The following is a 144,179-nucleotide window of genomic DNA, read 5'->3' on the forward strand; positions in this document are numbered from 1 at the left end:
TTTTTCAACTTATCTTTATTTAGCATACCTTTGAGGCCCTTCACCATCCTGGTTTCCCTCCTCTGGATACTCTCCAACCAACCAAGGTCCTTTCTAAAATGGGGCACCCAGAACTCAACAAAATAGTGCAGATCTTATCCGAGTAACAAAATGGAGAGTATGACTATTACCTCTCTAATCCTGGACACTACTCTTTCCACAATGAATGCAACCTGAGATTGAATTAGCTTTCTGGTCCTGCCTATTTAAATATTGTTGACAGGTATTTTGTGTTGTTTAAAAAAATGCTACTTAAGGACTTAGTGATTCTATTATTTAATCACCTCCCGGTGTTAGTAGAATAAATGACTTGGCAGCCCAGGATGTTCCAAAGCATTTTACGAACATTTGGTTACTGTTAGAGGTCATGTAGTCCACCCCCGGTTTTTTTTTTTCCAGATTTAATAAAGTGAGGCCCAGAGAGGTTGTGATTTACCCAAGGCCACATAGCTAGTTAGGAACAGAGCCACAGTGAGAACCCAGGTCTCCTCATTTTCAGTCCAATGCTCTTGTAATTACATTACCCTTTCTCTTACAAAAAAGATGAGCCTTTTTCCATCAGTATATGTACTGTGACTCTGATTTGAACCAAAGCTGTTTGAATCATAAACTCTTGGTCCTATTGAATGGGTTCAATCTGGCAAGCTAGTTTTGGCAACTCAGTTACCTCTCTCTGTCTTTTGATGAGATCTTTTGTTCATGTGATTTCTCCCAGCACATAGGCAACACACACACACACACACACACACACACACACACACACACCCCAACACATCAAAGAATGGATGGAAAATTCCAAAAGAAAACTCACTTTAATAAATGTTGCTACTTGTGAGCAAACTCCCACAAAAATCTAGGCAGGAGATGAAGTTGAAATGCTTGGCTAATGACATTTGATGGCCACCTGAGGAGAATATTATTCATGTTTCTCCTGGTTCGCGTGATAGTAGATTTTCTGGTATAGGTAAATTTGGTCATATGTTCATTAGAATATTATTCTCAACTAGGAATTACAAGGGGTAGAGTGCTAGACCTGGAGTCAGGAAGTCTTAAGTTCAAAGCTAGTCTCAGACACTTACTAGCTGTGTGACCCTGGGCAAGTCATTTAATAATCTTTGTCTGTCTCACTTTTCTCATCTATAAAATGGGGATAATAATAGCACCTGACTCCAAGAGTTATTATTGTGAGGATAGCATGAAATATTTGTAAAGTGCTTTGCAAAATTTAAAGTGTAATATCAGAGTAATTATTATTAGCTTATTAGTTATAAATTAAATATTTTTAAATATAACTATTATTAATGGGCATGAAGTCTTTCAAAGGCAGTGAAACCTTCAAAATTTTTTTCTAATTATAGGACCATAGATTTGGTGCTGAAAGAGTACTTAGAGGCCAAATACCTTCATTTTACAGGTGAGTGTATCACCAAGGCAATATTCACAATGGTTGCTATTGCTATGAATATGCTGGCATGGTTCTGAATTGCAAAATAAAACAGACTCTCCATATAGAAGACAGAAGAAAAACATTTGTTCAGACACCAGAAAGCCAAATCCCAATACCAGTAAACCAAATCCATGGTAGCAGCAAAGAAGTTAAAACACTTATCACTACAGAAAGCAGCACCATCTCATAGCTCTCCCCTCCCTACCCCTCCCCTCCTGCCCAGGGTTGTTCCCACAGACAAACACTCACAGCACAGGTAGCTTCCCTCCTCTCTCTCCCTCACCTCTAACTGTTCTGACCTCACTTCCTCTTGCCTCTGCTAACTTCTTTCCTGCTCTACCCTTTCCTGTTCCACTCATTCAGAAAGCTCCTCCCACTACATGTGACTTGGGCTTCCATGTGATTTAAGCAGGACACATGGGCCTCTTAATGGATGGAAAAGATCTTCAAATTAAGCAAAAATACATTAACAATACAGTGAGGAAACTGAGGCTCAGAGAGATGGAATGAGTTAGCCAGGGTCATTCAGATGTCAGATCTAGGATTCAAAATCAGATCCTCTGATTCCAAACCCAGTATTATTTCCATTATGACACATTGCCTCCCCTTGACTGTCTTTTAAATTCCAATGTGTAGGCCCAAAGCCTTTCTTAAATGTCTTTTGGCAGAGGAGTAGGAAATGAAAAACCACAGATTTGTCAGATTAAACATTTTGGCACAATTAACATGCTTATTCTTATGTGTGACATGGATCCTATCTAAAACTCTCTTTTCCTCTGAAATTCCAACTACCCTCTATAACTGACTATATAATAATAATACTTTATAGAAGGATGTGAGTAAACTGTAATTAACCTAAGTAATGAGAATCTCCAATTAACCAGAACTACAAGTCCCTTCTTTCAGCCTTCCCCCCATCCTCACACCCACTACATCCATTAAATCACTTTTAGGAAAAGGCAAATTATAGGAAACATATTAAGATCCTGTGTAGAGAACCAAATTTCAAAGCTTATCTTGGATCAGGGTAGATTCAGCATTATATATGTGTGTATATACATGTGTATGTATGTACATGTATATATGTATACATGTATATGTATATAAACATACATGTATATGCATTTTATGCTTCATAGTTTCTATATCTGAGTACTGTATAATGGTAATTGATGTTCAGAATAATAAACCTGTTTTAAAAAAAATACTCTTCTTATGAAAACAGAAAAATAAACTATTTTAGAAGGGTTTTCAATGAGGTTTTAAGATAGTTAATTGGAAAAAATTCCCTAAGATCTCTGATTAATCAAGGTTTATAAAATATACCAATAATAATTCTGATGAATCAAAGTTTCTTTGCTTTATAAGTGGAGTATGTATGTCTTCATATGCCCTTGAATCTCTTGTGCCATATAATCCCTAAAAATGCCCAGTGAGGACTAGGATTCTGATCTACATTTTATGCACGTGGAGATAAGCTGATCAATCAATGAAATAATCAACCAACAAATATTTATTAAGGACATAATATGTGCTGGGTGCTATGTTGGATTAATGAGCATACAAACACAAAGTCAAATAATCTTTGCCTGAAAAGGAACTTATTCTATTGGGGAAAAAGACATTTATAAATAAAATGAATACAAGATACATACAGGGTAAGCATAAACTCATATGGGGGGAGGGGGCAGGGTGGCATTAGTAGTTGAAGGGATCCGGAAAGGCCAGATGTAGGATGAAGGGCATAGTCTGAGATGGAAGAAAGCTAGACACTCTAAAAGACAAAGATGAGAAGGAGCCCTTGGCATGCAAATACAAAGAGATGAGAGATGGAATGTGATGTGCAAGAAATGGTAAGTAGGCCCTAGAATACTGTCAATCATTAGTTGTTAACTTGTTTCAGTTGTGTCTGCCTCTGCATGATCCCATTTGGGCTTTTCTTGGCAAAGACACTGGAATAGTTTGCCATTTCCTTCACCAACTCATTTTATAGATGAAGAAACTGAGGCAAACTGGGTTAAGTGACTTGCTCAGGGTCACAAGCTAGTAAGCATTTGAGGTGAGATTTGAACTCAGGAAGATGAGTCTTCCTGACTCTACATCTGGGCATTCTACCCACTTTGCCACCTAGCATTAGTGGGACCATCATAAAACTCTCACAAATTTTTAAACTAACAAACCAGTGTGAGTCCACTAGACTATGCTCTCTGCAGTTAGGCTATTTTTTCTCTCATACTTTTTTTTTTCTAAAAAGGAGCCTCTCCCATTCTTTTAAGGAGTTGAGCTTCTAAGCAGCTCGCAACTGAAATATCACAAATAATCCTAAAAATGATGGTCTCACTTAAATGTTGAACTTCTGCCAAATATTTTCAGATCAGGTCTCCTGGGAAGAGAAGATAATACTGTGTGCATTAATGTCTGCAGGACAGCCTTACTAATAGTGCAGCAGGAGAAAAACAGCAGCTTAATGAAATTATCCATTGAAATAGGTTCAGAAAACCTTCAAGCTGACCTAAACCTTGAGTGGACTTGGTATACTTCCACCAGCTTATCCTATGTTCAGCAAGTTCTTGAAGATATTCGGTATCTTGTGGAACCACATAACTGTAATTTAAAGGAAGACAGACCCAGTGCTCTGTGGGTTCTAATTTCAAATTCGATTAAATCATTACTTGCCCAACATATGATTTCCTATGTGGTCTTTGGGGCTGTCAGTCACTGCTTATCTGCATAACTAACTTAATTATTTCCTTTTTACATCTGTCATGTCCAATACAAATTAATAAGACAATGTCATTGATTTTTCTTTTTTATAGTCATTTTTTATTTTAAATTTATTGATTTTTGTTATAGCTATCTGGTATTGCTATGGTTCCCAATGTGTGGTAGGCTACAGGCTTCCATGTAGTCCAATGGGCAGGTCTTTTGTATATATAAGATATGATCAAGTGAATAGTTTCATTTCTGGCCTCGATTAATAATTTATTTAAGATATTTGATAAATGCCAGAGATGACATCATTGATGTCTCATTTGAAGAAGCACAAGTATTCCCATTAATTCTGGTAGAATTTTTTTTTGTCGTGACAAGCTAGAGGTATGGTATAGGTGGTCCGTACATTCCAATACTCTAACCGATCCATGATCTCAATATAGGTCATTCCTCAAATGATGGACATGCCACAGCCTAATCTCCTTACTTTTAGAAAGTTAAACTTTTTGTGTCCATAAGGTTCCTATGATATAATCTACCACTGACAGCTTCCCAGGAAAGTGGAATGAATGGGGAGTCTAAACCTCTCATCTTGGCATTCAAGCCTCTAAAATATAGACTCCATTTTTATTTATCTAACCTTATATCTCATGACTCCTCAGCACAAATCATTATATGCTACAGCCAGACTGATTGCCTTATATACCATGTTCCTTCCTGCATCCAGGCCTGGATTTATGCTCTTCTTCTCATTTGCAATGACCTCCTCTTTGACTAGCCAAATCCAGATTCTTCAAGATTCAGCTAAAGTCCTATTTCCTCCCTGAAACTGCCTCACATAATGTCTGACCTCCCTGGGCTTCTCATAACATACGTTGTTTCTGTAACTTGATATTTTGTTATATTAAAATTAGTACTTTATTATATTCTGTCATATTCTTAAATAATGACATAGGTCAAAATCTTTACTCCCCAATAAGATTGTAAGTATCTTTGTATTACTCACATCACCTAGCACAATCATGGGCATTCAACCATTTGATAAACATTGATTAAGCATACACTGTGATAGCTGCTAAGAAAGATACAAAAATAAATAGCACATAGAGTCTTTAACAAGGTAGCACATACTGAATGTGGTGATGGATGTGGCATCAGGAAGATCTGAGTAAGAATCCTGCCTCAGACACTTACTAGCTATAAAGTTAAATTACTCTGGGCAAGTCACTTAACATAGCCTCAGTGTTCTCATCTGTAAAACAGTGATAATAATAACATCTACCTCTTAGGGTTATTGTGGGATAAAATAAATGCTAGCCATAAATAAAACTTATACATATATGCTAACTAGAAATGACTATACATTCATATATACTGATATATGACTTTGCAAACCTTGAAGTGATATACAAATGTTAGCTATTATTATTGTCTCCATCAGGCAAGATAACCCATAATGATGTTAAAATAGAAAAGGTGGACCTTGGTAAGCACATAGGAAAAGTATGTGTAAAATGAGAGGTCTGTAGAGGGAAATGTCTTTGCTGATGAGGAAGGTCAAAGAAAGTTACATGAAAGCAAGGCCATTTAGATTGGATCTCAGAGGATGGGTAGGATTTCAATAAATGTAGATAGGTCATTCTAGGTGGAAGACACAGCATGAGCAAAAATTTGCAGGTAAAAAAGTATGTGATGTTTTTGTGAAATTTTAAATGTAAATGCTTGGCTGGAGTGTAGAGTGAAAGGGAGTAGTGTTAGACATGAATGAAAAGGCAAATCCCTAAACTTCTGTCTTAGTTTCCCCATCTGTAAAATGGGGATAATAGTACCTATCTCCTAGGGCTGTTGCGAAGATCAAATGAGTTTGTGAAGCACTTTGCAAACCTTCTAGCTATTAATATGATCATTAACACGATTGGTGGATGATTTGGATGTTCCTGGGAGGCCTTGAATTGCAAACTAAGAAGTTCAAACTTTATTTGAAACCCCTGAAGTTTTTTGAGCAGTGGAGTAATCAGAACTTTAACATCAGAAAGATTTATCTGGCATCAGTATGAAAGATAGATGAGAGGAAGAAAGAAATTGGAGGTAGGAACTCTGTGAAGGAGGCTCTTAGATTAGTACAGGAGAGAGATAATAAGTGAAAATAGAAGAGGAGGTGAATGTGAGAGAGATGGGGACAGAAGAATCAATAGGGCTTGGAAAATGCTTGGATGTGAGTAAAAGAGGAGAAAACGGAGTCAAAAGACATATAGAAGTTTAAAGCCTGGGAATTTTGGGGTGCTAATAATAGAATTGTTTGAGTAAGGAGAAAGGCACTTTTTTCAGACGTGTTGATTTTGAGATGGTGAGGCATTAAGATGAAGAGCAAGAGGCATTAGGGTGTAGATCAGGAACTCAAGAGACAGGTAAGAACTGAGATAGAAAGTGAATTTTGGGAGACATTGATATGGAGGTAAAAACTGAAGCCAGGAGAGAGGAGGTCTTCAAATGAAAAAAAAGTATTCAGTGAATACTGATTGAATGAATGGGTTTCCTTGCCTCCAACTCTGTTGAATTCCTGGGATGGGATGAGAGAAGTAATCTATAGTGCTTCTTCATTGCCTGCAGAGTCTGCTCCCTTGACCCAATATGACCCAAAGGTGTTGGCTTGCTTAAGTGTGGAGAGGAATTTTCTCCCTTGTCCCTCTCTTCCAACACACATTGAGTGCAGTCAGGATTAGACACTCTTGGCAAGAGACTGCCCATGGGCAGTGGTGGGGAAAAGGTCATTCCCACCTTGGAAAAAGGTTCTTCATATCTTTCCTTCAACAAGGGGCAAAAAACCCATCAAGTGCCAGTAGCTGCTGAGATTATGTCTGAGTGGGGGAGAAATGTGAAAAGCGATTGAAGTTAAAAATAAACCCCACTTTGCGTGCGTGCGTGTGTGTGTGTGTGTGTGTGTGTGTGTGTGTGTGTGTGTATTATTCCTGAAAAGCTAACTTATATGGAAATTAAGCAGTGTAGCACTAAGTATTAGGAAGGCTGATTTCTGAATGAATAATAAACATTGATGTTTATTTCCTTTGACACCAAGCTTTCCAGTGCTGTTTTTCATGCCCATATAAGGCATTCTAGCTTAAAGTCCACACATTCACCATTCCACAAAATGTGCTTTTTTGCAAATGTTTTGTATGTAATTTTATCTGTGACCAACTTTGGCTGCTAACATTGCATTATGTCTGGACTGGGTAAATCAGAGTCTGATTTCTTCAAGGTGAAAATGCAGATGTCTCCTCTGTCTTTAAGAACAGTATCTGATGTGAAGAGAGTTGTGCTTTCTTTGAAAAAAAAAAGTAAATGAATATTCTGCACCTGGAATACTCAATATTTAAAAAAATGTCCATTGCTTAGAAAGATTAAAAGGGCTCACATGGTTCTGTCAGTTTCAAAAAAAAAAAAAAAAGTGCTTTCCTCACTTTGAGGTAGGTATTACATTATCATACTAATTTTACAGATACAGAAACTAAAGTTCAGAGAGATGAGTTTCTTGTTTAGGGTCACATAGCTGAGACTTGAACCTAGGCCTCTTTACTGCAAGACCAATAGTACTTTTACCACTACCATGTACAATTATTGTACAATAAATAGCTGAGTTTTTCAGGTTTTACTCTTTTCTATGGTAGGATTTCTTCACTCTGACTTTCTCAGAAAAAAAATTCTCTCTTATGTTCTTACATTTGGCTCACATTCTATTGTGCATTAGTGTAAAGCAATGCATATGTGAATGAGTATAGTCTTCTCCCTGATAGATTATAAACTTTACCAGAATGAAGACATGACTCCTTCGGGAACTGGAATAGTGTAGTACGTACACAGTAGGTACTTAAAAAGTGGTTGTTGATGAATCAAAACATCATTAAATCAATTACATAGACTAAAGTTAAGAACTGAAGTAGATTATTTTGAGGGGTTATTGCTTATGTAACCTTATTTTCATTCTTTCTAGTCAGTGAAAATAATAGTAAATAGTGAACATAAAGTGAAACTGAGATCTCAATCTTAGGGGATCTCATTGCTCTTTTTAGTTCAAAAGAAAGCCTTGAAAGGGGACTAGTAAAGGAGAAAGACAAAGTCAGAATAGGTGAGAAAGAGTGAAGGACTGTCAGAACTGTGAAGATCTGGAAAAGAGCAGACTCAGGGGGGCATGTGACAGCTGTATTCATGAGGAGTTCTCACGTGGAAGGGGAATTTGTCTTGCTCTGCCTAAGCCCTGGAGGGTAGAAATGGGAAAAATGGAGTGGAATTTGCAAAGAGATAGATTTCTGCTTGATGTAAGGGAGAACTTCTGAATAATCAGAGGTCACCAAAAATAAAATTGGCTGGCTTGGGAGGTGAGAGTTTCTTGGACTGCCATTTGTTGTGCCTTTTGTGTAATTTTGTTAATAATTCTGTAAGCAACTTATACAACACAATCTACCCTTTTGATGTGCTATTCATAGTTTTAAAAGTTTAGTTTGCTTGTTAAAAGCATCTAACTTTTCTAGGAAAAAAATATCTTGTCTTGCTAACATGTTCTACATGTCTATTTTTAAGATGTCATGTCAGTTTATTAGGTGTCATGCTGGAGCATTTGAATAAGGGAACAAATGGGTCTTCTACATCAGTAATAGTACTTAATACTATTTTTATAATTAATAATAATACTTAAAACAGCAGTAAAATCATTGTTAATACAGTGGATCCCATTGAAGAATTGCTCAAGAATTGAGCACTCTACATTTTCTTGCTTAGACAAGACATTGTGTTTTTATTGCATTTAGCTATAAGGGAGAAGACAAATGCATCAAATTGGTGCCATAGCCAACTTCTTCATGAATAGCTGAACAATTTATAATGTTTTGAGACTATAGAAAAATCAAATGAGATTAGTTGATGGTTAACTGGGAGAGGGACATACAAAGCTGACAGACTGATGAAATATTGGAAGATAAAATGAAGGCATTCAACATAGTGCAATTCATCAGCTGAGGGGTGTTTTTTTAATTTTCCAAGAAAGATATTAAATAAGATATCCAAGTAAGATATTAAATAATAATGTATAACAGATTATATGTTCATGGTACACAGGCACTTCCCATTGTTCAGCCTACATTCAGCAAGGTTTCCTATGGAAAATGACTTTTCCATAGTCCATCAGCACAGCAATGGCTGACTGACTGTTGACTGATCTGGATTACCCATAGGCATTTGCAAAAAAATGTTAAGATCTCTTGTAGCAGAACAGAATAAAATAGGCCTAGAATCCTGACTCTGAATCATGTTTTCTGAATTTGGGCTTTTTAAAAGTTTGTGTTTCTATATTTCTTCTTTTTAAACTATTAATTTCCTTTGCTTTTACTAGTTTCATAATTCCAATGGATATTTCTCTTCAAAGCAGTTATGTATTCACCCTTTATGAAGGATAGGATCATAACAAAAATATGGATAATTGAAATCTAAAAAATAAATTTAGTTATTGCAAATTTCAATTATATATCACTCTTCTCCAGTTATTCCATTTTAAAAAATTACAGTTCTTTTGGACACCAGTATATTTTATTATGGTTAAAAAAGAGATGATGTTGAGAAATATACTTCGATTCTTTAACTATTAGACAAAGACTGACTGTGTGTTATGTCCAAATATGTGACAAGCATTTCAGTGACTCAACTCATCTCTGTCATGAGCCCATGAAGACTTATGGTGAAGGTTTCAGATTGCATCTGTCAAGATTTGACACATACTAACTCAAATTTTGTTTCACGCGCTTGTACAGTATAACCTACTCACTGAACTGCATTTGCTGTCATTTAGAACAAATTCACTGAGCTAATTTTGCTTTTCTTGGCTTTGATTTGAACTGTACTTTCATTGAAAAAAGTAGATCTATTTATTTAGAAGTAATACTCAAAAGTATCCAATAGGTTTGTCCGTTACTTCACAGCCCTTTCCTTTCCCTGATTCAGAAGAGCTCATATCTCTCCTTGGGAGAGGAGTGCCTTGCAGTTTGGAAAACTATGGTTTAAGACCTATTATCTGCAGTCCATTTTGTTCTCCATTGCCAGTAAAGTGAAACATGGACACCCAATAGGCCCAGTTTTATTCATTTTATTATATTCAGTTTTGTCTGAGGTCACAATGAGGAACCTGAAAGTCTGTGCCAATTTTAACTTCTGTTCTTTGGGGCACTATGGCAGGAATCATTGAGGATCCTTCCTGGTTGTGTTCTGTAAATGCACACACCAGAAGAGATTATAAGACCACTTTCTGCCCAAAGAAAACCAAAATTCTGAGAATTAATTCTAACTCATGAAGAAACTTTTCGTTTTTCTTATGGGTACTATGTAAAAAGACTTTTTGAGCTTGAAGTGGTCTTAGTAATCATTTTGTCTAGTCCCTTCATTTTAGGAATGATAGGCTAAGGTTCAGCTAATTAGCAGTAGAAATCATCCTCAAACTCATACGTCCCAACTACTAGTCTAGTACTGGTTACATTATATTGGGCTACTTTAATTTAGCTGACTATGTTATCTCAGGATAATCAGTCACTCACTCTAGGAGGATACAGTTTTCTCATCTATAAAACAAGAGAAACTGAACTAGATTGTGCCAAAAGTCCTTTCTAATTCAAACATTTTAAGATTCGGTGGTACTTAATTTTCAAGGATCTATCTATCTATCTATGTAGATAGATAGATAGATAGATAGATATAGATATAGATAAGGGTTAATAACTAAGGTGAACTTAAAGGTTAATAACTAAGGTGAATTATCTTTAAAATACCACAGAGACATGTACAAAAGTTTTCTCATATAAAACTCTATTAAATGTTAAGATAAAATAATATCATTTAGTAATACATTGATTAAAAGTGAAAGAGATATAGTTATGCAATAGTTCATGGGAGAAGACTATGGTTTTAATGAATTGTAATCCCTATAATTCAACATTGTGATATGGAAGCTAAAAATAAATTAATGAGGCCATAGGCTGCATTAATAGAATCAGTGTTCCGAACAAAGTTTATGATATTCTCCAATAAAAGGTCTTAGATATCACATGTAGAATAGTCTCTCCAGTTCTGTAAAGCACATTTTAGGAATATTGCAGGTAAAGTATACTATAGCAGGACCTGGTTCCATTCAGAAATCAAAACCCTGGGCACGTGGCTCATCTCCCCTCTGTAGTGTGCACCACTCAGTACCATATAAAACAGTGTGGTCATCAACCAAGCACCTTTGGCTTCTCTTCGGATCTCAGAGAATCTGGATGCCATTTAACCCTTGGGTCCTCCCCTTTGTGGGTGGCATCATTTTTTCATCTATTTATGGATGTGGGCAGGTGTCAGACCAATAGACCCCATCAACTTAGGAAAATTTGATCTCTTCATCCAGTTCTTGCAAGGTTTCTTTCACACCCATGCAACACTTCCTTACAAAGACATAATTGTATACAGGCCTTAAGCAGAGAAGCAGAAATAAATCAAAGCAGGTTAAGATCAATACACCTTGTGCACACATTCCCAGCTTACTACACTTCCACTTACCTATATCAGCCCTTAAAGTGTCAGGCAGGGCCAACACTCAGAAGTTCAAATCCCCGTTGTTCCCAGCTGAGAGCAAGCAGAGTTTTCACAGGGGCTAACCACAGATGTTGGCCTCTCCTAGGGTGGCACATTCAGGAGAGTAGTAGATGTGTTTTTGCTCCCAGGAGACTATGGCTCTGGTTCCTGACCCATGACTCTCAGTCTCTTTTGCTCTAGGTATGTGCGCTTAAATTTGTCTTTGTCCCTGTAATCCCAAGCAATTCAAGGTGATTTTTCCCCATCCTGAGATATCAATTTCCTGGCTATTGCAATCCTGCCACCAGAGATGGACAAGGTTGGGGGAGGAGGGAGCAAAGGGGAAAACTTTAGTTGTCACAAGTAAGGGAGCATTTTCCCAACCTTTCTTTCCAAGTTCATTTTCAGTCCCTTTTTAAATTCCCTCAATCCGTACTCCTCCATGCTTGACCTTCTCCATTATCTGCAAGCTTTGAGTCCTCTCAAGGCCATCCTTGTCCCCAGGTCTCTGTATGGGAATGGCACAGGTACTGTATCAAGGAAATAAATGATCTAGATTATACCCAAGGAGAATGGCTAAAATGATGAGTGTCTTCATGCCTGACAGACAAGGATCAGTTAAAGGAAGCCAGGATGCTTAGCCTTTTTTGGGGGTGGGGTGGAGTGGGGTAATATTAGGTTTTTTAAGGTAGATAAAGGGTTGTCTCATGAGAAAGAAGCTAAATTTATCTTACTAGACACCAAAGAGTAAAACTAGATCAAGGGTTTAAGTGGCAGAGAGATAGATTAAGACTTGACACGAGGGGAAAAGAATAAACTTCCTAATCCTTAATCCTGTACAAAATCGAAATGGTCTGCTTCATAAGGGAGTTTCTCATCACTAGTGTCTTTAGGCAGAGGCTGTGTGGCTGCTTTATGGTCAGAGATGTTACAGAAGAGATCCTTTATTTGAGTATGGCTATGACTTCTGAAGTTTATTCCAACTTTAATATTCTTTGGAAAAATGACAATGGAAAATGTACTGGTTTGGTTCAATGGTCTTGGGTTGAAATCCTTCCTGTCTTTCACTGCCAGGGGGAAAAGGAGGCAAGTCACTAATTTCTCTGTGTTTCAGTTTCTTATATGTAAAATAAAGAGGTTGGATCAGAGGGCCTCCACAATGCTATTTCTTAATTCCTAATCCCATGAAATTCATTTTACCTATTAATTCCTTTTTATATGTATACATGTGAGCATCCATATATACATTTCTGAAAACATACTCATTTTAATCTCACAACCTAGGAAGAGAGAGGGGGTTGTTCATTTGGATTTCACTATTCCAAAAACCAGGACAGTAAAATGTTCCTAACTAGTTAATTGCTGTTGACACCCCGGTAAGACCAAAAGTTTACATGGGATTTTGGATCAAGACTTTTGTCTCTCCCAGAAATTGTCAGTCATGTATGACTCTTCCTGACCCCATTTAGGGTTTTCTTGACAAAGACACTGGAGTGCTTTGCCATTTGCTTCTCCAGCTCATTTTACAGGTGAGGAAACTGAGGCAAACAAGGTTAAGTGAATTGCCCAGGGTCACACAGCTAATAAATGTCTCTGAGATTAGGTTTGAACTCATATCTTCCTGACTCTAGGTCTAATGCTCTATCCACTGTAACATCTAGCTGCCCCTCTCCCAGAAGAGCTTTGGTCAAAAACTGGAAGACACCAAGGTGTATTTTCAAAGTCTATGGTAGTGAGTTGATTACTCCCATTCCCAGGAAAAAAAAAGATAAAACAGAAAGATTGAGGAATTCCTTGAAATGGTAGACCTGGGCTATGCCCGATTTTGCTGGTGAATTATGTGCTTTTAACATACACTTTAACAATTACTGGTGAGTCTTCACATTAAGACTTTTATCATTCATTAGCAATGCAGCTGGAAAGCTGATATGCCGTTTCTTACTTGAAACCCCCTCTTCCCCCCAATAAATTAAGCTTCATTGGACAGACTTGGAGATACTCGAGTTTTCTTTTATTGCCTGAATTCTGACTTCAAAGGTCTCGCTCTAACCTGAAAGCTTAACTGATGTCTGTAGAAAGTAAGACTTTTCCCATTCACAGGAACCGGTAGAATCAGAGTCAGAGCTAGAAACAAGCCTTCATCTATTATTATGTCAGAGGGGAGAGCAAATCAGTTCCCTCCCACACCTTTTAACCCTAACCCCCACCCCATCCCTCACCCCCATCCTGAAACTGTGGCTAGATGGAAGGTCTGATTACAAGGTCTGGTATTAAAAGCTTTAAGCTGCTATTGTATACGGCATACTGTAAATGTTTAATAGTTGACAATATGCCACAAATGCTATTGTCGAGTCAAACTGGTGTTTGTTTTAACTACTGTACATTAGAGTACACTTCCTTATTTCCTAGTATTTGTATTACTTTGAATAAATCTGGGCAAATACGCATAAAATGTGTATTCAAAAGATATTTCATTTAAAAACAAAGAAAGCCTTGTTTCTTTAGATAGCACCAGGCCCCAAAGGCTGAGAATTATAAATAAATGCGGCTTCATAGGCCTGCAGCCATAAATTACTTTTGGGGAGGGGGAACTTGAGCACTACAGAAACTTTCCCTTGGAAAAATGGTGGCATAATTTAAAGAACATTATACTCTTACTCTCAGATGAAAAGAGGCTTTTGATTCCTGGTTGTTGGGAAGAAACTGAACTGTTTAAACCCATGTTTTGTTTTGTTTCAATCTGTGCAGCAGGAATAAGGACCTGGCCCCTTTAAAAAGCTAGTTTTATCACCTTTTGGCTGAAAAGAGCAGTCCTGAATGGTGGAATTAGGAACAGCTGGAACAGACACAGTATCTCCCATTTAAAAGACAGTTCAAAGCCACCATACAGAAAAAAAAAAGAGGGGACAGAGAGAAAGGGAGAGAGAGAGGGAAGGCACATGTACTAAGAGCAGATTTACAGGCTGGTTACTGCATAGCTGCAAAGAGTGGGGGAGCTTGGATGGCCAGGGAGAGAGCTTACGTGAAGAGAACCTAAGAGCCATTTGAGGACATTTAGGGTTCAGTTGTGGGTAGCAGAAAGTTGCTAATTTAATGCCTTTTCTCTAACAAGCATCTGAGTATAAGCTAAAACACATGGGTTGGCTAGAAGTGAAAATGGCCCTGGGAGAAAGATAACAAGCCAATGTTTAGAGAAGCTGATTAGAGTTAAAGTTAGGAACAGGTCCGCCATTTGTACTTCAGGACTTTGGGTTCTTTTAAAGACTTGATTGTATAATTTTTTGATGCTTGTAAATAAAAAAGTAAAAAACAACAACAACCCTAATTTATGTTATTGTTTAAGCTGAGAGGCAGTGTGGTGCTGTAGATATAGTCCTTGTTTTGGAATCAGAGAAGCTGCCTTAAAATTCCAGTTCTGCTCATTTCCTAGCTGGATAACCTTTGTCAAGTCACAACCTCTCTGAGCCTCAGTTTTTTTATCTGTAAAATGAAGAGTTTGGACTAAATTCACCCATGAAATCCCTTGTTAGCTGTAAATCTCTGATCTTATGATAACTTTTTTTAAAAAAATTCACAAATTTTGTAAAAGTAAAATAAGTGGGTTTTGAAGAACTCACAGATTTGGGGCTGGAAGTTGACTTTAGAAATAATCTTATTCAACACCCTCATTTTTCAGATGAGGAAAATGAGGTACGTAGAGATTAAGTGGCTTGACCAAAATTATGCAGGCGGTAGAAAGCTTGTATTCAAACTCAGGTCCTCTGACTCAGTAGACAGGGACCTTTCCACTACACCACATTAGGCAGAACACTGAGCTTATACCATTGAGTGTCAACAGTTGAAGAATGAAAGCCTACCACCCAGGAAGAATTTCTACCTTTCTAGGAGTTTCACTGAAACCTTAACCACTTTTAAGAGATGGGTGTGTCACCTGTATCCCCAGAGGATAAATTGACTTATGATATAAACTATGTTTTTTTAAGAGGTTGAGGGGACAGGAAAGATGAACCCAGAAAACAATGGTTGATACTTTGTCAAGAGGTAAAGATGGAGAGACAAAAGCTATAAATAATTGATTTATGTTGTCAATAATGGTGAGCATAATTAAAATTCTTCTCCCTCTCCCCTAATTGAATGAACAGCTTGAAGTCTTTTCTCCATTAACAGAAGCAGAGATTCTGTATGTCCACATGTCAGGAATAATATGGAAAATTCTCAGCTATATTCTAGAAATCTCAGACTGGCAAGATGGCCGCATGAAGGCAGCATCTTACCGGAGCTCTCTCACAAGGACTGTCACATTCCTATAAAAAAGTGAATTTGAGCAGATTTGAGAGAGTCAGAAACCACGAGCAGTCTGCATGGGGCAAATTTCCAAGCCAGGAGAGTCTGAAAGGCAAAAGGCACAAATCTGTAGGCTCGGAGAGGGTTCGTGGGTTGCTGCTCCAGACCAAAGTGGAAGTGGCCGGTCGGGAAATCCACGTGGGAGACAGGCTGGGAGAAAGCTGGGCGCCCAAAACTGGCGGAGATCCCCAGGCCTCCCAACACAGGACTGCAGTCTGTGGAAGCGAGGAGAGGCAGCGCAACGCCACTGGCCAGGAAAATACTTACTTCTGAGGCTTCCAGCCCGAAGGAATGAAACGGGGCTTCCGGGAGACATAATGGCCAGGTAAACGGCTCTAATCCCTCCCCCCCTCGTCCAGAGAATTCCTTGGGAAAAAAAAAGAACGCTGGAACAGAGGAGAAAGAAGTGGGGCTTCAGTGGTCAAATAGTAGAAGTTCATGAGTCCCAAAGGGGCAGAGTCGACAGGGGTCAACACCAGGAGCCCAGATATAATCTTGCTCCCCCAGGGGAAGTGCCAGACATCAGCTCAAACAACAAACAGCTGAGACCATTGCTGAAAAGCAACAGTGCTGGAGAGCACCCATAGGGAGTGAGAAGTCAGGGAGCCAGACCCCTCCCCCACACCTCAGGAAACTGAAGGCTATAGTTCTAGACTCACAACCCCCAGAATAAGAAAGCTGGGACAGAGAGCCCTGAACCCTAAAGGCAAATATTTGTTGCAAAGCCAGGAAAAGGCAAACCAACAAACATGAAGACGAACACAAAAAAACCGAGGACAATAGATTCTTTTTATGGAGACAGGCAGGATCAAAATACCAATATGGAAGACGACAGCAATGACACTGTAGATACATCAGATACCTCAAAAGATAATGTGAACTGGTCTCCAGCCCAAAAAGCATTGCTGGAAGAGCTAAAGGAGGATTTTAAAAACCAAAGTAGGGAGGTAAAAGAAAAAATGGAAAAGTCCCTAAAGAATAAGATTGGCGAAATGGCCATGGAGATTCAGAATCTAAATAGATAAAATGATACCCTGAGAGGTAAAATCAACCAATTGGAAAAGGAGACTCAAAAGCAAAATGAAAACACTAACTCATTAAAAATTAGAGTTGAGCAAGTGGAAGCTAATGAATCTATGAGGCACCAAGAAGTAGTAAAGCAAAACGTTAAGAATGAAAAAATAGAAAAAAAATGTGAAATGTCTGATTGAGAAAACAACTGATCTGGAAAATAGATTCAGAAGAGACAATTTAAGAGTTATTGGTCTACCGGAAAACCACGATGAAAAAAGGAGCCTTGACAGTATCTTTGAAGAAATTATCAAGACAACTGCCCAGAGGTCCTAGAACCAGAGGGCAAAATGGTCATTGAAAGAATTCACCGATCACCCCCTGAAAGAGATCCCAAACTGAAAACACCAAGAAATATTATAGCCAAATTTCAGAACTATAAACTCAAAGAGAAAATACTGCAAGCAGCCAAAAAGAAGAAATTCACATATGGTGGAACTACAGTCAGGATCACGCAGGATCTCTCAGCTTCCACATTAAAAGACAGGAGAAATTGGAATATGATATTCCGAAGGGACTACAACCAAGGATCAACTACCCAGCAAAACTAAGCATAATTTTTCAGGCAAGGAGATGGACATTCAATGAAATAAGGGAATTCCAGACCTTCCTGATGAAAAGGCCAGAACTCAATGGAAAATTTGATCTCCAAATACAAAACTCAAGAGAGACATTAAAAGGTAACCAGGGGGAAGAACCCCACAAACCTTATTAACCAATAAGGGCAGGTTGTTTACATCTTTATGTGGGATTATATCATCTTATGTATGTTTTATATATATACATATATGGGTCAGTCTTGAGAATGGTACAGCTATTATGACAATTGAAAGGGATACACATAGATTGTGAATGCCTGTATAAATTAACTGATATAAAGATAAAAAATATACGTAAGAGATATAAAGGGTGGGCCATGAGAGAAGAGGTAAGGAGGTAGTAGAAAAGGGTAAATTACACCAAATGAAGTGGCACAAAAACATATTATAGTAGAGGGAAAGAAGGGAGGGAGAAGAGCAGTATTTGAGCTTTACTGTCATCTGATCTGGTTCAAGAAGGGAATAACATACCCTGATAAGTTTAGAAATCTAACTTGTCCTACGGGAAGTAGGAGGGGAAGGGGGGAAAAAGGGAGGGGGGTGGTCAGAAGGCAGGGGAGAAGTAGCAAGTGGGAAACGGTAAGATAAGGGAGGGGAATAAAGAGGGAGGGTAAACTGAGGAAGGCGGCAGTCAAAAGCAAAACTTTGTTGAGGAGGAGAAGGGGAAAAGGAGAAATAAAAGCATAAAGAGGGGGAAATAGGATGGAGAAAAAGACACAGATAGAAATCATAACTCTGAACATGAATGGGATGAACACTATCATAAAACAGAAGTGGATAGCAGAATGGATTAAAAACCATAACCCTACAATATGCTGTTTACAAGAAACACATTTGAAACAGGGGGATACACACAGGGTAAAGGCAAAAGGCTGGAGTAAAATATATTGTGCCTCAGCTAAAGTAAAAAAAGGAGGTGTAGCAATCCTAATCTCAGACAAAGCACAAGTAAAGATAGATTGAATTAAAAGAGATAAGGAAGGACATTATATCCTGCTAAAAGGCACCATAAACAATGAAACATTATCATTGCTTAACATATATGCACCAAGTGGTAAGGCATACAAATTCTTAGAGGAGAGGTTGAGGGAGTTACAGGAAGAAATAGACAGCAAAACTATTATAATGGGAGACCTCAACCTTCCCCTTTCTGAACTTGATAAATCCAACCTCAAAATAAATAAGAAAGAAGTTAAGGAGGTAAACAGAATTTTAGAAAAGGCAGGTATGATAGACCTCTGGAGAAAACTGAATGGGGATAAAAAGGAATATACTTTCTTCTCAGCGGTACATGGCACATACTCAAAAATTGACCATGTACTAGGGCATAAAAACCTCACAATCCAGTGCAGAAAGGCAGAAGTAGTCACAGCACACTTTTCAGATCATGATTCAATAAGAATTATTTGTAACAAAGAACCATGGAAAAACAAGGTAAAAATTGATTGGAAACTAAATAATCTAATTCTAAAGAATGAGTGGGCCAAAGAACAAATCAGAGAAACAATTAATAACTTCATTCAAGAGAATGACAATAATGAAACAACATACCAAAACTTATGGGATGCAGCAAAAGCAGTTCTTAGGGGAAGTTTTATATCCCTAAATGCTTACATGAATAAAATAGGAAAAAAGGAGAACAATGATCTGGGCATACAGCTGAAAAAGCTAGAAAAAGAGCAAATTGAAAACCCCCAATTAAATACCAAATTAGAAATACTGAAAATCAAAGGAGAGATTAATAAAATTGAAACCAAGAAAACTGTTGAATTAATAAATAAAACAAAGAGCTGGTTTTATGAAAAAACCAATAAAATTGATAAACCTTTGGCCAATTTGATTAACAAAAAGAAAGAAGAAAATCAAATTACCAGTATCAAAAATGAAAAGGGTGAGTTCACCTCTAATGAAGAGGAAATCAAAACAATAATTAGGAATTATTTTGCCCAATTGTATGCCCATAAATCTGACAACCTTAGAGATATGGATGAATATCTACAAAAACATAAACTGCCCAGGTTAACAGAAAAGGAAGTAAAATTTCTAAATAACCCCATCTCAGAAAAAGAAATTGAGGATGCCATCAATGAACTCCCTAGGAAAAAATCTCCAGGGCCAGATGGTTTTACATGTGAATTCTATCAAACATTTAAAGAACAACTAATTCCAATACCTTGTAGACTATTTGGGAAAATAGGTGAAGAAGGAGTCCTACCAAATTCTTTTTATGACACAAATATGGTACTAATACCCAAACTAGGTAGAGTCAAAATGGAGAAAGAAAATTATAGACCAATTTCTCTAACGAATATTGATGGAAAAATTTTAAATAAAATATTAGCAAAAAGATTACAGCAACTCATCAGGAGAATAATACACTATGACCAGGTAGGATTTATTCCAGGAATGCAAGGCTGGTTCAATATTAGGAAAACAATTAGCATAATTGACCATATCAACAACAAAACTAGCAGAAACCATATGATCATCTCAATAGACGCAGAAAAAGCCTTTCACAAAATACAACACCCATTCCTATTAAAAACACTAGAAAGCATAAGGATAAATTGAACCTTCCTTAAAATTATAAATAGCATCTACCTAAAACCATCAACAAGCATTATTTGTAATGGGGATAAGCTACATGCATTCCCAATAAGATCAGGGGTGAAACAAGGATGTCCATTATCACCCCAACTATTCAATTTTGTACTAGAAACGTTAGCTGTAGCAATAAGAGAAGAAAAAGAAATTGAAGGAATTAGAATAGGGAAAGAAGAAACTAAATTATCACTTTTTGCAGATGATATGATGATTTATCTAGAGAATCCTAGTGAATCAAGTAAAAAACTACTTGAAATAATAAACAACTTTAGCAAAGTTGCAGGATATAAAATAAACCCACATAAATCCTCAGCATTCCTATACATTACTGACAAAGCCCAACAGCAAGAGATAGAAAGAGAAATTCCATTCAAAGTTACTGTAGACACTATAAAATATTTGGAAGTCTATTTGCCAAGACAAACCCAGGGCCTATATGAACATAACTATGAAACACTTTTCACGCGAATAAAGTCAGATCTAAATAAATGGAAAAATATCAGTTGCTCATGGTTAGGCCGAGCTAATATAATAAAAATGACAATTTAACCTAAATTAATCTATCTATTCAATGCCATACCAATCGAACTACCAAAAAATTATTTTACTGAGCTGGACAAAATAATAACAAAATTCATCTGGAAAAACAAGAGGTCTAGAATATCTAGGGTATTAATGAAAAGAAATGCTAGAGAAGGTGGCCTAGCCATACCAGATATTAACTGTACTACAGAGCAGCAGTCATCAAAACTACCTGGTACTGGCTAAGAAACAGAGGTGTGGATCAGTGGAATAGGATAGGAATACAAGATAGAGAAGTCAACAACTATAGCAATCTACTCTTTGATAAACCCAGAGAGGCCAGCTTCTGGGCTAATAATTCACTATTTCACAAAAATTGTTGGGAAAATTGGAAAATGGTAGGGCAGAAACTGGGCATAGACCAATATCTTACACCATATACCAGAATAAAGTCAAAATGGGTTCATGATTTAGGAGTAAAAGCTGATACTATAAGTAATTTGGGAGAGCCAGGAATAGTTTACTTATCAGATTTATGGAAAAGAAAAGAATTCATGACCAACAAGAGATAGAGAGCATTACAAAATGCAAAATCAATAATTTTGCTTATGTTAAATTGAAATGTTTTTGTACAAAAAAAGCCAATGCAACAAAAATTAGGAGGGAAGCAGAAAATTGGGAGAAAATCTTTACAACTAGTATCTCTGATAAAGGCCTCATTTCTAAAATATACAGGGAACTGAGCCAAATATATAGGAATACAAGCCATTCCCCAATTGAGAAATGGTCAAAGGATATGAACAGGCAGTTTTCAGAGGAAGACATTAAAGCTATCTATAGGCATATGAAAAAATGCTCTGGATCACTACTGATTAGAGAAATGCAAATCAAAACAACTCTTAGATACCACATCTCTCCTGTCAGATTGGCTAACATAACAAAGCAGGAGGATGATAAATGCTGGAGAGGATGTGGGAAAATTGGAACATTGTTACATTGCTGGTGGAGTTGTGAGACGATCCAGCCATTTTGGAGAGTAATTTGGAACCATGCCCAAAGGGCTATAGATATGTTCATACCCTTTGACCCAGCAATACCACTTCTAGGGTTGTATCCCAAAAAAATCACACAAGAGGGAAAGGGACCCATATGTACAAGGATATTTATAGCAGCTCTTTTTGTGGTAGCCAAGAATTGGAAATCAAAAGGATGCCCATCAATTGGGGAATGGCTGAACAAGCTGTGGTATATGAAGGTAATGGAATACTATTGTGCCATAAGAAATGGGGATGATACGGATTTCGTAACAACCTGGAAAAACCTACACGACATAATGCTGAGTGAGCGGAGCAGAGCCAGGAGAGCATTGTACACAACCACAGATATATGGATTCCGTGAGGACCAACCCTGACAGACTTCACTCTTCTCAGCAACACAAGGTGCAAGGACAACTCCAAGGGATGCTGTCTACATTCCAGAGAAAGAACTGTGAAGTTTGAATGCAGATTGAGGCACACTACATGCTCACCTTCTTTTCTTCTCTTTCGTTTTTGTTTTTGGATTTTTTTTTGGTTCTGTTTCTTTTTTCTCATGATTCATTCCATTGGTCATAATTCTTCTCCACAACCTGACTAGTGTATAAATTAATTCAATGCGAAGTTATACATGGTAGTTATATGAGAATCCATGCCGTCTTGGGGAGGGAGGGGGGAGAGAGGGGAGAAAATCTGGAACTCAAAATTATGTAGAACCATGTGTTGTAAACTAAAAATAAAAAAATAAAAAAAATGTAAAAAAAAATAAAATCCTGAGGTTTGCCTAAAAAAAAAAAGAAAAAAATAGAAATCTCAGACTATGGGATAAGGGGCCATGAGATATGTGAACCATTACAACTTTCAATTACATCTCACTGTTGAATTAATCCCACCCCAGAAGGAGAAAATAGACTGCTTACCCTTCTCCAGTCCTACTGACTGATGCCAAAGTCTTTATAAATGGGCCCAAAGTCACCAACTTGGAATGAATGGAGGTTCTTATTAGTACACACATTTGCAACTATAATTATCTCCTTAGTTTGTTCAGCATATAGAATATTCAATAGCTTTAGCTGAATGTTGGAATGTCTATTGGATGGATTTGGTTTGAAGAGGCAGAAGTTAGTCTAATAAAGGAGTAAAGTTTACCTCTGTCCTTCTTACTGATTTCCCAGACACTTAAGTCACACGGCCCACTCATTGTCTTTATGTTTTAGTTTCTTTATTGGTAGAAAGGAGATTGTCTCCCTATGGGCTTCATCCCCATATCACAGATCACGGGATTTCTGATTTAGAGCTGGAAGAGAATTTAGAAGTCTCAGTCCAATTTCCTCATTTTATAAGTGAGGAAACTGAGCCCCAGAAAGGTTAATTTTATTCATCTGTAAAATGAGGATAGTAATAGTGCCTATCTCACAGGGTTGTCATGAGGATCAAACTAAATAACATATATAAAGTTCTTTACAAATCTTAAAAAGCTGCATAAATGCTAGGTATTATTAAGAGCTTGGTCCATGGTCACACAGGTGGGATTTGAGCTCTGTTACTCTAACACTGTCTTGCACAGCTCTATTTCCCATTTAGCCCTTATATTTGTACATTGGGTAGAATGGGGGTGTTGACAGGCTTTGGAAATTGTAAAGGTCTGCACCAATCTAGGTGTTGTTATGTAGGGATCTAAATCATGCAGTGCCTACAATTGGCCAGATGAGCCCTGCCCAAACTGGGAGCTAGTTCTGCTGGGACTGTTATCTTTGACTTGAACTAAGCAGGATAAACAAAGGCCTGCTCCAGTGGAAGCTAGTTCTGCTACATTTTTCTGCCTTTCCAAGTCATCAAAGCAAGGCATTCAGGCCTCTCACAAGTACATCTAATGCTTTGCTGGTTTGTTTATTCTGTTTAGCTCAAGTCCTAAGTACCTTGGCATTTACATTATTAACAGCCTCTTTTCAAAGCTAGTGTGTATGTATGTATGTATGTATTTATTCACTTGGCTTTGAATGGCCTTAAATAGTTTCCTCAGCTTGGGTTGGGCCCATCTGGTCATTCCTATGTAGGCATGCCTATCTATGCAAAGGGGTAGGTCTTTCCACAAGAATGGTAACATACATCCAAAGTGTGAGTAGCATTTGTAACGTGTGTACATTGTTCTGTGTAAGAATGGAAGTTCACAGGAAGCTCATAAAATCATCTTGTGTCTTCAAGATACTGAATAGCACAATTTAGGGGCTTAGGACATTAACAAAAGATTTGACTTGTTTAGAATAAAACCTAATACACTTGGAAAGAAAAGAAAATCAAAAACAGAGCTTGTCATGTGGTATAGTGCACTACACTTGAAGTCAAAGGACCCAGATAACAATAATAATGATGATGATGATGATGGTGATGAAGAAGATGAAGATGATGATAAATATTTATAGAGTTCTTTATGGGCAGCTAGATGGTACAGTGGATACCTAGAGTCAGGAAAACTTGATTTCCTGAATTCAAATCTGACCTCAGACACTTACTAGCTGTGTAACCTGGGCCAGTCACTTAACCCTGTTTGCCTCAGTTTCCTCATCTGTAAAATGAGCTGGAGAAGGAAATGGCAATCTACTACAATATTGCTACTAAGAAAACCCCAGATGGAGTCATGGAGAGTCAGGTAGAACTGAGAAAAGGACTGAAAAACAGCAGTGCTTTAAGTTTTGCAAAGTGCTTTTCATATGCTATCTCATTCAATCCTCCCAAAAGCCCTGGGAGGAAGGTGCTATTTATCTCCTTTTTAGAGATGAGAAAACTGAGGCAGAGTGGCTTGCCCAGAGCCAAACGACTAAGAAGTAACTGGGGTCAGATTCCAACTTGGGTCTTTCTGACTCTAAGTCCCTCACTCTCTGGAGATCCAAATCCTGCTTCCACTATTTACTCTTTGGGAGACCTTGGGCAAGTTACTCTCTGAGACTTAATTTCCTTATCTCTAAAGTTAGACTAGATTACCTGTAAGATTGGTACCAAGCCTAATAATAATGAATTCTAAATAATGAGGCTAATAAAATGGTTTAGAAGAATACTTCCCACAAGTATATTTGCTATATTTCTACCATATGGCATTAGGCAGCATCAATAACAATTTATGTTAAAATGTAAGATTATAATCTCAGAATCATAAATTTAGAACTGAATTTGACCTGAAAAATCATCTAGCCCAACCACCTTATTTTTACAGCTAACACCTAGAAAGATTAAGTAAATTGGCCAATACCACATAGGTTCTAAGCAGAGCTGGAATTCAAAATCCAGGACATCAAATTCCAAATTTGGCTTCCTTTACACCACACCACCCTGCTATCCCAAGGTTCCTGGTGACTAAGAGTCATCTTCCTCCATGATGTATTGTGAAGCAGTTGGAATGAAGATTGATTATCACTTATTAATGTTCAAAAAGAAAGATATATTGTTGTTGACTAATTCATGTTGTGTCTGTCCTAATTGAAATCTCTGGGTAATCCCTCCCTGGCCACACCTTCTATCAAAATGACTACTAAAGAGCAGTAGAATTGACAATTTGAGTTTCCCTTCTCCCTATTTCTCAGATGGTAATGATGATTAATTCAATTCAATTCAATTAAGTATTTACCATGTGCCTGGCACTATGCCAGGTTCTTGGAATATAAAGACAAAATTGGAACTCTCCTTGCTCCCAAGCAGTTTATACTCCAAGGGTTTGAGTAGAGATAATAGAACAACCACTGAGATTATAATTAGTGTTTGAATATGTCTTCATATTATTTTTTTTTATTCTGTGAACCAGTCGTGTCTGAAATGCTAGCCTTCGAGTCAAGATACCTTGGATTTGAATCTTGCTGAGACTTACTAGCTGTAAATGTGTAAATCATACCCATAGTACCTACCACACAGGACTGTGGTAAGGCTTAAATGAGATAATTTATGCAAAGTGCTTGCAAAGTTATATACATTTCCAATTATTATTAAGTCCCCAATAATCAGAAAATTAAAAAGAATTGTATGATCATTCATTGGAGAAATTATAGAGAGAAATATTATTGGGGAGCGGGGATTAGTGGCATAAATGATCTTTGAAGATTGATGATTCTAAGATGGGCAACAGTAGGGTGAAGAAGGGGGGGAAAGTGGTCGTATAATCTCTAAATTGGAGAATTATCTCAGAATAGTAAGTTAAGGCCAAAAGTTGAGTTTGCGGTCAAGTTTGCATGATGACAAAGTTCAGAATTTCTTTTGTGTTCAAAGAAAAGACAGAGATAACTTTGGGTATAAGTAGTATTATGGTTAGAGTTCTTCAAGGATCTCTCTAAGAATTTAATTATGAAAATAGCTGGTGAGTAAAAGGCTAAGCATCCCTGAACTTCTTTGAATGTGTGTAATTAGATGCAGAAAAGAGGTAATTGTCCACTGTATATTTAGAGGTGTTCATGGTAACCCATGAAGGGTCAATTATTGCCAAGGGGAGAGTGGTGACCCAGTCATTGATGAGTCCACCTTCTAAAAAACAAAATTGACACTTGGCCTTCCTCTACCAGCCCCATGCTAGCCCCACCCTTCACTGTCTGCCAAGCATTGTTCCTTGTATCTGTCCAGTGCCTGGTTTCTGCAGCCACAGATACCTAACCACCTTTTCCTTTTTTCCAAATGGACCTCACCCACCTTAACTCAGCCCCACCCTGCCCCATCCCTTAGCCAAGCCTGTAATTACAGGACCTGAAGAGCAGCCTTCCCAAGGGTTTTTGGAAATGCCATAACAGGGCTGGTCAGCTTCCCACAAGCAGGTCAGCAGCCATGCTGAACATTGAGCTGTGTAGAATATACAGAGATTCTCTGAACTCAGAAGGCCCTGGAGGGGTGAAAGGTGCGGCTCCAGCTTCTGTTTTCTAACTAGGCCAAGAACAGGGACTTCCAGGGGTGACAACAACACCCAATACAGTCCACACTACCCCTTTGTAACGCCTTTCTCTAATGATTTAGATGGCTTAGCTCTAGGAAAGCATGCCATTCATTGTATCAGTGCTACAAGGAACCTAAGAGATCATTAACTCCAGTGCTCTCCTTTTATAGATAAGGAAACTGAGGCCCATGTAAACAAAGCTATCAAATGGTAGTGCCAGGGCTAAAAACCACTGCTACTGATTCCCAGGTAAATTTTCTCCTCTAGTGTGCTTGGGGTAGTGGGGAAAAAGAAGTCAGCTTCTTGAGACTGGGACTGTTTTATTTGTTGATTGCTTGAGTTTTTTTGGGTGTGTATTCCCTGTGATTAGCACTGTGTCTCTCTCTCATACTAATGGGCATTCAATAAATGTTGAGTTTGGATTTGACTGAGAGTCTCAAGAACCACAAAAACTGATGTAGTTGACATATATAATTAGCTAGTCAAGGTGTAGCAGATAGTGTTCTGGCCTTAGAATCAGGAGATTTGGGTTCAAATCCTGCTGCAGATGTTTACTAGTTCTGAGCCACTTAACCCATCTGACTTTCTCACAAGGTTATTACATAAAATCACATAAAACAAGTTTAAGATATTCTATAAAACTTAAAACCAGGGGTTCTTAAATTTCTTTAAACTTAGGAATCATCCACTTTGGCAGTCTGTGAAAGCCTATGGACTGCTTCTCAAAATAGTTTTTTAAATGCATAAAATAAAATACTTAGGAATTAAAGGAAAACAATTATATTGAACTACAGTTATCAAAATATTTTTAAGAACAAGTTCATGGACCCCCCAGTTAAGAACCCCAGATTTAAATAGTCTTTAAATGGGGAGAAGAGATACGGGCAGATATGGTGATGGTAAAAAGTGACAAAGAGAAGATAGAACTACTCAATGATGTTTTCTCCCCTTTCCTCCTTTTTTTCTGCAATGAAAATGCTCTATAAACTGGAAAATACAACAAAAATGTTTGATAGGTAGTTAAAACCCAGGATTTATGGAGCAAAACAACTAACTGATCTTAATAGATTCAAGTCATCAGGATAAGCTAACTGTAGAACTGGGAGATGTAATTGCTGAGCCACAGTTGATATTTGGAACATCATGAGGAAATAAAGAAACGTCACAGGTTTGGGAAGGGTCTCATATTATTCTGATTTTCAAAGGAAAGAGGGCATGTTTATCAGCTGAGATAGCAAGGTGGCACGATGGGAAGAGCACTGTTTCTAGAATCAGGAAAGACCTGCGTTCAAACCAGGGCTCAGACACTTACTAGCTGTGTGACTCTGGCAAAGTCACTTAACTTCTATCTGCTTCAGTTCCTTCAACTACAAAATGGGGATAAAAATGCAACTATATTCCAGGGTTATTGTGAGGTGACAATGAAATAATATTTATAAAGCACTTTGTAAGCCATTAAATGATATATAAAAGCTATTGTTGTTATAAAATTATATATAGTTATGTGTGTATCTCTATATTGTTTATTGTATATACATCTACATATATGTTTGTATATAAGAATACATATTCTTATCAGCTGATGAGGTTTACTTGGAATCCTGACATGATTCTGGGACAAATTATTGAGGGGATAGGTTGTAAACATTTATAAAGGGAAGCAGATGCCACCTTGCACCAACATCAGTTCATCAAGCAAAATTCATATCAGACTAAGCTCATTGTCTTTCTTGACAGGGTAATTATACTGGCAGATTAGAAGATCTCAAAGATGTAGTATGTTTGAATTTCAGCAAGACATTTGATATTCTTGTGGAGAAGATAAAGAGATGGAGGTTTCATGACAGTTCAGTTAGTTAGATTCAGAACTAATTGACCATGGGATCATTTGGCATAAAAGACACTAGTGTAATGGTCCTGCTCACTTCAAAGTTTTTTTCAAAGTATTTTAATGAGGGCAGAGATTATATAAATAACACAGATGATCAATTAATAGCATTTGATAAGTGCCTACTATGTGTCAGGCACTGTGCTAAGTATTGGAGATACACATATGAAAAAAAAAGACAATCTCTGAATTCAGTGAGCTCACATTCTAATATGGAAGGATGCATATAGGAAGGGGATGGACATGGAGGGGATATTTTGGTCTGGGAAGTCACAGGGGTGGTGTGAATGGAACAACTGATTGACATTCCTTTTCTGGAATGAAAATATAGCTTTGATTACTCTTCACAGATCAAGATATTGAGGTTGGAGTGTGGGGGGTGGAGAAAGACTGATGTGCTTGGTGGCATAGTGAAACATGGCTAGAGTGTATGAGTATTATTGTGGTCTGAGAGTGACACCACTGATCAGGAGCATGGGGCCCCTGGGTGAGACCTGAAATGCTGGATCTAAGGGGAGTGAGGTGTGATGGCATGAAGATATTTGGAGTGTGATGATAATGCAAGGATGAAAACGAAGGAGTGTCTTCCCTCAAGGAGCTCGTGCCATGAAACGAAAGGAAAGACAGTAAAACTGGCACAGTACATTTAAAAGAGTATTGACTCCCCCACTAATGAAAATATTTAGTCATTGGCATTTGTTAATCACTTACTAAGTGCCAGATACTAGGGATACAAAGAAAGGCAAAACCACGGTCACTGCAGTTTAGGAGTTGAGGAGAGGTAGCATTTGAATAACTTTATGTGCAGTCTAAAATGAAGGAGATCTCTGAGGGAAGGCACTAGCAATTAGGGGAACTGAGAAAGGTCTCTTGAAGAAGGTAGGATTTGATTGAATTGTAAAGGAGCACTGGGAAAGCAGGAAACAGATGAGATAAACAATTCTAGGCATGGGGGACAATCAGTGCAAAAGCATGAAGTTGAAGGAGAAAGAATTGTGTGTGAGGAACATCATGGAGGCCAATGTAGCTGGATCATAGAGTATATGGTGGGGAGTAAAGTTGTGTTTGTCCTTCGTTCTTGAAGAGGATCATGACATCAGGGAGATGATGACATGACTTGCAGTTGACTTTGATTTGAGTGAGGGAGGGCTGTGCAAAGTCACCAGCCTCACTTTCTCCTCCAGAGCCATCTGGGTCCAGTGGTCTGATATTCACTACAATGACCGGAGATGGCCCAGGATACATTAGGAGCCCCTGGCCCTTTCAGACCTTTTCAGGTTCTCACTTTGAGTGAGGTAAAGCCCATTCAGTGAAAAGGCCTCTTTAAGAAGTTAACCAAGGGATGGTCCCTTTAATCAAAGACGCAAAAAAAAAATCAAACTGGGAAGGGAAGACTCTCAGGGTTCCTGCCCAAACAGTTATTTTTATTTTTTTTTGAGGGGAGGAGGCAGGGCAATTGGGGTTAAGTGACTTGCTCAAGGTCACACAGCTAGTAAGTGTGTCAAGTGTCTGAGGCCGGATTTGAACTCAGGTCCTCCTGATGACTCTAGGCCGGTGCTTCACTCACTGCACCACCTACCTGCCCCCCAGTTACCATACAGTATTTACATTCACTCTGTGCTAGGAGGGCAGGGACCTATTGTCCAATCTATGAGCTCCAGAGTGGCAAGTAAAGTAGAAGAAGCTGGAAGAGTAGGAGGGGGGCAGGTTGAGAAGGATTTTAAATTCCAAACAGACCATTTTATATTTGATCCTGGAGTTAATAAAGAGCAACTGAATTTTGAGTCAGAGGTGGGAGTGTTATATGTGACACGGTAAGACCTGTGCTCTAGAAAATCACTTTGGCAACTGAGTAGAGGTTGGTTTGGAGTGTCCCAAAAGGGATAAGAAACTGCTGGAATTAATTGAAAGGAGGATTAGCCAGAAGGCAATCCTCATAATCCAGGTTGTGAGTTCATGAGGGCCAGTGCCAGGATGGCAGCTGTGTGAGTGGAGAAGTGGAAAAGTATGAGAGATGTTGTGAAACTAGAATAATAATAACAATACTAAAAATTATAATAATTGCTAGCTTTTGTATAGCGCTTTAAAGTTTGTAAGTAAAAATTCTAGACTTGACAACACTTTGGTTATGTGGGGTGAAGACAAGTGAATAGTCAAGGGATGACACTCAGTTTGCTAGCCTGGGTGACTAGAAGAATGGTTGTGGTTCCCCATCAGTAATGGGGAAGTTTGGATGACAGATGGTTTTGGAGGGGAAAGAAAATGAGTCCTGCTTTGGACATGTTGAGTTTTTGACATCCACAAAGTAGTTGGCAATATGGGATTGGAGCTCAGGAGAGACACTAGGGCTGTGTATATAGATCTGGGAATCATCTACAAAGAAACAATCATCAAACCCATGGTGCAGAGGGACAACAGAAAAGGGTCCATTACTGATCTTTGGGAGAGACACCTATGAAGACAGGAATAGGAATGTAATCTAAGGTGAAATGATGAAATGAGTTGGTTTTGCCCATTTTGAATTTCAGCAGACTTTATATTTTGTAAAAAAAAAGTGTCATCACTCTTTTATATTTTATATAAAGAGTATCAAAGAGTGGCTTCTTGACAAAGGAGAGCATTTCTGATTTCCCATTTTAAATTCATTGCTTTTAAATGCTATTGTCAGTGTCACTCCAACATTGGGTCAATCCATCAGTCAGTTGGAGGCACTGGTCCAAAGACCATCTGATAGGTAAAAGTTCCTTATTAATAGAATCGTACATCCTCATATGAGAAAGAGGATATATCTATTCCAAAATTGTTTTATTTTCCTCATCTAATCACTAGCTCAGTCAAGTGTAAAAGATATTGATGTATATATATAATCATATATATTAATCTAGTTCATCTAGTCAGTCAAGTAGCATTTAAGTGCCTACTCTGTGCCAGTCACTATGCTATAGTTTGAGTATACAAAGAAAGTCAAAAGACATCCCCATCCCTAGGAACTTATAGTATAATGAGGAAGACAACATGCAATCAATTATGTACAATGAAATACATACAGATTAATTGGAGATAATCAACAGAGGAAAGGCACTAACTTTAAGGGGGGATCAGAAAAACCTTCTTGCAGAAGGTGGGGTTTTGGCTGAGACTTGAAAGGTGCCAGGGAAGCTAGGAAATAGAGATGAAGCAGAAGAAAATTCTGGAAATGGGGGACAGTTAGTGAAAATCAGGAGATGTTTTTTGTATGAGGAGCAGCAAGGAGACCAGTGTCATTGGATTGCAGAGGTATTGAGAGGTAGGGAAGGGAGTTGTGAGGTGTAAGAATACGAAAGAGGTAGGAAGGGATCAGGTTATGGAGGGTTTTAAAAGCCAGAGGAATTTACTGAGTGCCAGACACTATGCTTTACTACTGGGGATATGAAGAAAGGCAAAATGGTGGTTGTTGCAATCTAGGAGTTCACATTATATAGGGAGAGATAGCATTCCAATAACTTTATGTGCAGTCTAAATAGAAGGAAATCTCTGAGGGAAGGTACTAGCAATTAGGGGAACTGGGTAAGGCCTCTTAGAGAAGGTAGATTTGACTAAAGGTAACAGGGAGCCACTGCAGTTGATTGAATGGGTTGGGGGGAGGCAGATCAGATACATTTCAAGAAGAATTCCATAGCTGGATGGTGGATCGATGGGAGTGAATCTTTTAGCACAAGATCAAAACAGTGGACTGTTGCAATAGTCCAGGCATGAGGTGATGAGGTCCTGTGCCAATGCCTTCAACTTATAAATTAAGAAGCCTAGATGTGTCTAAAAAATGATGAAAATAAAACAGCAAAAAAGTTCTTTCCCAGCTTGAAAAAAAAGTCATGAGATTAGGAGCTGTACAAAAGGAAAGTCAATTCAATTTAACAATTATTATATATGTACTCTGTGTACAGCTCTGTCCTAGGCACAGGGGTGGTACAAAGTTTTTAGGCACTGCTCCTTGAAGTTTGGTAGGGGAATATGATGCACACATATATAACCATAAAAATAATATATGATAATGCAAAAGAGATATAAAAAAGCGCTATCTAAGGCCTGTGGGGAGGAGGCGCAGTTATTGTTGGAGGGGAAGGATGACCAGGTAAGATGGTCACAATCTTCTCAGAGAAATAGGAGGTCAAATGATTTGCACTGGGGATCAGAGAATGGGAGACGGTACAGTTGAGGCTTGAGGAGAGAATCAAATTTTGAAATAGTCATTCTAGGAAATGAGATAGGAAGCTGGCAGAGAAACATCAAGGTCCTAGCTCTAGGCTAGATTTATGCACCATAAATTCGTGGTGAGTGAAATCAGCCCGATTTCTGTGCATTTTCTCTCAGGACATTCAAGCAAGGATCAAGGAGTGAGGTGTTGCTTACCCAGGGATAAGGATTAGCTATAGAATGTTAATTACCTGTTCTCTATTTCCATTGAAGATAGAAAAAATAAAATCCAACTATCTTAATATGAAGAATGTAGGTTTCGTATCTGATTTCAGGACAATTTAATGGAGGCCAGAGATTTCTTCCCTTAATATAGGAACAGAATGAGATTTTGGAATCACTTTCTCTGAAAGGAGTGCTCTGCTGTCCTTGAGAAAACATTCATAATTCTAGTAATTTCCAAGGTAGCCCATTTGACTTTTGGGTAGATCTAAGTAGGACATTTTTTCTTACTTCAAGCCTAAATTTACTTCTTTGTAATTTCTACTCATTGCTCCTTGTTCTGCCTTCTTGTGCTGAGGAGAGTAAAGGTAATCCTTCTGCCTCAAAATGCTTAAATATTTGAAGACTTCTTCAGTATCTTCCAGGACTAAGTTTTTTATTTTTTTCCCCTTCAAGCTAAATATATGCACTTCCTTTAGTTTGTCAATCAATTACTCTTCCAATAAGCATTTATTAAGCACCTACTATGTACCAGGAATACTTCTAGGCACTGGAGATGCCTAGACAAAATTGAAACAGTATGACCTCAAAAAATGTACTATCGCAGTATCACAGTATCCCTCTTCTGGATGTGATTCAACTTATATCTCTCCTAAAAGTCATTGTCTAAGAGTGAATATAGCATACCAGATGATATCTGACCACACCAAAGCATGACCTCTCTCATTCTGAGCAGTATAATAACCTACAATTATATAGAATATTCAGGTTTATAAAGCACTTTCCTCACAACAGCCCTGTGAAGTAAGCAGTGTTGATATCATCGGCATCCTCCTAATCTACTAGGCTAGATAAACTCTAATTTGAAAAAAAAAATTATGAGGTTGGTCTGGTCTGCAATGGCCTGTTTTTTTTTCTTTTTTTTAAACCGGATCTCTCTTTCTCTCCCATGCTCAAATGCAGCACACACTGACAGAGTGGCCCCACTTCTATAGAAACTGATCTGTTCCATTACAGACCAGGGCTGAACCAAGGTTCCCTTTCTTAGGTAGCCTGGTGGTCCTATCTAGTCCCAGAGGCTCACCATATTGGTGCTGGACTTAGTGTGGACACACTTTAATCCTGCTGTAGCTCAGAATTCCTGAACTCAATTGATCCACCAGTCTCACCCTTTCTAGTAGCAGGAATCACAGACATGCATGACTGTGCCTGGCTGTGCCTAGCTGAATGACTTTTTCTTCATGCTGACTTTACTATCGCTGCTTTCTTTTCTAATTGTTTATAAACTGTCCTTTTAATAAATTCTAGAATTTTGCCAAAGTTAGTAAAGCCCCTGGCCTCAATTGTTTTGGTGACATTAGTTCCCATGGGTTCACTTATCGTTGCCACACAGATCCTTTCCAGATCTATATATCCAGCCCTAGTTTTTCTCCTGACTTCTAGTACCATATCACCAATTGCCCTTTGTACATCACAAGCTCAACATGGACAAAACAGACGCCACTCTCTTTTCTACAACATAACTGCATCTGATTGCTTCTTTTCATTCCTATAGTTGTTCTCCTAGGTTTTACTTTGCTTAGTTTTAATTTCTATTTATCTGTATTAGAGCTCTTGCCTCTGCTCATCTGAAATGTTATAATCATCTTCCAACTGATAAAATGAGCTATTTGTAAAGTGCTTGGCACAATATTTGGCACATAGTAGATAGCTTAATAAAGGTTTGTTCCCTCCCTGCCCTATGGTCTACCTATTTCCAGGATATCGTTCTGTCAACCCATTTTCTATACCACTACCAAAATGATCTTTCTAGGTAGAAGTCTGACAGAATTAGATTAAATTCTATACAGATTCTAATTAGATTATTTGGTTCTTGGAGTTGGGAAGGACCTTAAAAGCTATCTAGTAAGAATCCCTTCTATATCATACTGACAAATAGTCGTATAAGCTTTACTTAAAGGTTTCATGAAGCAGTCCATTCCAATTTTGGATTGCTATTATTTTTCTCAAATTAAGCCTAAATTTGTCTCCTTGTAACTCACATTCACACCTCTAGTTCTTCCATCTGGAACCAAACAGAACAAATAAAATTCCCTTTCCACATCACAGCTCTTTGAGTACTTGACAACAAAAATCATGTTCCTCTTAAGGTTTCTCTTTTCTAGGAGAAATATCCTAATTATTTCAATTGAATGACCATATTACTCCTTTAAAAATCCTTAAGAGACTCTCCATTGCCTGTTATAAATTACATACATCTCAGTTTGACATTTTAAATCTTCCATAATATAGCTCCCACCTACTTGTTTCATACTATTTGCCTTCATGAATTCAGCATTTCAGCCAAATTGCATTAGTACATCTTTCCTCATCAGCATAATACCTGCTACCTTCCTTTAGACATAGCCCAAGTACAGTCTTCTGCGTGAAGCTTTCTTTTCCTGATCCCTCCCAAAGGCCAGTGCCCTCTCTCCCAAACTACCTTGCATTTAACTACCTGGTGGTGCTTATTTGTCTCATATCTACATCTACTGACTGATTGACTTCATAAAACTGTTTCTCATATCTGAAATGCATATGCTCCATAGCTCTAGCAGTGAGTCTGTATCTTCAAGACTCAAGTTCAGGAATCACCTCTTCTGGGAAATCTTCCCTGATCCCAAAAGCTGTTAGTGCTGTCTTCTTCCTCAAGCTATTTTGCATTTGTTTATTTGTGTACAAGCTGTATTCCTCCAGTAAAAAGTGAATTCCTTTAGGGCAGAGAGAGTTTTAATTTTGTCTTTGAAATCCCAGTACTTAGTGCCATGTCTCGTGCAAAGGAGGTACCCAGTGATTGTTTGTTTGAATTGACTTAATTGGGTTCCCTTTTGGATAGATTATGGCATTGTGGTAGATACAGCATATGTGAATTTCAATGCATTTAACAAAGTGGCTCATGTCTCCTGTGACCAAGATGGAGAAATACAGGCTGAACGATAATATAACTCTATTGTAAGGAAGTTTTGATCGGCATTCCATATGGCTCTATCCTAGACCCACCCTATCCTGTTTAACATTTTTTAGTAGCTTGGAAGAAAACACACATAGCCATATTTGTCAAATTCATAACTGACTACAAAGCTGGGCAAATACAAGATATGATAAATTACAGAATGAGATCTCCAAACAATTTTGTCAGCCTAGAATCGGGGACTATATCCAGCAAGCTGGAATTTAATAGAGATAAATGTAAAATTCTATATTTAGGTTAAAAAAAATCAATTGCATGAGTACAGGTTGGAGGTAATAAGGCTTAACAGCAGCTTGTAGGAAAATGGCTTGGTTTTAGGTATGTATGGTTATGTGTGTATACATGTGTTTACGTACATTCCACAATATCATAGGATCATCAGTTTAGAGCTGAAAAAGACTTTAAAGGTTATTTAGTATAATGGCCTCATTTTAGAAATGAGGAAACCAAAGTCTAAAAAGGTAAAATGACACGCCCAAGGTCATCCATATTGTAAATAGTATGGCCATGAGTTGAATCTTTATCCACCTCTTCATTAATAAAAAATATAGTTTCTGCCTTCCCCTGACCCCTGAATAAGGATAATCTTTGTGTACTCTGAACTGGGGAGACTATATCTTAAGATGGATATTGACAAACGTTATTCTTAGAATGTTAAGAAGATTTGAGCCCATGTCATATGAGGAATGGTTGAAGAAATGGACATATTTAGGCTGAAGTTGGGACAAAATATCAGGAAGATTTAATGAATACATTCAAATATTTTATTTTTTATCTTTTAGAGGCAATTGAGGTTAAGTGACTCACCTAGGGTGACACAGTTAATAAATGTCTGAGGCTAGATTTGAATTCAGATCCTCCTGACTCTATGGCCAGTGGTCTATCTATTGTGTCACCCAGCTGCCCCACATTCAAATATTTAAGGTGTTTCCATGTGGAAGAAGATTACATTTTGCCTACCTGACCCCAAAGGGCACAATTAAGGATCAATAGATAAAAGTTGCCAGGAATCTCAATAAAAGTATGAATTTTCTAATAAAGATGTCCAAAAAAGAATAGGGCAACTTATGAAGTAGAAATGTTTAAGTTGATGGAAATGTTCAAGTAGAGTTAGGATACTTTAAGTGGAGCAGAGTTTAGTAGGGTAGCCCTGTTGTGTGGAAGGTTACATTAACTAGATCTTCTCTAAAGGTTCTTTTCAAATCTAATATTTTATAATTGTGTTGTGTACTAAACTTTGTGGTAGTTTTCATGATATAGATTCCACCACTACTTCCTCTTCACCATAATGGCATGATGGCAGCTACTTTTGGTTCAGCCTCAAAATTACAGTGAAAGATAAAGGATAGGGGCAGCTAGGTGGCGCAGTGAGTAGAGCAGCAGCCCTGGAGTCAGGAGAACCTGAGTTCAAATCCGGCCTCAGACACTTGACACATTTACTAGCTGTGTGACCTTGGGCAAGTCACTTAACCCCAATTGCCTTGCCTTCCCCCCCTCAAAAAAAAGAAAGATAACTGATGAAGTTGTATCTCCCTCCTCATATTTCCTGAAATAATATAATATTTATATATATATATATATAATATGATATTTCCTGAAATACTTTGCCTGGGTTTCTACTTTGCCTCTGTCACACTCTGCCTTATACCAGTGTGGAGGCACTAACACCAGTCAGTTAGTCAACTAGCATTTATTATACATCTACTGTATACGAGGTACTGTGCTAAGCATGCATATTTATTTGACTTGCTGTATCTTTCCTAGTAAATGGAAAGCTCCTTAAGGGAGGGCTTTTTTTTTGTAATTGTTCCCCGTGTGCCTAGCACAGTGCCTTGTATATCATAGTCACATCGTTGAGTTGAATTGAAGAAACTGATGGACAGCTTCTTTCAAAGAAGTGTTTTCTCCTGAAGAATTGGGTTGGGTCAGCGTTCCTGTGACCCAGCTCAACCAGTCTTTGGTCCTTTTCTCTGCTCCAAAATCCATCGCACGGTCTGCACTCGCTAGAATCCCGTTCACTTCTCATCTGGGGATTATTTATGGCTGTTAATAATATCTCTCAGTCCTCTTAATTGTCCTACCCTTGTACCTGTATGGCTAAATTTCCTATTGCCTTGTTTTGCTTGCACTATTTCTATTCATCTTCCTAACATTTTTGTAAGTGCTTTTCCTTATAATCAACTTCACACCAACCCAGCTTCCCTTCCCTACATCCATCCATACTTTGCTTCTTCCTCCTTTCCCCCTCAGGTGTACCTCCTTCTCCCAGCAGATGGCAGTATTCAGTTTAGTTTTCCTATCTTGCATTCTTTTCCTATTATAGATGGGTCTGCCAAACTGCCCATTTTGCAAAGTGGTGTCCTTTTTACTTTATTTGAAAATATTTCATTGATATTTTTGTGTATTATACCACAGTCACTCCCTAATTACACCCTCCCCCACTTGATCTCCGCCTCCCCACGTACACATACCCTATTGAACTATCTCTTAAAGTGGCTAATTCCTTTATGACTGAGTCTGAAGTAATAATACTAATAATAATTCAGATGATTATCCATTCAAAGACAAAAGGGACCTTAGAGTCATCTAGTCCAAAACCGACATTATGCAGATAAGGAAACTGAAGCTTCGGGATATTTATAACTAGTCCAGGGTCACACAGTTCCAGTGCCTAGGTATAAATTTGGTCCATGTAGTTGGAGCAGGAAGGGACTTTTGAGGTCATCTAGCTCAAAGCCTTCATTTTATAGTTGGGGAAAATGAAGTCCATAGAAGTAAATGACTTGCCCAAAGTCATATAGATAGCAAATGGCATAGTTATTTAAACCCAGGTCCACTGTCTCTAAATCAAGCATATGTTGCAATGTACCAAACAAAACTTGAATGCATATTTTCATTTATTTATTTATTTGTTTGTTTGTTTATTCATTTATTTATTTATTTGCAGTGGAGCAACAGGGATTGCAAGGGAAGCTGGTGAGTGCAGCAAGGTCTTAGGCTGGCTTGAGTAGCCTAGCTTGCCAGGAAGAGGAATGTTTTGGTTACATTTTATTTTTGGAGGGGAAAAGAGGACGGTGAGAATAAATAACTTGTATTTCTAGAATCTTGTATATTTTTTCAGATTGACCAATCAGTCTCATACCCATTAGCTTATTTAATGCTTATTTGAGGCAACAGGACTTCTAGGTCCATCAACTTCCTCCACTCCATGACATGAACCTTTAGTGCACCTTTGCTACACACAGAATGGTCACATCACTGATCTCGTTATCAACTACAAGTGTTCTGCCTCCGTGCTATAGAAATATGAAATTCCCCTCTCTGATTATAACCTACTATCTTTTTTTGTCCTCTTTGTAACCTCCAGTTAGTCTACCCCTTCCTGTTTTCCCAGTCCTATCGCCCTTGCTCCCTCCTCCTTTTTCTTTGTTGACAATTTTGACTGTTAGGCAACAAAGTCAAATTTACACTATCCTATGCCCCCAAATCCCTTACCCCCTTGTCTTATTACTATTCACTTTAGATTTCCCTGTTCTCCCCTTTTTCTACTCCTCTTCCTTGCTGTGCTACTCACCACAGCTAGAGGAAACACCACAGTGGTGCTCACTAGGAATTTATATTATCTAATCTCAAATGGGCCCTCACTGCTCCACAATACTTTTGATAATCCTCTTACTCTTCCGTGATTGACTTTCTATCAAATACTCCACTATGGCTGTTCCTAACCTTCTCTTCTTTCATCTCAGCAGAATGCAGGGTCCCATATTTTAGCAAGATAATCAAGGCCATCCTTGTGTGTATGTGTGAAGTCTCTTTTGTTCCTAATTTTTATTGCACTAACATCATCCTTTATTTTATCTTCCTTCGTTTCAGAAGAAATGGATCTTCTTGCTAATTCTAAAGCCTCTACTTTGTGTCCTTGAATCTGCCCTTTCCTGTCATTTTTGACCATTCCATCCTTCATCACCTTTTTCTTTCTAATTTCATGACTTCTTTAGCCAGTAGGACCTTCTCTACTGCCTACAAACCTGCCTGGGTTTCCCCCATTTTTTAAAGAAAACAAATTAATAAAAACCCTTCGATTAACCCTTTGTCCCTCTGTGTTATCATCCTAAATCTTGCCTATCTTTCACAGCCAGATGCCTTTTAAAAGCTTCCTGTGCTTACTGCCTACACTTCCTCTCCTCTCACTCAGTTGCCGACCTATCACAATCTGGCTTCCAGCATCATCACTCAACAAAAATTGGTCTCTGCAAAGTTATCAATGACCTCTTAACTGCCAAACCAATGTTCTTTTCTCAGTCTTCATCTTTCTTGATCTCACTGCAGCATTTAACACTTTTGACCATTTCCTCCTTATAGATAGCTGAAGTGTGGTTGATTTATTCAACCTCCAGACATCATTCAGAAACCCTGTTCTAGGCCCCAGTTGAAATGTTGATTTTATTTTCTCCTCCTAGTTGTGAGGCTATGTATAATCCTGGGACAGATGGATTGGTGGTAAGAGGTAGGAGCAGATGGTTGAATGGCAATAGGTCTCTGGGCCCTGTTTTACACTGTGGGGGCCATGTATTTTTTCCACAAGGACACAACATTTTCAGTGATACAATCAATGTCAATCAAGAGACAACATGAAGTAGTAGATAGATGGAAACTTAGGGGCAGGAGGACCTGGATTCAAATTCTGCCCCTAAAACTTACTAGTTATATAACCCTTGGCAAGGCACTCTTAGATCTAATGCCTCTCTTAAAAATCAGTCTCCTTTCTATACAATAGCACCTACCCCTAAGGATTGTTTTGAGGATTAAATGAGACAACATAGGTAAAGTGCTTGGTAAATCTTAAAATATTATATAAATACTAGCTAGTATTTGTAGTGAAAATAAGATTTGATATGCAAAATATCACCTTTATGGATACTTTTAAAATAATTGTACTATTACTCATATTCTAACTGAAACTCTCATGTTAACAAGTACTGGGTTCTTATGAAATTGACTTTCTTTCTGTTAACAGAAGCCAGATGAATAGGATTCCCACATGAATCAGCCACACTTGCAAACCTCACAGAGACCACATTTAATCTTTCTAGTTTGATTGAAAAGATCAGTGTTGAGTATTTCCTTAGCTTTGTCAGTGAAAGATATGGTAAGTGACCTCTGAGAGACCAATCCCAATTCTTTGACTCTTCTGGCAAACTACTTCCTGAATGAATTTCTTTTGTACTGAATACAGTTTACTATCTTCCCAAAGACTTATTTTTTTAAAAAAGAAACCTCTATTTCCAAGTTAGAACAGACTTTATAACCATCACCAAAGTACATAAAAATTTACAACCTTACCCCAAAAGTACATACAAATTTATAGCCTTCTCCCACAAAGTATATAGAAATATAAAACACTACAAAATATATGAAACATTAAAAAAACCCTGTAAGTATATGTAAATGTGTCTACTCACTTCTAGCCGCACAAATTTATGACCATCACCAGATAGAGGTTACATTTATAGTTGACTCTGTGGGGTATTTGCAAATTTGTTGCCTATCCTTTTAAATTGATATTCCTTTTTGCCATGTATCTCATTACCCATGTTTAGTGTCATAATTAGCATGAAGGGAATGGGTCTTTCCTCTATTGAACCAACTAGGGTAGGGGGCACTTCCCAAGGTATCATTGTTGTGATATACCTTACAAATGGAATCTACCTTCCCCTTTCAATCCCCACTGAGACAAGTGCCAGATCACCCCCTCTCCTTATGCAGATATACCTGTGGAAAGGCTTTCTTCTATACCATTCCTCTCCCCTCTCCCGAACTATTTCTGCCCCAAGTGAAAATATCCCTAATTATAGCGCTGCCCACATTATTTTCATATTGATAAACTATATATAATATGTATATATATTCGAATTAACCAATCCTCCTATATTGGTAAAAATAACCTTTCTAGCTCCCAATATGCCAGAATCTCCACAGAGTATCTAGAATACCCTCCAAATAAAATTTAGTTATGATTCAGCCACGAAAATGTAATTTGGCAAGCATACCTGTATTCACCCAAATTTACCAAATAATCTTCTACGCTTTATGAATATTTCCACTTAAAAATATTCTTCAAGTTACTTTTATAGGGTAAATTAGCTCTGGAATAGATTTGGGTTCTAGTGAGACTAAGTCCAGAGATATGGTCCTGACACATGACCAGTTGGCCATACTCTCGACACCCAGAATGTTACTTTGATCACAAATAGTCGTCTCTCCAGAGAATAGCACTACTCAAAAGCAGCCGAGTTCAGCGCTAATCTGGTTCTGCTGCTGAAAAAATGCTGAAAGCACAAGTTCCCCTGCGGGCAGCCTCACAATTTGAATCTTTGGAAATTGTAGTGTTCCATGAACCACAGCCATGTAGCATTGAGACGAAAAAAATGTTCTCTCTCTGTCTCTCTCTCTCTCTCTCTCTCTCTCTCTCTCCCTCCCTCCCTCCCCTAGTTCTCTCTCCACCTCCCTATTCCACCCCTCTCTCTTCTCTCACATATGCATGTATACACAAATATGTAATTACTGGGAGAATATTAATGTTAAAAAGAAATTTGTGTGTATATGTGTCTATGTATTATAGTATTTTCTATGATAAAAAGGCTGCACGATTTCCCAAATGCTATCCAGCTTACTTTTTTCCTTCCTATTCATTTCTGAACCAGTGCCTGTCCAACATATGTGTTCTATTGGACTAAGTCAGTAGGCTTCCCATCCAACTGCATGTCATAGAGTAAACAATAGACATGCTTCAAACACTTCATTTTTCCTGTAGCAGACCTGTAGTGTTTGGGAACGATGCAATCAGTACCATGTCATCTGTAAAGAACAGCGTTTGGAAGACCTCACCATCCATAGAGCTTCTCTTTGATTCTTCTATTCTCTCTCTTGCTGATGTTATCAGTTTCCATGAGTTTAATGATTATCCCTATGCAGATTACTCTCAGATCTACATTTCCAGAACTAGTCTCTCTCCTGAGCCTCATTTCCATATCACCAATTCCTTTTAGACATTTTGAACTGGATGTCCTATGCACTCATCTTTACCAAAAGGGAACTAATTATCAACCCCAAACTACTTCTGAATTTCTCCATTTCTGTTAATGATACTACCTCTTTCCGAACATGCAACTTTGAAACCTCAGAATCAACCCTGACTTTTTTTTCTTCCTCAACTTGCCCCGCACACCCACCATATCAAATCAATTGTCAAGTCTTGTGGTCTCCACTTCCACAACTTCACTTTCATCTATCTCTTTCTCTCTATTCAAAATATTCTTTCCATTCATACCACCTTAATTCAGTTCCTCATAGCCTTTCACTGGGTTTATTGCAACCATCTTCTAATTGTTCTCCCTACCTAAAATTCCCCCTCTACAATCCAACATCCACTCCACTGGCAAGATGATTTCCTAAAGAACCAGTATGACCTTGCCTCTCCCTTACTCAATAAACTCCAGAAATTCCCTATTACCTCTGATATCAAATACAAACTTTCCTGTTTGGTATTTAACATACTTCATAATCTGGCTCCATCCTGCCTTTCTAACCTTACTGCACATTACTCTTCTTCATCTACTTTATGGCCTACACAAAATGGTATTCTTGCTGTTCCTTATATAAGCACTTCACCTCCTGTTTCCATGTCTTGTACTGCCTTTCCCCAGTACCTGGAATGAAATTCCATTTCATTTCCATGTTTTATACTGTCTTGTTTCCTCCAAAGTTCAGGTCAACTGACACTTAGCTAAAGTATTTTCTGGTCCCTCAGCTCTTGGTGCCTTCACTGGCTCAATTTTTGACTTGGTATTTGAATATATTTATTTTTGTATTTGTTGTCTACTCCAGTCAAATATAGGTTTTCTGAGTACAAGATCCATTTTTTTTTCTATGCTTTCAGCACCATTCACAATGATAGGTACATTTGTTGCTGTTCTGTTGCTCAATCATATCCGACTCTTTGTGACCCTATGGACCATAGCACACCAGGCCCTTTTATCTTCCACTATCTCTTGAAGTCTCTCCAAGTTTATGTTTGTTGTTTTCATGACATTATCTATCAATCTCATCTTCTGCTTTCCCTTTTTCCTTTTGCCTTCAATGTTTCCCAACACAGGGTCTTTTGACTTCTCATTATGTGACCAAAGTATTTAAGCTTCAGCTTCATTATTCAACTTCCAGTGAATAGCCTGACTTAATTTCTTTAACTATTGACTGATTTGATCTCCTTGCTGTCCGAGGGACTCTCAAAATTCTTCTCCAGCACCACAATTTGAAAGATTCTGTGTGCTCAGCTTTCCTTATAGTCCAACTCTCACAGGCTTATATTACTACTGTAAAAACCAAAGCTTTGAGTATATAGACCTCTGTCAGCAATGTGATGTCTTTGCTTTTTATTTTTTAGTGTGCTGTCTAGATTTGCCATAGCTTTCCTTCCAGAGAGCAAGCATCTTTTAATTTCATGGCTGCAGTCACCATCTTCAGTGATCATTGAGCCTGAGAACATAAAATCTGACGCTACTTCCATTTCTTCTTCCTCCATTTGCCAGGAATCGATGAGACCCGTTGCCAAGACTTCAGTGTTTTTGATGTTAAACTTCTAGCTAGCTTTCATACTCTCCTCTTTCACTCTTATCAAGAGGCTTCTTAATTTCTCTTCACTTTCTGCCATCAGAGTGATATCATCTGCATATCTGAGATTGTTAATATTTCTCCTAGCAACTTTAATTCTAGCTTTTGATTCATCTAGCCTAAAATTTTGCATGATGTACTCTGCATATAAGTTAAATAAATAAGGTGACAATATAAAGCCTTGCCATATTCCTTTTCCAATCTTCAACCGATCAGTTGCTCCATGTTTGGTTCTAACTGTTGCTTCTTGACCCACACACAAGTAAGATGATCTGGTACTCCCATCTCTTTGAGGACTTACCACATTTTGTTGTGATCCACACAGTCAAAGGCTTTGGTGCAGTTAATGAATTAGAAATAGATATTTTTGGGGCAGCTAGGTGGCACAGTCAGTAGAGCACCGGCCCTGGAGTCAGGAGGACCTGAATTCAAATGTGGCTTCAGACACTTGACACATGTACTAACTGTGTGACCTTGGGCAAGTCACTTAACCCCAATTGCCCTGCCAAAAAAAAAGAAAAAAAAGAAATAGATATTTTTTCTGGATCTCTCTCGCTTTTTCCATAATCCAGCAAAGGTTGGCAATTTGGTCTCTAGTTCCTCTGTCTCCTTGAAAACTAGTCTGTTCTTCTGGTAATTCTTGGTTCGCATATTGACATCTTAGATCCTTAATAATGCTTGTTGATTGATTGAATTGGGCCTGCCAATCGATCAGATGTTGGGGCTGAAGAATAGTGAGTGGTCAAATATTAAATGACTGGGACGGTGGTGACTTCATTAGAAATAAAGAATTTAGAGGGAAAGTCAGATTTCTAGGGAAGATGCTGAGTTCACTTTTGGACATGGTGATTTTAAGATTCTTTTGGAACATCCAGATTTATATAACCATTGTATGGTTTGAATTAGTGGCTGAATCTTTGAGGAGATCCCAAGAGTGAAGATATTCAAGAATCACTTGCACAGAACTGATTGTCAAAATTATGGGAAGAGATGAAATTGCCAAGGGAGAAGGGCAGAGAGAGAGAAAGAGAAAGAGAGAGAGAGAGAGAGAGAGAGAGAGAGAGAGAGAGAGAGAGACAGAGACAGAGACAGAGACAGAGAGACAGAGACAGACAGAGAGACAGAGAGACAAAGAGACAGAGATGGAGAGACAGAGAGACAGAGGCTCCATGTTTGAGTTCGGATAAAAAGATATATCTAATAAAAGAGATAAAGAAGTAGTCATAAAGGTAGAAGGAGAGTTTATCATGGAAATCAAGGGAAAAGAAAATAAGAAGGAGAGGATGACAAGAGGTGTCATAGCCTGCAGAAATGTTAAGGATAGCTCAAATTGAAAAGAAAAAGGCCATTGGATTTGGCAATAAGGAGAAAATAAGACACTTTGAATCATATTGTATCATATTGAGGCGTGAGTGAGTGGAAGCAGTGAGTAAAGGCTATTCTTACTATAAGTTTGGCAGTGAAGGGAAGGGTGGAAGTAGATGTGATTATAATTTTAGCCATAACAGGACAGAGAATTGGATTAAAGAGGCATAAAAGAGCTAGGGAATGCTTGGATGGAAGTCAGTGGAAAGGAATAGGATCGTGGAGTAGTAGTAGAAAGGGCACTGGAATTGGAGTCAGAATACCTGGGTCCAAGTCTAGGCTCTACCCCTTTATTTGACATGTGACCTAGGACAAGTCAATTAACTTCTCTGCTGCTCCATTTCCTTAGCTGTAAAGTGAAAGAATTGTACAAATCATTTGTAAAGTCCTTTCTAACTATAACATCCAGTGATTCTGGGGTATACTTATCAAGGAAGAGATCTACCTCATCCAATGGAATTTAGAGGAACAGAGGATGAATATGGGCATAGAAATGTTTGAATTAGAGGAAGTGACTTGAGGACACTCTTATAGGACGTCCTGAGACATTAACTGAGAGTTCAAGGTGGTTGAAGTGGTGGGGCTTAGCATGGAGGGAAGCCAAGATCTTAAAGGAGTAAAAGAAAGTTTGAAATAGACACTGGGAGAGATTAAAAAAAAAAGGTCTAGTAGCAATTGTAGCCCAGTTATGGTCATAAATAACATGAATTTGTAGTGAATACAGTCAGCAAGGTTTCATGATTTCCTTTAGCAGGGTTTGGTTACTCCCTAGTAGGGGTGGGGGAAGATGAGGGAATTCATCCAAGGTTGAGGATTAGCAGGGTGGGAATCACTAAAAGCCGAGATATTAGCAACTCATTTTCTTTGATGTTATTTTCTTTTTTTCTACCAACTAGAAGCTCCTTAAGGGCAGGGACCCTGGCTCATAGTTCTCCTTTTTCCCATAGTACTGAACATATAATATGCATTCATTTAATTAATGCTGGTAGATTGATTAAAAATTAAAATTAAATTATACTCCCCATATATATATATATATGCATATATATATAAATTAATTTCTCAGTCCTCCACATTTTAAAAACATAGTTAAGCTTCCAAAGTATACCGCATTTAGAATTTCCCATTTATAATTCTCACCCTTCTGATTTACAAGCTTCCTCTTTTAACATTATACAAACAACCTTCTCCAGCAAACAATATATTCTACTGATTGTCAAACTGTCCCTGCAGAATAAACACAAATAGATCATTTCCCCACTATGTACACAAATTCCCTGTGGTCTAACTGAGTACCTACATAGTTCAAGTTACTCCTAATAGATGATGGACACTCTATGGCCTGCTTCTGTGGTGCATATTGAAACTCCACTCTTACACATTTTATTGTCTTTCTCAAAAAATTAAAAACTCTTCCACCATATGTAAATGATTAAACAGATACCAGGTTAGATGAGGTCCTCAAAGCAAGCTAGAAAAATCCCCAGAAGGAAAGCATTTATTAGGGACTAACTATGTGCCAGGCACTATGGTCAGTCAACACTGACAGAGTGATAGGCAACTATTAATCCATTTCCCTGCATTAAAAATTTGCAGAAAAGGGCAGGTCAGTCTGAAGCCAGCAAAGAGCTTTTGGAGTTATTCTGATCTGGATTGCTGGTGATGTGTAAGCTGATTACCTTAGCCCAAGGTAGTGGCTGGAACTCCCAAAGGTGTCATGAATTTCCATTTCAAAACCCTTCTAAAATGCACACAGAATCATATACATTTTAGAAATGGAGGGAAGAGACCTTTTTATTCAACCCATTATTTTTGTAGATAAGGAGCTTGAGCCCCAAACAGAGTGAATGATTCATTCAAGGCCATGCAGATGGTTAGTAGGAAAGACAGGGCTATGTTCTTTTTACTAGATCATGCTGCAGAGATTTCAAATTTGTTGAATTTTTAAAACATGATACTATCTTGAAAATAGATTTTCTCTTTTTCTCCCCCATGCTGCCACTTAAATTTGCACCCCTTCTCTCCCACTTCCACCCGCAGGCTACATAAAGATCCTCTTACCAGTGTGGTATCTTATTCTACCCCTTACTCGCATGGATAATTATGGTTAAATCTTGGCTGTTTTTGATAATGAGGGATAAGGATAATAGCATGGAAAATTGAAATAAAAAGTAAACCTAATACCATGTTTCAGTTTAGCCCAAGTTTCAAACTGCTCCCCCACCAGCTTTTTACAGCAGTTCCTAACAACTACACTGGTTTGAATTTTAGCTCTTTTTAGGTCCTCTCTGGTAGCTAGGCTAATGAACAGTGAAATGTCTCCCAAATCTATGAACATGGATTGGAAAGGAGAAGTAAGGGGACTAGCTTAGGATCCTAGGGGTTAAAGCAAGGAAGGGACCTTAGAGATCATTTTGTCCTTTGTTTTACAGATGAGGAAACAGACCCAAGAAGTTTATTGATTTGGCCAAAGCCAGATGGATAGGGAATTGCAAAGTCAGAATTTCAAATCAAGGCCAATGGGTTTTAAATCCTCTATACTTTACCATACCAGTCACTTTATCTCCCTACCATTACTTTATGGGAATGCTCCATTTCCCTCAAGTCACCTCTGGTTTATTATGACACAGAATATGCAACACTTTAAGGACACAATGAAAACAAATTAAAATTTGAAGCTGAAAAAATTGCATGTTTGTCCTGGATATCTTGAAAGTTCTGCCAGGCATGGTTGGTATGTGGTGGTGAATACCAATAATCCTTGATGCCTAGGAAGCTGAGGCTGGCAGAGAAAGATACAGAGACAGAGAAACAGAGACAGAGACATAGATATAGACACAGATACACAGAGAGACAGAGACAGAGAGAGGGAAAAAGAAGGAGGAGGAGGAGAAGGCAAAGGAGAAGAAGGAAAAGGAGAAGGAGGAGAAGGGGAAGAAGAAAAGGAAGGAAGAATGGAGGGGAAGAGAGGAAAAAGGAAAGAAAAAAGGAAAGGTAAAAGAAAAGGAAAAATACAAAAAAAAAAGTTCTCCTAGTTACTCATAGAGGCCCCAGGGTATGCCATGAAGCCCCTCTTCCTCACTCTGGGAGGAAATGCTCACCTGACTTTTGCTATGTGTGCAGGAGTTATCCTTTCACCAGAGAACAACATAAAGAAAGAAGAAAGGGTCTTGGAACCCTATAAAAGGAAAACCATTTACTTAAAAAGTAGGTTTTTGACCTGGATTCAGGGAAATTTCATGGGGAAACTCCCATCTCTAGGAAGGGGAGTACCCTGTGAAAACTTCTGTTATATCTAGCGGGGAAAGAAAATCAGCAGAATGGAATGTTGGGAAAATGGGCCAATCTGATTGGCATATATGGGGCATTGTGTCCCAAATATGAGCATATAGGTGATTCACACACACACACACACACACACACACACACATACCTTTTTACATTAAAATTGCTTGGCTACAGTAGATTTCCTAGGGATTAATAATCAGTTGATTTTAATGACCCAAGGCCAATCAACTCCTCTTAGCTGGTTATCACCATCTCCAGGAAAACATCTTCAACTCTCATCCTCATCCCTGTCTGCTTTTTATTTTTATTCTTTAACAAAAATTCAACTTATAACATTGATAGAACCTGCCAATTGGTAAAATTGTATCTTCTGCTTTACCTGGAAAGCTAAAGTCTAGAGTATGAGATGAGGATGTTGAGAAAAGTAGCTCACTAGCTGGGTCTCTCCCAGCCTTTCACACCTTTGAGTCATCATTGTAACATGCTGAATGACTCAAATGAGTCTGGTCATGTCCAGGTTCGTCAGCGAGGAGGATACTTTGAATGACTTGCATGAGGACACAAAATGCCAGCGGGATCTATATAATCACCATCATGGCCTGAGCCAAGAAGAGTGGGTGGAGTCGTGTGCCACATGCGAGAGATCCTTAAGTGTTTACTCTAATTTGCTGCCTTGTTATATTTGACCTCTGTGGGTTGGCAAAGCAACCAATCTATTTAATTCTGGTTCCTTAATTGTTTAAGGAACAGGAGAGGACTTTTAAAAATATGGATAATTATTTGGGGTCATCAATCATTCTTCCTGATGCAAGAGTTACAGTTCAGAAATGTGGAGTAAATAGTTTAGGGGAGAAAAAGTAAGTAGTTCATCCCTTGAGCTCTATGTTTCTATTACTTAAAGCTCTGACTTCCTGGAACAATTTTGTGCATACCCAGAGAATGCTATTGTTTAATTTTCGAGCTGAAAATGGACAATCAGCAGACATTCATTAAATACCTACTATGTGCCAGGCACTGTGCTAGATGCTAGCAATGCAAGGACAAATGAAACAGTTCCTGCTTTTAAGAACCCCACATTCCTCTTGGATTCAGTGCTTCATTCCATTTCTATTTCACTGGGTGAATGAATAACCTATTTAACCTCTAGGGTCAAATTTCCCTAACTATGCAAAGGTCTTGGTAGTGATTTGAAAGCTTCAATAAAGAACCCTGGATAAAATGCTTCCGACCTCATGCCCTTGTGTCTAAACTGTTTAACTCACTGTCAGGAGGGTTTTAACACAGATAATAATGATTCGTAAATAATTATCTCACTTGTGAAGCAAAGTGCTCCATCCTTTCCCTACCAAAGCTTCTTGCATACCCCTTGGACATCCAGGCCTAAGTCTGGCTGAGGGCAGGGGGAAAATAGGGAAATTTGTGAGCATGCTTTTACAGCTAGTCTTCAGGACCATGGTTAGAAGGGACTTCTGCAGCAATCTGAACTTTGGTTGTATTACATGTGTTGGTTGGGGGTGGGCAAGCTAAGAAGAGAGAAAAGGGAGAAAAGCATAGCTGTTTACCAATTGAGGCATGTGTTGGTAGCTTCCTTGGAGCAGAAGCTAGGTCATTGTCTAGAACATTCCAATTGCATCCAACAACACTTATCTACAAATGATGCATAGAAAATCTATGGGTGGGGATGAGGATAGGGATTATCTTCACAGAAGCTTCTCTCTGGGCATATATTTGCATGGGTATATGTTTATGCAGACACAAATATGTGCATTTAGGCGACCTAATATATAGAGAGCTGGCCTTGGAGTCCCACCTCTGACACATACTAGCTTGTGTGACCTTGAAGGAAGTCATTTAAGCTTTTAGTGTTCCTAGAAACTGCTTTGGTAGAAAGAGTTACCTCATCTAAGATTTCTGTATGCCAATGAAACCCCAGGTCCATTTCCCAGGTGCTTGCTGCTAGATACTCATCAGAAGACAAAAAACTAAAACAGTTCCAGTAGGAGAAAAAAAGAAGCAGCTGTCTAGAGGAACAAATGTGGATCTATCAGTCAAGGTATATTTAAAAAAATATGTAGAAATGAAATCAAGGGCAGATAATCAATGATAATTATAAATGTGTGATATGATTCTATTAGAAAAATGACAGGAATGCTATAGTTCAGAATTAATTATAGTTGGTGATCAATACTAAAGACAAAAGAAAAAATGCTTTTAAAATCCCGTATACTTTTGTTTTGTTTTTAAGAAAAGGATACAAGAAAAGTTAGGACTGCTGCTCAGGGTGAATAGGATGATTTTAATACATAAAGAGAAAGTAGACTATTTAATTGTTTTTTTTTAACCTCTGTTTTCTCTACCAAGGAAAATGATCCCTTGACTGAAAGGACAGAATATAAATGGCTGACAGAGTGTGGAAACTCAAGATAAGTGAAAGATAGTAAACAAGCACGTTGCTGCCCTGACATCAGCAGGCTGGGTATTGCAAGAACTGGTCGGTTATTGATGAACCACTGCCAGTGATCTTTGACATTTCCAACTGGAGTCCACCTGTAATTCAACATGTCTAAAATAGAACTTATTTTCCTTACCCCCAAGCCCACACTTCTACTTAATGTCTTTAGTTTCATTGAGAGTGATATCAGTAAATAGAGTGAGCAATTTGGAGTTAGGAAGAACTAAATTTGAAGCCTGACTCAGATACTTTCTAGTCACATGAACCTGGGCAAGTCACTTAACTTCATTGTGCCTTAGTTTCCTCTTCTCTATAGTGGGGATAATAATAACTCCTACCTCATAGGGTCATTATGAGGAGATAATGAGTTACTATATGTAAAGCGCTTTATAAATATTGTGATGATGATGATGACAATAACATCGACGACAATGATGATGTTTGAGACACCCAGATTTACAACCTGGAGTCATCTTCTATCCAATCGATTGTCAAGACTGATCAATTCTCCCTCCTCAATATGCCTCTCATCTGTCACCTTCTCTCTACTGCCACAGACACCACTTTACTCTAGGCTCTCACCCCCATTCACTGGAGCTACTATTGCAATTACTTCCTAAATGATTTTCCTGCTTTCAGTATCTCCCCTCTCCAGATCAACCTCCACACATCTGCCAAAGCGAAATTCCTAAAACACAGCTATGATCATGTCGCTAACTTACTCAAAAGCACTCTGGGGACTCCCTGTTGCCTCTGTTTAACATGGAAAGCTCTTCACAATCTGACCCCAGCTTATCTTTCCAGATTTATTATACATTAGTTACTTTCATGCACTTTGTGGTCCTGCCAAACTGGCCTACTTGCTGTTCCTTATGCATGATATTCCATCTCCCATGTCTGGGCCTTTCCTCCAGGCCTGAGAGTGCCCTCCCTCCCCATCTCTGCTTCTTAGAATTCCTGGTTTCCTTCAAAGCTTAGCACAAGAGGATTTCTTACTTGAGGCTTTACTTGATCCCCTAGGTGCTAGTGTGCCTCCCTCCCACCTCTGAAATTATTTTGAATTTCTTTGTATATGTTTTGCATTTGCTTACATATTTGCTTGTTATTTCCCTTAATAAAAAGTAACTTTCCTGAAGGCAGGGTCTGGATTTTTGTTTTGTTTTTGTATTTCAGTGTCTTTGGCATAGTCCCCTTCTTCACCTACATTGTGTCTATAGGTCTTGGTTAATCTTCACAACCATATTATCTCCAGCACAAAGTTCTTCTTGGTGCAATTGGGCTGATTTTCCACTCTTTGCTCTCTTAAAATGGAAAGAAAGAAAGGAAGAAAGAGAGAGAGAGAGAGAGAGAGAGAGAAAGAGAGAGAGAGAGAGAGAGAGAGAGAGAGAAAAGAAGAAGAAGAAGAAGAAGAAGAAGAAGAAGAAGAAGAAGAAGAAGAAGAAGAAGAAGAAGAAGAAGAAGAAGAAGAAGAAGAAGAAGAGGAGGAGGAGGAGGAGGAGGAGGAGGAGGAGGAGGAGGAGGAGGAGGAGGAGGAGGAGGAGGAGGAGGAGGAGGAGGAGGAGGAGGAGGAGGAGGAGGAGGAAGGGAGGAAGGAAGGAAGGAAGGAAGGAAGATAACAAGAATATCAATATCTACCAACTTATATGTCTACTCTCCTAGCCATAAAAATTCCTTACAAAAGTAAATTATATACAAATCACAGACATCTTTGATGAAGGCATTAGTAGATAACAAGCAGGATTTTAAAGCAGCATTAATGGACTGAAGTTTTGTTACCTCACAATTAACTAGAAGAGAATATAAGGTTCCCCAGTGCGTACTTTCAATGATAATGAAAAAGCATTTGATTTAGTGTTTCACAAGCTCTGTTACAGAAAAAGTAACTGCCTTCTATACATCAAGATCATTCGAGATTCCCTAGAAACTATAAGAACAGAAAATGCACCATTTAAGGATTCTCTGGTAATAAATACCCAGGACAGGAGGGGAGGAATCACCCCAGTGGTATTTACTACTATAATGGAAAAGAGTCAACACAGAGCCTGGGTTGGAAGAGATTCCCTATGGATGGTGAGGGCCTTCAGATGCTCCTATTTGAAGATGACATTATATTGATTTCACCAAGCCCCAGGACATTACAAAACCTCCTGGGAGAGATCTGCAATTAAGCAAAGGAGGTTGGCTACAAAGACCAAGTGGATGAAAAATATCTATTATTATATCTAACATGCATTTAGATGGACATCCTATGGAGTTTGTCTAACAACACACATAGCTATGTATGCATGCATGCATACATGGATGTATAGCTATATATGCTTATTTTAAAATTAAAATGATGGACTTTTACTTTCATGGGAAATTTGAAATTAGTAAAAGAGCCCTGCAATTTCCCAAAAGCAATACAAACTACTCTGCTCCTCCTTTTCAACTCTAGGTCCAGATTATTGCCCCATTGTGTGTATGCATACACGTGTATATTTATGTATGTGTGTATACACACAAAACACATACATTTATATATAGATATACACATAGAAACATACATATATACACAGTAGGCATGCAGATACCTGGATACATACATGTATGTATATGTGCTCACACACAGAATATGCTGCTTGTGTGTATATATGTCTATACTCCCTATGCTTGTGTGTGTATATATATAATATATATTTAAACTATGTATTTATATACATGAATGCATATATGTATATTCATATAACTATACACATGAATACACACAAATAAATGTATGTGTTTGTGTGTATACACATATCTCAGTATCTAGACGTAGACATGTACATGTAGTGCCTATATGTGCATATTCATGTGTGCATGTCTATACATATAAATATGTAGATATATGCTGCCTGTGTGTATAGATATAGATATAGACACATATGTGTATGTATATGCATACAGAATAGGTCATCTATGTGTATATATGCATACTTATGCACATTGCTATAGATTATGCATGTATATACATTGTTAATGTACATAATATATCTAGACCTATATTGGTATCTATCTCTCTAGATATCTTTTTTTTCTGAGGGGGGAGGGGAGGATAAAAGAGAGGGTGAGGGAATAGGTTAAAAGGGGGGTATTTGGATTCAGGGGAATGTGAGGATAAGGAGGGATTTTCTGGTGTGGGGGTAGGTTAAGTAATAGGAGGGCAAGGTAGCAGGTAGAAGTAAAGTAGAGGAGTTAGGAAAAATAGGAAAAAAAGAGATATGCCAAACATAAAATCAAAAATAAATAATTTAGAACTCAAAATCTTATAAAAGTGAATGTTGAAAACTAAAAATAGATAAGTAAATAAGTTTAGTTTTAAAAAAGAATGTCAGAGCTGGAAAGAACCCCAGGACAAGTTGTTTCTTATACCTAGAATGTGCTCCTATCCCAAAGTCCTCAACTTCAACCTCTTCACCCATCTCCTTGCCTGTTAAAATCCGGGCAATCAGGGTTAAGTGACTTGCTCAAGGTCACACAGCTAGTAAGTGTCAAATGTCTGAGGCCACATTTGAACTCAGGTCCTGACTATAGGGCTGGTGCTCTATTCACTGTGCCACCTAGCTGTCCCTATTTCTCCATATGTCTTGAGCTATACATACGTGTATATATATATATATATGTATGCATGCGTGTATACACACAGTACTGGGACATCGATCTGGGCCTAGAAATGAAAAGGAAGAGTGCAGTCTGGATGACTTTTAGGAAAACTGCAGGACTCTTTTACTGAACTCAAGTTTCCCGTGAAAGTAAAGGCTTTTCTTTTCATCATTATCATTTTCCTAGTTTTGCTGTACTTCAATGAGACATGGAACATCATGGCTTCTAAAGAACTAAAGATGAATATCACAAAGAGGGCAACGGAAAGGTGCATTGTGGGTATATACTTGGGTGAACAGATTACAACAAATAACCAACTACAAAGTTCTTTGAAGAACAGGAGTGACAGGATTGGCACTTCTGTATGTTGTGGAGTGAATTCCCGTATAGATACAGGTTTGACTAGATAACACCTGAATTATCCCACTTCTCAGAAATTCTGCAGAAAACCTGACTTAGAGTTCAAGTGAAAGTTTCAATGAGATAACATTGTTAATCTTGGGATACTTTTGGAGGGTCTAAAATTTGTACCTAAGAATACTGAATCTAAATTACCTTCCTCAATATGCCTTAAGGGGAAGAGACAGTGAAGTTCGGGTCTTTGGTCATCTGGTCATTAGTCACCAGAATCTGCGACAGCGTCCACAATTTAATTTGTACTGAACTCCTATGAAATCCCATGCCAGTGACTATTCTTGAATTTCCTAACTGTAAAGCAAGGATCATGAATACAGGCATGATGTTTTCTCTATACTTAATAAACCTGCAATTGTTTCTAACATAGGGCGGCTGGATGGCTCAATGGATAGAGTGCTAGGCCTGGAGTCAGGAAGATTCATCTTCCTGAGTTCAAATCTGGTTTCAGACAGTAGCTGTATGACCCTGGGCAAGTTCCTTAATCCTGTTTGCCTCAGTTTCCTCATCTGTAAAATGAACTGGAAGACAAAATGGCAAACTACTCTCTCTAGTATCTTCATCAAGAAAATCCCAAATGGGGTAGGAAGAATTGGGCACCACTGAAATGACTGAACAAAAAATATATGTGTATATTTCTATATCTGGGTATATCTATCTATATATAAATGTATGTATTTTGTGTGTATACATACATACATATATACACAACTATGCACCTGTATGCACACACACAATGGGGAAATGATCTGGGTCTAGAGTTGAAAAGTTTACTTAGCAAGTAGGAAGTAGTAATAATGAGAAAATTTTTTTTAAAAGGGGGGGAAGGGGGAAAAAAGGATGCATCTTATCATTATAAGAGATAGCTTGCAAGCTTCTTATGAGAAAAGGAAGAGAAGGACTTTTCCCTTACTTTAAGTGACCAGATATATTACTGACATAAATCCCTAGGTACTTACCCTATTTAATGGAAAACCAATGACTGCTTTTTGTGTATTTGGAGTTCATTGGAATTAATGGGTTACTTTGGTACTTGAAAATTCAAAATGGAAAAGAATTCATATCTCCTAATGCTGAATTCAAGAAATAAACATCCATTCCAGGATACTTGAATAATGTGTACACTTTTCTTATGACATTTCCCATAGTTTAAATATGTTGTGGAAGGTAATCTCTTTGCATCTAAATTGTTTTATCTGGTGTGGGTAACCATTATCTAGAAATAATACTTTGAGCTACTTTGGGGACAAAGTTCTTTTTTTTCTAAGAAGTAGAAAATGGAAATGGAATTGCTCCTCTCTCAAAGAGTCTTGAAAGTTTGGGAAAAGAACACCGAACTGAAGAAAACTAAAGTCATATTCTAAAGCAACTTCAAGATCACCCTTTGAGAGAAAAAAATATGAAACTTGGACTATGTTCTGGTGGAAAAGCTGTCAGGCAAAACCAGCCACATGTTCAGATCTATTAGAGCCAGACTGCCTTGTGCTCTGATCTTGAACTGTGATCACCCTCCTAATCAGATGAAATATCAGCCTGAACAGGCTACACAGGTAGGAAGTGTTATCTTAAAGGAACCAATGATGCCCCTTGACCTTAGATTCTGTCCCTCCAAAAAAATCTCTGCATTGGAGAATTTCGAGTGACTTCCGTTCAAATCAGAGTCCAGATGAAGTTAGAAACCTTGATCCCAGGTCTCTTAAGTACCTTATCTTGAAAAGATATCGTTTGGACCCTTCTTTTCTAACATTCCTAGATTCTCTGAAGATTGGAAGCTATATTTGCTCGCAGTAACTGTAAAAGGAGTAGGTGAGAAAGTGATGTTTGCATTCCCTAAAACTTTTTAGCTTTCACATAAAGTGACAGGTCTTGGTATATAATGGACAAAATGCTGGACATGAAGTCAGGATAACCAGAATCAGGTTACCAATACTATCTGCGTGACCATGGCTATGTGAATTAATCTCTCTGGGATTGAGCTTTCTAATTTATAAAATGAAGGTTAGAATTCTTATACTACTTAATTTAGTGGGCTATCATTGGGAAACTGCTTTATAAACTTTGAAGTTCAATCTAAATATGTTTCCCTAGCCAAGCACAGAACAGGTATATGGGAAGTATTGTCTAAGTATGTCAAATGGATTGATTTTCATGCTGTCTGATAAAGAAACAGAGCTGTGTAGTGCTTTTGTTTACCAAATACTTCCATAGGCATGATCTCACTCGATCCTCCCTTTGATCTTGAGGTAGGTCGGACATTTTACACTTGAGAAAATTGAGGAACAGGGAGGTAATATGACTTGTCCAAAGTCACCTGTCTAGTTAGTAGCACGGCCAAGACTTCTGACTCCATATCTACTTCTCTTTTGTAAGAAAGTTAATTAATGTAGGAGTTTCTGTTGAAAGAAGATCTTGAGATGGCAAACTAAAAATGCCACATATCCTTTCATTCAAGTCACTGATAAAGTCATTAGAACATGGCCAAGGACAGATCCCTGGGTTAATCCAATGGAGACCTTGTGTGTTAACATGATTCATTGATGATGTGAGATCCTTCACTATCTGAGAATTTCAAAATTTTAAGGCATCTCAGAGCCCAACCAGCGTAAACAGTTCCAGTTGCCTTCCTCTGGACACTTGATAATTTTCTTTCCTAAAATGTGGTGCCCAAGAGAAATCGCGATAGTCCAGATGTAATCTGACCCTCCAACCTCCAATAGAATGTAAGTCCCTTGAGGACCAGGACAATTTCTCTTTCTTTGTATTCTTCTCCCTCCTCCCCGCCACCCCGTTATCCAGCATGGGAGTTCGCCCATAGTAGGCTTTTATTGAATTGAATGGCAGAAGCTGAGTGGGGGAGGGGGAAAGTGGAGCGGAAGAGCAAGCAATAGTGGTAGCCGCAGTTCACAGAAGCTGAGCCCATGTTTCCTGTTTTCCAACTCACCAAAACTTCCCAAATGGAATGTGAAGCTAAGGTTCAGCCAGGGAACTGTTAGCAGTGAGTGAGAGTTAATGGATCAATCGGCTGTCTTGTCAGTGCTTTTACTGCTGACTTCTGGAATGTGTTTGATGAAAAGAAAGAAAGCGACTTCTTAAGACAGAAGATACAGATGTAGCATGTGGAGGTTAGGACCTACAGGAACAATAAACCATGTTATCAGGGTTTCAGTTGCCTTCTGCCTCCTGCCAAAACTGACAATGTAAGAGAAAGCTTTTTTTTTAACTCTTACCATCAGCTTGCATTATTAATAGCAGCATTTGTACTGCTCCTTGTTTGAATTAGGTCTCTTGTTCAAAACCTCCTTTTAGTTGATCTGAACGATTGAACTTGTAGAAAAAGCAGCTCTGCTCCTATTTATTGTTTCTCAGCCCAAGACTATCTAAAAGTAAAGGTGGAGAGATCAATAGGCCATAGGAACAATGCCAAATTTGACTTAGGCTTTCTGTTGATAGACTTTTTCAAATAGTCACTTCTACTTGGATTTCCCTCTCCCTGTAGAATTATGAAAGTTAGGAGGGTTACCACCAAGTTCACTTCATCACAGGTATATTTCCATAAATCCACACCAACTGTGTACTTTGTTATTAGGTAATTTGCCAGATTAATATTATCCTTACTGTGGAAATTAAGTTGACCCCAGATTTCAGAAAATTGCCTGAGTAATTTGGGGGTGGGGAAGGAGAAGCAAGAGGAAGAAAAGGAAAAGGAGGAGGGGAAAGGAAAAGAAGAAAGAGGAGAAAGTGGAGAAAGAGAAGAAAGGAAGAGAGGAGATAAGAAGGTGGAGGAGAAAGAGGAGAAAGAGATAGAGAAACAGGAGGAGAAGAAAGGAATAATGTTCTCAGATTCCTTGGAAACTTCCCTGCTGGAGGCAACAAGCAGGATTTCCAAAGAACTCATTGTATACAATATGATTGTGTGTACGTGTGTGTGTGTGTGTGTGTGTGCTTTTTTTAACAGAGACAGCAATATTGACACCAATCACTCATTTGATAACCACTTTTCTGAGGCAGAGGGAGAAATGAGTACAACTACGGCATGGTTTCTGATCTCAAGGAGCTTTCCGTGTAGTACAGTAGGAAAAAATAGTGAAACATGGATTAAAGTGTTCTATGCATACGCATGCTTTCCCCAGGTTCTTATGTGTATTCATTTACCAGATAGCTTCCTGAGTTTAACTGCAGGCCAGAACAACATATTCAGAATGATCTTTACAGGCTAGAACATTGGACTAAATAGAATAAAATGGATCCAACTGGAATAAATGCGACATCTTATACACGGATGCAAACATCAGCTTCCCAAACACAAACAGGAGCCGCATGGTGAGAGCACAAGCTCGACAAAATTTAGTAGTTTGGAATAGCAGCTAAGAAATTGAATGTGATTTTAGGCAGCATTAAGAAAGGCAGGTTTTCTAATCCTGCTGCACTCTGCTCTTGTCAGGAAGACCAAAGCAAACCAAGAACTGAACATGGAGTTTGGTTTTGGCCGTCATATTTTAAGAAATATATTAATAGATTGGAGAGTATCCGGATAGGGATGCCACAGAGATGGTGAACAGGCGCTAGTCTGTACCTTGTGAGAATCAATTGAAGGAACTGGAAATACTTATGCTGAAAAAAGAAAAGAGGACATGGTAGCTAACTTAAAATATTTGAGTCTTTCATATGGAAGATGGATTAAACTGAGAGGGCACAACTCAGGGTAATACATGGAAGTTGGGAAGGCATAAACTTAGGCTTGATAAAAGGGAAAATTGCCCTCTGAACAAAAATATTTATAAATGGAATAGGTTGTCCCATAAGGCAATAGGTTTCCCCTCACTGGAGGTCTCCAACCAAATCCTGGATGACCACTCATCAGGTTATGCGTCAGGGCAATTAGTTTTCAGGTATAGGTTGAAACAGTATCTTCCAATTATGCAATTCTGTCATCTGCAAAGTCTAATTTAACCCCTCAGAGATTAGTGGGAAAACTCGATCTCATGAGCTCTATATGACAGATTTAACATCCAGTCACACATTATCTTGGTACATGTCACCCGGCTGATAAATCAAAACCATAACTCTGAGACCTAGAATGAAAATGACTATTCCAATCTCAGTCAAGTCAACAAACATTTATTAAGCGCCTACTACATGCCAGGCACTGTGCCAAGTATAGGGGATACAAAGAAAGGCAAAAAGCAGTCCCTCCTCTCAAAGAGGTCACAGGTCTAATGGCTCACAGTGGGTTGAAATGATGGAATAACTAGTGTGAAGCTGGTACTTTGTGCCAGATGAAAAAATACCAAGAAGTCCTGTTCTCTATAACAAAGAACCTTAACCACCTTTTCCCACTAATAAGGCCCATTAACGTCAAGGACTTTTATTAGATTAACTCAGCCCAGGAATGGTTTTTGAAATTCGGGTTTCATGTTGCTAGTTGTCAACAGTGGTCTGTATTTGTTCCCTGCCCTGCCTCCCTCCCCCCTCTCCAAAGATAAATGTAGTTCTCAGAAGGCTAAGGGGCCCTGACCTTTATTTAATTACAAGAGCACACAGGAGTTGAGGGACAGTGGCCTGGTTCTGGTCTTGCCCACTGATAGACTTCCCTTGAATGTGGTGCTGGCATACACTGGGGCCTTTGTGTGGGGGATGGTCATGTACTAGGAACACACCTGATTACACCAACCCTGGCTTCTACAGAGCCCTGCACAGTGTCAAAGGAAAATGTTTTATCGTAAATCTCTAAAAGCTGGCTAGAAACAAACAAAAAAAAGGTCATAGACTCTCCTCAGTAATTAACCTGCTAAAACACAGTGGTTCTGCTTTTTTTTTTAACCTTTTAAGGGAATAGGTCTGTCTTGACAGGACTCAACAAGTAGCCTTTTATCATACAAGATCCCCAAACACCCCCAAACAAATAGTGTTTTATTTGCTAAATTGTTTGGCCCTTTTTCCCCCTTCCCAATGTACCATATCTTGTCTTAACCACTCTGGCTTTACGGTATTGTGTCAAATTACAGCACAAAAATCAGGCCTTTATACTTCAGCCTGTCTTTAGATAAATTACCAGTCCCTGAAGGGGAAATATTGTTTTAGGCAGTCGAATAAATCCGTAGTCATCTACCAGTTGTATGCACTTTAAAACCGATTGGTCAAGTTAATGCTGTTGTGCACAGGTTGATTAAAAACAAGGTTAACTTGAATTTCTCCCTGCAGGACTCACCTGGGGCTTGAATTTCTTTAGCAATACTATTTTTTTAAAAAATATTTATTTAAAAGGAGTGTAAGAGGTTGTCAATGAGCTGAGATCTACATTATTGGAGGGAATATCCTATCTATAAAATTAGAGATCCATTGAAATATAGCCATATCAAAGATGGAGTGTTACGATGTATTATTATGCTAGAAAATACAGGTACATTAAAGGCTTGGGGTGAGTCGGGAAGCTTTTGCAGGGGTACTGTAGTATTTGGCATTTTCTTATCTACAACTCAGTGTTGTTATCTAATTGGCCATGTGGTGAGTGACTTGTCTCATATTTGTCTGTATTTCCCACAATAGGTAACACAGTGCTGGGGATATATTAGACTTTCAATTTAAAAAAAAAAAAAACAAAAAAACCTTGGTGGTTAATTGATTGGGACCGGCTGATAGGTCATTTAGGGGCTGGTAGATTTCTTTCACTTTCATTATAGGAGGTGCTGAATGAGGCTACCGCCATGTCATTGAATCCCTTATTCTAATGGTGCCTCTCTTCAAGCACCTCAAAATGGATGACAAAGGAACTTAATCCTTAAGGCAGTTTTGGAATTGGGTTGATGTTTTCTAGAGCACTCTCAGAACTGATCCAAAAGCAATCCAAAGTGTTTTAGGATGAAGAGTCTGCCTTGGAAACATTAAGATAAGTTATTAACACTAGTTATAAGTTAAAGCCACCAGCCATGCTGCCTTAGGAAGCTTCTATTCTACTCCCCAAGCTAAAAATAGGAAAAATACCTCATTTCTTATAATTCTGAATGTTGTCATTTTTCGGTCATGTCCAACTCTTTGTGACCCCACTTGGGCTTTTCTTGCCAAAGGTACTGGAATGGTTTACCATTTCCTTCTCCAGCTCACTTTACAGATGAAGAAACTGAGGCAAACAGGGTGAAGGGACTTGCCCAGCTAGTCCCACAGCTAGTAAGTGTTTCAGGCCAGATTTGAACTCAGGAAGATGAAGAATATTCCTTGACTCCAGGCCCAGCACTCTACCCACTGTGCCACCTAGCTGCTTTATTTCTGTCTGATATCTTTCTATTTAGTATTTGTGTGTTTGCCCACAGTATATGTGTTTGTGCATGCATGTGTTTGTAAATTGGTGTCATCCAGCTGTCTGCTAAACAGCTATTGTAGCACACTGGATTCCTTTAACACAGTACAGGGGCCTCAAGCCCAGTAGTATGGCCAGTGGGATTATTGGGAAGGAAGCAGAGTTTTTGAGGACTGAAGGGGAATTGTTAATAGTGTTGTGCTGATGAAGATTCTATTAAACAGGTATCCTCAAAGTACTTGGGGAAGCATAGAAGACTCTATGTTGATCCAACAACTTGGCATGACAAGACAAGTCTTGAGCTGAGGGACAACCCCTTTGACTTGGAGGGGCCCTATTTTGTAGCTTCAGGACAGGTCCCCTATCATTATTTCAATTCAATATGAAACACCTGTTTCCTCTAAACATTTAATTTCCTGTCCTTCACCTCAACCTGTAAAAAGTTTTCCATCCAGGTCACTGTGTCAGTAGTACAGAATATGTCTCTGAAACACTTCACTGTAAACTGGGCCTTGGAGTAGGGGAGATATGGATGAATTTGGTTAACTTTAGGGATCCTGGTTGCAGGTACCACAAGGAGACTCAACTCTGAACAGACAGTGGCCTTTCTGAATACCGTTGACTCTTGAGATTTTGTGTACAACATGTCACAGTTGTAGCTCCACAGATACTCGGAGCAGAAAAAGAAGACTCCATCCTCTGGTTTGGTCCCTTCCTCTCCGCCCAGGTTCTGGCCACAGTTGGCATTTGCAAATTCAGTTTAAATTAATTTCATTCAATTAAAAAAAAACCAAACCTTACAGAATACCTACTGTGTGCGCAAGGTACTCTAGGTTTAGTACTAGGTAAACATTGTTAAGTAGATTAAGCCTTAAGCATCCCCTACCTATGTGGGCACCTGTCACACACCACTGTCCCATGGCCTCATAATGATTTTGATTGCCTGGGTCCTCTGAATAGAGCATCCTATTCAGGCCAGGCCAGGCCAGGCCCATCTAAGGAGCACCTCATTCTCCACGTGTTTCCTAAATCCCCTGCTTCCTGTGTTCCATGTTCTGAAAAGCCTTGCCCTTTGCTTTCCAAGGTGAAAGAACTAATCTGATAATCTGGCTGGGGCTTCCTGTAGACAGAATGCCTTACCTCAAAGGCAAAGTCAAATAGCAGAAATTTCAAACACTGTCGAAGGACAGTGAAAGAGATACTTTGGGGTAGACTTGTTTGACATTCTTTCAATCCCATTCCTTACTTGGCTACCTATTCTACCTACAAATGGGGTCGACCTTGAGAAATTGCTGTGTATACCATCTCTGTGTAGGGACCCTTTCACCACATGAGTTGTGGGTTAGATATCCATATAATCTAATAATATAGGATGCTTCTTTTCATAAAAGAGATTTTCTGAGTAAATGTGATATAATAATTGGAACATAAAATAATAACTATAATCACATACCCAAAAGTATTAGAAAACCAAGAACAAAGTAAGGGCTTTTGCTACCTGTTGATTTATGGGATGACATCTCCTGAACCCCAACCCTCATACCAAGTACCAATGTGATGCTCAATTAGAATTTGCTAAATGAATCAATGAACAAATAGATCTCAATGCAGTCACCACATTTAGATAATTATGAATGAAATGGTTATTGACATATTTACTGTCAACATTCCTGCTCTTCCTCCAGTAAATTAAAGTCCTCCCCTCTCCCCCCCCCCACCCCGCCACCTCCTACCCCAACCCTGAATACATTTGATATGTTACAGTGTAGTTAGGGTATCACTTGGCCTAGTAAAGTGAACCAGTTTTATACAGGAGTTTGTGTGTGCTCCATCCTGATTAAGTGGCACATTGTTCCTTATCTCTCTCTACTTCAAATGCAGCAGCCTGACTGAACACAAGGACCCTGAGCTGTGTGATTTCACTGATTGTTAGATCAACTTTCTTTGAACAGTTATTATGAATGTCTTTAGGTCAGAAGTATTGGAAAACAATGGAGGCAAAATCAAAGCTCCAGAATATAGTACATTGAAAGAAGACACCGGGATTGATAGAGAGAATGAATAACTTCAAATTGAGCCCTTCTAGAAGTACCCAGGGTGCTTGCACAAGACAGTAGGAGTGGTGTATGGCCAGTTTTAGAAGCAGATTTTAGTTCAGCATGGAGGTTTTCATTTATCCATTCAAGTCTGTGCCCAGGAGGCAGAGCAACGTAGTGGGTCAAGTTATGGACTTGGAGTTAAAACTTGACCTCCAATTCTGCCTCTGACACTTAGAGCTGGGGGACAATGGTTAACTCCTTTTACCCCTCTGAATCTCAGCTAACTCTCTAATCTGTATCTCTTGTTACCGGTGAGTTGTGATGACATAGGTTACAAAGACTGCTTTTAAGAAGCTTACAGTCTTGTTTAAAGGAAAACATAGTAATAAGTTAAATAATAAACAAACTAGAATGTGATAAGGACCAAAAAGAGTTCAGAGAAGATTGAAATTAGTGTGACCATTCCAGGCTGGGGAATTCTTCATGAAGGGGAGACTTGAACCCAAACAAAAATCACACCTTGGGCTGTTAGCATGAGATTATTGCTACAGGGTCACTTCCTTCGGACTCGTTGTGATTTACATGGCACTTGAATATTTGCAAGATGCTTTACATACATCATTTTATTTGATCCTCACAACCCTGGGAGGTAGGTGTTATTATTATTTGCATTTTACAGGTGAGGAAACTGAGGCTGAGTGATGTTAAGTTACTTTCTCAGGGTTACTGTGCTGGTAAGTGCCTGAGGCAGGATTTGAACTCAGCTTTTTCTGAGGCAGCCAAGTCAATAGAATGCTGGACCTGGAGTCAGGAAGACCTAAATTCAAATCTAGCTTCAGATACTTACTAGCTATATGACCCTTGCCAAGTCACTTAACCTCAGTTTGCTTTAACCCACTGGAGAAGGAAATAACAAACCACTCCAGTATCTTTGCCAAGAAAACTCCATAGGACAATATGCTCCACGGCAACACGAAGAGTCGGACATGACTGAACAACAACTTCCTGACTCTGAGTTCCACGCTACCTAGCTGGCTATGGGTCAGACTGATTCTCCTCCGGGTAGCGCCAATGAGGCAGGTTTCAAACTGGTCCATTTGAAACTTCAGGGAGGTAGAGAACAATTTCCCAACTAGAATTCTCCTATCCTTTTGGTGTTTGCAAGCTGATTCTTCTATCAAGCTCAATAAACTCCTTCCCTCACACAAGGCTGGATCTCAAATGTCAGGCCTTCACTTCCAGGTCATAGCCCTCCCACCAAAAACTATCAACTCCAATTCAGTACAGGGAGAAGAGAACCAGCTGCCCAAAGGCCCCCAGGAGGTCCCCTTGCTTTGCCTGACTCACATAACCTCCCTAGACAAGGAACAGAGCCCTTGCTCAGGTTACCTATGTGTATGGTATGTTTTGGGGACTTTGTTTCTAGTTTTCTTATATACCATTAGTTAGGAAGGAAGAACCTACATTAGAACTTTCAGGCAGAATTGTTTCAGGACACACAAGTTTGTCACTGGCTTGGCACACCTATATGACATATATGTTACATAGAGCTACTGAATGGTTATTTCAACCTCTTTTTCTAATTTTTTCATGCTTTTGTTAGGGAGAGAGGGCAGAACTTTCCTACTGAAATGTCAAAGCAAGCAAAGAACACCTGGAAGGGGGGTGGTCCTGAAGCTGACAGGCAGGTTAGGATCCAGACTTTCCCAAGCTCCTTTGAGAAAAACTGGGCTGAGCTTCAGGTGGCAGTGAGAAATGTCTGGTTTTGGTACCCAACCAAAGGAAACTCAGTGGGTTTTTTCCTGGGGTTTGACCTGAACCCAGGGCAAACATGGCGGTGGCGGTTTGGGCTGCGTCTGACTCTGAAATCTTGGATGTTAAGACTCCAGGTGGACTAGAATTGTGAGAGGTGGGGTGAAGGAGAAGGAGAGAGAGAGAGAGAGAGAGAGAGAGAGAGAGACAGAGACAGAGACACAGAGAGAGACACCAAGACAGAGAGACAGAGAGACAAACACACACACACACACACACACACACACACACACACACAGAGACAGAGACAGAGAGAAAGGAGAAAGTGAGCCCATGTAGATTGCGTGGCATAAAATGGACACAAAACTCCTCTATCAGAAAGTGCTTTATTTGACATAGCTCTAATAAGAATGTACAAATAAAACAGGAACCCTCACGAGCCCAGAGTCTTCATTGTCTCTTCTAGAATACCAGAAACTGACAAACAGGCCAGAGACGAAGAGAGAGGAGCAAACTCTTCCTTATCCTCTTCCAGTGCCCTTTCTGTAGCTTTCCAACACCCCAGTTCCATTCCCTTTCACTCCCTCCCCTGTGCCATTGGCCATGAATGAATGGGTGAGAATATTGGCTTGCTGCTGTTTCTCTTCCTCCCCCCTCTCCCCCAAAGTGATCCGTTCTCCTTCATGTCTGGCTGGAAGGGCTGCTCTGTCAAGTCCCAAACTTGAGCTCTCCTCTCCAGCCCCTCAGGGAAAGATGGGAATGCTAACATTAAGCTGTGGGTGGGGTAGTCCTGATAATTAGGTTGTATCCTAGCTTCCACCCGACTAATTGATACCACCTAAGATGTGGCTTGTGCAACTGCCCTGATTTATCACCCCTCCCCAGAAGCTCCCCCCTTAATAATAATAATAAAAAAAATGTTCTTGGTCTTTGCGCAGAGTGTTCAAAGTGAGCCCCGTGGCTCTGGCGAACTCGGTGGTGTGTTTTACCAAGATCATACAATATCGTTACAGAGCACAGAACAAGATAAAGCCCAGGCCTCTTCCTTGAGGATGTTCTTTAGGACAGTCTAAAATGGGAACACAGATTTGATTAATAATCCCATCTGCTCCAGTCCACTAATTTGTTTCCAGGGGGAGAAGTGCCTTTGATCACAGGATGGCTGACTCGGGTACAACCTGGCCTGAGGTGTTTCCCCAGAGTAAAATATGGAGTTCTTCTCAACTCCCAATTCCATTTAATTTATTGTTTGTTATTGCTCAAGAAGAGCATGTTTTTACAGCTGAACAGATCTGGAAGCTGGTTTGGGGTGTTTCATTTCCTTATAAGAAGGGTTATAATGCAGGGGATGGTGACCAGCTGTTCTCTGTTTCCATGGATGTCAGAACAAGGAGTTCGTTTAAACAACAGCAGGAGATGTTTCAGTTAGGTATGAGGAAGAACTTCCTGACTGGGAATAAGTTAATTATTAGGATATAATTCTAAGGGAGCCTTGGATTTTCTTCCCTGATATCCTTTCAAGCAGGATTCTATTATCTTCTTTTGGACTGGTTTGCGTGTAGTCTCAATTAAATTCAAGGGAATAGAAAAGGTGAGCCTTATGTTTTCATGAATCCAGCAGTTATAACCCCCAGAGCTCTCTTTGTAGATCATTGAGGGGGAAAAGGATGGTGGGATATGCCTGAAAAGTTTCTCAGCCTCAGAAGAGGTATGCTTATTTTTCCTTTGATTCACATGTGATCAGGAAAGAATGATTCACAGGTGAAATTTTGAAATAGATGCATCTCAAACTCAATATATCCAAAACCTTGCTCATTATCTTTCTCCTCTTTTGAACTTCCTTATGTCTATTAATGGTTCCACCATCCTTATACTCTAACAGATTCAGAACCTTGATTTCATTCTCAACTCCTCATTTTCACTCACTCTTCATATCCAATCAGTCGCCAAATCTTGCCATTTCAACCCCCACAACGTCTCTTCTATCTGTCCCCTTCTCTCCCCTCCTAGGGACAAGACCACTTCAGGCCTTCATCTCCTTTTACTTCCTAATTGGTCACCCTCCCCTAAGGCTCTCCCTTCTCCTATACATTCTTTACACAGCCAGTCAACAACAAGAAGCATTTATTAAGCACTTAGCAAGTGTCAGGCACTGTGCTGAGCTCTGGGAATACAAATACACACAAAAAGAAAGACAGCTCCTGCCTTCAAGATGCTTACATTCTAATGGGGGAAGATAAAGCATAAAAGGGATTGAAAAGGGAGGAGAAGGAAGATAGGGAGGAGGATAGTGGTGAAGTCCAGATTTAAGTCCAATGAAAAATAAAGAGATGGTTGGCCTGGGTGCCCTCCTTAAATGGAAATTCTTGGGGGAGCCTTCTGATCAGGAGGAGGGGTTATTCATTCTGAATTACAGGGCTGAAGTCATCTTTTAGAATGAAGAATTTTCTTTGGCATGATGGAGAAATTCAGATTGCAGCTTTTTGAGAATATCACAGTGGAGGGATATTTCAGAACACAAATCTGGTCGTGCTATTTATCTTTTCAAAAATCTCCAAAGGCTCCCTACTGTTTCTAGGATAAAATACAAACACCTCTTTGTGGTATTGAAAACTCTTCATGATCTGGCTCAACTATATCTTCTCTGGCTCCCTGCATGTTAGTTACTTCCTTCTACAAACTCTAAAGTCCTTCTTGTTATTTTTCATACCAGACATTTCATCTCCTGTCTCTTAGCCTATTTACTATGTCTAGAATGCACTTGCTCCTCACTTCTACCACATAGAAAACACAGTAAATCCATCCTTCCTTCCTTCCTTCCTTCCTTCTTTCCTTCCTTCTTCTGGCTGGACACTGAACACCCCTAACATTCAAGAAAAACAAATAAAACAAAATCTCTGATTTGTTAGATTTCTTATCCCCACTTTGTACTTCCCAGACAGTATACTAGACACCCTGCTTTTCAGAATGAACATGGCTGCTCACACTGCTTGGCTGATCTGAGACTCATCAACTAGAATCCACCAATAACATGAAAGACCATCAGACCTTGTAATCTGCCCTGCAAGTGCCTCCTAAGATCCTCTTGTCCATACCATACTTGAGAGAATGGATCTAACCTGCCTATGCACTCTAAGGACCCCTGGGCTTTGCCGTCCATCCCACAATGAATCCTTAGTACTTCTGAGCTTTGCCATCTGCTTTGCAACTGAACTCTCATATATGCATCATTTCCCTCAATTAGATGATAAACTCCTTGATAGCAGGGATTCTCTCTCTCTCCCTCTCTCTCTCTCTCTCTCTCTCTCTCTCTCTGTCTCTCTCTCCTCTCTCTGTCTGTCTGTCTCTCCTCTCTCTCTCTCTCTCTCTCTCTCTCTCTCTCTCTCTCTCTCTCTCCTCTCTCTCTCTCTGTCTCTCTCTCTCTCTCTCCTCTTCTCTCTCTCTCTCTCTCTCTCTCTCTCTCTCTCTCTCTCCCTCTCTCTCTCTCTCTCTCTTTCTCCCTCACTCTCTCTCTCTCTCTCCCTCTCTCTCCCTAGTACTCAGCAAAATGCTTGGCACATAGTAATAAGAGTGAACCCTTTTATTCATTCATTCCATCAGTATCCACATGTGATCAAAAGAAAGTAAGGAAGGCTCCCAGCATGTTACATAAACCCCAATGTTCCAAATTTATAGAATGACATGGACAAGAATTGCACAGGATGGGTAGTCATGAAGCTGCATTCTTCATCACCCACATCAATGTGATTGTAGGGACATTTGTGTATATTCATTTGGAACTTACTGTAGAATATTGTACAATTTGCTGGTCTAGACCTATTTTCTCCCAAATTGCTTTCAAGTTTTCCCAGAAGTTTTTGTCGCCAAGTAATTTACGTTCTTGGGTTTCTCCAACAGTGGGCAACTGAGTTCAATTGTTTCTGACTTGTTTATGGAATCTGTTGTACTGATCTACTCTCCTCTTTTATAATTAATGACAAGTATTTTGTGGATTACTACTTTGTGAAATAGTCCATAGTGTAAGATACTGCCCCTTTCATACATAAAAACTTTAGTTGATAAAAAAGGCAAAAGAACCCTTGTGTAATGAAAAAGGTGAAAATTCACTTGTGAAATAAGTCTCTCGGATAAAATGTGGAGAGACCCTGTCTGTTAAGAGGGCCAAATAACTGCCCTGCAGATGAATGTTCTGAGAGGATCCATTTGAAGACTCAAATGACTCACATTGCCAAGTCACTGAAATGCCATAACACTTTTCTCAGCTCCCTGTTGAGGGTGACTTTTTGTGAAAAGAGATTGTCACTACTTCATCAATTCAGGAGAATAAGAGGATAGGCTTTACCCAGGAGGAGAACAGTGAGCACTAGAAGAGAAGCAGGTAGCAGAGAAGCAACGTTACATGGTATTGATTGCTCCTGAAGGGGTCAAGGGCATCGATACCTGCAGTCCAGAGCTATGAGTTTCCTTGAGCATATGGACTTCCCCCCACGCAAGTGACACCTGCAAGTTTTCTGTAAGTATGTACCCACATTCCTCCACAGACATTGTGTGAATTGATGAGGGTTTAAAGGAAGACTATAAAGTTTGGATTATGCCAGCATTTGCCTTTTAATTAGTAACTTTGGTATCTGTTTATTTATGCTTTTGCCTTATCATTAAGTAAATGTTTTATGCTGAAGAGTTAATGATATCATTATGACAGACTGATTTCATGTAAATGGGAAGCAGGTTGATAGGACTTGATAGGACTACAGAGATTAGCAGTAGGAGTAAATGATCTCCCTAACACCCCACCTCCACCCCCACTCCAGGATTGCTCCTAGGACCCTGAGCGAGTTTTAACTGTAGCCTTGGGATGATTCTGCCTCTTTGGGATCTTGAGACCTGACAGCATGATCACACATGGGGGTGAGCAAGCCAGCCCAGACAGCAAACATAGGTATAGTCATGCCCCATAGATTAAAAGTTTAAAGGGACCTTACTGATTATTATGGGGCAGCCAGGTTTCCCAGTGGATAGAGTGCTGAGCCTGGAGTCAGAAAGACTCATCTTCCCAAGTTCAAATCCAGCCTCAGATGCTTATATGACCCTGGGCAAGTCACTTAAGGAGAGGTGGAAAACCTATGGCCTCAAGCCCATAGGTTCCCCACTCCGGCTGAACCCTATTTGCCTCAATTTTCTCATCTATAAAATGATCTGGAGAAAGAAATCACAAACCACCAGTTTATTGATATTCTTGTAAAGCTGTTGTAGCCAGAAGTCCAAGCAGGGCATAGCACAGAGGCACCATCTCATCGTTCCTAGAAGCTATACCTTATTTAATGCAGCTCAAGATCTCATTGCCTTTTTGGCTATTATATCACATTGTTGTTGTGTTAAACTAGAAGTGCACTAAAATCCCCAGTTTTTTTTTTCCTGCCAAACTTCTAGCCATGCCTCCCATATATTGTATTTGTGAAACTGATTTCTTGAACTCAAGTGTAAAACTTTATATTCATTCCTATTAAATTTCATTTCATTATTTTCAGGTTAATGTTCTAGCCATTCAAGATCTTTTTGGATTGTGTTTGTCAACCAGTGTGTTGGCTAACCCTGTTTTTTGTCATCTGATTTGATGAACAGGCCATCTGTGCCTTTACCCACGTCACTAAGAAACACTTTAAAGAGCACTGAGCTAAGCATAGATCCCTGATGACCTCCACTTGAGAATCCCTGCCAAAGTGACAACAAATCTTCAATGATTACTCTCTAAGTCCAGCCAAACAGTTCCAAATCTAATTAAATGACCATCTAGTCCATATCTTTCCATCTTCTCCACACAATTAGCATGATATTTTTTATCAAATTCTTTGCTAAAAAATACCCTTCCCCTCAAAATAAAGTAAATTAAAAGACTGAGTTCATTATTCCTCTGCAATTTTTGTGTAGGACAGACATCTTAAAATGCTACTTTGGCAAACTTCCAATCCAGTTATGTGGTACAATCTGGGCAATTTGCATTTTTATCTATTTTTTTCCCTAATGTGGCCAGTTAGAGGTATTTCCTTCACCAATACTATCAATTTCATTGAGAATTTTGAGTATTAAGAGGCTTGACAAATTGGGACAATATCACGGGTAGGAAATATTTCTTGTATCTCTACACCTTAAAGAAGACATTTTCCAGGATACTGGGGAATGCCTTTGGTTTGTAGAACAAACGTATGTGTGTACTCAAGTCTACCATGTAATTTTGTGCAATTTGAATGGATGATGAGGTTCTGAGGAGTCCAAAGGAGTTCAGCCAGGTGAGATCATATTCAGTAAAGTGCTCTTCCTGAGTTTGGGTTTGTAGTGGGCTCTGTTTCATCATACCCTGAACTAGCTTCCTCTAAGAATTCTCTTGACTTTAACCAACTCTTAGTCATGACTTCAAGCACATTATTCCCCTTCCCAGGAATGCACCCTCATTTAGAGCCTGCTAATTGACTTACAAATTTTTAGGTAGCTTTGGGCTCCTACTTCCTTTGCAGTATAGGAAACAATGACCTAACAGTCCTGTAGAAAATCACAAAAATCTAATGGTTCTCTTCTCATTTTTATACAGGATGACCATGCTGTCTGTATTCATGGAGTACTTTTATAAAGATTTTCTAGAGGCAAAAAAGATGTTTTGTGGGCCACAAGTCAGTAATGACTTGTTGGTAGCCTTTATTTGAAGGGAAAACAGTATATGTGTTGGCTATCTTCTTTTTAAGACTCAGTCTCTTCGATTCTGAGGTTGTTTCTCTCATGGTTTCCTCCTGATTTTGATTAATACTATAGAGTACTGGTTAATACAATATAATGTTCTTAGCCTAAGCAAACACAGTACTTTTGATTTGTCCTGGCTCTGGCTTATCGAAACTATTTGACTAATCTACTTTTCTGTTTTTTTCACTATTACTAAATATTATTGGTTATTAATGTTTTATAATAAGTCTTGAGGTCTTGAAGTGTTATTCAGCCAGTAAGTCAACAAGCATTTATTAAATGGCTACTTTGTGCCAGGAACTGTACAATACATTAGTGATATAAAGAAGAGCATGACAGTCCCTGCCGTGGAAAAGCTCAGAATCTAATGGGGGAGAAAATTGCAAATTTGGTTCAGTTGTGTCTGACTCTGTGACTCCATTTTGGGTTTTCTTGGCAAAGATACTGGAGTGATTTGCCATTTCCTTCTCCATCTCATTTTACAGATGAGGAACTGAGGCAAACAGGGTTAAGTGACTTGTCCAGGGTCATAGAGATAATAAATGTCTGAGGCCAGATTTGAAATCAGAAAGATGAGTGTTCCATAACTCCAGGCCTGGCATTCTATCCACTGGGACACCTAGCTGTTATGAGCTATATACAAGTTAAATAGGAAGTAAAATTAAGGAAGAGGGAAGGAACTAAAATTAAGAGGGACTGGAAAAGCCTTCCTGTAGAAAGAATATTATATTTAGAGTTGTTATTAATATACATTAGTAAGATTAATGTATGATTTTGAGTACTAGGACCATTTAGTCTCATAAAAGCAACTTGAGAGGGAAACTTTTTTTCTATTTCAGAGAATATTTTTTATAGTACGTGTAGTAATTCTTCATTAAACATTTGATAAAATATCTGTATAAATCTTTCTAGATGAGTGTGTATTTTTCTCTTCTAGTTCATTTATGGCTGGTTCAATAGTATTTTCTTAAATTGGTTTTATGTATGTGTGTGTGTATATGTACATATATACACACATATATACACACATGTGTATTTATGTACACATATGTATATGTTGCTTTATTAATTTGATTATTTTATATTTTTTTTATATTCTCATCCACTTCCTTTAAATTCTCCGTTTGACTTATATATAATAGTGTCTTGTAGTTATAGTTTGTAATAATTTGCCTAATCTTCTCTATGCTTGGTGTGAGTTCACCTTCTTCATTATTTATTTTGAAAACTAAATTTTCCTTTCTATTAAAAAAAGACTCTTGTCTTTATCACTTCTATATTCTTCTTGTTTTCAAGTCTCTCTATTTCTCTTCTTACTTGCAAGATTTCTTCTTTTGAATTGTTTTAGGATTCGGAGTAGTATGATGGACTGAGAGTAAGTAAGTAAGTGGACTGAGAGGTAGCCTTAGAGCCAGGCAGAACTAAGCTTAAGCACTGATTCTGACACATACTTGTTATGTTATCCTGGTCAATTCACCTAATCTCTCAGTGCTGTAGGCAGCTCTCTAAGACTTTAAGTTTCAGAGATATTGATCTGTATTGGTAGAAGGAGTTTCCTCACTTAAAGTCCCCTTTATTGGTGAAATCACAGAACCAGTTTCTACCCCTATGTAGAAATTTAGTTGCATGCTCAGTCCATCAATACTCTTTTTCTGTTCTATTAATGTAAGTTTTAAATGATTCTCCACTGAAGACTATTTTAGATGTTTTCCACTAGTTTTTGGTACATTTTGTCATTGTTATCATTATATTTAATTATTTTTTGTTTTAATGATTTGTTCCTTGATCTACTCATTATTCAAAATGTAGCTGCTTAATCATTACTTAAATATCTTTCCCTCATATTTACTTTATTAATTGCTAAAATATATGTTTATTGCTTCTTACTTTTGCATTTGTCATTGTTTATGACCTAACACAAGATCAATTTTTGGAAAAATATGGTGAGGCACTGAGAAATTGATGTACTCTTTTAATATTTTGCTCAAATTTTGCTTACCAAAGGACTTCCACATTTAATTTTTTTCAGTAATATATTCAGCTTTCTAATTTCTTATTTATATTTCCATTGAATTTATCCAGTTCTGAGAAAAGAATATTAAAATCATTTATACTTACTGTATTGTATTTTTGCAATTTGCTTGGCTTTTCTTTAAAGAAATTACAATAATATTCTATTTGTTGCATGTGATTTTAATAATATGGCTTTACCATTATCAATGAAGCCTTTAAGCAAATAGTTTCCTTGTTTGTCTTTCCTGCTGTCAATTATTATTCTTGCCTTAGCTGAAATCATGATGTTATTCATGCCTTTTTTAGTCTGATGTGAAACATAACAGATTTTGTTTCATCCCTCGTTTTCACTTTATGTTTTCACAGTGTTTCCAAACAGTCTGGTAGTACAAGCTGATTCCATCAGCTGCCATCTCTTTTAATAAAGATGTAAGTCTTTTTTGGACTTTTTGCTCTCTTTATTGTGACAACTCTTTTTTATCAGCTAAATTTCTCTAAGAAGTGATAATTCCTTCACTTTTATCCAATTTTTCACAGTTGATGCTTTTATAAACAGATTGGGTCCTAGCTGCTTTGATAATCTTAAGTGCCTTCTTAATCTTTATGCTTTTTTTCTGACTTGGTGTTTACTTTAACTTTTTCCTTAAAAGGCATTGATCTTGCTAGGTGCAAATAGTTGATTTTACAATGTATATCATACTGTACTACTATATTTGTAACCAGACAGTCTCTATGTTTCACAGTAAGTTAACTTCAGCTTTTATGATGTTATTCTATACTTTGTATGTCCAGTGCCTTCTGACCTTCTTTTTATAATACGAAGATTTATAATATGAAGATTCACGGTTTCTAGGGAATTCTCTTTTTGTGCTCTGCTATGTAAAAAGAAACACTCTTCTTTTTTGCTGTTTAAATCCAGAGCATAGAATTATACACACATACACAGTTAGTTAGTTGGTTGGCTAGTTAGTTAGAAAGTGGCTCTCTTTTTCTTTTGGGTCTCATCTCTTTTCTGCTCCAAACACTTTAATATATCTCTATTACTTACCAAATAAAGTTCAAAGAAAAAGGGCCTGGCTTCCAAGGCTCTCTACAGTCTGGCACTACTTTCCCTCTCTTGCTTCATTTCATTTCTCTCCACATAATCTATTCTTCACTCAAACTTTACTCTCTGTCTCTGTACATGCCCAAATTTTCCTGCCTCTTTCCCTTTCCTTAGGTTGTACCCAACGTTTGAAATAGTGAACTGGTACAGTCCTTTAACCAACTTATATGTTGAATTTCTACTCATCAGTTAAAGCCCAATTAAACAATTTATCTTGTAGGAAACTTTCTATTACACTTCAAGACACTAATGACTTTTCACCTACTCAGAGCTCACAGGACATTATTTCGTATCTCAGATGAAAACAATACATTTTGTAATACAAGTACTAGTGCAAATATATTCACCAGCTAGACCAGAAGTTACATGAAAACAATTGAATTTATTACGTATTCATTGATTTGAATTAGCCAGGTGGTAAAGTGGATTGAGTGCTGGTCCTGAAGTCAGGAAGACTGGAATTCAAATAAGGTGTATGACCTTGGGCAAGTCACTTAAGTCATTCTATTTCAGTTTCCTCAACTGTAAAATGAGTGTAATTATAACACCCAATTCCCAGGATTGTTGTGAGGATAAAATGGAATATTTGTAAAGCACTTCGCACAGTTCCTTGCACATAGTAGATGCTATATAAATTTGAGTTATCATATATAATAGTTATTATTTTCAGAACTGAAATCCTAAGCCCTTTTTTCCACCTATCTGCCACCACTCTTGCAGAAGGAGAGCCATTTTGGCTCTCCCACATTTTCTCCTACCTATTTCATGAGTTGTTTGGGGCCAGAATATTGATGGAACTGAGTAGTATGAGATAACTCCACCTCAGCCTCCACAGAGGCATACTGCTACAGCATCAGCTAGGACTGTTTCAAGGCAAGTAAGTTGTGGGGAAGACCTGGGATAATTTGGGTTAACTTAACCCAGATGGATTTATCTGGGACCCAAACCTTGGGGTAAGAAGAGTGTAAAAGTAGTTTTTAGAATTTTTGTGGGGAGCTCTAGAGACCCCTGGGAACTTACTTGCCAACTGCTTTTAACCTTTTTCAGCTAGGGGCTTTCATCTTTATGAACTGCATTTAATAACCTTGAAAACTGTTCTTACTTGAGGGCATTAGAATATAATTTTATTAAAAGATATTTTATTTGAACACTTAGGTTTTGAGTGAGCCATTACATAAGATGTAGAATCATTACCAGGACACTTGTTATAGCAAATGTATGATATGTATTACATATAAATAATATTTGTTTATACTGTGCATATGAATCACATACATATGCATGAGTAGGCATGCATATAAATAAAACTAAAATGTATACATATAAGTATAAACATATATGTGCCTTATATGTATATATACATGTGTGTATATGTCAGTGTAACCTGGTTGCCAAATGTTTAGTGATGAACATATAGGTAAAATGTTCATCAGATACTCAAAGAAGCTTCCAAGACACAATTAGGCATTGGGATAGGACTATACAAATAGAAAATGCAGTTGGTTTGTTAATGGTCATAAATCTCAAATCAAAGTTTCTACAAGAGGCCTGATCTAGTAGAAAGAACATTGGATTGGGAGTGATAAGACAAGTTCTATACCCCTTTCACAATTAAGTAACCATGCAATGTTGTATGCTACTCAACTCCTCTGGGGTTCAGTTTTCTCAACTGTAAAGTGAAGGAGATTGGACTAAATGATTTCTAATGCCCCTTCCAGCACCAACACTAATTCAGTATTTTTACTTAGCTTTCTAGTGGAATTATCAAGTTATTTCATTGTATCTCTATGTGTTGCTCTTAATTTTATCAACACAAGTATTGGCAAGCCTTTAAATTAACAGTAGTTAATGCAGTTACGTTATTATTCTCTTAGAAGTTTTTGTGGCTTCATCATTACACAGAAAGTGATTAAAATTAATAAGACAAAATGCCACAGGAACAAAATTATGATAAGGCCACTGCTTTAAGGTGTTGCTGCTATTTTAATATTAATGCACTTTGCCCCAGAACATGCAACTCACTTTTTGCCCAGTGAAACCTGAAGCATACTTAAGAGATCCAGGGTACATGAACACCTACCATAGGATTAGCAAGTTGAAATAGCAATGATACCTTTTAAAAATATGTTCACAATTTCAAATTGGTTTAATTTGAGAAACATTTATTTGTATCTCTTGTTTATCCTTTGTTTTAAAGAGGACCAATGACGTCACAAGGTGATGTCTTGACTTGTGCATGAATTGGATTTAGGTAAGGCAAAGTTACAGAAGGTCATCTGCCTCAGTCTCTCTTCCAGAGTCATCGAAGTCCAGTGACAAAATAAAAGTAAAGGCTACCACATACCAGGTATGTTGTTAGGTGCTTTGGAAACAAAAACAAAAAATATATAAATAAACCCTAATCTTTAAGAGCTTACATTCTATATCTTATTTGGAAGAAAAGAGATATACATGAAAATAGCTAAATGCTAGTATAAAATAAAAACTTAGAAGTGCCCAAATCACTGATATAGAAGAGCACTACTTAAGTGGAAAGCATGCATACAAATGCATATATACATATGTATATGTATACATATATATATATATACAATAGAAATATATAAGAAGATGTTTTATATATACATATGCATATGCATTGGCCATTAAATATTAATTTCCCCAAAGGGATTAATGGAAAAAAGGAGAGGAGAAGCAGGGGGAGAGGGAAGCAGGAGAGGGAGGAGGAGAGAATCAATAATATTCTTCTCTGAATGGAGGGTTACACTGTGGAAGAAGAAAACCTAAGACTTTTGCCAGAAATTTTTTTCTACCTTTGGAAAGATGGGATCAAGGCCAAAGACTTACATTCTAAGATGTATGGCCCCTCTTCCTGTGGGTTGTTTAGTTAGTTCTAGGTACCACAGTTTAGGAAGGCCATGTATAAACTTGAGATCTTTTGAGGGAGGCAAACGGAATGGTCACAGCTCATGTCATATAGGCATCTATTGAAGGTAGTGGGGATGTTTAACCTGAGAGAGGAAAATTTTAGGGGCAATTTAGTAGCTGTCTTCAAGTACTTAAAGGACTCTAGCCTTGAAGAGGAATTGGACTTGTTCTTCTTGGCACTAGGAGAGAAAATAAGGAGCAATGGGCAGAAATGATAGAGAGGCAGATTTAGGCCTGATGTAAGGAAAAACTTCTTAACAATTAAAGATATCCAAAAGTGGACTGACCTGCTTGAAAAGTGATGCTTCTTCTCTCATAGGAAGTCTTAAAGTATGGCTAGAAAATTTGTCAGATGTGTTACATTGGGTTCTTTTTTCACATATGGCTGGGATTGGATAGACAATGGAGTTCTTTCCAGCTCTGTGATTCTGTATTTCCTAAAGCAATTGACAGAACTGGAGAGTTCACCAATATGTTGAATAGAGCTAGTCCAACCCCTCAAGTTCTAGAAGTAAAAAAGCATAATGAATTTAGGAAACAATATAGTTCATCCTGCAATAACAAAATCAATCATATGATCATCCAGATCTGGAATTAATTTTAGAAGTCCAAGGCTCCTGTGAATGTGTAGAATGCTGCTACGCATGGAAAAGAAATGCATAAAAATGCATCCCCTGATTTAATGGAGTCTTCCATCTAGAAGTACGGAAAACGAACATAAAATTATTATATTTAACATTACATATAATAAAGGCAATAATTATGTAAAAACAATGTGCTATGTAAGGGCTATGAGAGAAATGATTGTTGCTGACTAAGGGGATCATGGAAAGTTTTGTAGAAGGGCTGCTATCTGAATTGGGCATTAAGGAATTGATTGGCATTCAGTAGTCAAAAATAGAAGGAAAGCACATTTCAGAGATAGAGAACAGAATGAGCAAAGGCTTGGAAATTGGATAGCATAGGGGCTTATTAAGCAACAAATATTCCAGGTCATCTAAAACATATATTCTGAGGCAAAGTTATATAAGGTAATTTTGGAAAGATAGAATTACACGGGATTTTCATGTCTAAACTCAACTCAGTTGGCCATAGACAGCCACTGAAGAATTTTGAGGGATGACTCAATGAGATGTGAATATACACAGAAGAAACATTAAGTCACACAACACTATAAAGGATGAATTGGAAGGGAAAGAGAGCAGAAGTGGGAAGATATGTTGCAGGCTATTGCAATAGTTCAGATGGGTGGTCAGTCAGTAGTCAATAAGCATTTAATAAGTTCTTAGCAGGTGTCAGGTACTGTGCTAAGTTCTGAGGATACAAGAAAAAGGCAAAAACATGGCCCCACCTCTCAAGGAGCTCACATTCTCATAGAACAGACAATATACAAATAAAACTACAAGATATATTCAGTACAAAAGGGATGTAATATCAGAGGGACTTCAGTAGCATACACAATAAAGCAGAGCAGCCCAATGAGGCAATGAAAGCAATTTTAAAATCACAAAGCACTACAAAGGTATAGTACAACTAGATCACACAGCTCTGTCCTCTAGATTGTCAAGTACCATATATCCCACAAAGATCTTCTTAGGGCCACCTCCTAAACAGAGAACCTGATATCAGTGCATCCACATGGTATGGATTTCCTCTCATGGAAGTAGACTATTAATTCTAAATTTGGGCAATTCAATGAGAAAATAATGGAGAATTTAGTGGGAAAAAAATCACACCTCAGGAAAGTTTGAGGTTTTACTTTCTCTGATGCAAAATGTAAGGACTAACAGAATTGCTCTGGAGAATTCAATCTGATTTCAAATTGTGTTTTCCATGTCTGTGTATAGCAACATTTAAGAGTTCTGCATTTGAGAGCTATGGTATTTGGTTTTGATTTAAGAATCTCCAGGGCATACAGGACTCAAATGTTAACCAGGTCTGTAATAATACTGACAAGCACTTTCCACATTCTATTCCATAATCTAACCCCAACAAATGCATAAGGGAGTGAGGTGGCAAATAACAGTTCATTTCAATGTTAGGGAAATTGGTGTTAAATGAGTGGCCCCAGACTTCTTATTCTGGAGAACTGGGAATAGTGACTGCTATTCTTAATTGTTAAATTACTCTACTAACCATGATACAATTATGGAAAAGAAGGAATTCATTAATCTCCCATACTGGATGTCTATAAGAGATACATATTTAAGTATTAGAACTTACTAGTCTCAAAACAATGTTAATTCCAATATCAGATTTCTAGTTTTATAAATTGAACTTAATGTGGAAAGCTCTTCTACTTTCTAAATATCTGATGACATAAGGCTGCTTTTTCTCCTGGAAAAAAAGAAAGAATAAGAAAGAAAATCAACAACAACAAACAATTGAATACCAGGAGATAGTGGGTTGATTTTGGTGGTAGTCCCCACATTTTCATGTTGGTTACATTCCTTTGGAACAATGTTAAAATTGGAAAAATGCCTTCATCATGAAGGATTCAGCATAAAAAATGTGTCGTCCAGAATTATCATAAAACCAACATCTCAACAACATAATTCGAACATTTCCAGAGTGTCTACCAATCCACACTGTTCCAACAGGTGATCAATGTGCCTGTTTTCCTGTAATTCTTATTTATTTGTCATCTGATAGGTGTAAGGTGGAAACTCACTTTAATTTTCAATTTTATAATTATTAATGATTTAAAGTATTTTTCCATATGACTATAGCTATCTTAAGGGATATGTAAATATATACACATATAAAACTTAAGAACTGTCTGCTCATAACTTTTGACCATTTACCCATGTATGAATGACTTGTATTAATCAGTTCCACATGTCATTCAGTCATTTTTGTCACATTTGGGTATTTCATGGCAAAAATACTAGAGTGGTTTGCCATTCTCTTCTCCAGTTCATTTTACAGGTAAGGAAATTGAAGCAAATAGGGTTAAGTGACTTGCCTAGGGTCACACAGCTATTAAGTATACGAGGCCAGATTTGAATTCAGGTCTTTCTGACTCCAGGCCTGGTACATACACATACATACACACTTGCGTGCATACATACATATACACACATATACATATATGTACATATATATGTATATCTTAGGAATGAGACATTATAAAAGAAATTTGATACAAATATTGTTTTTCCCACTTGAGTGGTTCCTCTTGAATCTTAACTACATTGGACTTGTTTATATATAAACTTGTAGATTTTATGTAATTAGTATTATCTATTTTATCTTCTGGATCTACTACATCCCATGTTTAGTGATGAACTCTTCTTTTATCCATAGATTTGAAAGGTACTTTCTTATTTATTCTCCTAATTTTTCCATAATGTGAACTTTTATATATAGATCATATATTTATTTGGATCTCATCTTGGTACATGGTGGGAAGTGTTGATCTTGACTTAATTTCTGCCAGACTGCTGTCTAGTTTTCTCAGAAGTTTTTGTCAAATAGTGAGTTCTTCCGATAGCTGGCATTTAGGGATTTATGAACTGTAGGTTACTTGCTTCTGTATATTATGCACCTATTCAGTTCCACTAATCTACCTCTCTATTTTTAACCAGTTTTAAATTATTATAACTTTATAGTAAAGTTTTAAAATTAGCATTGCTAGATTCCATTCCTTCCCACTTTTTTCTTCATTGATTCCTTCGAGAATCTTGACCTTTTTTCACCTTCAGATGAATTTTGTTATTATTTTTCTCTTTCTCTATAAAGTAATCTTTTGGTAGATTGCTTGTTATGGCATTGAGTAAGTAAAAAATTAAGATAATATCATCATTTTCATTTTATTAGCTCAGTCTGCCCATAAAAAATGAACATCTCCAAATATTTAGGTAATTTTTCTTCTACATAAAGTGTTTTGTAGTTATATTCATATAGTTTTTATGTGTATCTTGGTATGTAAACTTGGTAAATTAAGTAAGGTAAGTAAATAATATTTTGCACATTTCAAATTTATTTTAAGTGGAATTTCTCTTTTTAGCCATTCTTGGTTTATATTGACAATAGGCAGAAATGCTGGTGGTTTATGTAGATTTATTTTATATCCTTCAACTTTACTGAACTTTTAAGTGTTTCAGTTAATTTTATTTTTTAATATTAGTTAATTTATTTATTTTTAGTTTTCAACATTCACTTCCATAAATTTCAAATTTTCTCCCCTCCCTCCCACCTCCTTCTCCAAACCGATCTGCAATCTGATAGAGGCTATACATATACATTACTATTAAACGTATTTTCACATTATGCTGTAGAGGAGAATTATCATGAGTGGGAGAAACCATGAGAAAGGAAAACAAAACAAAAAAAAGAAAATAGTCTGCTTCACTTTGCATTCAGACTCCATAGTTCTTTCTCTAGATGTGGATGGCATTTTCCATCATGAGTCCTTTGGAATGTTTTAGGTTCTTGCATTGCTGAGAAGGGCTAGGTCTATCAAAATCAGTCATCACACATTGTGGCTGTTACTGTGTACAATGTTCCCCTGGTTCTGCTCACTTCACTCAGCATCAGTTCATATGAGTCTTTCCAGGTTTTTCTGAAGTCCACCTGTGCATCATTTCTTATAACACAATAGTATTCCATTGCATTCATGCACCACAACTTGTTCAGGCATTCCCCAGTTGATGGGGAATTTCCAATTCTTGGCCACCACAAAGTGAGCTACTATAAATATTTTTTTACATGTGGGTCTTTTTCCCATTTTTATGATCTCTTTGAGATACAGCCCTAGAAGTGGTATTGCTAGGTCAAAGGGTATGTACATTTTTATAGCCCTTTGGACATAGTTCCAAATTGTTCTCCAGAATGGTTGGATCAGCTCATAGCTCCACCAACAATGAATTAGTGTTCCAACTTTTCCACATCTTCTCCAACATTTATCATTTTCCTGTTTTGTCATGTTAGCCATTCTAATAGGTGTGATGTGGTACCTTAGAGTTGTTTTGATTTGCATCTCTCTTATCAATAGTGATTTAGAGCATTTTTTCATATGACTATGTGTCAGTTAATTTTAGTTGACTCCCTAGGGTTCTCTAAGTACTCTCATCATATTATCTGCAAAGATAATTTTGCCCCTTCTTATTCCCTAATTTTTAAAATTATCTTATTGCTATAGCTAACATTTCAACAACCGTATCAATTTTATACTTCATATTACTGGAAATGGGCAGGTAGGTGGCTCAGAGGATAGAGTACTGGGCCTGGAGTCAGGAAGACTCATCTTTGTGAGTTCAAATCAAATTACTAGCTGTGTGACAGTGGGAAGTCTCTTAACCTTATTTGCCTCAGTTTCCTCATGTATACAATGAGCTGGAGAAGGAAATAGCAAACTACTCCAGTATCTTTGCCAAGAAACCTTAAACGGGGTCACAAAGGATTGGACACAACTGAAACAACTGAGCAACAAACAAGTGGTGACAATGGATACCTTCATTTTACAATTCATATTTTTGGAAAGGATTCTAGTTTTGTTTTGTTTTGTTTTTTATCCCAATTACACAAAATGCTGGTTCTTGGTTTTAGATATATACTGTTTACCATGTTAAGGAAATTACCATTTTCCAATTTTTTAAAGAAATGAGTTCTTTTTTTCTTAAAAGGTTTTTCTGAATGGATTGATATGAAGATTATTGCTGTTCTTGTTATTAACATGGTCAATTTTATTTTTAGGTTTACTAATATCATATCCTGGTATAGGATACACTAGCATTCATAGTATAAATCCAACTTGGTCATATTTTTAAAATATTTGTGATGTTGTAGCCTCTTGGCTAATATTTAATTTTTTATATCAATGTTCATTAGAGATATTGGTTTCAAGTTTTCTTCCTCTGTTTAGACTCTTTAGTTTAATTGTCAAAATCACATTTGTGTCATAGAAGGCATTTGGTAGGATCCTATTTTTGTTATTTTGGCAAACAAAATTTGTGTAATATTGGAATTGTTCTTTGAATGTTTAATAGAATTCACTGATAAAAATCATCTGGTCTTGCAGCCTGAAAAGGTATGGAGACACAGCTGCCCTAGATGCCCTCTTTAAAAGGAAATCCTGGGAGAAGCCATCCAATTCTGCTCTCTTCTTTCACTTCTGGCTGACAATATCATTCATATTCACAATTATCTTTGTTATTTATGTAGTTCCCTTGATTCTTTTCTCTTACATTTTTTCCCCTCTCTTTGCTCCCTTTATATTTGAAGGTATTTTATCTGGTGGCTTGTCTGTGTATGTAATAGGATTTTCTTTTCTCTTTCTTTCTTTCTATTTTTTAATTTATTTTTTACTCTTTAGCAGCAATCTCTGGATTGTTTCTATGGGTGATTTATTTTCTATACTAAGAGTTCTGATCAGTTTTCTTGTATCATTTAATAAATTTATCATGCCCAGTTGGGATTTTTTTTTGGTTGTTTTGTTCAGGTTTTTTGGATTATCTTTAAGTTGTTTCTATACATTCTGACTAAAATGTCAATGAGTTATTTTCTCATTATTGTCTTTTGTTTCTTTTCTACCAGATTTCCTTCCAATTTACTATATTTTTATTCCAAATCAATTGTTTTCTCTTTGGCTCCTTTGGTGAAAGTTATCACTTTCATTTCCCTGTATTCTAATCTGCTAATTATTTTGATTTCAAGATTTAAATTCTGTTATTTTTTCAATTCTTATTTCTTCTCTAGCTGAGGCAAACAAGGTTAAGTAACTAGCCCAGGATCGTGTAGTTTGTAAGTGTCTGAGACCAGATTTGAAATCAGGTCTCCCTGCTACCAGGTCCAGTTCTCTATCTACTCTGTGTGTAAGTCAAGACATCACCCTCTTGAAGTCTTTGGTACTCTTCAAGAATGAAGAACAAATGAGTACAAGAACAAGAGCAACCACAACTTCTTCTGTAATAGATTTCACTTCTCTTTTGATCAATTCTGGAATTTCTTATCATCTTATGCTTTCTTAGGACTCTGCATCCTTTGTTTCTTTGGATGCCTTTACTTCATCTTGAAATATTTGTTAAGAGAGATTTGTACTTTCTTTGAGGGTTTAATACTCATCCTTTATTATATCTTTAGGATCTTTTCTAAAGATTCATCTGTTTGTGCTTTTCATTCTTGATTGGACTTTCTTCCTCTTGAGCTCTTCAGTGTTTCAGCTTTTTCTCCTTATACTACACTATTCCTATTCTTTCCCTTATGGAGTGGTAAACTTTATCCTCCTTGACCTTCTTTGCATAGACTCAGATTCCTAGATTTTATTTTTACTTATGTAATATTTATTTTTATATATTTCTTTCATAGTCCAGATAAAAATATGGTTCTGGACTTGCTTACTCCTTTCCCCACTTTTTTGTTGGAAAGTTCGTGACCAATTACAACGTGGTTTCAAGAACTATTCATTTTTTCCTCCTGCTCTCTCTTTCATTTCTCTAGGATATCTCTTTATCTTATTTTTCTGTCATGGGAACAATCCACAGCTATTCTTCCTCTTCCTTTCAAAGATCCTCAAACAATTTCACACTTCTGCAGTAAATGAAAGTATTTTTATCTTTTTTAACATATAAAGATTAAGTAACCCCTTTCTTGGTTTTTGGATTTCTTTATTTTTATTGGATTTCTTTTGTTTGCATTTCAGATGCCCAGCTTATCTCTTGTTTCCCAGATTCTTTTAGAAGAATAAGTAGGACAATTGTTGGAGAGACTATGGAAAGATAGTGTATCTATTGATGGAGCTGTAGATTAATCCAATGATTCCAGAAAGCAGTGGAAGATGTAGATTAAAAACCACTTAACTATGTCTACTCTTTCACAGAGAAATACCAGCACCAGATATATAGGATATAATACCCCAAAGAATTCAGAGATAAAGAGAAAGAATCCATAAGTACAAAAATATTTATAACATCTCTTGCCCAAGTTGGATGTGCAGGGGTCACTCACTAGAACAATCCCACTACTAATTGGCATGGGACCTTTTACCTGCTCAATTTCTGATCTTGGTTTGCTCCTCTTTATGGTGATCCCTAAAATTTCCAGAGGCTTGTTATATTGATGCCAAACTTAGTGCAGACACTTGCATTCCCATTTTAAGGAAAGGCACAGACCAACCATTCTTCATCATCCAGAATTCTACCACCAAGCCTCCTCATAGTTATCTTCTCCACCATCTAGGTTTGTGCTGGAGCCACCTCATACCAACTAGAGAAAGCCTATTGTTCAATTTCAGTGTTAGAATTTGTACTTCAGAAATCAACAAATGCTACAAATAAGGGCTCAATTTATTGTTTTGTTAATTACCAAGACTTTAAAAAGTTGTAGAGAAAATGTTAATAAAGTAGATTAAGCTTAAAAGTGTGTACACATTTTTCTCAGAGAGCTATTTCTTAAATATTTAACAGCATGCGACTGCCCTATTCCACTTTTCAGTTCCTTTTTATGATTCCTCTTTCTCCATTAAAATGTAATTTCCTTGATGGCAGAGACTATCTTGTTTTGCTTGTATTTGTATCCCCAGTTCTTAACACAATATCTGATTCATAGTGAGCATTCAGTAGATGCTTGACTTGACTTGATCTCTTAGAGAATGGTTAAATAAATTGTGGTATATGAATGCAATGAATTTTTGTGTGTGTGCCATAAGAAACAACAAAATGGATAGTTTCAGAGGAAATTGGGAAGATCTCTATAAATTGAGTCAGAGTGAAGTGAACAGAAATACAAAATAATTTATATGACATAATATTATACAGAAATGTAATTAATGTAATAATGAACCATAAGTCCAGAGCAGTGAAGGTTAATGATATTGCTCACAATGGTATATTTGAACATGGCCAAAATGGGGATTTGTTATGCTGAATTATGCATGATTGTTTTTCAGGCTTGTTGTTTTGTCATTTTTCAGTTGTGTTCGACTCTTTGTGACCCCTTTTGGGGTCTTCTTGGCAGAAATACTGGAATAGTTTGCCATTTCCTTCTCTAGCTCATTTTACAGATGAGGAAACTGTGGCCAACAGGGTTAAGTGACTCGCCCAGGGTCACACAGCTAGTAAGTGTCTGAGACCATATTTGAGCTCACAAAAATGAGTTTTCCTTACTTCAGTCCAGGTACTCTATCCACTGCACCACCTTGTTGACCTTTTAGGGCTTTGTTTATTATTATTATTTTTTAACTATTCAGTGGGGGAGATAGCTAGATAGGTAGATAGAAAAGAAGAATTGTCTAAGAGAAGTAGAATAAGTGATGCCATCAAGGAGAGGAATGGCCTAAAAGAATGGCAAGTTGGTCACTTGATGAGAAGAAGAAATTTCTGATGAACAGCCCACTTGCTCTATTCACATCCACCCAATATCAAGAGAAGAAAGGAAGGCCATGAGAATATTAGGTAGAGACCCTATGGAGGATTAACAGGAGAATATGGACAAGAGTTACAAAGGATGAGAGGAAAAGGAGGAATCACAATCTGCATCACTATAGGAATTACCTATGTCAATCATATAATTAAAAAATGTAAAAACCATTCTTAGCTAGCAGGTCGTACAAAACAGGCAGTGGGTCACATCTGGACCATGAATTGCAGTTGGCTAACCTCTGATCTAGATCATGTCCCCTTGAACACATGTTCTCTTATGTTGAATATATGTTCTCTTGAACATATTTGGGTACTCTCAAAGGTTCTGTCCTAAGCATCCTTCTTTCCTCTCTATACTCTCTTGGTGATGTAATCAGCTCCTATGGGTTTAGTTATCATCTATATGCCAATTTCTAATATCTATCTATCTACCTGTCCGTACACACACACACACACACACGCACACATACACACTTCTCATTTGTGAACATGACTAAGGGGTTTTTTTTGTTTCTTTAATAGACTTTAAGTCAGTTCAATAGAAGTCAACAATGTGGAATGATAACAATAACAAAAATGTGGGCGTACTTAGGCTACATTAATAAAAGTGCAATGTCTGGAATGAGAAAGGAGATAATTTCACTTTTTGTTACCTTGGCCCTGCCATATCTAGAGTATCATTTTTGGTTCTGGGCATTACCTCTTATTATGAAAAGACCGAGATTTTTCACTGGTCAAAATATATTACCAAAGCAATAAGACTTTGCTGATGATGGATATTCATAATAAAGACAGGAATGTGGCCTGTGTGAGTGGAGAGTGCCGGCCTTGCCTCCTGAGGTTACATTTTGTTCTGGCTCAAATTTATTTGAAGCTAAGCCAGAGAGGATTTGGGGACTATCTAAGAGTGTGGAACCCTAAATTAGATATCTATCTACAACCAGAGGCTTTGATCTCACTCTAGTCAGATGGGTTGAAAAGGAAAGACCTAATCTTAGCCTGGGGACTTCTAGCTTTTGTTAGCTGGGTGTGGTGGTTATGACTAGAGAGCTGTCAGCCTGCACTTAGCATGAAGAGGTTCTTGCCATTACATCCTAGCTCACGGAAGCTGAGATGGCTTTGCTGGCTCTGAAGAAATGAGCCTAGAAGATAGTAGCAGGGAATAGTGCCCAGCAGAAATACCATGAGCCTCATAGGAACTGGCCAAAAGAGTTGTGTGCCAGTAAGGAGGATAATAATTAACAACAATAATAATATCTAACATCTATGTAGCACCTACTAGGTGCTAGGTGCTGAGCTAAGCACTTTAACATATATTATCTTAGGTGATATTATCTCATTTGATCCTCACAAACCTGTGAGAAGTAGATGCTATTATTAGTCCTATTTTACAGTTGAGGAAACTCAGGCAAACAGAGATCAAGAGACTTGCCTGTGGTCACACAGCTAGTTAGTATCAGAGTGGATTTGAACTCAGGTTCCTCACTCCAGATAGAGAATTCTATCCATGGCACCACCTAGCTATCCCATTTATTTATGCAAAAAGGCACTATGTGGCAGGACTAGTGAAGCAACACAGCCAGCAGAAATCTTGTTCCCCAGGAGGAGCAAGCACCAAGAATCCAACAGAACAGTTTATTTTTCAATAGGGATTTCATAACTAGAAAAGAACATGCCTACTGAACGTAACATGATGATATATCACCAGGGCTATCATGGGTCCTGCAATGTCCCGCATTTTAATCTCCCTTTCATGTAAATTCTTTGTGTTTGGGCCCGTCATAGATGATCCTTCCCTACTAAAGGTACATATATTTCTGGTTGAATGTTCTGATGTTAATGGAAGTGGGGAGAAGGAGAATGTTCTATTGCAAATCTTCTGATGAAGTTGTAAATGATTTTGCTTTGAACTAATATACACTGACCGACTAAAGAAAAAGTTAACATATATGTGAGGGCTTGAAAACTATATATATATATATATATGTATGTATGTATACATATATATAAATATGTGTGTGCATATAGACATACATTTGTATATATATGTTTGTGTCTACATACATATGTATGTATACATGCATATGTGTGTGTGTGTGGTGCGTGTGTATGTGTGTGTATGATTGGATATGGACCTACACAGTATCTTGAACCTGGGATAGCTATTCTGGAAGCCAAATGTCTGAGAGGAGCATGCTTCTATATTTCATTAGAAAGATCATTGGGTCTTGTCAAGGGTAGAAGAGGGACCCAAAGCAATATTATTAAAAGATTCTTTAAACAATTGTTTAGAGTAGAGTAAATTTAGAGGGATATAGTAGTCTTCATCATATATTTGAAGGGTAACCATGTGCAAAAGGGATTAAACTTGTTCTTCTTGGCTCAAGAGGAAAGAAGTAGGAGCAATGGTTAAAAGTTATAAGAATGAAGATTTCCACTCAATTAAAGGAAACTTCCTAATAATTAGAACTGCTTAAAAACAATAGGATGGGCTGCTTCATGAAGAATCCCTTGTTGCTAGCGGTGTTTAGGCAGAAACTAGATAGGTACTTGTCAGATGGGATTCCTGCTATGGTAGAAATTGGCCTGGATGACCTTTGAGACCTTTTCAAAGGCTAGAGATTCCGATTGTTTGGTGGAAAAGGGTAGGAAAACAATTCAGGCCCTAACCTGTTGCTTATGTCTAGGCTCCTAATAATCTGTATGAAATGAAAGAAAGCCTCAAGTCCTTAAAAAATGGCCATGTTGAAAGCAAAAACATTAGATTGGGTAGCTAGGTGGTATAGTGGATAGAGTACCAGGCCTGAAGTCAGGAAGACTCATCTTTGTGAGCTCAAATCTGGCCTCAGACACTCACTAGCTCCACGGCCCTAGGAGAGTCACTTGACCCTTTTTGTCTCAGTTTCCTCATCTGTAAAATGAGCTGGAGAAGGAAATAGCAAACCACTCCAGTATCTTTGACAAGAAAACCTGAACTGGGGTCACAGAGTTGGACATGACTGAAAATGATTGAAAAACAACAACAGGGCCAAGAATATGAAATCAAACCATAGCTGCACCTTAATAACCAAAGTTAATAATTCACCTATCATTGTCATTATCACCAGCAGCCAACAAAGGCTCTATAGTCATAGCCACATAGCCAATCATGATTACATACCTTTTAAAATTTAATGCAAGAATCCCTCAGTTATCGGCTTTGTAAATTACCCATGACACATTAGAAGTTCCAGGGTAGTTTCCTGCTCCCCTTCCTGAAAGAGGAGGCTAGAGACTCCTCTGCTGTTCTTTGAGAGAGTGAGTACTGGGCTAGAATTAACTGATCCTTTAAATATTATTAATCTAAAGGATAAATTTTTCAGCTTCAATCTAACTTCTGATCCTATTTTATTATTAGGGAGAAAGAGGACCTTAAACGTTATATTCAAGACTTGACCTTTTCCCCACCAAATACCAGTTTCATGATGAATCCATATAGCACTTACCTAAGAAAATGCATTTATACAAATTGGTAGCAAAACAGAAATCAGAGAAAGTGTACATAGAAGAATATATACCAGACAATATAGAATGAAGGAACTCACCCATTGGGAGTGAAGAAACTCTGGTCAATCAAGAAAAAGAAAGTCTTCGATCTCACCTAAGGCATATTCCCCGAAGTCTCTAATGTAGCAAGTTGGGGATAGGGACATAATAGAGTCTGCTGTCTCCTCTCATGTCTCCTTCTTAGAGTTTTCCTTCAGAAAACTGAAGTGGGGTTGGCCTCATCCTTCTTCCCTTTCAGAGTTGGAAACCAGAAACACCTGAAGCAACTCAAAGCTTGAGGAACTCAAAGAAGAATGCAGTTAACTTGCTCTCACCAACTCTACCCTACCCCTCATATAGTATCCATCTTCACCAATGAGGAGAGAGATCCATACTTTGGGGCTTTGGAACTGGAGTTACACATGAAATTAAAAGGTTTCTGCACATGCAAAATAAATGTACCTAGGACAGGAAGAGAAGTGGTCAAAGGGAGGAAACCTTTGTATCAAATTTCTCTGATAAAGGTTTGGTATCCAAGATTTACAAGCAATTAATAAACATATATTAGACTAATAACCATTCCCCAATAGATAAGTGGTCAAAGAATATGAGCAAACAGTTCACAATAGGAAAAATGGCAAAGAATTCACAACCATATGAAAGAATGCTTTAAATCACTAATAATAAGAAATATGCAAACGAAGTTTTACCTTACGTAATAACAATTTAAATTTGAAGATCTTTCCCACCCATTAATAGGCCATGTGACCTGCTTACATCACAGGAAGCCTAAGTCACATGTGGTGGGAGGAACTTGCTGAGAAGAAAAGGAAAGTGTGTCACAGGAAATGCTGAGAGAGCAGTTAGAGCTGAGGGAGAGAGCAGACCCAGGTGTGCTACCTGTGCTGTGAGTGTGTTTGTGGGAAGGCCCCAGCAGGGGAGCAGAAGGTTATGGGATGGTGAGGCTCCATGCTGTGATATTGTGTTTTAAGTTCCTTGCTGTTATGATAAAGTGGGCTTACTGGTTTGGGGAGTTGCTTGCTGCTTAGATGGGTTGAACTTCTTGGTTGTGGGATTTAGTCCTCTGGTGTCTGAATGGATGTTTTACTTCTATCTTCTATATGGAGAGTCTCTCATATTTTGCAATACAGAATTACATAGGTATATTCACAATTATCGTCCATGTGTTTATCGCCTTGCTAATATACCTTATAACCTGCAAATTTGGAAAAATGACTAAAAATTGCAATAGTAAACATTGGGGGAGTTGTGGGATACATTGTTGATGAAGCTGTGAAATGGTACAACCATTTTGGGAAAGCAATTTGGAATTATGCAAATAAAGTGACTAAAATGTCCGTGCCCTTTGAACCAGACTACATTATCGGGCTTATACCCCCAAGAAAGCCATGATTTATAAATATTTATAGCAACACTTTTTGTGGTAGTTGAGCATTAATAACAAAGTAGATGTCCATCAATTGGGCAATGGCTAAACAAATTGTGATTCATGAATGTAATAGAATATTACATTAGTACATCTTATATTAGTAAGAACTAAAGTGTGTGATAAATACAGAGAACCATGGAAAATCTATATGAATCAATGTAGAGTGAAGTAATCAGAGCCAAGAAAACAATATACACGACAACATAAATAAAAAGAAAAATTATACACCAAAAAAAGCAAATGTAACAAAATTATAAAGATCCATCAGGACACAGATGGAGATTTACAAAGAACCTGTTTAACTTACCCCTTTGTGGAGATGGGAGATCTGTAGGTATTACATATTGCACATTCTTGGGGACTGTTTAACTGTATTGATCAAATGTACTGATTTTTTCCCCTCTAAAAACATACCTTTTGATGTATGCAATTGCTCTCTAGGAGGCAGAACGGAAAGGATATGGAATAATTATAATGAATGAAACAGAAAATATCAATAAAAATTTAAAATCAATATATACAAAGAAGAACAGAGGAGAAGAGTATATTAATGTGAACAAACATCCCCAAAATATGGCATTGAGTATGGTTTAAAAGAGAAGACATGACTGATGATAGACATAGCAGTCATTTCAGAATTGGCTGACTTTGGCCATTGATTAAGGAAAAGGAAAAAGCAATGACAAATTCTAATAAAGGAATAAGATGGGAAGAAGAAATTACACACAATTACATAGCAATCCCTATTTAAATAAATTGTCTGACTCTCAAATGGTAAATGGGCAAAAATACAGGTAGCCACTACCATTTCTTAGAGAAGATTAATTCAAAAGAGTGCTCTTAGTTAAAAGACTAAATGATTCCAGAAACTGACTCAACTACCAAACTTGATCGCCTTATAAAGCAGAGAAAGGAGGCCTTTGAGAGCAGTGCTTCTTTAGGACACAGGAACTTTTGGCAGAGAATTCCAGAGGATGAGGGGAGCTCAGAAGCAGAAACAGCTTATAAAAGGAAAAAGTCAACCAAGGGGGAATTGATACTACAGGGAATTTGGTGTGGAATTCATCTGAATTATGTAATCTGTGGATGAAAATGAAGAGAAAGTCAAAACATGTGAAATGTAACAAAGGTGCTGGCATTTTTATAATGATCTATTTTACTAGAAATGATAATAGAACCACCATAGATTTTATCACCTTAATGCATGATGCACTATGTAAAAAAAAAATAGAAATGGTGTTAAAGAAGATAAGGCAGCTATGGTGATATACATGCTTATTGTCCTTGCTACTGGGGTGATTGAAGCTGTGGATACATTGAGTTTAGAAATTCTGAACTACAATAGGTCTAAAGCTGGTCAGGTGTATGAACTAAATCCTGTACCAATATGGTTAGCCCCTGGTATCAGTGTCACCAGGCTGCCCAAGGAGGGTGAATCAGAGAAATGGATTGGGTTTCCTAATGATCGGTAGTGGGATAGGGCTCATTAAGGGTCAGTATACTTCCAGCCTGGATGAAATAGAGCCAGTCTTAAAAGAAAGAAAAAAAGAGGTGAGAGAGAAGGAGAGAGGGGAAAGAGGAGTGAAGAAGAGAAGAGAAGAGAGAGACAGAGAGACAGAGACAGAGACAGAGAGAGGGAGGAAGAGAGAAATTTCCAATTTGTATCAAAGATCATGAAAAATAAGTGACCTTAGAGAGGTCATCTAGAACAACCTCAAACACCATTTTATATATGAGAAATGAATCAGTGAAAAGCATTTATTTAACATTTACTATATGCCAAGCACTGTGCTAAGTGACAAAGATACAAAAATAAAGTCTCTGTTCTCTATGATCTTTCATTCTAATAGGGGAGACAACATTATAGGGGAGTGGATACCAGGGAATCGCAAAGATAGTGAAATAATAGGGCAATCCATTGAAATGCCCTTTCCAGAGGCAATGGTAGTGTTGATTTGATTATAGTGGGCAAAACAAGAAGTTAAAGGAAGACTGGGGGAGGATAGGTGTGGCCATGAGACAAAAAATGTCTCAGAGTTATGATCAGAAGTTAAGTGACTTCCCTAAGATTGCATGTATAGGAGAGTTGGGACTGCAATACAGTCCACTGAATCCAAATCATTTTAAAACCTATTTAATCAATGCTTGCTGATTAACTGATTTAAGTCAGCGAGGTTATCCCCAAATTGATTTTACAGGCTATCGCATTTTCCCTAACCTTTAGTAAACATCAGCTTTGATCAAAAAGTGTTTTTCTTTGGATCTGAGAATTCATCCCAAATCAAGATGCCAGGGGAAGTTTTTAGTTTTCAAAGAAGGAAAAATTAAAGGGAGGAGGGGGAGAATGAGAATATTATCATAGGGCTTTGATTCTTACCATAACGTACAGGCCCCTTCTCTTATTTCATAGATGTGGATACTCCCTTCAGTGATACAGATCACAATGCAGTGAGGCCTCTTCATCCTGGATGGCCCTCATCTTCTTATGAGCTCTTCATTCCTGGTCTACTCAATGTGTTGAGGTGCTTCCTCTAGATCTCCTCCTGGATAATAATAGAGCACACAGGCTTTCTATAAGCTACTGCTCACCCTCCATGCATGGACCAGCCCAACTTCGTTTCCCATCATAGATCTCTTTAGTAATTTAGAAATAGATAGGGATTGGACCTGTGATTTCATTCATGTAAGGAACTACTTACTGTGCATTTTCAGACAAGCCAAAGTGGGAATCTGCTTTGAATGTGCATGTTTTTAGAAAGGTTTTATTTTCTTTTTTCCAATGATATAAAGCCAAGAGGGATAGAGGAGAAAAGAAAAGAAGAGGAGAGGGAAGGAAAGGAAAGTGAGAGAAAGGAAGAGGAAGGGAAGCAGAAAGAAAATAGAAAAGAAAAGGAAGAGAAAAGAGAGAAAAGTAAAATGCATAGAACAGGAGTATGGCCAAAAAGAAGCATAAACAGAACATCTTTGAACAAGATTTGACATTTTTTTTGTATTTAAAAGGAAACACTAATGGTTTGCACTAAACACTAAAGGTTTGCACATTTTTCTGTTATGCTATGCCTGTAGAAATGCTAATTTATTTGGAATTAAATTCAGAGTAAAGATAGAGTTAAATAATACATTGCCACCTATTACACAAAGCCTTTCCTGAACTTTCTCCCTCTACCAGCTGATAGTGCCTCCCTTCCCAAATTCTATGTGGATTTACTTTACATGTATGTTGTATCTACTTATGTTTACAGGTGTGGTTTCTCGCAATAAAAATGTAGTCTCCTGAATGGTAGGTATTGTTTCATTCTTGATTGATTAAATTTGATAACACCATACATTCAATAAAGTATTCTGAGAGTAATAGCCTCTCACAAAGCTTGCAGCTGTGGACACAATTTCCTAAAGACAGAGACTTCCCCTGAGACACCTAAATTGGAATCTTCCCTAACTCACTTCCAAGCCATACTTTTGCTAAATAACTTCAGAGATCTATGTGGCAACTGGCATCAAGTCATAAAGAATAACAGGCTCTTTATCTAGCTTTATGGCCTATTGCCCAACCTTAGAAAGCATTTCTTTATGTGGGACCTCTCATATCTCTTGAAACATCTGAAAGCCATGCACTCACTGTAGAGTCTTCCATTAGCTTAATGCCACGTGGCACCAACATCTTTGCAGGCTGGAGTGATAGACTGTGTACGTGCAGAAATGCATTTCAAGGGTGTCATTTTTTTAAGTTACTTGGGAAAGACCAAGTTGGGACCAGTAATGGGAGGAAAAAGTAACTGTGATTCAGGTCACAAGTATTTTCATTTCTTTAAACAATAGCTTTTGGGTAAAGAGCTTGAATTTGGGAAAATAAGGGTAGACGTGGGGAGTGATTTTCATGGTGTTATTCTATGCCATCCTGTGCTTCCAGGTGTCAACATTGTTTTTAATATCTACTTGGCCAGAAATTATGAGGCATGTTTCATTTCAATCTTTCAGCTCACATCTGGAGTATTGTGTTAGTTCTGAGTGCCAAATTAGAAACCCAGAAGGATATCTATATGTAGGAAGGCATCCAGAGGAGAGAAACCAAAATGGTGAGGAGATTTGAAGTTATGCCATACAAGGATCAGTCAAAAGAACTGAGAATATTTAGCTTGGAGAAGAAAAGATTTATTGGGATGATGAATAGCTGTCTTCAGCTATCTGAATGGCTATCACCGGAAAGAAAGCAATCCTCATTCTATTTAAGCACTGAAGACAGAGCTAGAAGTAATTGATGGAAGTTGCAAAGAGGGAAATTTAGGTTTTGTTTTGTTTTATTTAAAAAAAAACTGGTTCTCCCTACCTCACATGGGCTGGAAGTACAGTAGCTACTCACTGGTACTACTCTGCTTATGACTGGTACAGAAGCTTAAACCTGTTCTGTTTTTTATACCTGATATGGTTCCTCCTTCCTTAGGCAGCCTGATGGTCCTTGTCTTCTGGAGGACTCACCATATTAGTTCCATCCTTAGTATGGACACCAAAATGGCTTTAGACCTTCCACATCTCAGAACTCCTAGATTCAAATGATCCGCCAGTCTCACCCTTCCCTAGAAGCAAGGATTATAGGTGTCTGCCCCTACTCCTGACTGAATTTAATATTGATATAAGAAAAAAGAACCTACTTACATTGGAAGGTACCCTAAGTGAAATGGTCTGCTTCCTCAAAAGGTAGTAGGTTTCCTCTTGCTGGAGATATTCAATCCATGTCTCAATGATTTCTTGTTAGACTTTTGAATTTAAGATTCTTTTGGGGGTATGAAATGGACTAGATGTCCATTAAAGTCTATTCTAAGTATGAAAATCTGCTATTCTATTTAAAAAGTTTATCTTCAAATCACTGTTATTGTTGTTTGTTTTTTTTTTCAAAAATTTCAAACAACTCTGACTAAAAAAGTTATTGCACATGTAATTTCTACTCATAGACTGGTAGGCAGATACCATAACCATTTTGATTCAATGTTGACTAACTACCTATAATATTTTTCACATGGAGAAACTGAGGCACAAAATGCTAATACAAAAACAAATACAAAAGTGAATGTTAGAATTGCCCTGTCTTCACTCAGTCTTCATCTTAATCTACTAGGCCATATTATCTCATACTTTCTCTTAACTCATATGGCCTCTAGAAATGTGGTTGTACTCAACCCTCAAGAATGTAAAATCCAGACATAGAGAGTGAGGTGTTTAGGGATGTGTACTCCCGCGAGGACCAACCAAAGAAAACACCTACACTATTCTGAGTGTTTTCCTGTCCTGTTCTATGCATCAAGCAGGAGTGTGGGTGTGGATTGCCCTTTGTGCAAAACTCTTAACATTTTAGATCAACTAAATACTTGGAATAACACAAAATGAACAAATTCCATTACTTCTTCTGCTAAGTAAATTGAACAGAAATGAATAAGGACAGAAAAAGCAATGAAATAAGTCAAGATAAGTAAATAAAATATAAGTAAACAAGATGAGACAAATAAATACAAAAGACCAATCAATCAGTAGGCCAAAGCATTTCCTTAATCACCTATCATAGTAAGGTTGATTTCTATCCCTTCATATTCATTCAACATTCATGCAACAAAATTTTTTAAAGGGCTTCTTATGTACAGGTCCCTGTAGTAGATGTCGGGGCTACAAAGATGAAACAAAACAGAATCCCTTTGCTCAAGGACCTTATAATATAATAATGGGGCTATGGAATGTTTACAAAAAGGATAATACAAAGTAGAATATGTAGGGGGAAAAGGTGAGGTCAGGAAAAGTGTTTTAAGAAAATGTGAAGAGAAAAAGATCATTTACAGCTGGAGAAATCAGAGAAAGCTTCATGCTGGAAGTGCCCCCTGAGCTTGGCCCAGAAGGAAGAATATTTCAACAGATGGAAAGGTGGAAGGCAATATATTCAAAGCAAGAAGGAGTAGCTGAGTGACTACAGAGAGGCAAGAGAGACAAAGGTAAGATGAGACATATAGCAAGTAGTCTAATTTGGCTGGAATGTAGAGTGCCTGAAGGGAAGTAAAGGTTGGAAGAGTAGGTGGGAAGCCAAACTGTGGAGGACCTTAAATGGCAGGCCAAGAAATTTGTATGGTATCCTCTAGGCAGTAGGGAGCCACTGAAGTTTTTTGAGAAAGTTAATGACATGATCAGACCTGCCCATTAGGAAGATTATTTTCACAGCTCAGTGCAGGATAGATTGGGGAGGGATAGAGAAGGGAAAGCCTGGAGCAATCACCCTTATTCCCCAACAGCTTTCAATCTAGTTAGGGTGACAAAATAGGCAGGGTATCCTAAAAGGCTTGATGCAGTTTTAAGCTTTGGAAGATATATGGATCTCATTGATGTGGGTGTTCCCCAGAAGAGGACAATTGCAACTCATCCAAACTTTTTCATCTTGTAGTACTCTTGTCCTTTCCTACCCTGAAATCCTTCAAAGGTTTCTTTTAGGTCTCTTGAGATTGAGTGGATTCCAATAGAGAGCATTGACCGTCTATTCATTATAGCCATTTGCTAGTAGCATTTGACTGTTACGTATCTCATTTTTATGCCTCACTTGATGTTAAGAAGCAGAAGGTTGTCAGACAAAATATCTCTGTTTTTAAATTTTAAGGAAATAAATTTAAGGAAATGATCTTGAAATACAATAGAAATGTTTGTTGAACAAGCCTCTGTTTATTAATATCAAGTGAGGTGAAAAACCAGGACGCATACTAGCCAGAGGTATTTGCTACCCTTATGGAAGAGGTCCAGGGTATAGTACAAATCAGAGAGAGATTCCCTATACATGGTAAATGGAATTCATATTTGGAGATAACACTGTGCTGGTTTCAACAGAGACTAGAACATTGAAGGTTCTTACGAAGGAGACTCACAATCAAACAAAAGAGTTTGGCCTAACTAGCTGCGTAAAAAAGAGCAAATAGATTTTAAAAAATGCATTCCTCTAACACTATATTTGCAGTATTTTTCCTAAACAATTTAACCATTTTTCATTGGTAACATATAACAGAGCATTCATACCCACCATGCATACGACAAAATCATAAATGGTCTTTATAAAATGTAACAAGAAAGAGAAACTTTGCCATCCAAACTATGATGTGCAATTTGCTGAAGAACAACTCATGGTGTTGGTTGATCAGTATATGTATTTTAGATAATGCAGGTCAACAACACAATGATCCCAAAATTTAGTGGAAAGAGGTGATGCTAGTTTACCTCTGGGATGTTTTGCATGGTTTTTAATGATATCAGACTGCTCCTTAGAACAAAGGGCTATCATTTTACCATTAATATTCTTCTGTTGATGCTATATGACTGCAAAGCAAAGACATAATCTGAATATGTAAAGAATTTGGGTTGTTTGTCATCCAAAACATTTGATGGGCATAAATAGTCTCCAACAGATTACCAATGACAAAACCTCTATATCGATTAATTTAATACATTTTGGAATATAAGGTCACAGCAGGAGAATTAAGTGTTATAAGATCAGATAACCACAAGATCACTTCTAGCTTTGAGAACCAGTGAAGGCTTCATGGAGGAGATGGCATTTGAACTAGGCTAATCACTATTTATTTTCTTTTTGTCTTTACCACTTTATTGCAGTTCCCATTCCCTTTCCCAAACTTGTAGTCCAGACTTTCCCATCCCTGACATATAATCTTTCCACAATTCTGACCCTCATTTCTCATTTCCTACATACCCTCCCATGCCCTGCACACTGCTAGAGGGATTTTTGTAAATACCATGTTCAAACCCAGGACTTCCTGCTGGAAGGCATGCTCTCTCTTTAAACCAATATCTTGAAAACCCTCTAATTTTGTAATGTTCTCATTCCACTCATGGTTACCTTACTCACTCCTTAGATTTGCTTTTGCATTTGTACTTCATATGTTGTTTCAGTGAGAGGCAGCATAACATAATGAATGGGCAGAAAGTCAGCTTCAGAGTCAGGATGGCTTGGGTTCGAGTCTTGTCTTTGGCATACAGGTAAATCACTTCACCCCAAAGCCCCTAGGCAACTCTCTAGGACTATAAATTACTAAGGAGCTGGCAATCAGAGTTGTTGGAGGCAGTTATCATACTGATGAAAACACAGGTCCAGCTTGCCTTTTCCCTACTTCCTCCTCCCTTCCCCTTCCCCCCAATAGAATTTCGCCACTGTTTACTTCCTGTCTAATTTAGTCAATGTAAAGACTTTAGTATTGGCTTCACAGCATTGTTTTGGCACTAACTTGGATTCTAGTATTTGACCACTGCTCCTAAGTGACAATCCTTATCTCAGGTATTCCCACCAGATCTCTATCTCTGTTTCATTTCTCAATCTTGCTTTTCTCTTTCTGTTCCTTCACTCTCCAGTCCTTTCCACCTGCCTCCAAGAAGCTCCTGTCCTAAGAGGAAGCTAGCTAGGTTACGCGTGTATTGAGTGTGGGGGGAGGAAGGAGGAAGCAGGGGGTGGAAATGGACTGCTGCTGTTTCTCTCTCCCAAAGGGCAGGGGATTAGTGGCCGAGTACAGCCTGCCAGACAGGATGCTGTCTGGTGTCCTGGGGCCCAAATACAGCTGGCTGCTGGCATAGCTGGGACCAGGTCTAGGATAGGTGGAGCAGGTTTCAAAGGAGGTTGAATATTCAGCAATCACAGTTCTGAGATGGCACTTAGATGCACCTTGTGCCCAGGGCAAGATTCTTGAAGCACAACTCAAACGCAATATTAATGTTAGACATTTTCTTCGCGCCTTTAATGCTTCAAAGTGCTTTCAAATATACTTTCTCTTTTGGTTCCCACGTGAGTCCTATAAGTTAGCACGTTCCAATGAGGGTCAGAGGACCTGATACATAATTCAATCTGCTGCTAACCAATTTCATGGGCATGGGTATGTCTGTTAACTTCTCTGGACCTCATTTCTCCTTTTGTCCTGAGGAGGGTTGGGAATGGGACGAATTAGATTATCTCTAAGGTCTCTCCTGGTCTAAAATTCTATAACTCTAGTTACTGTTATTCCCATTTGTCACGTGAAAAACTGAGGCCAAGAAAAGTTAAATGAATTTTCCAGTAGTAAATATATATATACTATATGGTAGAGCTAGGATTAGACTGTTAAGTGATGCGTTCTAATTGGGCCACATTGCTTCTAGGAATTACAGGGACATGGGGATTAGGAATTATGATGATGTGAGAAGGCTCTTTTTGCTTAATAGATGATAGCCAAAATGAGAATCAGTCTGTTAGAAGGGGGAGGGGCAGTAATTAACTGGGACTCAGACTACCTGTCTTCTGGTCTGGGCCCCATCACTTACTAGTCTTGTGTTTTGGGGCAAGGTACAACTTTTCTGAGTCATATTTTCTTCATTTTTTGAAATGGGGATAACAAGATCTGCCTGGTCAATCAATGTCATATGGTTGTTGTAAGACTCAAAGGAAATAATAAAGGATGGGAAAGTCTTCCATAAACTCACAGAATGTTAGATATGGAAGCAACTATAGACTCCATCATTTTCCCACAAAGGGAAGCTGAGGACCAGAGAATCTGAATGACCTGCTCATAGTCACTTAGCTTTTTAAGTAATTGTGCCCAGGGCTTTGAGACTCTAAGGCAGGGATGGGGAAACCTGCAGCCTCAAGGTCACATGTGGCCCTCTAGGTCCTCAGGTGTGGCCCTTTGACTGAATCCAAACTTGTTGTTCTGTGAAGTGCACTTGGGGACCTAGAGGGCCAGATGTGGCCACAAGGCTGCAGGTTCCCCACCCCTGCTCTAAGGCCAGTGCTCTATCTACTACTGCATCCATTCAGCTCTAAAGTATCAGACGACTCAATTCAACAAAGATCTCAAAGTTCATGTACTCTGAGACTTCTTACTCTTTTGAGGGGGAAATAAAAGGTACTATTCTGGGATAAGGATACATAGGTAAAATAAAATAAATCTCTGAACTCATATGCTACTTAAACAGATACTGAAATAGAAACATTTAAACAGGTAAGTAAATGCAAGACAGTTTGAGGAAGGAGAGAGCGCTGACAATTCCAAGGATCAGGAGAGACTTCACCTAAGAGGTGGCATATGAGCTAAGGCTTGGGAATTTCTAAGAATTCTAGGAGATGGAGAAGAAGAGGGACAACATACTAGTCATGAGAGAGAGCTTGCACAATGGCACAGAAAAGGAAGACCAACACTGGGAAATGGGAGAAGGAAAGAGAACAATTATCTTTAAAGCATTTACTATGTTCTTGGCATCATGCTAAGTATTTTATCAATATTATCTCACTTGAGATAAATATGTATTGATCCTCATAAAAACCCCGCAAGATAGGTACTATTATGATCCCCTTTTTATAGCTGACGAAACTGAGGTTAAGTGACTTGCCCAGGGTTACACAGCTAGTAAGGGTCTGAGACTAGATGTGAACTCAGATCTTCCTGGCTCCAAGATCTATCTACCAAACCACCAAACCACCTTCGTTGCCCAGCAAGTAGATCTGTGTGACTAAAACACAGATTGTGTCAAGGGTATTGACAGGAAATGTCTGTAAAGATAGGCTAAAGTCAGATTATTATGGTCTATAAATGCCAAACTGTCTTATTTTATCCTAGGGGTAGGTAGGTAGCACAGTGAATAGAATTCTAGTCCTGGAGTGAAGCAACAGACCTTAATTAAAATCTTGCTTTAGACACCTAATAGCTGTTTGACTTTGGGTAAGTCACTTAAGTCTGCCTCGGTTTCATTAACCATAAAATAAGTATAATAATAGCACCTACCTTGCAGGATCATTGGGAAGATCATATGAGATAATATTTATAAATTACCTAGCACAGCGCTTGTTACATAATTGATGCTTAATAAAAGATTTTTTTTGTCTTCCCCCTCCCTTCCTATAGAAAATAAGACATCCATGAAAATTCTTCAATAGGAGAATGACATAGTTAAATCTGCACTTTAGACAGCTTATTTTGGTAGCTGTGTACAGAGAGGAAGAAGACTGAGAAGAGAAAGACAAATAAGGAAAATATTGTAAGTCACCAAGGTAAAGAGTGATGAGGCCAAATTAAAATTATGACAGTGAGTGGAGAGAAGAAGACACGTGAGCAAGGTCATAGAGGTAGAATTGGTTAAACGTTAGACTGGAAAACTGATTAAAAAATCAAAGGAGTGGTTGTGAGGCCCCAAGGTTGCATACCATGGTGCCTACAAGCATGGTGATATCTTTATCAGAATTAGCAATGTTTGGGGGGAGGGCAGGTTTTCTTTAGCAGCAAATATAGCCATCTTAATGACACTAAGACTTTTGGGACAACCTGTGTATTGATTTCTCTTTTTAACATAGTGAGTTTGAGATACTTATGGGACATCCAGGTAGAAAGGAATAGGTAGAAATGTGCAACCACATTACCCATTAGCCATTTAGAACTAGAACTCAGGAGAAACATGAGACATAGGCATGTGTATTTGAGAGTCATCTGCAGATAGATGGTTATTGAACCCATCAGATAGCTAAGATCTTTGGTAACTTTGGATGGAATAGTTTCAGTTGAGTATCAGCTGCCTAACTGCTAGGAGCTGGGAGTTAAGAAATGAATGGGGAGTAGGCAAGCATATAGGCAAGGAACAGAGATGACTTTTTTTTAGGAGTTTGGCTATGAAAAGAAGAAAAGTTATAAGGGAGAGGGTGTGAGGTAATGCTAAACAAGTGAAAGAGTTTTTTAAGGATGGTGAAGGCCTAAGCTTTGAAGGTATTATCATTATTAAAATAGTGATGATTTTATGCTTAGCTTCTGGATAAGAATGATGATATCTGCCCCTCTTCCTACACTCACCCTCTCCACTTCCCACCTTGATTGATAGATGCTATGAAAGAGGAATAGAATCACTTTCAGGTTGGGGAAGGACCAGGATAACAGGCGGAGGAGAAAACTTATCCCTTGGAGGAAATCACTTGTTCTTTTTACTCATTAAATACCACAGAGACCAATAAATGGATAGAAGAATGCTGAACTCCAAAAGACCTGAGTTCAAATGCTGACTTAGGCACCTTTATTAAGTGACTCTGGGTTGTCACAACCTCTCAAAAAATCAGTTTTCTCACTTGAAATGGGGATAATATTATCATTTACTTCCCAGGCTTGTTGTGAGGACCAAATGAAATAAAAAATATGAATAATTTTGTAAACTTTACTGATATATAATGGCTATTATGTTATCATTATTTTTATCTGTTACCTAAACTTTGAGTGACCCCAGGAAATTCTCTAAAACCATTTAGTTATAGAGGAGTAAGTGATTTGCATCAGCAGCATCAGGGTATCTTCTATGTCACTTATACTCTCTATGAAGTCACAGGTACAGACCAAAATAAAATGGTTGTCCTGAATCCAAGTGTCAGATAAAAGTATTTTTCTGGTGTTAAAGATGAAGTAAGTGCTTCTATCTGACTACCAGAACTTGGGCCTTGTTTTTCCTTTGCTCTTGACATCGGCGTTCCACCAGGTGGCACTGCGATGAGCACACAGCTGTCTGAGCACTCTGCATCCCATCGCCATGAGCCTGTGTGTCTGGAGAATACATGTCTAGGTTCTGTAGTAGATTCAGAAGGAAGAGGAGGAGATGCAGAAAAAGGGATGTGCATTAACCATACAGACAACTCATTTCTTTATCTAGCAATGAATGGGTCACACGGGATGGAAAAAGATTTGACAACAAAACTTACGAGACTATATTAAGCAGCAAAGCCTGACAAGGCACAAATAGGAAAAATACCTTGGACTGGAAACCAGAAGATCTCACTAACTTTTACAAACTAGCTGGAAGAACTCCTGCAAATCAGTTAACCCCTCTTGGCCTCAATTTCCTTCTCAGTAGGATAATTAATATAGATTGTGGTACAGCAAAAAGAAGACTGGATTGGGAGTCACTTGTTGTTTGGTTGATTTTAGTTACATCCGACTCTTAGTGACCCCTTTTGGGGTTTTCTTGGTAAACATACTGGAGTGCTTTGTCATTTTCTTTTCTAGCTCATTTTGCAGACGAGGAAACTGAGGCAAACAGGGTGAAGTGACTTGACCAAGGTCACACAGCTGGTAAGTGTCAGAGACTGGATCTGAACTCAGGTCTTCCTGACTGAAGGTCCCACACTCTTTCTGCTGCACCATCTAGCTGCCAAGCTGGAATCAAAGGACTTGAGTCCAAATCACAGCTCCTCTATTTGCTAGCTGTGTAGCTTCGAGCAAGTTATTTGTTTCTCTTGGCTTCTAATTCCTCATTTGTAAAATAAGGGATCTGAACTGCATGACTTCTAAGGTCACTGTCATTTCTAAATCTGTGACCAGTAAGATCACTGAGTTTGGAGCTTTTATTCTTTTGAAGTGGAAGTATCTGTACCTCTGCCCAGTGCAGAAAAACTATTAGGAAAGGAGGAAGGGGAATTACTGTCCTTTGAATACAGGTGAATCACACCTTCCATCATCAATAAAGGAGTTCTTTTACAACAGAACATTTAACATTTTCTATTCTATTTTTAAAGTTAATTTCCACACTGCTTACAGTACACTTGAATTAACTGCTGATGAGCTGGATAATAAATGCAATATACTGTAGTACAAAGAGACTGCTGAATTGCAGGCCCCAGCTCTGCCACTAAGTAGCTGTGTGACCTGGGGTTTAAATCACTCAACCCCTCTGAGCAGTCACTTCCTCATTTGCAAAAAATGAGGGAGCTGGACCAGATGGTCTCTACTGCCCCTTCCAGCTCTAATGATCTATGAGCCCATGATCTCCAGCCCTAAAATTTTGTAATTCAATAATCTCTCTCCCTCCCAAAATCAGTGATTGCCATGTCAGTCAGAAGGGAAGCCCTTGGATAGATGGAGAATTCTCTGTCCTCGCCCTCACAATTTTGCCTGGGTATGGTTACTTCAAAGTAAATGGCAGCTACCCATTCTCTGCTTGATCAGAAGTGACATTTCCAGTGACTTACTCAATGGCCATGGTGGGTCAGGGGGAAAGAATTACGAGTCTATAGGATGCCAGATCCAGCGGGAGTTAGAGGTAGAAGCAGGTGTTCATTTTCAGTAGAACAGGATGTGCATTTTTTGGTGGGGGTAGGGAGAAGAGAGTGGAAGGGGGTGATTTTCTTGTTAGGCAACCTCCAGGATCCTCTGCCCTACTTTGAAACGGCTGCCAGTCCCATCACCCTAGGCTGGGATTCTCTTTACTGACTACCCATTGGCTGCTTACCTAAAAGAGGTAATCAAAGTAACAAGGAGCGGCAAATGTTATTGTTCAGAGCATTATCATGTGAATGAAGGCCCTTGCTACAGCTTTGGGTTCTGATGCCTTTGTGTAACTAGTAAAGGAGGTCCAAGGGAGTCCCACCTCTTATGGACAGCCCCCAAAATCTTTTAAGCTAAACTCATTATGAAGCAGTAGGTCTGGCAGCTGAGTAATTACATAGATTACCAACACATCAGCTGAAACTGGTCCTTGTCCTAGATTTGGATTTTTCTCATATCTATTTTTTTTCTGTCACTTGCTGTGAGACTTGTGGGGAAACCCAGTTTGACACAGATCACAGAATGTGATCTGAGAAACCACACCACGTAGACTGCCTTAGTCCCATGGGTTTGTCAGTGTGGCTCAGGGCCTGGGAGGGTGAGGAACCTGTTGTGAATGTAGGGGAGGGAGTTAAATATATGTAAAGATTTATTCTAAGTTCTCCACTGTTTAGTTGATAGCTTTCATAATACCCTCAAGGCCTTGGTAGGAGTCAAATAAGTACCTGCTACCAAAGGTGATAAGAACCAGTCTATATCATTTGTGTAGGATATCCTGGGAAGGAGATTCTGGTATATCAGGACCTATGGGTCTCCCTCAAACATATTCTGAGCCCACTTTTCTTTCTACACTTTCTCACTTAATGATGTCATCAATATCTTGATATCCCTTAAATGCAAACCTTCTACATATGGCCTTTCCTCCTCCCCTTGGCTTTGATTGCCATCCCAAGATCATCTTGTATCTGCTTCATATATGTTTTGAAAGTAATCATCATAGCTAGCATCTACATATGAAGAAAACTCCCAGACCTACTCCTAGTCTCTCCTTCGTGTCCCAGTCCCATATGACCAACTTGACTATTGGCCCTTTTGAACTAGATGTCCCATAGGCATCTCAGGCTCAACAAGCTCAAAACATAAATTATTTCCTTATAGACACCCTTATTTTGAACTTCCCTATTTCTAGGTGCTACCATCATTCCAGTCAACTGGGTTTGCAAGGTTGTTGTCATACTCATTTTGACTTTACAAATGTTATCTTTTTTAATCCTTGCAAATATGAAAATTAGATATCATCTTTACCTCCATTTAACAAATGAGGAAACTGAGGCTGAGAAAGGTTAAGCTACTAGCCCAGTGTCACATAGCTAGTAAGTATCTGAAACAGGAAATAAACTTAGTTTTTCCTGATTCCAAGTCCAACACTCAATCCTTTCTATCACCCAGCTAACTGTATATGTGTGTGTTTTCTCTCCCATTAGAAGTCAGAATGTAAATTCCGTGGGGGTGGGGACTGTTTTGCCTTTGTCTTTGTATTTCCAGCTTCTACTACATCCCTTGTCATATACTAGGTGATTTATCAATGTGCATATGTTAATGTGCATAGGTTGAAGTACAGAAGGTCAACGTACCAGTTCATTGTTAAAATTCAATTTCTTTCTATTTCACAATAAGGACTATTCCCTAAAATCCTCCTTTCTACTTTGCTTCATTCCAAACCCTTCTCTTGATTTACCTCTTCTTGCATGATCTTTCCTTTCCTTTTTTCCCTTTTATTCTCTTCTTTCCTTCCTCTTGCCCTTTGCCTCATCCTCTATGAATTTAATTAAATTTCTTTGGCTTAAGCAAAAATTTAGTAAATGATTGCTATGTGTAAGGCTCTCACCTCCATTTGCAGCTTAGCCTAATTCGTGAAACATTTAGGATAGTCCAGGAAGAAGTGAAAATTTTAGCATATGTCGGGGAGAAGTTAGAAAGCATAGTACCCTGCATATAGTGGGAGCTTAATCAATGCTTATTTTCTCCTTTACTTCTAAGTTTCATTTTATTTTTATCTATACTAATCCTGCCACTATATTTATTAACAGATCTTGGTTTTATTTGGTTCCCCATAGACAACAGGAATGGACATTTATTGTATAATATATCCCTTCTTAAATTCACATCCCAAGAACATTATTAAGCTAATAATCTTCATTTCTTTAACCTTTCCTCATAGGATATTATTTTACAGTAAGCTTGAAAGAATCAACATATAGAATCTATGAGGAAAGAGTAAACAACTATAATCTGTGGCCCAGCACACTAAGTATGGAGGTGTAAGAATTGGGTTCGATCAAGGGAACTAGTACATGATTTTAAAAATCACTTTCTCTTTGGCTTACCTTGCTCCCACCCAGAATTGTCTCCAGGAAATCTCAAAATATAATTTAAACACAACTTATGTGAAGATAGCCAAAGATAAATGTAAATGGCTCCTCTGATCCCACATAAGCACTAAAGACAGCAAATATTCATATTGGGTGTGGGTTTGTCTTTATTCTGCTTTAAAAATATAATCAAAAAGCAAATGTTGGGTTCTCTATCCTTGTTCTTTGGTGAGTCTCTCATTTCTTTAGGATTTTAAAAGTCCTCTAGCCTCATACCACCACCTTGTGGTTTGGACTTCTCTGGGAAGGAAGCAAACTTGGAGTTGCTACTGGGGCAACCCTCTAAGCATTCTGATGAGTGCCCTCTGGTTTGGACACCCTTGGAAAAAAACTACCTTGAGATTGGTAGAGAATCAAAACTCCTTCCCTTTTCCCAATGTTCAAATAGTTAATGGTAGTTGTGTTTCTCTTTCGTTCTTGAAGAGGACCATGACACCAGGGAAATGATGACATGACTTGCAGTTGACTTGGATTTGAGTGAGGGAGGGCTGTGCAAGGTCATCAGCCTCACTTTCTCCTCCAGAGCCATCTGGGTCCAGTGGCCTGACATTCACCAGGAGGACTGGAGATGGCCCAGGATACATTAGGAGGCCCTGGCCCTTTCAGGCTAAGGTCTTTTCAGGTTCTCACTTTGAGTGAGGTAATGCCCATTCAGTGAATAGGCTTCTTTAACAAGTTAATCGGGTTGATGGTAATGGTGGAGGGAAAGTGCCAAGTCTTTTGCTCCCCCATATCGTGACTTCATGACTCTAGTTTTATGCACCACATGTGTTACCTTCTTCACGACCCTCTCTAAAAAATTAATGCTTCCTGGGAAACCTCTATCTAGGCTGGATTCTAGGACTAATAAATTTGAGGGATTTTGAGCCAGTCCTAAGGCTAGTTCTACCTAGGGATACATCTACACCTAGCAGCATTACAATGCCCAAGAAATCCACCTCTTCTAAGATATTAATGTTCAGGCACTTTTACCACCAGGACATGTAGTTCCCCTCTCCATGAATTCCAATTCCAGGGCTAAAAACACACTAGTGCCTTCCCAAGCCTGCAGATATCCTTCAGGAGTCCACACAGACAGAGCATACCCCTAAGTTGGAGATACATTTTACAATGATGGATAAGAAGGTCACATGGAAGCTTGGTGCTAATTAAGAGAGCAATTCAAACTGGTTTGGCAGAAGTTGAATTTCACTGGGCTGGAATCAGGAAATGGGTGAAGGGTTGCAGACACAGACAATCTGTGCCTTAGAGAATTTAAACCCTGCCCTCTTAACCTTTCAGAGGTTCTTGTGACAGAGATTCATGCAATCCCAAGTACTAATGCCAGTGGGGATTGAAGGCATAGAGTCCTCTGCTGTGCTAAAAGTGGATGCATTTTGGGAAGATCACTTGCAGCAAGAAGATGACATTGAATAACAGAGGATTAGCCTTAGAGTCAAAAAGGATTGGGTTTGAGTCCTGCCTCTGACACGTACTGTCTCTATGACCATACTCAAACCACTTCATTTTTTTCATTTCTCCAGATAACTAAGAATACAAATTAATGGCGACCTGCAACTGTGGAGTTTCTAAAACAGAACTTCCTGTGCAGATTAAATGACCCGTCCAGATTATTTAAACACACACACACACACGCACCAATAAAAGAAAATAGTATATATCATATACTTCTACCACCTATGATGCAGCTCACCCTCTAAGAATGGAGTGAGTATTATTTCTGTTTGGGTAATATCACAGCGCTTTTGTAGTTCCACAGAGAAGCTGTGGGTATCCACAAAGAAGTACAAAATGTGGCCCTGGCATGTACACATGCTGCAAACATCTCTGGGTATTTAGCAATACTTAGAACCAGTTCCAGCCCGTTCAAAATACAGGTGGATTACTGCGAACAGCAATAGTTATCAGACTGTAGCATGTGTGCCAGAACTATCATAGATAACATGGTCAAAGATGTCTGTATACACATGTATATGTATGTGTACACAAAAAATGTATATATGTATGTGTAGTACATACTTAAATGCATGTATTTGCATGTGTGTATGTACCTACAAAAGGATCAGTCATGCACTGAGGAGAAGAAATAACAGACAGGTATATTGGGACCCCAAAGCTATTAAAAATAACAGAGGAGGGGCTTCTAGGAATTTGAGTAAATCCAATATAGTGCAAGACAGGACAGGGATTGCATCCTTTTTTTAATGGATCACCAGCATATTTCAGAGTGCCAGGTACACAGTGGAGCTGAGTAAATTGTTTATTGACTGATGCTACAGGTAGGTAGGAGGTGCAGTATAGATAGAGCACTGGATCTGGAATCAGGCAAGTCCCAAGTTCAAAGCCTACCTACATTGACTAGTTGGGTGATTTTAGGCAAGTCATTTAATCTCTGTAAGCTTCATTTGTAAAGTAGAATAATAACAGCCCTTACCTCCAAGGGTAATTGTGAGACTCAAATTTATTTAAGTGTTTTGAAAATTTTAACTTGCTAATTTAAATGCTAGTTGTTTGTTGTTATTGTCACTATTAATAGTATCTTCTAAGGAGAATTGTTGGGAAAACATGGATGAGAATTACACAGGACGTAAGAGTGCAAATCGGGGAGTTGAGAGAATACTAAAATTGGAGATCCTTCACAGTATCTGGGTATCATGATTTTGTTTTGTGATTCTTCTTTTTAAATCATCTCCAAGTTGTCTTAGATTAAGGAATCTATCTAATAATAGATTCACAGAATTCTTTTTGGCATTCAAAATCCTTTATAACCTCACTCCCTCCTTTCCTACCTTTCCTGTCTTCTTATGCCCTACTTTCACACAGGAACTGTCAATCCGGTAACGCTGTCCCCCTTGTAATTACACAAAAAGATATGCCCTCTTCTAGCTCCAGGTGTTTTCTCTGGCTGTCCTCCATGCCTGAAATGCTCTCCCTCCTCAATTCTACATCTCTAGACTTCCTTTAAGTACCATCTAAGATCTTATCTTTTACTGGTAGCCTTCCTCAACCCCTCTTTATTCTAGCTCCTTTCCTCCATGAATTACTTCCTCTTTATCCTGTACATAGCTTGCTTGTACATATTTGTTCGCATGCTGTCTCCTGCATTAGATTGTAAGCTCCTTGAGAGCAGGAGCTGTCTTTTGCCTCCTTTTGTATCTCCAGCACTTAGCACAGTGCCTGGCAAATAGTAAGTACTTAATAAATGTTTCTTGATTGATTTATTGATAGAACTAGTAAGGGGCTGGTTGAGCTTCCATTGTGTAGTACTTGTAGAGCCTAACATTGACTTTACAGCTTCTTGTTACGTGGTAGGCCCTGGTGACTCTAAGAGTTTCATTTGTCATATTGACTTCTAATTTTTGTCTTCATATGCTTAGCTCCGCTTCAGTCTTTTTTTCAGACCCTCAGTTTCCAAATACTTCTTTTAGTCAGGAATCCTCAGTTATATCTCTGTCTCCTTATAACTTACCCATTCTTCCCCCATCTGAATCCCTCTCCCCCCATCCCTACCAAATTATAGTTTGATCGATGAGTTGAGGGAAACTGAGAAACTTACAACCCTTTATTCCCTTCTTCTACTTGCCCTAAAGAGATAGTGTTTGGAATGAGCTTTAACACTATCAAAAGATTTCAGTTACTTTGGGGAATGTTAAGGCCACAAAGTTTAACTGTTTCAAATCTCTCTAAAAGAACACTCCCATCTCTAATATTTACACACGTGGAAAAAAAAACCACCTTAAACAGTATTTGTGTAAGTGCTTTGGGAAAATCTGCTGAAAGGGCTCATGGCATGGATGGGAGACTCCTAAAAGAGATGACAACATGTAAATCACTACAAATGATGTGGCTGTGTTTATGGAGGAGAGTAACAGGGTTGAGGCAAAGTGAAAAGGCGTTCTTTGAGAAGCACCTTTAGGCAATTGAAAACAGCAAAGGTTTTGAACACATTGAATGGTTTTTAGGTAGTATATGATCATGTGACCAACCAAGACTCAAAGTATCCTGTGCTTTATTGGGTATGATGATGTTCACAAAGCAGGTGAGGAATGCCCCATGATGTCAAGCACAACTCCCAGGGGTTGAATTCTTTGCTCCCTTCCCTCTTTTTTTCCTCTGCTTCTTACCTCACCACTTGCCCTGGAGATATGGGGGGGAAGGGGTGGGGAGATCATACTATTCCAAAGGCCAAGATAAAATTTCCCAAGTCTCCTATGAGCGGAGAGGACCCTTCCAGTCTGAGAATAATTATTTTTGTTTTGTTTTGTTTTAATTTGCAGTTCTACATTTTCTCCCTTTCTCCACCATCTCTTCCACCCACTGAGAAGATAAGAAATACTAAAACCCAATGTGCATATACAGTCATGTAAAACATTTCTGCATTAGTCATTTTTGGGTAAAAAAAAAAAGCTAGAAAAATAAAGGAAAAAATATGCTTCAATCTTCATTCTGAGTCCATCAGTTCTCTATCTGGAGATGGATGGCAATTTATATTATGCGTCCTTTGGAGATGTGTTGCATGGATAAGATACTAAGTCTTTCACAGTTGATTATCCTTACAATGTTGATGTTACTGTTTATATTGTTCTCCTGGTTCTACTCACTTCACTTTGCATCATTTCATGTAAGTCTTCCCAGGTTTTTCTGAAATCATTACCTTCATCATTTATTACAACACAATAGTATTACATCATATGCGTTCATATGCCACAATTTGTTCAGCCACTCCCTACCTGATGGGCATCTCCACAGTTTCCAATTCTCTGCTGCCACAAAAAGAGCTACTACCAAATATTTTTCTACATATGACTCCTTTTTCTTTTTCTTTGATCTGAGAATAAATCTTGAAGATAGTAGCTAATTAACACTGATATGGGATTTAGCTTATCTGGGGGTGTGGTTACAAGATTCTGTGTAATATCTGACAAAGTAAAATGATTGATCTCTTGAAGTTGGCAGATTTTTGTTTTGATTTGCCTAAAGTAAGCTATTCCTCATCCCCAAGACGGCAAGATATTTACTATCTACAGACTGGCAGACCACCATCTAAAAGCCAGTATGACTGAATATCCATGTCCTGCTTTTCAATAACAGGTTGTAGCAGGTTAAGGGTCTTTTTGCCCCAATTCATGAATGGACTAGGCTGGTAGCTGATCATAAAAATATTTCATATTTATATGACACTTTAAGGTGTGCAAATATTTTCCTCATAAATAATGCTGAGTGATATTTAATACAAGCATTATTAATGTGATGAAACTAAAGCAGAGGGAGCTTAAATAAATTTCTTGGGGCCAGAAAACTCTTTAGTATTTGATCTAGAAATCAAACTTCTTGGTTATGACTATTTAGTACATTACACTGAGTTCCAATATTAATCTGATAGTTGCCTTCAGATTTTGAACCTGAATGAAGCCAGTATTCTTGGGATAAGGCAAACATGTTTGTACTCTTAGAATAGATATTGACATGCAGCAGTTCTGGACATAGAGGTGTCCCATTGTAAGAGGTTTGTATATGTCATAGGAAACATCTTTTAATCACTAGAAAATTAGCAAACTGTGATTGCTTTTGATATTTTAGGCCTTAATTTTCAGTTTTGTTGATGCAGGTTCCTTATTAGGGGGCTCTAATCTATTCAAAAGGTATTTAAAACATTAATAATTTGCTTGGGAGAAAAAAGATTTTACAAAACCCTAGCAATTCCTAGTGATTCTGCCATTTAGATGGTGCCTTAAGGGTTCGCAAAGCACCTTGCATATGTTATTTAATTTGATGCTAATGACAACATCATGAGTAGGTGCTATTATCATCACCATTATATTGATGAGAAACTGAGACTGAGAAAATTTAAGTGGCTTTCCCAGAGTCCAAGAGCTAGTAAGTGACTGAGTCAGTCTTTGAACTTCATGGAGTCTTCCTGATTCAGAGTTCAATACTGTATCCACTATCCCACCTCAATGCCAATGAAGACAGAAGCCATCAGTTAAATGGCATCAATCATTCGATTAAAATAATGGGTAAGGCTAATGCAAATTTATGTAGCCTAACAGGTTTCGAAAACAATTACAAAAGCCGTTATTATGACAAGGTTCCGTGTTTGAGTGACTCTGAGGGAGTACACCTTTGTGGAATTTTTTAAAGCCCAGATGAGTTTCTCTTCCTTTCTGGGCCAAGAAAAGCCAGATCTTTTCCTGGGGAGGGTGGTACCATTACAGTACCATTATGTCCTAAGATATCACATTAGCTGCATAGTTCAATGTAGAATTACTGTTTCTTTGAGTGAGGAGGCAACAATGAGCGTTATCTTCCCAAAGCTAGGATATATGTAAAAGTCTTGTCTTTGATATGATTCTCTTCAGGTATCAGGAAGAAATCATGTTAGGTAGAAAGGAAGACAAGTAGTTATGACTGTAAGATGAAAAACTTTTGGTAATTAGTGAAACAGTAGCCTAAGAACCAAGCAGCTTCTAATTACATGAATTATGTGGCATCATTCAGGCACAGCCAAAGAGGTCTTTACAACCAGTGGCATCTACCTGAATTTGAATCTGCTGCTGCGGCATTTTTTTTTCACCTTGAGTTCATAGAAAATGAATATGATCTCTCCTTGCTATTGTATGTGCCCTGTACCATGAAATGCACAGTAAATGATGATACTAATGAACTGTTGTGAACTGTTGGTTGTAACCCATCTACCATAATGCCTCTACATACTTTATTGTAATCATTTTTATAAATAGAATACATTGTAGTGTTTGTGGTAGCTAAGGTTACAGACACCCATCGCAGCTGCCTATTTTCATTTTCTCGTCATGGTCCTTATAAATGATCCAATAAATTATGCCTTTCAGCTGAGAATTTCCATACTTGGTCTCTGCCCAAGAGTGGTTTTTTTTCTTAAACATTCAGCCATTTTGATTTATGTGAATGTGAAAATATCTACTTTTCTCTGCCTCAAAACCAATTTAAAGGATATTCTTTTGAGCACAGAAATCTCCAAAATAGCTGAACCTTTCCATGTATTTAAGTTTCATCAAAGAAGAGTCCCATGGGGAAAATGAAAACAAATCTGAACTAGGGCAGTTTTCAGCTACGAAAATTGCTTAGCCCTATAGCTATTTCAGTAACTTCGGAATTCTGTAAACATATAGGGCTAAAAGCTGTCCACAGTTATGCCCTAGCAGTAACCAGGGAATTCAGAATTCTGTCCTTCCTTTCATTTTTGGAGGGTCCACAGCCAGTGGAATTTGGTGATGATGTTAGCCAGATTACTATCGCTTTTTGTACCTCTTGTCTCTTGAGTGGTAGGCAGCTACTAAGTCACTGTATTACCTTGATTTTCTTTCTTGATTAACTTGTTTCATTTTGATTTTGATTTTTTTTTGGTCTTGTCAGATATCACCACATTCTTCCTGATTTCTATTAGACATGGAAGTTGAAGACCCCTTGGTCTGAGAATCATTTGTATGAGTTCCAGGTCAGGCAAACCTCTATATGTTCATCTTGAAGTTTTACCATAGCACTTTCTACCTACATAGAAAGGGATTGTGTGGTCATTATTTGGAAATAGAGAATTGATGGTTTAGTTGCTGGGTTTTTAAATAAATGAATGAATCAAAAAAATTTCTTAAGCACCCTCTATGTCCCAAGCATTTTTCTGGGTACCAAGAATGCAAATATAAAAGTGACGCAAGGCCTTATTCTAAAGGAGTTCACATTTTTAAAAAATAATTAATTTATTTTTAGTTTTTAACATTCACTTCCATAAGTTTTAAATTTTCTCCCCCTCCCTCTCTGTCCCCCCTCCCCGAGTTGGCCTGAAATCTGATATAGGCTCTACATATGCATTGTTATTAAACATATTTTCACATTAGTCATGTTGTGTAGAAGAATTAGAACAAATGGGAGGAACCATGAGTAAGAAGAAACAAAACAAAAAGAGAGCAAATAGTATGCTTCAATCTGCATTCAGACTCCATATTTCTTTCTCCCAACGTGGATGACATTTTCCATTATGAGTAAGAAGTTCACATTTTAAGAGAGGAAGTCAACACATATTTAGGGAGGGAAAGCAATTTTGGTTTGGGAAGTCATAGGTATTTTGAGCTAGAGATTTTGGTATAATATTTCTGGTAGTATTGATTTGATTTCCATTTCCCACAGCAAGAGGTAATAGTAGCGGACAAGCGAGAGATGTGGTGTTGTAAGAGGGTGCATGAGAAAATGTCTGAAGTAGTTGGCTGGATTGGATGTGGAGTATGGGGAATCTGGGGAGCCTGGATAGAGATGGAAGGCTAGGTGGATTTATACACCCCACCTGGTCAGGACAGTTCAGCCTTAGGGCAACGTTCCAAAACTGAGTGGATCACCTCCTCAGGGAGAAGTCTGCCATTTTCACATTCAGGCATTTTGCTAGGCACTGGGGATACAAATTCAGTTTAGGTAGTGTAAACAAAGCATTTCAAGGTTCATTATCTGAGTGTCTATCTTTAGCTTCTGGATTTAATTTCTGTGACCAATACAGACAAGCACTTCTTTGAGACTGCCTATCTCTATTGGGCCAACAGATGACCTAAATCCAAGGTATATCCTTTCCACTGACTGAATACTTATTTCAGATTCTAGAAAAGCAGATCTGTCAACTTAAGAAGAATCTTCAGTTTGTGCAATTGCTTTGACGTTAGTAGAGTTACTCAGGGTTAAGGACTAGTGGGCAAAAATGGAGGAAGGTCAGGGAATAATGGTTTCTCTTTTCTCTCCCAGTGTCCCAGGAACAAAGGACTACAGATTTCTATCTGGTGGATACTTTAGAGATCATCTAGTCCAATCTCCTCATTTTACAAATGAGGAAAATGAGACCCAGAAAAGTTAATTTACTTGCCCAAGGTCACAGAAGTAGTAAGTGGGAGAGTTGGAATTTGAACTTAGGTCCTCCTTTCCATTGTATCACACTGCCTTGCTAAGAAGTCAAGGCATTCAAGGGCATTGTTGAAATGGCTAGTCGTTGGATCATGGCTGGGTAGAAAAAGAAAAGAAACTAGAATGATCAAGAAGGCCTTAAACCACAAAGGGAAGGGGTAGGGGAACTAACTACATATATCTGCCATGCCAAATATTGTAGAGAGTAGATGGTATGATATAGGAAGAAGAATAATAGAAAAGAGGATCTATAATTGATAGGAGAAAATACTCAAAGCAATAAAACCTATGGCCTCAAATATCTATACAAATGCACAAAATATGAATAACAAACAAAGTAAATTAAAGATCCTAATTTGAGGAGGCAATTTGACCTTATAGGTATCAGTGAGATGATGAAATAGGACTTATAACTAGAATATGGTTTTGAAATGTTTTACCTTATTCATTCATTAAATGAGCATTTTCCTGCCATGTCATCTTTGTCAGGCATTATGCTAGCTACTGGGCATATGGGCATCTACAGACAAAATGAGCTGTCCTTTGCCTTTTTTGTATGCCTAGTACATTGTAGACCCTCAATAAATGCAATGGAATGAATGCTGCATTTGGAGTCAGAGGACCCCAGTTCAAAACCTGGTTGTGCCACTTACCATCAGGGTAAACTGAGGCAATTTACTTAGGCTATCAATTCTCACTTATACTAATGAGGTCAAATATGCCTTCCCAGATTAGGCTCTTTAATTTACCTTTGTGTGTGTATGCATTTGGATACATAAATATCTTAGACCATGAGTTTTATTGCTGGCTTCTTTCTTTGGGTTTTCTCATTCCAGCTCTACAAATATGATCCTATGTCAGAATAGTAACATTGAATATTAAAGTTTGCTTACATGAGAAAATTCAGGAACCTGAAGGAGGAAATAAGAGGGAGGGCTTATGGGTTGAATTAAGAAGGAAATAAGAAGGAAGGCCTGAGGGTTTGGGGTTTATGGTACTGTCATCCACAAGTATTCTAATTGCCAGCAAGTCAGGTTTAATTAGCTTTTAAAAGAAGGAATTTACTAAACAGGTAAAGTGAGAAAAGCTATTTTTTTAAATTGTGCCTAACATCCTCCCCTACCAAAATGGGGCATATAACCCTTTGGTTCATAGAAGGGAAATAGAAGGAAGAGTGGTCTCAAACTTAGATAGCTACTATAGCCAAAGGCTAAACTCACAGCTCCTGATTATCAGATGTATTTTCTTTTCTCCTTTAATGGAGTTTTCATATAGTTCTTCTTTGGGAAAGCTCTCTTCTAGTATCTGAGGGTCAACATCCATATAATTCTATACCTGCTCTGGTTCAGTGTATCAAGCATTGCTGCTTTTAGGCAGATTAAAATGGCAGAGCTATCCCCGGTTAATCGAAACTATCCTAGATGTCTAGATTTTCATTCATTGTATGGTATTTGGAAATAAAGAAAAAAATCTCACAAGCAAACATTTACAATTTAGGTAATGGTCTCTGATTTTTAAAAACAGAACAAAGTAACTTAAAATTTCAGCACACCCTGAGGGATCATTTTTTCTAAAAGCAATCCTTCTTTAAGCACTCCATTTAAAGATATTCCTTTTAGCTTTGTCAAAAGTGAATTCCAGAGTCTTCTATTAATTAAAGACTTTTTTTTCTTTTGGTCTGATTATTAACTTAATCACTTAAGAGAGAAGCTCTTCCTGAGCCCAATAAGGCTTTCCCTTTGGAAACTGGTTCCAACAGTGGGGAACCTGCAGCCTTGAGGCCAAGTGTGGCCTTCTGGGTCCTTGGATGTGGCCTTTTGACTGAGTCCAGGCTTTATAGAACAAATCCTTTTATCAAGGGGATTTGTTCTGTGAAGTTTGGGTTCAGTCAAAGGGCTGTACTTGAGGACCTAGAGGGCCGCATGTGGCCTCAAGGCCACAGGTTCCCCACCCCTGGGGTAGGCCTTTGATAAGAATGATATAAAATTGTCTCAGTGAAAGATATTCCCAAATTGATAAAGAGACTGATAAGGATTTCTCATTCACATCAGACCAAGACCTTCAGACAGAAGCACTATACTAAGATTATTTTATAATATGTAGCCTAAAGAGAGAAAAGAGTGGGTCTATTTTCCCAAAAGGAAACCAGAAGAGAAAAGGAAATTGCAATTACGTAGTAGGATGCCTCACAGGTTTGCCTTGAAGAGACAAAATAAGGAGGTGTTGGAGCTTGTTTTCCTATGAGTCTAAGGCCAAAAGAAACCTCTTTTTATGGAACATTTAGTCATCACATACTATTTGACTTTTCTGATAAGCACTTGTAAGATCACTATGAGAATGATCGCTATTTGTGGGCCAACATCTATTGAAGAGAATGAGAAGCAGGGAAATTCTACAAACTATGTAATAAGTGTTTCCACCATTAAATCAACATATGTTTTAAAACTCCATGACTTAAATGTAAACACTGGCAGGAGAGGCTTTCAAAAAGTATTTGGGGAAACATTGTTTAGGAGTAAGAAATAAAAGAACATAGAAGCTTATAGACTGTTAAGAAGCCCCATATCTATATGTCATAAATACTTTCTTCTCTATAGGAATCAGGAGGTGATCAACATGGCAAACGCTAAATAACAAAACAATACAGCAGAGCTGCCGTATTTTAATGGAGAGGAAATACCTAGTTACTGATATGGAGGTGGTTTAAAAATCAATTTTTTTAATATTCTGAGACCATTGACCTCATAAGTTGCTTGAAGGAAACTTTGAGGTCATTTAATCCACCTGCTTCATTAGAAAGAGGAGGATCTGAGACCCAGAGAGGTTAAGGTAGAAGGAGGCAGAGCTCTTTAGTTGTCCTTCTCTGCCTCCAAATTCGATGTTTTCCTCACTATATTGTGCTTTCTACGGAAAAGATAAAAATCAATATCCAACTAGAAGAAAGAATAAAAATGAGATGTACTATGGAATTGAAACAAGTACATTCTGAGCTATTTAGATAAACTATTGATACTGAAAAATGGGAATGGACAAAAGAACAGACATTAGGGTAACTACTCTATTTAGACTGTAACATTTTAGTCTCTGATCTACTTCATAAGGAAATAAAAGTGATAATAAATAAAGTAAAATAGTAAGAACAAATGGATGAGAATAACTATAAACAAAGGAGGCCTGTTCTTGAGACAACACAATTTTGATGTTGAGGAATCACTTTTCGAAATATACGTGAAAGAAGGGAATACACTAAAGTCCTAGCAAACTTGTGTGACCTTTTTGTTACAACGACAACAAAAAGGTGGCTCAGAGAATATTAATAACAAGTGACCCAAATGTCTACTTTTCCTCATTTGAAAAATGTGAAAATAGTTTGTGTATTCACAGATTATATCTTTGATGAAGGTGAGAGAAGGGTTAGGCAGGCAAATTATATTCAGCAGCAAATCTCATCTTTATAGTCGTGTGGCTCTTCAAAAGGCATGAAGAAGTGCAGAGCTTACTAATGCCTACTGTTTGTTGACTATAAAAAATTCATTTGGTGGAACGAAATGCCACAGCAAAAGTATCCTCATAATGAGGTGTTTCATATGCAAATGTCTATATTAGGGCTGTCCAAAACAGGGGCAGTGCACCCCCATGCAACCCACCTGTGTCTACCACAAGCACAGAAATCAACACAAATGCTTTAGTTAAAGCATTTATGTCCATTTTCACACCCCTAGTAAACACGGGGTGGGGAGGGGCACATAAAATCACACTGCAGGCCGCATGCAGCCCATGGGACGCATTTTGGACCGCCCTGATCTATATGGTACAAGATTCCAGGAAAGGTATAAAAACAGAGATTGCTTTGATCAATTACACTCTGGTTATTAATATTATTAATATCAACCAAAGCCTAAAACATTTTCACCAAAGGTGTTTGCTGGCATCATGTCCAGTACAATTTTGAAAAAATTGGTTTTCTTGGAGGTAGATTTGTATGTTGGTCCCTTAACACAACCTACATCCTAAGCATTCATCGAAATCACCCAATTCTTCATGCAGAATTTTCTTCTCAGATGCACCTTCCATTCTATAGGCACTAGAGAGTCTCCAAGGTCAAATTTCTCTTGATCTACCCCTGATCTAGCAGCCTCAGTGTTTCCTCTGTGCTCCAAGATCTTATCCTCTTATCCATAAGGAATGAATGGGCTTAGTGTTCAGTTTCTGAACCTCAGATTGTTGCACACAGTACTCAGCCAATACTTTTAATAGGATGGAATCAGTCCCAATCAATTCCAAAACGCTGAGAATGTTTGCTGGGCTGCGCATGCCAATGTCATAGGTTCTACCTTCTTGCCAAGGCTTATGACTTCCTTGGAGAACTCCAAATATACTATATCTAATCTAACAACTAGCATTTATATAGCTCTTTAAGGTTTGCAACATGCTTTACACTATTTGATCCTCACAAGAACGCTGGGAGGTAGGTGCTATTATTATCCCCATTTTACAGATGAGAAAACTCATCTAAGGTCAAAAGTAAGTCCAAGTAGAAAGGGCCCACAAAAACCTAGAGGACCCGAAGGTTAATTCCTTATTAATCTGGGACAGCCTAGACTCAACCTCATAGAAGTTTCCTAATGAAAATAGAGATGACTTCTGATCGTGGATGATAAAAAGTGTAAGAAATTTCTGCCCAGAGCATGTTACTTATATGTACCCATCTTGCCCACAAATGCAGCAAAATGGCTTCATTTTTTTCAATGCCATCACTAACGTGGTCTTGACCTTTGGTCCTGATTCTCCTTGCCTTTTGAAGAGGAGAAATTGTTCTGTTCACCAGCCTGGTTCCTAACAAGCCTATGGGTGAGTTGGGGGGGGGGGGGTGTCTACACCAAGTATGTGAAGACTTTCTTGGTAGAACTTGTTTTAATGAGAACAGTTTGTTCCAACAGCCATGAAGGTGTAAGGGCAAGCAAAGTGGGACTTCTTACGGGTTTTTTTTTTTCTTTTGGAGTGTTTCTTAGCACTAAGGCAACCAAGTGCCTTTGATTGAGCCTTGCCTTTGTTTGTAGGAAGGTCCACACCCTTTTGCTAATTAAGCAGGAAAGATGTGAAGCCCTTGGGCCCTGAAAAAGGGTATATGTACTCTGAAGTTAGAATTTTGCTTGGGACTCACTCATTGGAAGAGTGTAGCCATTAAGGCACCCCACCCACCCCCACTGAAAGACCCAGATGTTGGTGCTGCTCTTTCTGATAACTATGAATGTATAGCTTTGGTCAGACAGCTAGAAGCCTGTCTGTTGATTTGCGTTATTTGCCCTGTTTGTTTAATTTCTGCTTGTAATTTCTGTTTGTGTTTTCTCTAAAGATCAGGGCGCTGACTTTTTCCCCTGAACTAAATGAATGATATATGTATGTTTAATTAAAGTGAGATTGAAAACCCCTCAAAGTTGCTTTCCTTAGAAAAGCAGATCAAAGAATTTGTGCTAGCAGCCCTCCTGTGTGCTGGTGTTATTGGCCTTACACTCCCACAGCAGCTGCAAGCAGCATTGTTGTTACATAAGGCAGCTACAGAAGGCGTTATTTCATTATTAATGATTTGTTCATCTGCTTTTAGCTCCCAAAGCCACCGGATCAGTTTAAGAACCCCATACCATTTGCCACAGAGATAGCTACTGATTAGAACCACTTTTCTCCCAGGCATTATAGAGCACTTAGAGCATAGTCAGACATCGAAGACGCCAAGGTCATGCACTGCATCCTGGGCTACCACCAGTCTTCTTGACTTTTGTCTTGCCACTGGACTTCCATGACTCTGGAAGTGAGAGTGAGGCTGATGAGCCTTAAATCCAATTCATGGAGGAGTCAAGATATCACCCTGCGATGTCACTGGTCCTCTTCCAAAACAAAGGATGAACAACAATGACCCTATGCAAGTTTACACCTAACGCAGTACACTAATTCTCCCTTAATTGAGCAGCCATATTGGCTACTCAACCCCTCCACAAAATCATGCAAAAATCTTTAATCTCAAAACTGCTTGGTAGCAGACAGCATCTATGCCGAGAGTATAGCACACCTGGCAGAGTAATGCAAGTGAAAACCTGTCACTAATGCATTACTGGTTCAGATAGTATATTAGAGCATTGCTAGTGTAATCCAACCTAACCTCACTCCCTTCCTAAAGATCTTCCTGGATCAGCCTTCTTCTCCTCCCCCCCCCAAAATATAGTATGTCATTTGAGACAGACCAAATGTGTCTGGTCTTAGAAATATCAGTAATAATGCCTCTGTATGACTCATGTCCCCACTTAGGGTTTCCCTTAGGATTATCAGATATTGGTTTGTGTTCACCCCACCTTTCTCCTGGAAACCCCTCAATTCAGACCACTTCTATGGCTTCTGAGTCAATGGGCCTGCTAGCAACCAAGGCAACTAATACAAATTTTCAACATAAACATATTAATAACAGAAGCAAATGAGGAAATAAGTGGGACTCAGACCCAAGTCCAGCATCAAGGAACAAACTCACAAAATCGATGAGGACATTCTTGTAATATAGGTGAAATCAGAGTTTCTTTAGTATACTGTCCGCGTCTGCCAGTCTTCACCTTTACACAGGGCCCTGCTGCTTCTCCATGACTTCCGGAGACCATTCCTTGAGCCAGGCACTTGACTTCATTCAAGAACGTTTTCATTAGTTCATCTGCTTTTAGCTCCCAAAGCCACTGGATCAGTTTAGGAACTCCATACCATTTGCCACAGAGATAGCTACTGACTAGAACCACTTTTCTCCCAGAAACTTTTCTTCTCCTTTCCTTTCCTTAAAATTCTTTTACTCTTCAGCCATACTGCTTAGTATTTGATGCTTTGAATCTATAGTATTCTGGACATCATTGTCTTTTTCTATCTTTTCCATTTCTTCTGCAACTATATTTCTGTAGCAATGAAGCCATATATACATACATACATATGCATATGCATACATATGCATATGTATGTGTGTATATCTATATCTCTCTAACTTTTTTTTTGTTGGTTAGCCTTTCTCATCTCTGCTTGGGAGAACTTTCCCAGTCCACATAGCCCCCAGTCCCTCCCCTTCAAGATTGCCTTCTATTTATATTGTATATATTTTGGATACCTATAGTTATTTGTGTGCTGTTTCCTTCATTAGAATGTGAGTTCTAAGAGCAAGGACCATGTTCTTTATCTTCTTTCTATTCCCCAGGGTTTAGGACAGTGTCTTAAAATGATTAATCACTTAAGAAATGTTTATTAACTAGATTTGACTTAGTTATCAGATGACAATATGTATAGAATTCTTCTCACTATATGAACTTCCATAAATAAGGCTAGATATTGAGGTCATACACCAGGAAATACTACTGAGTCAATTTAAAGGTTACTGAGTGAGAACATTTCAGTCAATGGAAGAGGAGACCACTGAGTGTTTTTTTAAATTAAATTTTATTAGTTTCAATTGATGAAAATAAGTTTTCTCTCCTTCTCACCACACAGTAACCCCCCCCCCCCAACATTGAGAAAGAAAGGAAAACAAAGGTAATTCCTCTGGAATCATGATTGATTACATTTTTCAGAATTCCTAAATTTTTCAAAGTTCTTTGTCTTTACAATATTATTGTTATTGTATGAGTTGTTCTGTTTCTCACTTTGAATCAGATTATCTAAGTCTTCTCAGGTTTCTCTAAAATTCTCTCCATAATTTTTAATAACATAATAGCATTGTATCACATAACTTTTCCAGTCATTCCCCAATTTATGGATATTTCCCCTCAATTTCTAACTCTTTACAATGGCAAAAAGAACTATTTCAAATTTTTTTTAATATATTGGTCCTTTTCTTTATTCTTTGATCTTTTCGGGGAGGGAGAAGGTACAGACCTAATGGCGATATTGCTGTATCAAAAGGTATTAACAATTTAACAACCTTTGGAGTTTGGTACCAAATTGATTTCCAGAGTGGCTGGATTTGTCCACAATGTCACCAATGGTTCATTAATATACCTCCTTCCCCTCCCCCCCCCCACTCAGCCAGGATTTGCCATTTTCCTTTTTTGTTCAACTTTTACTAATCCAATGAGTGTAGTGTGGAACCTCAGAATTCCTTTTATTTGCATTTCTCTAATTGTTGGTGATTTAGAGCATTTTTATATTATTGTTGATAGATTAGGTTTCCTTTAAAAAGTGCCTGTTTATATCTTTTGAGTATTTATCAATTGGAGAATAAAGGCCACTGAAGGTTGAGGAGGAAGTTAAAATAAAAAGTCATCATTATTAGAATCAAATAGAGGGGTTCATCCTAACAGATGACAGATTTAATTCCATTTGAGGAAGTCAGGACAGTTAATAAAATTTATAGAAGTTGGAACTTGAAAAAACATCTTCTACAGTGTTGTTTCCATTATTCCCGAAACCAAACTCTAACTCTACCTTCATCCTGATTACTGGGTACCTTCTGAGTCTTTAGCAAGGTGACCTCATTCTTACCATTTTGACTTGTGAGGTAGGGTTTTTCCAAGCCCTAATCCTTTTTTTATTAACAAATAAATTGAGATAGCTAAACCCTAACATATTGAAAATGATTTATGTTTTATAAATAGCTATTTCTAGTCTATTGATTTGATGTTGGGTGACATCAGCTGGCCTCCTTAGGAAAATACAATTTGAGAAAGTATTCACTGCAGCCAACCCTGTGACCTACAGAAACTCTTAAGAAATAAACATTGCAGAACTAAATTGTTGCTTTATATCCCAATTTTCCCAGCCTGGATGCAAATCAAAATTGTAACAGAAGCCACATCACCCTGTTCCCATGTGTCATCGCCAATAATGATGGTCAAACATTATGTTTCCTACCCTAGATCCTGTACAGTTCCTGGAACCAACACAGTTTTTTCCATTTAATGACTGTACGATGAAGGTGAAAGCAGATGTTACCACACAAGGTGATTGATCTTGCCAGGTAGAGATAGCTAAGGTCATTGACAGTAGTCACCCAGTTACAGCAACATTCTAATGCATCATCTTGGAAGGCATCAAAAAGTCCCTGGACTTAATGTGTGTGACTGGACTAAAAACTTGGGCAACTCCATGTCTGGCTCATAGGGTGTTAGCATATTAGTCAACCCACGAAAGCTCATGTTAATTTATATAGAATTGAATAATTGTCTTAAAGGTGGAGTGGGACTAAATTATTTTGATAGGCATATCCTCTGTCCTCAGGAGCTAGATCACAACCTCAGAGGAACACCTAGGATCCCCAATGCCCAGGCCAGTAAGGATGAAGAGAAACTTGGCTGGGCCACAGGGATGTGACTAATTAGAAAAGATGAACTGGTTTTTAAAAATAACCAGAACCACCTTCCATTCTTTGAATACTTGTCTTTTTTCTATCACCTGAGCTATGTGGCACAAAAGTACTCGTATACATTCAAGGATTTTAAAAAAATGGCAGGGGTGCCTAGGGAGTTTAGATGTCTAGATCAGCATTAGATTCATCGGGTTAGAAGGCAAGTTAGATGTTTCCAAAGTAGAAAGGTGAATTTTACCCTCTTTATAGAAGTTTGGCCTATGCCAAATTCCTGTACTAAACTATAATCTATGACTAGGGCAAATGCCACATGACATTCTGTCTAGCTCCAACATGATAATCAATTTAGAGATTTTGATTAGTAATTTATAAAACTCATTAGCAAAATATTAAAGGTAATTGTTGACTAACCCTCCGGTAAGTGCAACTGGGGTGACCTGCCCATGGACTTGTAATACAAGTACAACCAGATGTGATTGTCACATTCATTAATAATCCCGTTTGTAAGAGAAAGCTGGCAGACCTAGAAAAGAGAAGGGATAAGTAGTATGAAACAATGAGAGCAAAATTGTGGACAACTTGAACTCCTTTTTCTTCTTCTTCTTCTTCTTCTTCTTCTTCTTCTTCTTCACCTTCTTCTCTCTTGAGAATGTCTGGAACTGTATTATGTAATTCTGGAAAACAGCAATTCTGAACCATCTTAAAAGCCTTATTTTACTTTCTTTTACTTTGGATTCCAGAACTGGAAAAAGAATGGAAAATCTAACCAGCTGGTAAGGTGAGAAGCACTGGAGAAATCTCTAGCATTCCGGATGTTGGTTGAGCTCAAACCTTTTTTCCCTGTACCTAGGAGGGTGGGGAAACAGAGGGAACAGCCCCACCCACCAGCAACCACCCCTCATGACTGGCACGAGTCTGCATGAGACTGGAAGGAACTCTCTTCTCTTACAGCTCCTGCCCTGGCTCCCAGCAGCATTAGGGAATGAGGAATAGCCCCCACCCTTTGCCAATTAACCACCTGGCAAAAAAGTGTTTTGTTCTTTTCCATCTTTCCATCATTTTCCCATTCAGAGGTATTACCTTTCTTGTCTTCCTATATGTCTTAGTAAACTTTATCCAACCCCTCTTTTTATTCTGATCATTTAGCTCTCCATATTTGGGTTTTTCCGGCAAGGGGAGGGGGGTATGGGAGTAGGGAGGGAGTGAGAAGAGAAGATGACTGTATTTTATTTTTTAGATTCCTATTAAGTTTTTTAAAAAAAAATCTGTTTTAAACCTAGAACCTCTCTACCTCTACAGAATAAAAATAACAAAATAAAATTTAAAGATGAAAGGAAGGAAGGAAGGAAGGAAGGAAGAAGAAAGGAAGAAAAGAAAAAAGACAAAGTAGGGGTGGGTGGAGGAGGGGGGTGGGACTGACAATTCTGGGATTGTGAGTGTTATCCTTTCTATATATTTGTTTGCTACTGTACAGCCTTAGACTACTTAACCTCTCTCTATTGTACATCTCTTTCCTGTGAATTAAAAACAAAAAAAAAAAACTAACAAAAAAAAGAATCCTAGTTCTCTCTAAGGGAATTCTTCTTTAGATCACCCATGAGCAGGGCTATTGAATAACGTTAAATGTTGGCTTCATGATGAATGATCAAGCACAGGACAATTGAGACCCGTGCTACTTGCCACCCTAGGGGTATGCTAGGAGGGTTAATTATTTGGTATTTTTAAAGTACTTTGGGATGCCTGAAGAAAAAGAATAAACAAAGGTACTATCACCAAGGGGCTGTATGCCGTTAGGGTTAACTTAAGAACTGGGGGGCAGGGAGGTAGTGCTTTTCTTAGCATTGACATTTCAGAGCGAGATTTTAAACAGATGCCCATCTTTTACTACTAAATCATTTTCTTCCTCTGTCAGAGACTTGCCTCCCCCCAAACCCTGCCCCACCCCCACCTCTGTCTTAAATCCTTAGAAGAGGCAGAAAGCCCTTCTCCGTGGGCATCCATCCCCACGGAGATTTTGGAGTCTTCTTTCTATTTATGATGAAACTTTACTTTTGAATAAGTTAGTGGGCCTCCTCCCTTCCCCTCCTGCCAGTTTCCAAGGTAGCATAACCTCTCCTTCTCCCCCCCACCCCCCAACAGTGTACTTTTTTTTTTTTAAAGCAGCTCTGTCCCACTTCACATTTCCAGGTTTCTGACTAAGGCCATGGACACAAATTCAGCACAGAAGTGCAGAGCTTTTTTGGAAATGGCAAAATGAGAGAGGGGATTTTCCATATTCACATTTTTCCACAGAAATGTATTCATAAGCTTTAAACTTGTCCCAGCTATGTTAATGTATGTGGTTGGCTTCTTTGCCAATTTTCATTGTGAATAAGATGCTCAATAAAAGGACTCTTGTCTCTCCCCTCCCTCCTCCCTCCCATAATTTTAAGTTCATAAGCCCATTTTGTGAGTGAATCAGGTCTTAGGAGAAAATCAGAAAGGATGTTGTTCTTTCAGCTGCTTAGAGTATTTGCTTTAAACCTCTGATAGGGATGTGGGGGCCTATGACTGAAGTGAAAGAAGTAAACAGATGACTTTATATATAATGTCTTTTACAAGGTGGTTCAGTTCATTTCTAACCTTGGTTTTGGCGTCATCTGAATAAGCCAGGGAAATTCCCCCCACCCCGCTTTTCCAGTGCAGGAAGGACTATTTTTCTAAAATAGACATTTTAACTCTGGCTCTACAGACATTGCCCTCCAGTCCACAGTGGGCACAAACCCCAGACACACACAGCACGTTAATTGAACCTCTGCAGGTATTTTTACCAGGTGACTATGAAATGATCATCATATAAACGCTGCAGCTATTATGAATCTCGTACTTGCGTGTCCTGACATGTCTCTGGTGTAAAGTTTCAGGGCATTTTTGGTTCATGAATTCCCTGCCTACATTCATTCCCAAGCCCTTGTCACACCTTACTTACTTCCCAGGAGCAGCTTCTTTGATTCGTTTGGTCGCATCTTTTGGCTGGAAGTTCTGAACATCCAGAGCTATATATAAAGGCAGTTAGCTTTGGAGAAACAGCCAAAGAGAGTCTTTTCTATTCAGCATACTTATTTGAATCCCTCCCATCACCCCCAAGGAGTTTGACTGATTTGTTGATGACTGCTAATAGGACTATCAAGGGAAATAGTATATTAATATAAATCATTTAACAAAGGAGTACTTTTACTTCCCCCCACCCTCCCTGTTCTACTGCGAGTAGTCTAGTTTGGCTAAATATTCTTTGGTTGTGTGATTTGGGGTTTTCTCACCCCACCAGTTCTGTAGAAACAAACAAGTCACTGTCCCTCTACATATCAGCATTATCCCATATTCTTCTTCTCACATTACTAACTCATGCTGATGAGTAACTCTTCATAAATACCTAGATAGCACAGTCCAGGAAATGACTTGAGGGGCCTGAGAGTGAGTTATTACCCTCTAGACAGCCCAAGCCTCTGCTTTACATGAGGCCCAGAACACAAGTGGCTCACGGCAGGTACTAAATTACCAGGAGGAGAGGTAGTCAGTAGTCAGTCTGACATTCCAGTAAGGTCCCTTTGGCACAGCACATCACAATGCCAGGCCCCAGGGCCGGAGCTCCTGCCTGCCTGCCAAGCTGGATCATGAAGATGGAGTAGAGAAGAAGCATAATCTCTGGCAATGGGCAAGGAGGAGGGGTCCTCTGGCTGGTGAGTGCACCTGGTTAATGGCTCCCTACCTTTCCCCAATCCTGGCTGGGTCAGGGAGAGGTGCAGGGTGGGGCCTGCCATGTATACTTAGGGTTGTCACACTAGGTCTCAAGTGAAATATCATCCATGAGCTTACAATTCTCAGATTTAGGAGAGCCTTTGTTTCCTCTCTTAATTCCTTCTAGGGATGACATAGATTAGCATCATAAGACAGAGGTGATAGTATCATAGATTTAGGGCAGCTAGGCGATATAGTGGCTGAAGCACTGGGCCTGGAGTCAGGAAGACCTAAGTTCAAATCAGGCTTACTGTCTGTGAGACACTAGGCAGGTCACCCAAGTCACCACTTTTCTTTCCTCAGTTTCCCCAGTTGTAAATTGAACCTACCTCTCAAGAGTTGTTGCGAGGATTAAATGAAATAGTCTTTGCAAACTGCTTAACACAAGGCCTAGCACGGAGTAGGCCTCATGGAAATGCTTATTTCCCTACCTTTCCCACCTCCTCCCCACCTGAGAGTTGACTGGGTCTAACTCTTTCATTTCACAGTTAAAGAAACTGAGTCCCAGAGAAATGAAATGATATATCAGAGGTCACAAAGGTAGTATGTGTGACAGCCAGGATAGGAACCTAGGTCTTTTGATTTCAAATTCATTGCTTTTTCCAATGGACAAAGAAAGAAACTTAGAATTCCCAGTTTTTTGAAGTGGATTCATGGAATCATAGTGTTCAATCAAGGAAAAACCTTAGAGATCTTCTAATTTAACCCCCTAATTTTACAGAGGAAATTTGGGTGTAAGGTTGAGTAACCTGAAGTCAAATAGCTAATAAGTGGCAGAACAAGGCCTACTACCCATTCCCAATGGAATGCTTTCACTATGCCACACTTTTCCTCCTATTGACTCATGGTTTGGGGTTTGGGTTGTCTCACCTACATGATCATGCCTTACCTATCTGACTCTTGTCAGGGGTCAGAATAATCTTCACCCAATTCAAAATAATATATTAATTAACAAGTATTTGTTAATATGTCAATGAGCATATATTTAGCACCTACTATGTACTAAGGACTGGGTTTATAAAGAAAAAGCAAAATTGGTTCCTATCATTGTGGAGTGTACATTCCCTTATGGAAAACAATATATAAATAAATCAATATATACAGAAAAAATACAATATAGTTAGAAGGTAACCTTAGAGAGAAAAGCACTGGAAGCTGAGGAAAAGGGGAAAGGCCAGCTGTACCTACTATGTGACAAGCAACATGGCATAAGGGAGAGAAAGCTACCCTCAGAGACAGGAAGACCTGGATTCGAGTCCAGACTCTGAAATATACAGGTCATGTGACCTTGGACAAGCAACAACCTCGGACACCTCTTTAAGACTATAAATTATAGAGCAAGAGCTAGAGAGATATTTCCTTACCTGGCACTCCCTAAACATATTAAATCACAGTTTGGTTAAAAAAATACTTCAGATAAGAGGACAAAAAAATGAATATAGTGTCTGCTCTCAAAGGCTTATTTATATTCTATCAGGAGAGACAACATGTATATACATATATATGTATATATATATGTATGTATATATGTATATATATATGTATGTATATATGTATATATGTATATATACATATATATATATAAAGCCAATAAGTTCAAGATGATTTGGAGTAGGGCACTAGCAACTGGCCAGAAAGGTTCAGGAAAGGCTTCGTGTAGAAGGTAGCTCTTGAGTTAAGTTTTCAAGGAAAAACAAAGATTTTAAAAGCCATTTAAAAGAATTTTAAGAGAGGAGGAAGTGCACTGCAGGTACTGAGTAGAGCCATTGCAAAGGCACAGAAAAGGGAAATGAAACTACAGTTTTCAAGGTACCACCATGCTAGACATGGAAAGCATTAATTAAAAAGTAGTCACAGAATCTACAATTAGGAAGGATATTCAGAGGCTATCCAGTTCAATCCATACCTGAGCAAAAATCTCCCCCTCTACAAAATGCTAGGAAGGTGAAGACATCTAGATGTCCAAACGGTAGTTGGTGATGTGGGACTAGAGCTCACAATTGATAAAGCTGAATATGTAGATCTGGGAATCATCTGCAGAATTGATCATTGAACCCATGGGAACTAATTAGATTGTCAAGGAAATGGTATAGACAGGAAAGGGAAGAGGGCTTAGAACAGATCCAGGAGACACAGTATTAGGGGCCATGACCTGGATGAAGATTTCTCAAAGGAGACTGAGGACTGGTCAAATAGGTAGTTAGGAGGAGAACCAGGATAGAGCAGCGTCACAGAAAAACTAGAGAAGAGAGAGTATCAAGGAGAAAAAGATGAGTGATGATATCAAAGGCTGTAGAGAATTTAAGAAGGAGAATGGTTAGGAAAAGGGCTGTTAGATTTGCCAGTTAAGAGACTACGAGTAACTTCAGATATATCGATTCAATTAAATGATGAGGTCAAAAGCCAGACTGTAGAGAATAAGAAGAGAGGGAGAAGAAAGTACTGATTGTAGATGGCCTTTTTAAGGAAGAAAAGAGATAAACATCTTTCTCTCTCCCCTTTTCCCCCATACATACATACATACATATACATATACACACACATATATATATATTATATACACACACATACACACATATGTAATAGAAAGCTGATCCAGAACTGAGGATTGCAACAGGAAATTATACAATGAGTCTAGTGAATTGCTTTTGCCATGTATATACATGTTTGTGTGTGTGACAAGTGGGAGGAATTTCATCCCTTCTCTCCCCAAATTTTCCCCACCTCCCATTGACTATGTGAAGACTGTGAACTTTGGGAGGTTCTGAGATTTGGCTTTACCTTTGGCCTCTGTGACTGACCATAGTAGCTACATTGGGAGCTGAGATACACATTTAGGACAACCTACACACACACCAAGGAAAGGCAGCTTTAGGATTTGACAAGGTATTGACCCTCAGAGTCCAGAAGAAACCTATACCTAATGGGAACTTTATGAGGACTCCATGAAGGGAAACTTGAAATTCCCAGAAAATGGGAATGCCACATGTCCTCTATAAACATGATCACACTTTCCCCACAGATAATTGCGTAGGACAGTGAGTCCCAGATTTGGGGGGATTTTTTGTACACATTATTCTTACTATACCAACTCAGTAAATACCTTCAAAAGTTAATTTAGGCTACTGGCCATTAATCATAGGGAACATGCTGAAGGGGAGCTCATGAGTGAACCATACAAGAAATCTCAGGTTCTCAAGGTTACACCTACAACCCTGAGGAATAGGTACTCAGCAATCCTCTGGGTCTTAGCCTGGAAGTACTAGTGGGAGTTGGATAAGCAGCCCAAAAAGGGTGCTAAAATTGAATTAGATTTTCTTGGCTGTCATATCATGCTGCTGAGTTTTTTCAAATCATAGAATCACAGAATTTTACATTGGAGTCAAGAGATATTGAGTTTAACTTATAAGAGAAAAGAAATCCTTACAACATAACATGAACAGGTGGTCATCCAGATTCTGCTTGGAGACCTTTAAGGAAAGGAACCCACCACCTTCCAAAGCAGCCTGTGACACTTGTGGACAGCTCTATTAGTAAGGGAGGTAGATAATTTTGTCTTTTGTTTTTCTTTTCCATGATATGAAGCCTGAGTTTACCTCTTTGCGTCTTCTACTTACCACTCCTAGTTCTGCTCTCTGCGACTTCTAATCCCACTGATGAATTTCCATGCAGGCGAGTACCTTCTGATGGTGAGATATGAATCTTAAGATGTAACCTACCTGAGTAAATTGGTTGAGGTCATTGGCTTTGGCCACCATGTGCAGTAACTAACAGATCTCATTTTATAAGTGTGTGTGTTTATATGTATATATGTATATGTATATATATGTATGTATGTTTATGTATATGTAGTAATGGCAACTTCATTGGAATATCCAGAATGGCTGTTAGCACAGGTTCTTAGATCTGCTTTACTAAGGAAAGCAACTTAAAAGGGGTAAATGATCTTCTTTAATTACATAGAAAAAATACAAAGAGAAATAAAGACCAACAGACAGGGCTCTACTGCTGGAATCAAAACTCTACATCCATAACTGAATCAAGACAGAGCCTTAACCTCTGAGGAGTCGAGGAGCTCTGAACACAATGGCCACTCAGAGTCTTGACCAGTGAATCATAACATCTTTCTCATAAGCGAGCCCCCAAAGCAAAAGCTCACCTCTCATAATATATACTCTTTAGGCTCAGTGCCTAATTAGAAATTAACAAAAGGTGTGTAAGCTTTCCTACAATCAAGCAAGCTTTCCTTAATGGACTCCACATGAGTCCTGTTAATGGGCAGGGAAGATGATATACCCCCCACTAACATTACACACACACACACACACACACACACACACACACACACACATACATACACACACACACATACACACACACACACACACACACACACATACATATATCCATTTAAAATGGGCAGCTAGGTGATACAGTGCATAGAGAAGATTGGAATCAGGAAGACCGGAGTTCAAATGCAGCCTCAGACACTAACTTGTTGTTCAGCCATTTTTCAGTTGTGTCTGACTCTTTGTGACCCCATTTGGGGTTTTCTTGGCAAAAATACTGGAGTGGTTTTCCATTTCCTTCTCCAGTTCATTTTACAGTTGAGGAAACTGAGGCAGATAGGATTAAGTGACTTACTCAGGTTCACATAGCTAGTAAGTGTCTAAGGCCAGATTTGAACTCTAGAAGCTTACTAGCTGTCACTTAACCTCTGTTTGCTTCAGTTTCTTCATCTGTAAAAGGGGAATAATTATATAGCATCTACCTACCAGGGCTGATGTGAGAATCGAATGGGATAATAATTACAAAGCACTTAGCACAGTGCCTACCACATGGTAAGCACTATATAAGTGTTAGTTATTATTATAATAATTTTATTTTTATTATTATCATTATGAATGTATTGCAAGTTAGCCAGAGGATTCTAACTGAGTTAAGCTCCAGTTTCTTGAAGTCAGTAATGAGCCAAAGTCTCAAAGTTCTTAAGCTTATTTTGAGCCAGCTTTTAATATGAGTTTGACAATTCAATTCAGTAGACATTTATCAAATACCTAATACATGCAAGCATTGTTTTGGGACTCAAAAACAAAAACAAGAATTCCTACCATCCATGCACACACACACACACACACACACACACACACACACACTTCCCTGGTAGAATAGTAGAAATTCTTGTTTTTATCTTTGTTTATACGTATATGTAAATGTACATATACACATATATACACTTATAGGCATACATACTTTGTTTTATATATACTTCTGTTTTATACATATTATATATTGTTATATATGATATATTTTATGTTAATATTATGTTAATATATCTTATGTAGGATATCATATGTTTATATGTACATGCACACATATGTATGTATGTAGGTAGGTAGGTATCAAAGTCACTTTAATGGGCGGGGGTGGGGGGAGATCACTAAAAACTCCAGGAATCCAGAAAGGCCTCATATGGGAGGTGGTACCTAATCTGGATTGGGAGCAAAGCAGGAATTTTAAATGGCAGAGTTGAAAGGGAGTTTAACACTTGAATTTGCTGATTTTACTCAGCATTGATGGATGTTTCTATGTGCTGTAGAACAGACAGATGGTTAATACTCAATGGTGATTTTTTAAAAGAGCTGCAGATACAAAAAGTGATGGTCACAGAATTCTTCCAAGTCACAGATGAACCAAGTGGTGGAAGACAGTGATCAGTTGACTCCAGTGTCAGATTGAAACCCAGGGAACTGCATGACTGAGTAGACTGAAAGGTGAAGGCAGAGTTCTTGAGTCATCACCATTCATTTCATATCCCTACATTCAAATTATCTATGCCAACATGCACATTTGCACTCAGTGTGTATGAATTTATGGATGATTTGTTCTAATGGGCCTGCTCAAATAGGGCACTGGGTGGAGTCCTGAACTTCACAGAAACCTCTAGGCCTCTTCTCAAGATAACTGGAAATCACTAGAAGGACTAAAAAAGGACTTCTTGACTTCAAAAGTTCCCAATACCGTACAATGTAGCAAGAGGTACATTTTATATAGATATAGTTCTTTTCTATCTGTTTCCTTCATCTGAATATTGATCTGGGGGAAAATCCTAATGGAGCTCTTTCTGACATCATGGTCATAATTATTATTTTCATAACACACTTACATGGTGCTTTGCAGTTTAGAATGCTCATTTCTCACAACATCTCTGGGAGGGAAGCAGATCAAGTGTTTGGAAGCTTGTTGATAGCAGGTGTAGTATTTTATTTCCCTCATGACTAGTGTAGTACTCTGCATACAGTAGGTAGTATAGCTTATTAAGCGTTTATTATATCTCTATCCTCATTTTATAGAGGAATAATAATAACACCTCTATAACACATTAAAGTTTGCAACATGTTTTATATCTCATTTGAGCCTCATAATAAGCCTGTGAAGTAGGCACTCCACTCCACTAAGGTATTATTGTCCTCACTGTACAGATCAGGAAACTGAGTTTGAGAGACTTAAGTGATTTACCTGTGGTCACAAAGATAATGAGTCATAGGTAAAATATGGACCTAGGCTTTCTTGCTTCCAAACAGAGGCCTAGACAGATAAATGACTTGCCCAAATTCCAAAGATTACTAAGGAAAAGAATCAGAATTTGAAACCAGGTCTGCCAAATTAAATAACAATATTATTGCCACTACACTTATGAATTCACTTGCTACTAGAAAGGATAGTACTGAGAATGTTTCTAAATGGATGCTCCAACTGGCTATTTATTAAGTACCTACTGTGTGCCACCACCGTGCTAGGCATTAGGGATGCAAAGGAAAAAAATGAACTTGCATTTTATTTAGGAAGACAGCATGTACATAAGTACATTAAAAATATGTACACAATTACTACAAGGTAAATGCGCTAGCATAGGAGAGGGGTCAGGAAAGGCTTCATGTAAATGATGGCACTTGAGCAGACTTTGGGCCTAGGGAATGGTCAATGCAAGGGCTCCAGGACAGGGGAGATGCCTCAGGAATGCCAGTTTGGCTGAACTGTAGTGAAAAGGAAGGGCAGTGATGTATGACAAGATTGAAATATAGGTTGGAATCAGGTCATGAAAGTCTTTAAAAGTCAAATAGAGCAGCTTGTATTTGATCCTATGGTCAATGGGAGAAGGGGACAGATATGATATAAATAGGATGCTGTTTGGCTTGGGGGGGCCAAGCAGCTCTTCTTGCAAGAAAGTGGTTGTATATAGGGCTAGGTCAGTGAAATTGAAGATTTCCTTTCAAGGGAAGGGATCCCCTCACATGCCTTGCCTAGGTTTTGTCCCTTCACGGGGAGGATTGGAATGTTATTCCTGAACTAAGAATTCTGCCTTCTGGTTGGCCCACATTTATTACAATCCTGTTTTCTTGGGTGTGGTATATTTGGTAGGTTTAGGGTTTATCATCAAAATGCTAATTGTGTAAACAAAGTGGCAGCTAGGACTGCCAAATCCCCTGTGCCTTGAATGACTGGCAAGGGGCCAAAGGGTTCTGTGGTAGCCTGCCTCTGTCAAACCTCACTTTGCAAAGCAGTGGGGCAGGTGGATGGTATTAAAGATTAGGAAGGCCAGAGAGGGCTAGTAACTCTTTAACTCTTCTAGTGGCACACCTCTAAATACAGGGGCCACACCTGCTGAACTGGCAGGACGTGCTGTGCATGACTGGACAGAGGTGCTTTGTATATTCCAAGCCACAGAATAGGTTTAGGCATGAGTGTGGTGCAGGAGCATACAGGATTGGGCCCCTCCATGATCTGGAATTCTCAGGCCCAGGTTGTCTGTGGCTTTACAGAGGATGAATAGAAACTGTGCTCTAATGGAGTTCTCCAGGAGTGCCCCTGGACTGTTTATTCCTCCCAGCCCACTGAGGCAGTAGAAAGAGTAATCCCTCAACTGCCTAGAGAATGATGTTTGGGATCATACGCTATCTAGGCCCCCAGCTGTTCCTTTTCTTCCTGGTTTCTCTGCTTTTCACCAGTGTTGTTTCTCAGAATCACTATCAAACACTTGGTTGATAAAATAATATGAGGCTATGATTCATATTGGTTAACTTTTTTATTATTTTTTTACTGGATTTGGTAAATGAAAATTCATATTGAAAAGAAGAATTAGTGATTTAGATGACTTACCTGAGGATTTCAAATTCTCACACCTTTCTTGTCTTCTCTTACCTCAGATAAATGAGATTTGGAACAAGCCTCAAAAAGTGACGTGGTCCACCCACCAAATTTTTATTCTCACACAACTAGGAGGATTTTTGATCTGGATTATGATTTCATTTCTACATGAGCTTCTGGTTTGGAAATTCCTTACAATGATGCAAATCAGCATCTATAATTTATAGTATTAGAGAGTTTACCCATGATTACATGGCTTGAACCCTGTATTATTGAATCCAAGGCCAAAGTCATCCTATCTTTCACTAGGGTAGGGATTCTTCATCCCCTTTTTTGTGGCATCATGGACCTTTTTGGCAATCTGGTGAAGCCCACAAACAACTCAGAATAATGTTTTTAGATGCACCAGATAAAATATATATGATTGCAAAGGAAATCAATCATAGTAAAATATAGTTATTAATTTTTTAAAGAATTCATGGAGCTCATGTTAAGAATTTCTGTTTGAGAATAATATACCTTTAAAAAATGCTCTTCCAAAGAAAGAAATTCCATAACCATGCTTAACAAAATATCCTCATGTCTCATAAACTTTACAATCACAAATCCTTCTTAATGTCTACTGTTTCTCCTGTTGTCATTAAATAATGTTCCTGATCTTCCAAAGAAAATAAAACAGGAATATGTTTTAATAACAGAATTTTCTAAACCAATCCTCTTTTCAAGAGTGGATGTTTAATGGGATTTGAAAAAGGAATATCCCTTCTCACATGGTTTGGTTTTGAGCTCAAAAATAGAGTTACCCTCTTTGTAAAGGCACATGCCCTAGATAAGACATGTCTGTTATGGCTATTTAAAAAATATATATTTTCTCCAAATGATAAATCCTTTCATTAATAGCATCTCACTGTCATATTTATTAATCAACATTATCACATTTACAAGTTATATCTAACTACATAAGAATAAAAATGTGGAGGATGCAGATTTATATATTTGAATATTATCCTAGGATGGATGTGGTAAGTACCCCTGTAAATCTCTGCTAGCAGAGCTTAGAAGCTCTGAGTTGCAGTAGTGCCAAAGGGCAGTGGGTGGTGCAGTGTGTAGAGAGCCAGGCCTGGAGTCAGGAAGCCCTGAGTTCAAATCCAGCTGCAGATACTTAGTGGCTATGGGATCATGGGCAAATTACTTAACCTTTGTTTGTCTCAGTTTCTTCATCTGTAAAAAATGAGGATAATAATACCTTCCAGGGTTATTGTGAATAGCAAACGAGAAAATAATCGTAAAGTGCTTTGTACTGTGTACATAGTGCTATATAAATCTTAGCTATCATTTATTATTATTATAGCTGACTGGATGTCTATACTAAATCGAAGCTTCTGTGTTGATCAGCTGTAAGATTCAGCCATTAGGGACCACTGCAGTTGAGCCCATGTAAGACAGGGATACTCAGTTACCAAAAAAAAGGGAAAATGAAGGAGACAGAGAAAGAAGGAAGGAAAGAAGGAAGAAAAAGAGAGAGGAAAAGAAAAAATAAAATTAATCTGATGTTTGTCAATATTTTTTCCGGTAGATAGTGTTCAGTAGTTAGGGCTGCTGACAACATCCTGTGCATGTCCTACTGCGACTGTAAAGGCTAGTATATAACCCAGCCAACTGTTCAGTGAGTGTGTGTAATATGCCCCTGGTGAGGCATTCGTTGCAGAGCCTGCCAGGATTTGTGCGTATGCCTGCTCACCTCACAGTCTACAAAGTGCTCTGTTTATGGCCTGTCGCAATGACACAAGTCAGAAGGGTCTACCTTTTGCCATTGCTTTCTAGCATCACATATGCACACAAGGCCATTTGTGAAAGAGTTTTTTCCTTCCCTCTAGCCATCACATCACCTTCCCAAGCTATCTTTCTCACTGCATGGTTGCAGGGAGTGGTGACTGTGGATTGCTGTACATGGACAACATTTTGAGTAAGTTCATGTACCTAAGATGGTGCTGTAGATGGGAAATGAGTTGGATCCAGAATTGAATAAAAGAAAGAAAGAAGGCTGGATTGGCATCTGACTGATTCATGATGTTCTCAGAAATTCTAAGCTTCTGTATGACTGCAAATAGCAGTCCATCTACCACCTCTGTGAAATTCTTGTCCACATCTTTCCCAAAACCCTCCATAGGACTTCACATACATAAGAAAGAAGTTGATGATTAAAATCCATAGGTAAACCATCTTAATTACTTGTTTCTCTTCCTGACATAATTTTCACTATAGCTAGTAAAAAATAAGCAATTTAACCAGTTTGAGGTGTTATCCCATTTCATTTTATCCACCCAGTCCTTGGTAGAACTATTAAGGACTAGCAAAACTTTTGAAAAGCAGGCAATCCAGGAAAAAAGGAAAAATAAAGGGCCCAAATCATTTATAAGTCTTTACATAATGTTCCAAATTGTCAAGAGTGACTGTCTCTACTATTTCAAAGGACTAGGAAGAAAAGCAGTAAGGGGGTAACTCTGGAGAACAACCCAAAAAGATAGCTGCTATCCATATTCTTTAAAACAATATAGTCTTTTGATGACAATGGGAAGATGTCTGGTGGGCATAAGGAGACTACGACATATGGTAAACCATGACAAATGCACAAAAATGGCATAAAAGGTGTCATTAGAGAAATATATGATTGGAAAAGGAGGTGGTTCAGTCAAGCTCTGGATCAAGAGGCACCTGATGGAGATTAGGAGGATGCACTAGTTTCCAGAATATCCTTTAGTATATTCTTTTTTTTTCCCTTTAGTATATTCTTAAGGAAATCTTTTAGGAAGTTGGATAGACCCTCTATGGAGGGTTTCTTAGAAGACATAGACAAGAATGGCACAGGATAAGAAGTTATGGATGGGCTATGGTCATCAGCAGAGGGCCCAGATCAGTGAGATCATGGAGCCAGACATTAATGCAGTAAAGTATGGCTCAAGAATCACCTTGATGGAGCAGTTCCAGATATGCAGCCACATGTACCATAGATGTTGACTGCAGCCTGGAGTCCGATGGTCTTCTCTGCCAGCAGGTCTCCTAAGGTATATCCTGGGCCCTTTTGGTATCATATTCAAATTATTTTGTCAGGGCCTGATTACTCAGTATACTAAATAAAAAGACATGGGAAGGGTGGCTTCCAACCCTACCTCTCAATGAAGACCTGAGGCTCAAAGCAGGGTTTCTGGGATTTCTAACATTGGTTATGAAACATTGGTTTCAGACTCCCTTTGATTTGATGGAGGGCTTTGCTAATGCTGTAAAATGTTGTATGATCTTTTGCAGATCTGCTCATATACTTCCATGATTTTTCCCTTGGACTTTTGAT

This window comes from Trichosurus vulpecula, chromosome 3, assembly GCF_011100635.1.
Source record: "Trichosurus vulpecula isolate mTriVul1 chromosome 3, mTriVul1.pri, whole genome shotgun sequence".
In the NCBI taxonomy this organism is placed as follows: domain Eukaryota; kingdom Metazoa; phylum Chordata; class Mammalia; order Diprotodontia; family Phalangeridae; genus Trichosurus; species Trichosurus vulpecula.